The sequence below is a fragment of the Thermobia domestica genome, chromosome 8, assembly GCF_964235325.1.
Source record: "Thermobia domestica chromosome 8, izTheDome1.hap1.1, whole genome shotgun sequence".
Taxonomy (NCBI): Eukaryota; Metazoa; Arthropoda; class Insecta; order Zygentoma; family Lepismatidae; genus Thermobia; species Thermobia domestica.
Genome location: NC_137461.1, coordinates 290,137,545 through 290,257,562, shown reverse-complemented (window position 1 = coordinate 290,257,562; position 120,018 = coordinate 290,137,545). Strand labels below are relative to the sequence as shown.

General features: G+C 36.0%; 1 protein-coding gene across 7 annotated transcripts; it reads right to left on the bottom strand.

The window, feature by feature from the left end:
• Positions 1-14,059: 14,059 nt before the first annotated feature.
• On the bottom strand, positions 14,060-105,836 carry DZIP1 (DAZ interacting zinc finger protein 1). Of its 7 annotated transcripts, none has more exons than XM_081769980.1 (18): positions 105,697-105,836; positions 96,191-96,466; positions 94,524-94,759; positions 89,525-89,665; positions 87,359-87,628; positions 85,579-85,770; positions 84,315-84,431; positions 80,539-80,680; positions 75,807-75,928; positions 51,627-51,743; positions 44,100-44,494; positions 39,503-39,683; positions 36,224-36,431; positions 32,623-32,797; positions 29,708-30,124; positions 24,562-24,700; positions 21,073-21,179; positions 14,060-14,421 (listed from the first exon to the last, which is right to left on the bottom strand). In XM_081769980.1, the coding sequence occupies exons 2-18, from the start codon at positions 96,297-96,299 to the stop codon at positions 14,238-14,240; spliced, it is 3,252 nt and encodes a 1,083-aa protein (XP_081626106.1). In that variant the 5' UTR covers positions 96,300-96,466; positions 105,697-105,836; the 3' UTR covers positions 14,060-14,237. The 7 variants fall into 7 exon arrangements, with proteins under 7 accessions (XP_081626106.1, XP_081626109.1, XP_081626105.1 ...); XM_081769983.1 differs by having other exon boundaries at positions 105,791-105,808; XM_081769979.1 differs by lacking the exon at positions 105,697-105,836 and adding an exon at positions 105,547-105,689.
• Positions 105,837-120,018: the final 14,182 nt, after the last annotated feature.

The following is a 120,018-nucleotide window of genomic DNA, read 5'->3' as shown; positions in this document are numbered from 1 at the left end:
GGAGGTTGAGATTACTTTGAAAAGTGACAGAAAGGTCTCGCACAAATATTGAACATGACCGGAGTTATCTGTAAACGGTACGTACTTTCGATACGCACCTTGTATTATTGGTAATGTTTTTTCAAATTAATAATAGTATTTTGATTTTCTTTCCGAAAAATCCCACCACGTAATCAATTTTCTCCGTAACAAGTAGTAGACCTGTGGTAAAAACAAGACCTTTTCCCTCCGGTGCTTGGGGTCCCTGGTTCGATCCCAGCTCGCGCCGTGTGGACTTTGTGGTGGACAAACATCGTGCTCGTGGGTTTTCTCGGAGTTCTTCCGTTTCCTCCCACTTTCTTCATTCCACCATTTTCACTCATCACTCATCATCATCGTCTCCTTTAGCCTAACCGGCATAACCGTGGGACGTAAAACTTAAAGATTTCATTTCATTTTTTTCAAGACCTTTTCGTCGAAAATATTCTGTCAATCGATTTCTTGCAATGTGCTTGGCTAAAAAAAAAAAAGAAAAAAGAAAAAGAAAGAAAGAAAGAAAAAGAAAGAAAAAGAAATTTGGTAACTGCACACAATTTAATATTTTGAGCCACAAATTACTTGGTAACATTATAATGAATGAAATGTATGCACTTCGTATATCAAGAATTGTTAGATAATTAAAATGTACGCTGATTTTCTTTAGTAACGCTTAAAGCTATTACGAGAGACTGGTTGTTTGAATGTTTCCTTTATGAAGTTATCGTCGACTAATTAAAACATGAATCATTGGAAAGAGCCATTGATGTTCCAGAGGAAACTGATTATCACTTCTCGTATAATCAGTCCTCCATCCTTAGGGAATTGTGATGTCCCGTTATAATACAGGGTGGGCCAAAAGTCACGGAGGAATTATAACTATGAATAACGTTTTTATTATCATTATCATTAGTTTCCATCGATATTTCACAAAACTTAGACCAAGGATGGGAGAATATTTACACTTGTGTGTGGAATGTAATCTCAGGTAGATCTGCACCATTATGGGCTTCACAGATACGAGTCCTGTGTAGCACATGATTCGTTATAGGGGTCTACACTTCTAGTCCGAGATTTCTTTACGAATATTGTCCTCGAGCTGCTGTATTGTTAAAGGTTTGTTCACATACACTTTGTCCTTCAGATAGCCCCAAAGAAAATAAACAAGCGGAATGGGTTCAGGCGAACGGGAGGACCAGTTTTTTAGTATCTCTCGAGATTATGTGATGGCTGAAAATGGTCCTCAGAAGACCTTGCCGTGTGTGCTGTAGCCCCATCTTGTTGAAACCACATTTCAGGCATATTCTCGACTGCATGACGCACAATAATCTCAACCATGTTTCAATATCGATCACCAGTCACCGTCACTGCGTTGGCTTCATCATCTTGAAAGAAGTATGGCCCAATGATCGTTTCTGATGTCTCACCACACAGTGCACTTCACAGGATGCTGTTCGCACTCACGCTTGGCGTGTGGGTTTGCACTGCTCCTAAACTGACAATTTTGTCTTAGCCCTATCATGAATCATATGTTGCACGGGGCCCATTATGGCGGAAATTGATCTGAGATTGTATTCCACACACAAATGTAAATAATCTTCCTTCCTTGGTCTTTATAAGTCTGTGAAATATCAATGAAAGCTTGAAAACAAGACATTCACAGTTACCCTTTGTGACCTTTGGCCCACCTTTTATTAACACTAACGAGTCGTCCCGTACCCGCAGCCTTTGGTTTGTCTGCAAATTGGCTGCACACTAGGACATCTGTTGGCGTCATAGAAGGCAGCACAGCTAGCAACATTTCTTAGTCTATGAACTATTAGGAACGTGAGTGGCAGCCTGAAATCTCTTGGTTTTTATAAGAATTTATAAAAGAAACAAGTAGCACTGTCACACGTACATGACGGGAAGGAATTTGGTTAGATTGAAACTGAATGGTTAGGTAACCAACCTGACGTTTAGGTACAGTTGCGTAGTATACTTTTTCTGACCAGGATAGTGTTTGGTTGTTCTCCGGAAACCGGTTCCGTTTCCACAGAAATAGTTTTGTGTGTTTTCCGAAAGTTTTCACAAACCAATCTCGATGAAAACCGAAACCGATTTCGGTGAAAATCCGAACCGGTTTTAGAGAAAACCAAAATGTCGGATTTCGATTTTTCTAAAAACCGGTTTCCGGTTTTTATAAAAAAACTGGTTTTGCCTAACTCGAGATCAACTGAATAAACCGAATTCGATTTCTAGCTTTTGGCCCTCTACAGCCTGGTGGTGATCCATCAAGCACTTTTTGAGGGTTTTTTTCTTCCTTCCGGACGAGGAAACAGTAAACAAAGAGAGATGTTTTGGAGTAAACTAAATTCCTCAAAAACAGAGAGAATCGAATAACCCGAAAACCGTTGGTCACTATCCACAAGTCAATAGTGAAAAAGACATGTGGAAACAAATGAATTTAACACTGGGGTGGAGAAATGTGGGTAGTAATTGGAAATAATTCTATTATTATACATTTACTTCTATAAATATATCAGTACAGGGTGCCCCAAAAGTAGGTATAAAGTTCCGTACTGATCAGCTCACTGCAATTTATATAATTTCTTATTGTTATCCATCAGGAGACTTAGATTCTTTATTATTTGTTCTTAAAGTCTTTTTAGTTATATCTTGAGCTCGGAACAGCCTAAGTAAATAAACCTATAAGCTAGAATGTTATACATGATCAATGCAGAGGTGTATACCTACTTTTGGGCTACCCTGTAGACATTCACGTAAAGGTGACGATAACTATTAACGGACAACACTGTTCTATTTTTCTCAAGTTCTCTAAATTACCTAACATATAGTTCGTCAAACAGGATACACAAGGTAGTAATATTTTATCAATTATACTACTAGGTTATTCCTGAGCATGTTACACCGGACATTATTTTTCACCTCTTCCTTTCTCTTATGTTCCATTCCTGTTCGTGTTCAATATTGAATGCAAGTGAAACACAAAAAACATAATATAGTATCGCGTTCAATAGTTTCGGTGACCTGGAGAGAGGGAGGGGGAAATTTCCATTACTTTCAGAGTTTGCATTTGCGAAATCCCATCTAATGTGGATCCTAGGATGCAAGAACATTTTTACAAATTTTCAAGGTTCTACCCCTTCCAGCTTCGTAGGTGTGGCGAACGAAAAGAAAAAGAAATCACTCACATGCCCCTTAGAATATACAATTCCCGAAACCTGGTTTTATTTAGAGCCTAGTATGTTACAAAAGCATGTATATAAAATTTCAAGGTTCTATTCGTAAGAGTTTTGGACATTGGCAAATCAAAAGAAGAAAAATAAACCTCCCCTTCCCTCCTCAGTCTAGGATGTAAGGAGAGTATTTATACAAAATTTCAAGATTTTATGCTTTATAGTTGCGGAAAACTGGCGAACAGCAAAACAAAAAAGCAGCTCCATCCTCCTTAGGATATGCAATTTCCAAAACTTCGTTTTATTTGCAGCCTAAGATCCAAGGAGAACATTTCAAGGTGCTATATCGTATAGTTTCGGAGATGTGGCGAATGCCAAAAAAAAAAAAAAGCGTCTGTCTACGCCTTAGGATAAGCAATCCCCAAAATCTCACCTTTGCAGTCTAAGGTGCAAGCCCTAGTAGCAAGAAAGCTTTCGGCCAGTTGGCGCGTGCTTGGCTTTTGGCTTGCTACACTTGCACTTGAAACTCATGCTTTCATACAATCTGCCTTTTGTTGTACTTGCAAGCGATGCTTCAGACCCTTCGCAAAGCATCATAGCTTCACTGGTCGTTCATTGGCTATTGACTTGACTTGTAAAACGCTTGTGTCAAGCTTGAATGGAACACTGAATACAGGTTGCTTCCCATGTAACATGGTTACTGGAATCCAGTTTGCGGCATGCTTGCATGTTTTCCAATCAAGCTCAATCCAAGCTTGGCCGACTTGCAATTCAAGCCTAGAACAAGCGGTTTGCTAGTTGTCTCTGCTATTAGGAAAGAGTCCATTTGAGGGGGTGAGCGCAACAGTGGTCTAACCCACATTTTTTAAAAATTGAGAAAAATCAAGTTAAAGTTAAACATGTGCTTTTTGTACAATATACCAAAAGTAACCACAAGTAGTTGAATGTGTCATACATTGTACATATATACATATTGCACAAAAAAAACATGTATTTACGTTTAACTTGATTTTTCTCCATTTTTAAAAATGTGGGTTAGACCACTTGCGCTCACCTCCTCATTTATACTCAATTTCAAGATTTTATATATTATAGCTTCGGAGATTGCTGAACAAGCCTCCATTTCTCCTTAGGAAAAGTAATTCCCAAAACTTCACTCTATTTGCATCCTAGGGTACAAGGAGAATATTTACAGAGAAGTTCAAGATTCTATATCTAATAGTTTCGGAGATACGAGAACAGAAAAAAAAAATCCAAGCCTCCTTTTCACCCGTAGGATATGTATTTCACAAAACGCCCTCTTACCTACAGTCTACGATGAAAAAGGGAACAGTTCTACAACATTTCAAGGTTCTACGCATTATAGTTTTGGAGATCTGGGGAATGCCAAAAGAAAAGAAATAAACTAAACCTCATTCCCCCTGAGGATATGCAATCCTCTAAACCTCCTCTTATTTGCAGCCTAGGAAGTTCTTTGTCTAATAAGTTTCCGAGATATGGCGAACGACAAAATAATCAACCCTTAAAAATACATATTTCACAAAACCTCGTCTTACCGACAGCCTAGGGTTTCAAGGTGTACATTTCTACAAAATTTTCAGGTTCTACGCGTAATATCAGAGATTTGATGTTGAGTGAATCAGTGAGTCAGTCAATGGCTTTACTCTTTTTATACATATAGATTCCATAAGCAATTAGTTAGTAACACTGTCCAAATTAACTGAAGACTGAAACAAGCATATATCTTGAATTCCCCGTCGGAAGTAAATCTAGATGACACTGACGGCCCATTCAACGGGATCATGTATAGATCTGTATTCAACCTTGTGAACATTTTATTTCATATTACAATAACGACATCTTTCACATTAAAAGGTAACTTGTATATGAATACCTCTGTATGTGTTATAACATCCTGATGCGTTTGCTTGTTTGTAAGTCAAAATGTGTTTCATAAATTCGCAACTTAGTAAGGTTGTATAACAGCCATAGAGGTATTCAAACCAATTTCATTGCAAACACTAACTTCAATCAACTGACCTTTCGAAAGTTTCAATGTAGCAAGGTTTAAATATTAGTGGAGGATTCTACAAATATCAGAGGATCGAAAGAAACTCTAAAAAAGTGTATTTATACGTACTATTCGCAATTGTTACATAAGAATACATATGGTCATCATTCTTTTTATAATGGTCCGTTCGTAATGATCAAGCAGTACATTCACTGGTTTCTCTCTATATGAAGCACACCTTTTCAAACAAAACAAAACAAAAAAAAAAAAAAAAAAGTGCGGTTTAGCCATGTGAGTGATAATATATATATATATATATATATATATCTGCCAATATAGTAGCACTTGCTACATGCGTACTGCATGTACGAGTTACCCTATCATTGAATTTAAGTGAGGTTATTTGTAGCTATTACTTTCAGTTGTTTTATGCAAGTAAGGCTTACTTTTTAGGATAGTTTCAATTATCATATAGTAAGTGAATTATAACTTAATAGTGCATAAAGTTTTATTATTATTATTATTAACATGGAACAAAATGGACAATTAAAATAGTATTTTTCAGTGCGAATATTTGGTACGCGGAAGGTGAGAGAATAGTCAAAGCATCCAAAAATAAGAACAATCTGAGGTCAAGGTTGTGGGAACTGTAAAATAAACTTTCCCACAAGCTATAACATAACATCTAGCTGACCTCGATATGTGCTTCTGTGATCTGATTTATTGTTTGCAAGAAAAGTTAAAAACAAAATATCTGATGGACAAATACACGGATTTTCCGAAACTGAACAGAAAAATAAAAATAACCAACACTTTATATTTGTATATATAACAATAATATTTATTAGAAAACTATTTTTTGACTGGTCTGAGATTCAAAAATATAGTGCCAACTAGTTGTAACAAACAAGGACGATAGTGCGTATAAAAAATAGAACATCTAAAGCGAATCCATCATTCATTAGGCTTCCACCATTTCGGATTCATTTCGTTCCGTTCATGAAGTGTCTGACTAGCTGTCGTCAGAACATTAAGTATAAACTCAAGAAGAAAGTATAACTAATGTATGGTATAGTATGACAAGTCAAAATTATCTATTAGCAATTTACATGCTTTTCTAGTATTTATGCTTCTTTCTTTTAGTACCGTAATATATTTGTGCATTTGACTTATATGTAATTGTTTCTTTTATTCTGAATATTAATTAATTACATTATGCATTCTTATTATTGAACTCTTCTCTGTTCTTCATTTCTTTCATCCAAATACATCAGTTGTAAATTAAAATTACATTATTGCAGTTGAAACAATAATGAATAACAATGAAAAATAGTTAGTATACAACAATATGGACACATTACTCTTGTTTTTAAAGTAACAAAATCTCTTCAAGTGCTTTACCGGGAGATATGGTTCCCAGTATTGAGGCTACATTCCCTCTCTGCACCGCCATGCTTATTCTTTGGATTAGGCAGTTAGTTGCTCTTTCATCACCGGATAAGTGTGTGATGCGTTTTCCTACTTCCTTTATGAAGTTCAGGCCTTCCCTTCCCCACGAGCCACCGGATTCAACTGCAACTGGTACGAATTGATATTTTTCCATAAGGTTGTTGTATTTTCTTCTTTTCTCTATCTCTTTCCGACCTGCTGCATTGCCCGCCTGGATTGAAGAGAAACGAAGGTTGGAAGGTGCAAAAGTGTCAGTGCATGTGGTCCCAAATTAAGGCTTTACCTTTCTTCCAAGGAATTAAGGACATCCCGTCTGGTCTTTTTCCATCTGTTCTACTACAGCCATTTGGCTCCCTTATTGTTGGTACACCGGCGGAGATGAGTGCTCTCATAATGATGTCGTTGCAGCTCGAGTGTCGAGGATGTCTACCTGTGCTTTTTATGCAGGAGAGACCATGTAGTCCTTTTTTGTCAACAGAATTTTTGCACGCTTGGCATTTTTGGGGTTCTTATTATTTTTATTCACTCTCTTGGTACGTGAAAACGAAGAGGTTAGCAGAAGAGCGTGGAGCATGGAAGTTTCTCAGTTGCAGTAAGTGACCTACCAATAATGGAAGAACACCTATAATGATAATGATGATGACACACAACCATAGTGAAGAAACTGTAATAAATGAGGAGTTGTTTTTGGATCTGCACTAAGTACTGCAAAAATAGGCTCAATCTCCGACTTCAGTTTTCTATTCCAATCAAAAGCAGAAATCCACTACCATTTGCGTTTCCACTATTAATTTCCGTAGGACAAACTGTAATAGGTGACAAACGGATTTTTGATACGAAGTTAGGAACTTGAGAATACCTTTTACCTCAGTTCTTATTCTTCCAAAAACGCAAGTAGCAAAAACCACTAGAACTTTTCAGTTTCAATATTGGTTCCAATATAGTCGTAATTTTAAGGTCAATTTTTAGAGAAATCACTAATGCTCTTAAAATTATTGGAATAATTATTTTGATTTAACAAACGACAAAAATGTAAGAGCATTAAAATGGACCACAATTTTCTTTGTCTTAAATTAATTTGCTGAAAACATCTATTGATACGGACTCATGTGTTCAAAAACTATTTCAAGATTTCTTTCAGAGGGAATCCACTTTTAGGCGTGACTGTACCCAAAGACCAACAAGAACTTTGGTTTTGTTTAATTAAACCTTTCTGTAATTGTTTTTCACGACTGACAGGGGACGAAATAAAGGTTCCAAATACAAACAACAAAACTTTATTTATTATTTACAGTACAAATCTTTATTACCTGTACAGAAGACGAATATGCAGGGTGTTTCAAAACAACACTGATAACGTGTAGGAGGTGATTCCTTACACCAAGATAAGACAAAAAAGTTTGGACCAACCTGGGTGCACAAATGCTTCCTTTCGGAGTTACAGGCTGCCCAAAGCATTAAAAAAAATAATAAAAAAAAATAATAATAAATAAATAGAAAAAAATAAAAAAAAAATAAAGGTGCATAGCTCCAAAACTATGGGACCTATCGTAGTCGGGTCAAGACTTTATTTAGGAACTAGTATGTGCCCTATCCAAATATCCATATTTCAGAATTCTGCGGTACTTCCGCAACAATTTTTATAGAGGTAATTAATGAATACTTCAAATTATATGCTTGTAGCCAAAATTCCTCTATAAAAATTGTTGCGTGAGTACCTTTGGATTCTGAAACATGTATTTTTGGATAGCGCACGTATTAGTTCCTAAGCCTTGACCCGACTACGGTAGGTCCATAGTTTTGGAGCTATGGACCTTTAAATTTCATTGTTTCATGTTTTTGGCAGCCTATAACTCCGAAATAACGGATTTCTGCACTCAGGTTGGTCTATACTTTTTTGTCTTATCTTGGTGTCAGGAATCACCTCCCAAACGTTGTCGGTGGTGTTTTGAAACACCCTGATAGGACGGTATCAAAGCAAGGCATATACAGGACGGGTGTTGTTTTGTTTGTTTGTTTACAATTTCACAACATAAAGTGTTCTGTTGGTTTATTCTTATAAAAGCTGATTAAAATTAAATATTTATAAATAAAGTGTTGAGTTCAAAAACACTTGTTCAAATAATCCGCCGCCACTTTTTCACACATTTCAAAATATTGAGAAATAAGAAGTGAAAGCCAGCATTTCGACACAGTGATCTACCAACGTTGACCTCCAATTGATGCACGAAGGCACAGATGGCAAGCGCCGCTTTTAAGCAATAGATCACATTAAATATACGGTGCTGAGAAGAGACTCTTAAACTCGTATTAGTTAATCTATAAACCGCTACGATTACGCTTATGAAATCTCGTTTTCGTGAAAATTATCCACAGACACAACGTATGGGTTGGTTTATTTATTATCTATGTTTTTTAAGCTACGTTTCGGAACTGTAATATTAATTTTTAATCCTGAAGTATTTTGAGAGATGTGAAAAAGTGATGGTCTAAAGCAAGTGAAGACTCGTGAATACCATCAACAAAATATTGGTAATATTTATTGCGTAGAGATGAATAGAAAAATGGAAAGCCCAGGTTAAAAATGACAGTTGCTCACCTCTCGAATGCAGGCTTACCTGTTCGAACTCTGATTGTTTCATGTAGATATTGCGGTCAATAAATAAGAGTGCTAAATAGTTCTCGGAGTTTTCTTTTGCCCACTTTCCGTTCCCCATCAACTCTTTCACAATTCGTAGTTACATCATAAACCTGCACAGCAGAACTGTTGGATAGTACGTTAAAAAAAAAAAAAAATCATTTAATTTAACCGTAAATGGGAAACGCAGTTTAATTTTGATGACATACATAGGAAATTACTACCCATTATTTTTTGGAAATGAAATCTTCAAGTTTTACGTCCCATGATTATGCCAGCTAGGCTAAAGGAGACGGTGGTAATGAGAAATGAATGAAATGGTGGAATGAAGAAAGTGAGAGGAAACGGGAGAGCCCCGAGAAAACCTACACAAAGTGTTTGTCCACCACAAAGCTCACTTAGCGCGAGCTGGGATCAAACCAAGGACCCCGTGCACTAGACGTAAACACTGCCACTGAGCCACAGTGGCACCGCTGTTTCTGTGGAAAATCACATGTTCCAGTGTATCACTACTTATCTTATGAATAAAACCAAATGAAATAACCTGAAAGAAACGGATGGCAAATGCAAGGAGGTGAAAGGGAAGGAAATAACACGGTTAAAACTGTTACATAATGTTGACAAAAAAAAATTAAATCTTTGAGTTTTACGTCCCGCGGTTATGCCGGTTAGGCTAAAGGAGACGGTAATAATGAGTAATGAATGAAATGGTGGAATGAAGAAAGTGGAAGGAAACGGGAGAATCCCGAAGAAACCCACGCACACGGTGTTTGTCCACCACAAAGTTCACTTGACAGAGGCTGGGATCGAACTCGGGACCTCAAGCACAAGAGGTGAACGCTCTACCACTGAGCCACCGCGGCCCCTAATGTTGACCACAAATTCGCACAGCGAAGCATCGAACCAGCATCTGACATCCTAAATCAGAGAACTTTATAAAATGCTCGAAAACCATTTTTCTATTTATCTCCTGTGCTTTCTCTCTTCTTTTCTTTTCTTTTTTAATACCAAGGGTTTATGATTTTTTCCTTTCTTTTCATTTGCGAAAGAGTCCTGAAGTATATATATACAAAGTGCGTTTCAACCTCTATGGATGTGCATGTGACATCTTGAGACACAAACTTGTGCGTGGAACACTGATACATCTAAAACAGATGGAATTACGTAAGCGTGAATACTTGGAAATCAAGCTTTCCAAATCCACATTAACAAAACTTTTTTTCTTATTATTTAGATGCCAGAAATATATTTCTTAAGCTCTGTAGCTGAAATGAATACTCCATCTGATTTCTCTATATCTATAGCATGGACGGATACTATAACTAAGGCACTCACAAAGAACTTGTAACATCTCATGAATACTGTACAAGGTGCTGGTCTACATCATCCACAAAAATATTTTTTATGGCTACTCAGAGTGTTTCGTCTTATCTCTTTACTTATTATATGCATTTGTTACTTTCTTTAATGAACTGACAGTTATCAACTTTTGTGGATGATTGTACAAACGATTACTTCTTGAAATATATATATATATTAATACAATTACATACGAAAGAAAAAAGAACTACAAAATCATTTGTTCTAAAAATTGTACTTTTGCAAAGCCTCTTAAAATATTCACAATAACAATTCTTTTTTTTAAAAAAAAAATAATTAATGAAACTCAAATATTGTATTAACCTCTTTAGTGGGTAACCCGTCTTAAGATACTACAAGATATGTACAATTTGTACCTCAACTCGTATAAAGATCTAAGTTCTTTTTGTGCTACTTCTGCGAATGCAAATTCCCGTCTAAAGACTCGAATGCATTTTTTAAGCGTTGAAACTTTGGTTGAAGTCTTTAAATACTTTTTCCTGGCAACTTTTCCATATAATCTGACAATTTATATTTGGAATAAAATGGCGTTAAAAAAAAAAAAAAAACTCACACCACGTAATTACACATTTAAGGGCTTAATATCAAACTGAAAAATGTCATTATGAAAAATATAACAAGATCTCACCTAATCTGCTTACCGTACTTCATAACAATTTGGTTTTGTTACATTCTGAGGGCGAAATTAGTTACAACTAAGAAATAAAATAAGAAAACGAAGAAAGGCATAGAGCTGAGATCACGATAGTAGATAAAAAGCACATTCAGGAATTTTTAAAATAGAAGAAATATACGTACAATAAAAATTGAAAAAACGTCGCTGTAAATTTGTTTTGCTATCATCACGTACGTTGGTATGAATAATGACCTCCAGGTAACATGGTTGGGAGTTGAAAAACTTCACAAGGAGGTTTCTTCAATTTTATAATATATGATATTTTACCAAAGAAATTAAACTATGACAAATACGCCATTTAGGATAAACAAGAGATTATTATTGGAGATGAATGACTATAAGAAAAAACCGGGGAACGACAATGTGAGACGAAACAGAGGAACCTCGAGAAAACATACGAACAATGCTATCCACTATAAATTCACATGGCCAGGAATCGAACCACAAACCCTTCGCAAAAGGAGTGAGCGCTCTATCATTGAGAGTCACTGTGCTACCTTTGAATTTTACAAATTTCTAACATTCACCTATCTCTGCTTCGTTTTTTACCTCTATTATATCATGTCATTTATTTATTTATTATTTTCCTTTTGATGAGACATGATATATCCTGTAAATTTTAATCTTGAAACTGCTGTGAGGAACAGGAAATAAATGAGGCGAGATTTTATATTTCCTCAACTATCTGCCCATATTTTGTATCGATCTCACAAAGAAAATATTTGGCCATTACACAATAAAATACAGCATAAATTTCATGCTTCTGAATTTTTTAACAAATTGGCAACCCTGATCATATGAAACAACAACTCCTCACAGGTTGTGACATGCTATTCAAACCGATCATTCAAGGCGTAAATTATTAAAGTAAATCTTGCTATTTATACATTTTCTTGGTCTTACATTGTTATTTGTTCTGGGAATACATTTCTTAGAAGTTGAAATACTGAAAAATGTGTCTGGTATAGACTAATCACTGGTCTAAGTATTATTACTCTTAGAAATAATTTGAAAGTTGAATTAAATAATCGTAAACTGAATGAACGAATGCAAGACGCGACAGATTAGTTTTGCCAACACGAATCATGTCAAGGCTGATAATAAGTAACAGTCGAGCCTTACAAGTTTTGGAGATAATCATAACGTATTCTTTAGTTTTTTCTTTTTAGTTCCATCTGAAACTAAAAACAGAGTTGTATCAAACTTTTTTTTTTTTTTTTTTTTTTTTTTTTTTTTTACGCAAGCCAATTCTATTTTGTATAACTTCAAAATAAACAAACACATTAATCACCTAGTAGTATATTTTCCAATGTATCTTCTTTCCTACATTTCGAATGAATCGCTCGGTTCTCCTTCTTCGGTGGCATACAATAGCTTACGTCCTTTTTACAAGTTGTTCCTACATTGTGTTTCAACAGTGCGAATTCAACATTTATCGTAAATTTTATCGATATTTTAGTTGCCTACCTTTCCCAATGGTATACCTATTTCTTATTTCCAACATATAATGCTACGTATATAGCCTTAAAATTAGTGCGTTAGCAGACGTTACTAATACCTTCTTTTTTTTACATTTGTAAAAATGAAAAAATGAACTCTTTGAGTTTAACGTCCCACGTTTATGCCTGTTAGGTTAAGGAAAACGATGATTAAAGCAACTGAATGATGATGGAATAATTGGTGGAATGAGAAAGTGGGAGGAAAAGGCAATAGCCTGAGAAAACCCACGAGCACGATGTTCTTACTGCAAGTTGCACCACAAACTTACTTGGCCGGGAATCGAACGAGGGACCGCACGCACCGGAAGTAAACGCTCTACCACTGAGCCCCCTTTTTTATTTGTGTTTCACGTGTCCTTTCTAGTGGATTCTTCTTAAACAGTATACCGCTATAACCTCTACACAGACAATTATTTAAATCACTATGTACACATTGTAGCCAGGTTAAAATTATTTTCCCAATTAGTAGCCAGAAGTAAACGTAAAATTATTATTCATGCAGATGGAGGCGTTTTTTCACGTGCCTCTAATTAATAAAAATGTTAAAAAGATTTTTTACTATTTTCTTTTTCTTAAAAAAAAAAAAACTTATTGATGTAATTTGTAATACCATCCCGATCGCTATCAATATTTCCTTTGCCGGTGTTTAGCATAGAATTCTTTGTTGTTATGATATATGTTTCAAATACATTTCTTTTAGTTTTTGAGTTAATACAGTGTAAAACTTTCAAGTTGAATTTCCACTGTTGAGACACAAGACAATGTACAGTCTGCAGAAAAAAAAACTGCAACATGAGCAGGTAAATTTATTGTGAAACGACGAAGTCTTTTGCTCCAAAATAAGTGTACAGGGAGGGACGCTGAAGTTTCTCCTGGCGTGGTTCGTGCCACTTAGACGTTATGTTGATTTCCCGCGCAGTTAGGCATAGTTTCACAATAAACTTACATGCTCATGTTGCAGGTTTTTTCCTGCGGACTGTACAAACAAGTTGTAGAAAAACATAAGCTATTGTATGCCCTCGAAGAACAATGACCAATGATTCATTCGAAATATAGGAAAGAGGATAAATTCATAGATAAGAAGTAACACTACTATGTGAGAAATTAAAGCTATTAAGATGTGTTCCATACGCTCGATAAGCAATTAAAAATAATAATTGTACCTTACATAGTAAGTTTCACTTAACGTACATACACTTACAACTCAATGTATTGTTTAAATCAACAGTACAAAATATTTTATTTCTACATTAACAATAATATAATACACTACAAAATAAAAAAAATTACATTCGATTATTTTTCTGTTTGGCGTCTTGTGCTATCAACACAGGTACATTATAAATAACACTGGGAGTTGCAGCTATTATGCATCCTCTGGGGCCTGTTGTTAGTCGCTGAGATCTTCGATGTCCCAGGAGTCGGCGTGGACGATTGCGGTAGTCGTGGTCCTTGGCTGTGGCTGCGGAGGAGAAGCCGAGAATTTTAAACTTGTCCTTTGTTGTGGGGTCGGCGTTGCTTTCCCTACTTCCCTCCGAACGATCTCCCAGGGAGAAGACGACGACATGCTGCCTCTGTAAATAATAATAATAAACTAGTAGTAGTCGAAGACCGGAATAAAAACATTTTCAAAAAACTGAAACTTACATAGTTCTTTCTATGTGGAAAAAAAGAGTAAATTTTCGATATATTCGAAGATATACTGCACTTCTTCCATAAGCCATGTTGAATTACGAAATTAACTGCTATATACAATAATTGCAAATTTTGAGCAAAGCAATTGACTTTTACTCATTATTCGTCTTTCGGTGATTATTCCTCAATGGTATGTCCAATTGGGACATACGACCCCGTAAGACACGGAGCGTTTTCGAATTACTATGTGAAGTTTGGTTAAGAACGGTTCAGACATCTCGGAAGTGCCAGGACTCATGCTTCAAAATCTGCCAGTGACATTGCAGCCGAAACTACAGACCAGTACGAACCAGGGTTTGCCCAAGTGGGCCCAGCCCGAAAAAACCCACCTGGGTTTTTGAGCTTTTTGTTAATATATTATTGATACAACCAAGGTGATCACATTGAAAGTGATTTTTTATCAGATTTTGGACTTTCCTTGGGCGAATTGAATGCTTTCACGTTAAGGTATACAACATTCAACGTAAGACCTTTATAAAGTTCTGAATGCATTGAATGAATAAAAAAACCTTACCTTAGCTTGAGATAATTAAGTAACAAATTAATGTATGGATTATGCTTATAGCCTATTTGAAGGGGAAAAAATGCAATTTTATATTTTAGAAAATACTTTCCGTGAATAGTGTGCTCGCCAACTCGACGCCGCCGAGGGACGTTGTCCCTCATACGTTTGACGCGTTTAAAGCCATAGATGCCGGTACTACCAGTAAACATGTAGTGCATTAGTAAAACTAGTAGTATTATTTATTACCTTTGATGGTAACACAAGTATTCTTCAGTAAAATTTAGTTTTACAACAACAAGAGTTTAGTGCAGTTATTTGTAGGTACTCTTCAAATAAGCATTCTGTAGAATCGACACCAACAAAAGCGTAAAAATTCGTCAAATTTAAGAAACTCGATGCTCAGAGTTCCGAACTACGTACCGTTTACTATTTCAAGCACTGAATTCGAACTTTCGTACTAGTGGAAGTTTCGATGTACAGTAAAGGGAGCTGCATTTTCGAGGGAGGAGGAAAAAAAAACACGTCCCAAAAGAAGTTCTCAGGAAATTCCTCCACCTGAACGCACAAAGCATCGGAACTGAATACTTCAACAATAAAACTATTTATTTTATGCTGGAAGATATTTAATTTCATTTAAGACATTCTGAAACATCCTAATGAGCTGACATAAATTATTGAGCACTTCCTGTAGGGCTACAATGATTAAATCTGACATGATGGTAGCTTTCCGGGACTAACCGACAGAAAAATTGCAAAAACTGAATATTTTTAATTTTTAGGGGATCTAAAGAGGGGATGAAAAATTTCCCCATGTTATTTAAATGGGCCATTTTTGGACCTATAATCTCATGTTTTAGGTACTTAGAATTGGAATAAAAACTTGAAATTCGGTATGCTTGTACGTTTTCTTAGCAGTACCTAAGTAAATCAGTAAAAATTTAAAAATCCAATTTTAGAGTGGTTTTATAAGGAACTGAAAAATCTTTCCCATGTTATTTATATGGAACACCTTTTACACCCCCAGATTATTGAGCATTTCCTGTAGGGCTACAATGGTTAAATTTGACATCATTGTCGATTTTCAGGACAAACCCACAGGAAAATTGCCAAATTTTGAGGGGGTCTAAAGATTGGATGAAGAATTTCCCCATGTTATTTAAATGGGCCTTTTTCTAAACTTATAATCTCATGTTTTAGGTACTTAGAATTGGAATAAAATCTTGAAATTCGGTATGATTGTACGTTTTCGTATGCGTAACCTAAGTGAAACATCAGAAATAAAAATTTCCAACCCTAGAGTGGTTTTATGGGGAACTGAAAAATCTTTCCCATGTTATTTATATGGGACGTCTTCTACACCCCAAAATGTTTAAGCCCTTCCGGCATGATTAGAATGATGAAATTTGGCATGCTTATAGAATTCCAGGACTAACCAACAGAAAAATAGCCAAAAGTGAATATTTTAAACATTTTTAGGGGTCTAAAGGGTGATGAAGAAATTCCCTTGTTATTTAAATGGGCGTTTTCCTGGGATACAAAATCTTATCTTTTAAATAATTGAAATAGGAAAAGAAATGATAGAATTGTGGGTTCAGGAGATGCGAGGCCGTAGACCGAGCAAAGACAGTGTGTGGTGGGGCGATGCTCCCGGGTGGGCAGATTCAGGAAATATGAAGAGCAAGTTCACGAAATTCACTGTTGATGCAAAGGGCGATAGATAAGAAATGCGAGGCCGTAGGCCGAGCAAACTCGGCGTCTGGGGGCAGAGCCCCCAGCTAGCCAAAAGCTAGTTTATTTTAAAAAAAAATATGAATTATATCTTTCTTAATGGTCTTAAATTAATTTTCTGGAAAGATCCCTCTTGCAACAAGTGCTCAGGAAATTCCCGTAATTGAACGCACAAGGTATCGAAAGTGAACTTCAACAATAAAAACCATTTATTTTACGCTGTTAAAATATATTTGGTGTTCATATTTGGCAAACGTCACTGAGGCTTCTGGGACGATTCAATCTGCATTTGTTCGTTCGTCTGCTTGTACCACACATACTACAGGGAATCACTTCCGGTCTTTTAAGTGTAAATTTTCAGAGAACAAGCACGAGACACACTAAATTTCCTGTATAGATTTTGGCGACATACCAACGTAAAATTTCAAAATGGTGACAATTTATTTTTTTCAAAATAGCGGGTATGCACGCTACAAAGCGCAATTTTCGCTCTTTTAAGTCGAAATTTTTAGAGGAGAAGCACGAGATACTCTAAATCAGCTGTGTATATTTTGGCGATGATCCAACTTAAAATTTCAAAATGGCGGCCATTTTTTTCAAAACAGCAGTGAATAGAAAATTGTTGCAAGTTGTGACAATGATACTCTTGAAATATAAATCACATTTTAACACTTTTACCCCAAAGACATTGAAATATTTTGATAAAACCCAATTAAACCCGAAAAAACCCAATAAAACCGGAAAATACCCGAAAAAACTCATATGGGCCCAGGTGGGTTGGGCTTTTTCAGAAAAACCCGGGTTTTTTCAAACCCTGGTACGAACCGTCCAATAATATTTCCATAGTATGAGAATGTACACAATTCCAAGAAAGTAAATCCCCATCTTCAGCAGGTCTGCATATTCAGTCTCCTAACTATGAAACATTTAACGATTACGTTAACCCCGATCATTTCATGGACTCAACCTGTTCTACCGAAGTTGTTTAGACGTAAAATAAAATGTAACTTGTGCTAAAAATATGCTTATACATTGTAAGAGATAAAACTTCTAATTATTCGCTACAAACTCAGTCGTATCTGACTGTAAACTAAAGTTAGTATGAAGCAGAAAAATATTTTATATAAACATTAAAAGGAGGTTCCAGATAACATAAGAAATAGAATAGGTTGTCAATGCAATGTTCGTGTGTTCAAGTCCAGTAGAAGGTTATTTTATTATTCGAAGAGTGAGAACATACCTCTGAATACCCCTTTTGCAACTTTTCTACTTCCAAATTATATTAGGGACGAATACAGGGTGTCTATTTTTCAAAATGAAATTCGGTGACTTTTTCGTGACCTTTTCGTTACTAAACCATAAAATTTCGTAATCATTCTCAAGAGGGAATTTGGATGTGAATTAAGGCAAATTTTCATGCATGCGATAGAAGTATGTTTTGCTAGCGATTTGGAGCGTCTAAATCCGACCATACACATTTTTGGTAGTGAATTTTGATGTTTTATAAAACAAAATTTTCCAGTCTATACTTATATTTGTCCAGATAAAAAAATCGTGACCCAAAAACTAAATTTCGTGGCTTTTTCTTGACTTTCATGACCGTTTTCTGATTTCGTGACTTTTTCGTGATGTTCGTGACCGATAGACACCCTGGAATATTATTCGAATCACGTGTTACTGAATTTTAGACATTGACGGGTGCAAAAGCACCTTTGCAGTATAACGCACCAATTTCAATCTCTTACTCTTACAAATTACGAATATTGTTCAAAACAAAACAATAAGTACGCTCCCTATTCTATTATTGTCTGATTCGACAATATGATATTTATGTTATTCATATTATAGAAATGTTTAATTCATTTACACACAGGTTGTGATTTTGTTGTTTCAAAATAGGTGTATATTAAGAAACAAATAAAATATTGCATTTGTTAAGAGAAAGTTACTACTTTTTTATGTTACGAATCAGAGGATAATAGAAAAAATGAAATCTTTAAGTTTTACGTCCCACGGTTATGCCGGTTAGGCTAAAGGAGACGGTGATGATGAATAATGAATGAAATGGTGGAATGAAGAAAGTGGGAGGAAACGGGAGAACCCCGAGGAAACCCCACGCACAAGGTGTTTGTCCACCACAAAGTTCACTTGGCGGGGACTGGGATCGAACCCGGGACCCCAAGCACCAGAAGTGAACGCTCTACCACTGCAGAGGATAATAAAATGGGGAACATTACTTAGTATTTTGTTTTGAGCTACAACATTTCTTTAAATTTATAAGAGTAAGAGATTGAAGTGAGTGCGTTATACTGCAAATGTGTTTCTGTATCCGTCAATGTCAAAAATTTAGTAACACATAATGCGTATAATATTCTTTCCTAATATAATCTGGAAGTAAAGAAATTGCAAAATAGGCATTCAAAGATATGTTCTCATTCTCCCGATTAAGGTAGTAGCGAGAAAAAAACATTAAAAAGTAAAATTCTACTAGACTTGAACATACGAACATCGCATTGACAACCTATTCACTCAAATGAGTAACTATTTTTTATGTTTATATAAAGTACTTTTTCTGCTTCATACTAACTTTGTTTACAGTTAGATACGACTGAGTATGCACCAAACAATTGGAAGTTGTCCCTTACAATGTACAAACGTATTTTTCGCACAAGTCACACTTTATTTTACATCTAAATAACTTACGTAAAATAGATTTAATTCGTCAAATGATTGGGACTGAAGTGATTGTAAATATTTTATAGTTAGGAAACTGCATATGCAAACTTGCTGAAGGTGGGGATTTATTTTCTTTAAATCGTGTACTTATGCATCACTGAAAAGAAGCATCTGCTTGCAGTTACAAATGACACGGATATACAGGGTGGCCCAAAAGTAGGTACACAGTACCGTACTGATTAGCTCATTGCATTTTATATCATTTCTTACTGTTATCCATAAGATAAACTTAGTTTCTTTACTATTTGTTCTTAAAACCTTTTTACTTATACGTTAAGCAAGGAACAGCCGAAGTAAATAAATCCATAAACTAGAATGTTACACTTGATCAATGCAGGGGTGTATACCTACTTTTGGGCCACCCTGTATAATACAGCCACCGCCATGTGCAACAAACCACAATACTTTTGGAACTCCGAGGAAAGTCAATTTTGTTACTTCCCGGACAACACTTTATCAAAATTCCAGAATCCCACTGTGAAATACGGCAGCTAAGTGTCATGGTGTGAAATGAAATTTGGAAGGGTGGTAGTTTCGACCTCATTTTTTTTTCCGATGAGCACATCAACGCTACAAAAAACATCGATGTATTTCAAGATGAATTGCTACTGTTATGTCAAATAGGTGAACAGTTACGGGACCCTATGCAATCAATGGATGCGGGGACATCATGTCATAGAGCAAAGCTGACCGCCCACTGGAACACGAAACATGGGGTTGAAACTCTGCTTCGTTTGAACAATCTTGAAGAAAATATTTGGCAAGTCCTAGAATACAATTACGTAAAGAGCACACAGACATACAAACAAACAACACTTATTTGAGGCATTCTGTGTTGAACGATACCAAGTGTCATAGGATGCTGTCAACGATTTACAGCAAGGATGGTCAACCTTTTAGGTTTGAGGCCTACTTTTCATTTCAAAAATCATTAGTGGTCTACTATGTGTTCGCTAGCCCGCTAGAGGAAATCAAATCTATAAAAGTAATCGTTAGAGATGATATGATACAGACCATCGCGAGCTACCTGTTAACTAGTGGCCCGTGGTCGACGCATTGGCCATCATTGATTTACAGGATACTACGCCGCGTAGAATTTAAGACTTTTAGATGTAATAAGAGTATATTAAAATACTTGATTTAGCCAATCACGATAACACTTTAATCAGGCATCTTATTTAATTATTATTTATAATGGTATACGAGGATTTAAAAACATTAAGGTTATAATAAATTAATTAAGTTTAGGAATACTATATATTAATAATAATTAAAACTTGAAAATCTATGAAATCTTATTTATTAACCCGAGATATCGGCTAGAGGTATATTAATAGGCTTAACGTATCCATTAAGTGCTAGTTTTTACCGCATATGTGTAGAGAGAAAATAAATATACGGATTGGGCTCCGCCAAACACTTACTACAAAGTAAGAAATGGTTCCTTCTGTGCATTGATATGTAACATAGGCCATAGGATTATTTTCCGGTTGTCTTTTTAGTTACGTCAGAGTATGTAGCAGTATTCCACGAATATTCTAGTTCCACCGATTCTACTTACTTAACAGAAGAAACCCCATTGGACTTCAGAGAAATGTCTCCAGGCGCATTCTGCGTCGTCTGGACGGTGTCCACTCCTCCTGTGGGCTTAGTCCTCTTCCTATTCAACTGGAAAAAAATGAAATAGTTCTGTTTAATGTCCCACAATTATCCCCGTTAGGCTAAGGAAAAACTGATGGCTGAGGCAAGTGAATGATTATGAAATAATCAGGGTGTCTATCGAGTTTCATTTTCAATATTCCATTATATTTCCAGTATATTCTCTATAATTATCAGCAAAATTCCAGTACCTAATATAATGATTTTTTAAAAGTTCTTTAGGAATAATCACACTCTTGATGATTTCAGGTTTCTAATTGTTTTGCCATCAAAAGAATATTTTATTTTTAATATATTTAGTTAGCCTTGATTTTTTTTTTAAATACAATGATCGTTTAACATTTTTAAAAGAGCTTCCCAACTGCCCTCACAGCCCTCCACTCCACTTTAAAAGAGCTTCCCAACTGCCCTCACAGCTTTAAATGTTTAATTACAAAATGTATGCAACTCTTGCTTTGGAAAAATTTACAATCTCAGTGGATACAAAATTGTTTTATAAGACTATTAAAATCATTACAATATATATATATATATATATATATCGTTGACAAATTACCAGTTTCATGATTTTTCCAGTATGCTGATCAAAATTTCAGTACATTTCCAGTATTTCCAGTATCAAAATTAAATTCCAGTATAATTCAAGTATTTCCAGTATCAGTAGACACCCTGAATAATTGGTGGAATGAAAATGTGAGAAGAAATGGGAGTACCCCGAGAAAACTACCACTGAGCCACCGTGCATCTCTTTATCCAACTGGAAAGCAAAACATCTTAATAAGCTCAGAATGGATCATGTATGGTGACAGAAAGAAAATGGACGCTCGAGGGAACGTTATACGAGCGCTAGCAGTCGAAGGCAAGAGTTAAGCGCATCTAAAAGGAGTACAATCATCGGAGCCCACAGATTTAACCACTCAATGTGTAAGATTTCCGGAGAGTTCCATATCCCACGTGCTACAATGTGTGGCGTAGTGATGAGATGGGAACGAGAGGGAACTATAAAACCGCGGTCTAGGCCAGGGAAGCCACGAAAATTGTATCATACAGACCAGAGGTGCTTTAAAGGAATAGCAATGAAATTTGTTATAGTTCTCAACAGCTGGAACTGCTTAACTATGCAGTGTGGAAATTTCTCTACAAACTTTTGTTTTCTAGATTTGAGAAAAATGTTTCAGAACGATTTTCTTAAAAACCCAATCAAGATAAGTTTTTCTTTTACAATATTGTAATATCCTAATGTACACTCATGTCCGAAATGATTGTCGCATATCTATAACTGTCTTCTTGTAAGAATATAATTAGATAATGATTTTGCAGGGTACTTTTAATATTGATACCATGTGTATTATCGGGAAATGTATATTTGTAGTAAATTTCATAGGGAAAAAATTATAAATACGAAAATTAAAATTAGTAAAACAAAATGTTGCTAAATTGACAAGAAAGTTTTATTTTCGTTTTATTGTTGTTATTTACTGCTCTTTTAACATGAAATTTGCCACATACAAGGCTTTGCGGATTATACACATACTAACAATATAAAAAATACCGGGTGAATTCGTTATCCAAATATATTCGTACAAGAACATATTTATACACATGCGACAATAATTTTGGGCATAAGTGTACATGTAGTTTATATTTCAAAACACCAACACATCCTTCTTATTTACAAAGAAAACCATGCTCTTCTGCTACAATTACTACAAGAAACAGAGGACAGACATCGTCATCATCATTTGGTCTTGTGACAGAAGAACAACACCAACGCTATCGCTGTCCAGAAGGTATAAAATACTATGTAACGTCTCAGTCGACATCAGTTTTGGCAGGTCAAATGGTTACTCTAAATCTTAGCTTGCCTGGAGCTCTGAGGCCTCATGCGCACCTAGCTTCCTTGCCTGGAGCTTTGTGGGAACTCAACCTCTCTCTTAGCTTGCCTGGAGGTGTGAGGCCTCCTGCGCACCTAGCTTGCTTGCCTGGAGCTTTGTGGGAACTCAACCTCTCTCTTAGCTTGCCTGGAGCTCTGAGGCCTCCTGTGCACCTAGCTTGCTTGCCTGGAGCTTTGTGGGAACTCAACCTCTCTCTTGGCTTGCCTGGAGGTCTGAGGCCTCCTGTGCACCTAGCTTGCTTGCCTGGAGCTTTGTGGGAACTCAACCTCTCTCTTAGCTTGCCTGGAGCTCTGAGGCCTCCTGTGCACCTAGCTTGCTTGCCTGGAGCTTTGTGAGAACTCAACCTCTCTCTTAGCTTGCCTGGAGCTCTGAGGTCTCCTGCGCACCTAGCTTGCTTGCCTGGAGCTTTGTGGGAACTCAACCTCTCTCTTGGCTTGCCTGGAGGTCTGAGGCCTCCTGTGCACCTAGCTTGCTTGCCTGGAGCTTTGTGGGAACTCAACCTCTCTCTTAGCTTGCCTGGAGCTCTGAGGCCTCCTGTGCACCTAGCTTGCTTGCCTGGAGCTTTGTGAGAACTCAACCTCTCTCTTAGCTTGCCTGGAGCTCTGAGGTCTCCTGCGCACCTAGCTTGCTTGCCTGGAGCTTTGTGGGAACTCAACCTCTCTCTTAGCTTGCCTGGAGCTCTGAGGCCTCCTGCGCACCTAGCTTGCTTGCCTCGAGCTTTGTGGTAACTCAACCTCTCTCTTAGCTTGCCTGGAGGTGTGAGGCCTCCTGCGCACCTAGCTTGCTTGCCTGGAGCTTTGTGGTAACTCAACCTCTCTCTTAGCTTGCCTGGAGGTGTGAGGCCTCCTGCGCACCTAGCTTGCTTGCCTGGAGCTTTGTGGGAACTCAACCTCTCTCTTAGCTTGCCTGGAGGTCTGAGGCCTCCTGCGCACCTAGCTTGCTTGCCTAGAGCTTTGTGGGAACATAACCTCTCTCTTAGCTTGCCTGAAGCTCCGAGGCCTCCTGCGCACCTAGCTTGCTTGCCTGGAGCTTTGTGGGAACTCAACCTCTCTCTTAGCTTGCCTGGAGGTGTGAGGCCTCCTGCGCACCTAGCTTGCTTGCCTCGAGCTTTGTGGGAACATAACCTCTCTCTTAGCTTGCCTGGAGGTCTGAGGTCTTATGCCTAACTAGATTGGCTGGAGCTTTGTAGGAAGTCAATCTCTCTCTTAGCTTGCCTTTAGGAGCACTGAGAATTTCTAAACCACTTCCGCTTAGCTTGCCTCGAGCTCTATGGCAATCCCACCCTTGGCTTCCTGGACCTAGAGACACCTATTTTATTAAAACTAACTTAGTTAACTTTGCATTGGTCTTAGGAGTACAATTATAGTAACTTTGTTTTATATTGTATATAATAAGAATTTCATAACAAAAAGTTCTGGGAGAAAACCAAATCCCGTGTGCTAACGGCGAATACATTTACGGCCCTTATAAAATAAAGAAATATTCCTATGTAATACCTGGTCATCGATGGTTTCGGCGAGTTCTCTAATTTTAGGCGACATCTTTGTTCTAAATATATTGGCTACTTGAAAAGATTCATCTTTGGAGACACCGCCATTAACACTCTTTTCCACTTTTTGCTCCTCTTCATGTTCACTGTATAAGAAAACAAAAAATAAGTAAACAAATCAATTAACAAATAGTGAATGACAAAGGATAACACAATTCATTCTTCCTAAAAAAAATTACAAATTACTTTTCTGATTCCACATGTTATAGCTGGAAAATAACATTATTATTTATATACAGTCACTAGCAACGGCGCACACCTCTCCTGTACGTTTTCTTGAAAGTAACTTGAAGATTGATTGACGAATTTCAGTGGAGCTTGCTTTGGCTAGAAAGAACCAAATCTCTATAAATTTCAGAAACTGTATTCAAATCAATACATTACTTTCGAAGTTATTAACAAAACAATACAAAGGGGAGATGTATAGCTTTGTTTGCGACTAAGTATTTATATTGGATGCATGAACTAATATAATCTTAAATCATGTGCATTCATAATTAATTTTAAAAAGACTCCTGGCGTAACGATCCCTTAGGATGGAGGCTTTGTCTATGTGGATCGATATGTTTGCAGTCCCATCACCGTACAAGAGGGATATGAAATGAAATCTTTGAGTTTTACGTCCCACCGTTATACCGGCTAGGTTAAAGGAGACGGTGATGAGAAATGAATGAAATGGTGGAATGAAGAAGGTAAGAGGAAACGATAGAACCCCGGGAAACCCACGGACACGTTGTTTGTCCACCACAAAGTCCACTTGAACGCACTACTACTGAGCCACCGCGGCTGCAGATGGGAGATGTGTGTGCTATAAGATATACATGACGTTCTTCTGGAGGTAAGGTTTAGAAGGAACTTCGACACGCGGCAGCGTTACCACTCAAAAATCTCTTGGAAAACTTTTCCTTGCACTGCAGCACAAATTCAGGACGGCTCTTGTGGTCTGTTTGACGGTAGAAAATAGAACGAACTCTGTTGGTTTCATATAGGTAAGGCCATCCTGACACACGCATTTCCACTTGTTCCCTGTAAAGTATATTTCATACACTTTTTCTGATGTATGTTAATCTCTCTTGGATGTGCCACTCTGTGAGGAAGTGTCTGCACGCTTTGTGATGCGCCTCCAATGCAAGGTTGTTCAGGATGATGTTAGAAACTGTCCCTTTTGAGATGCCTTTTCGTATGGCCGAACTTCTCTGCGTTGGGGGATTGTCCTGCGTCATTAGTCTTCTAACGGCGCGCACTCCATTGGGGGTTCTTTTCGCAATTTCCGGCCGACCATATATCGCAGGGGTTTGATGGGCACATTGTCGGATGACATGAACCACACCAGATTTGCTGACGACTAAATTCTCTTCTTTGTACAGATTCAATATTGATGAGTGGCTATAATGAGCGGCGGGAACTCCACAAATGAATCCTTTCTAGAAATCTGTCACTTTTACCTTGATTGTTCCTCGTATTGTGCTCAACTCATACTGTTCTCAAGTACAGGCATCAGTGTGTCAAGACAAGAACAGCAGCTAAATGTGTGGTTCAGAAGAGCAAGTGTAGGTTGAATATTTTTAATCATGAGTAACTTTTCACATTATTAGGTAATTTTCTTGATAACCCCAACAAGTAAGGGCTGGAAAGCGTACCTTCTCTTACCAATTATGACAGTATAAGATTAGTCTTGTTCGGAAAATAATGGCCACCTACCTCTTGTTAATACTGTCACTCAAGTAAATGAAACACATCGGAGTCAATTTTAGCTGTCCAAGTTCTTGAGTTTAACTCAAAATACTGAACTGCTCTATGTGCAGTTGTGAAGCTACGTACTTTTAAGAGAGGTGTATAGTCAGAATATTTTGAACAAGACTGTACAAGCAAATCAAAATGTGTCTGATGAAAGTGTTGTCATAATGCCGAAACTGAATAGTCTTGTGATGTAACACAGAAAGAGTGAAAAAGTGTCTGAGATTTAAAGCATTTATCAAAATAATCGCTGGAGATTACTTGGTAATTCTGTGAAACTAAACTTGGTACGTTTTTTGGGACTTAGTACCTTTTTAGCACCGACATTAAATACATTTAAATCTCATATTTTAAGAAATCATTAACATATTACAAAAATTATTGTGTAGATGAAAAGCTGAATTTGAGTGTATATAAGGTTGTTTGTGTTTGTAATCAAACCTATATAGATACCTGAAAAATGAGCAAGGCTATGCGATATATATATATATATATATATATATATATATATATATATATATATATATATATAACACAATCACGTAATAATTTCAACACAATAACTGTATCTTCAGCAGACTTTCACTCCTTTCCTGATGAATGGACGTCTGATGAAGACACAGTTATTGTGTTGAAACTGTTATGTGATTGTGTTTTTTTATATACATTATCACAGCCTTGTGACAATATGAAAACACGGCCTGACAGAATAGTTATTGAAAAATGAATGTAAAAGCACCGATTAAGCAACACATCAAGGAGATCAACGATTTAATTCAAATATTTTCAAAATTATCAAAATATTAAAATGACTCTAGACATTCCATCAAAGAACTAAACATACGAGGGACGTCCAGAAAATACGTGTACTTTCAAACAATTTGTTTAAAACAAAACTTTTACATCCTTACATAAGTACATACGTAAACTATTTTTCCATGTAGTCGCCATCCCTCTCGACGCATTTAGTGAGACGAGGGACTAATTTTTTTTACGCCTTGGTCAAAGAAGTCTGCCGCCACCTCTTTTGCCCAATTCTTCATCTCCACCTTCACTTTCTCCTTAGTTGAAAATTTTTTTCCCACCCATGATCAGGGAGGTGAGCAGATGATAGTCTAAAAACGCCAGATCAGGGGAATGGGTGAATCAGTCAAAATCGATGGTCTTCCACTCCTTTGCTCGTTCTGCACATCAGTACGACCGTCTTTAAATTCACACCATTTAAACACACTCGTATGAGTCATAACTCGTTCGCCATAAACTGATTTGATCTCGTTAAAAACTTCAGACGAAGATTTTTCCTTCACAACGAGATAACGGATAACGCTGCGAATCTCGTACTTGGCGGCAGATGTAATCCGCATCTTTCATGGGAGACGTTACTCTGGCCATAGCTTTGGTCGTATTGACACGTGATTGGGCTCTCTGGAAAGGGCAGGAACTAAGCTACACGTCAGTGTGACCAACATAGCAATAAAAAGTTCCCTCTGCCCGCGAGGGCCCTAGTACACTTATTTTGTGGATGTAAATGAAATGAAATGAAATTTTTGAGTGTTACGTCCCACGGTTATGCCGGCTAGGCTAAAGGAGACAGTGATGATGAGAAATACATGAAATGGTGGAATGAATAAAGTGGGAGGAAACGGGAGAACGCCGAGAAACCCACACACACGGTGTTTGTCCACCACAAAGTTCACTTGGCGAGAGCAGGGTTTGAACCTGGGATCCCATGCACCAGAGGTGAACGCTCTACCACTGAGCCACCGCGGATGTGCCTCGTATTACGTATACGTAATACTTCATCGTCAGTTAAAACGCATATTATTTCATAAAAGAAACAGTGACTAGAATTTGTGAATTTAGACAAAGGCAACCTAGATACTGAGTGAGATTTTTATAATAACAAATACGATTCAAAATACTTGATAAAATTTCTCGAATTATCTGAAATAAAAACGTTTAGTAATATCCTTAAGTCGCTACCAAAATTTCAAATTGGGCGACATGCTACTTTTAAGAATGCGCTACTACTAACTCTTAAGAATGCTCTACTTTCTTATTTTCATCTACAAAATCACAAATTATTAGTTTTATATAATACAATAAAAGTTGTTTGCTGAATATTTTATTCACAATGATCAATAGTTTTACTAAAACTAACATGTTCGATCCTAGTTCAATTCTTGTTTTAGTACATTTAATCTTCCGATCTGTCAACTAGACTTTTGTTAAGTTTGCGCTGTTGTAGTATCATTGAGCGTGTTGCTGTCTCAATTAATGCCTAGGCTTTATAGCTATGCAGAGCTGTGTAAACATGAACATCACACATTTAATTGTGTTTCACTGTTATTCCTCTCTTCTTTAATTTATTGGCTAAATCCTTTATCTGGGAGCCATGAATTTTCGAAGATCTATTTTAACTTCACATACATTATGTTAATATGGACAACACAGACAATAAGTGGAGTTACAATAAATCTTCGAAAATTCATGGCTCACAGATAAGGGAATTAGCCAATAAATTAAAGAAGTAAAGAATATCAGTAAACAAACATACTGTAAATGTTGTAAAGTATATTTCAGATCACACGAAACTGATTTAAGCAATCGTGTCCCATAGCAAGTCAAAAAAGACGGCCATTTTATATTATCATCGCCTGCCTAGTTCATTGCAAACTGCAGTTCTACTGCAACTGACGTAGTATGGAGTTTGCGCTGTCACACCACCGCTAACAGTCAGAAATTGCAATCGCCGCCTGACTTGTGAACCCAGACGTCTAACATCTGATATTTTTATGTTTAGGCTACAAATAGTTCAAATTTGCTACTTTTGGAGCACAACCGCGACACTTTTTTTTTTTTTTTTTTTTTAATCTTCACATCTTGCAACACTGAACTCAACTCGAGGAATTCAGCTCTTCCTGAGAAATGATGAACACATAAATAAACTTAAAAGTATAGCAACGAAGACGGAACTCGTCACTTTTCTACAAGATGTATATTATATGATAAATGGTATGAAGTCAAAGAGAATTACAAACAATAGGGTAAGAATTTTCGTAGCAGTTGCTTTCTTATGGACATGTTTATTTTTTTATTCTACTTTATTTTAGCTTTCTAAAGTCAAAATCACTATGTAATATCAAAATGACATGAGAATGATATTCTCAGTGCTGTTTTTTAAAGCTAAACCACAGTAATTAAACTTTTAAATAGGTTTTCTATTTTCTAAAGCGTCATCTTCGTCTCTGAAAGCCTCTTTCCGAGTATAGACGCATTGCTGATTGGGAAAGTAGACAGTCTACGAAAAAGTACCGAAATAAAATTACAGATAATAAAGATACAACCTAACTTACCTTTGACTATCCCAATCATCACTCTGAACATCCTGCAAAGTATCAGCAAATGTTACAGATTTAAATTGTTTCGTCGGGGTTTTCGTCTCTGGAGGGGATTTCGTAGCACTAAAGGCGCTTCCGATATTTCCATACATTTTACTTTGTTTGCTGTCTGTCTCGAGTTGCCGACCAGCTCTTGTGTTAGTGTTGTCAGACAAAGGTTTCGGAGAATTCAACTCCGACTCATCCGAAGATTTTCTTTTCAAAATATCAACTCTCTTTGGTTCAATGTCTGAAGCAGAAAATTTTGAAACGCTTTTCTCCGGAGATAAAGGTGCTGGAGGAAAACTTCGGTTCAAATGCTCTTCTAATTCTTCATCCGAGATGGTCAAGTTCTCTTTACTGGAATCTTCTCCGAGGTCGGACTCAACGTCCCTGTAACAAACAAACAAACAAATAAATAAATAAATAAATAATGCTGTTTTTTTAGGTAGTATAAACAGTTGTGGCTTGCAAATCAAACAGTCCCATTTAACATAACACAGACGAACTGCGTAGTCTCACAACCATAAGGTGGGTGGTTAATTTGAGTACTTTTTAAGCTAGTCAACTTTTTCTCCATGCTGTTATGTATCATATTTTTGTGTAGCTATTAAGCTGATGCAATAAAAAAATAAATAGGAGATGACTCATGATGTACAAGTATGATCCTATATAAGACGTAGAAAAATTAAGCCCTGTCCCAGTTTTAGAAGATACTAAAAGGAAAGTACGTAAAATACGTCGTAACGTTTGTAGCGTATCCAGTAGCAAATGATGCGCTTTTCTGTCAAAAAAGTGGAGAGTTATTTAGCACATTTATGCACGTACATACGAGGCTTGTCAGAAAAACCATTTCAAACGAAAAATAAGATACAGTAGACTTCCGAGTATTCGGCCTAATGTAGATAGGTAGGCTGGATAACAGAAAAGCAGAATAGGCCAGAGTTCAATGAACTTATTTCTTTTTGAACATTAAGCATACCACAAGAACAATTGTACGAATACAGTACTGTACAGTTTGCCTGTTACATGCTGACGAAACAATGAATAAGAAGCAGAACGCTGCTCTTTTCTTGTCACAACTTGTATTTTGCACATGACACGTAGGTGGATCGTAGCAAACGCCCGCTTCCAATGCCTTGGCAATGTTGCCAATGCAACGCCTTGCCTTCCTCATTTAATTGCGATAAAAGAAAACTAGGCCGAATAGTACGGAGGCTGGATAGTCAAGAGCCGGATACTCGGGAGTCTACTGTATACAAGAAATCTATTAGACGCAACGAAAGCTACACTGAATACATCGGTACAGAGGCTGTTTCTGCACATAAGTACCACCACTGTTCAAACATTTGTTCAAACGCAGATTAAGTTTTTGTCTTTCAGAATCATAAAATTCCGGCGCCTTATCTGGAATTACGTTGTAACTTCTTCCCTCACCTCAGCGTCGTCGAGAACGTCTTTTCCACCAAGTTGTTTCCTTAAGTGTAGGAACAGATGGTAGTCTCTGGGTGCGAGGTCAGGGCTGTATGACAGGTCGGACGCTTTCCTTGTTCCTGCAAAAACCTGATCACGCTACACACTTCACACCTGGCAGGATTCGGTAATTGCTGCAGTCAGTTCCAACGCGTGTTCTTCACACAAGATTCAATGCAGCACTTACGAATCATTCCCAATCCTCGTCGTATGGATCAAGGTTACATACAGTGTTGTCAATTTTGGTACACATTTTTGCTCTAACGTGCAAATGTGTTAGTATGTTAATTTTCCTGAAGAGCTTCCTAGATCTGGAACACCACCTTTCATTGATGACGCCGCCTTGACGGAGAAAGTTGAGAAGTTCATAATGAAAGACAGGAGGATAACCATTGGAAGTGTTACATGTGCAATAGTTGTGAATTAGGAGTCTGCCTGGAATATCATTCACAACCAGCTCATCTTCAGAAAGTGTCAACACGGTGGGTGTCACGACTGTTCATACCTTTCCAGAGGAGAAATCGAGAGAAATGTTGTATCTCTGTGAAGTGGATGAAGAAGACTTTTTCAGCAGACTAGTGACAATGGATGAAAGTTGGGTTTATCTTTATGATCCAGAAACAAAGGAAATGAGCAAACAATGGAAACACTTCTCCTACCCCGCGACAAGAAAGGTACGAATGCTGAAGTCTACTGCCAAGGTAATGCTTTCCTGGGACTGTGAAGTGGCCATCATGACATATTACCTACCACAAGAGCAAACTATTACTACTGTAGTACCTATTATTCTCATCTCCTGACTAAGTTATGCGAGTAACTGAAGAAGAAACGTCGTGGATTAGTCACAAAAGAGGTGCTGCAGTTGGTAGACAACGCACCAGCTCATTCCACCCATGCATACACGATGAAGGCAATGGAATTACGATATGAAATATTGCCCCACTCCATGCTCACCGGACCTAGCACCACATGAGATCTTTTTCTTCCCAGACATAAAGCATCCATTCAGAGGACGCTATTTTGATAGTAGGGATGACGTTATTTCTGAGGTTTAACTGTGGTTTCAAAGCCAAACTGCACACTTTTGGACGGGCTTATGGAAAGTGAAGAACTGCTGTCATAAATGTGTGACTAAGCATGATAACTACGTAGACAAGAACTAATACCACTATGGTGTAGTTCTCCAGATTGGATTTCTTCTAGGTGATTGCACGAACTTTTAAATATACCCTACTATTGTTGAAATTCGAAATTCGAAAGTACGTAGCAGTGGTCTCACTAATACAAAACCAGATCCTTTTTTTAATTTATTAAAATATTATCATTATATTTATGTCCCTTACAAACTCAATCAAACCCTTTTGTTTCCCATAACAGATTAATCAGTTGAGTCAACACTGTAATATGCATACAATTACCTGTTCCACTTTGTGGATTGACGCCATTTTACAGGGCTTGACGAATTATCTGTAGTTGAAAGGGCATGCACTGGAGACCTCTTTGAACGGTGCTTTTGTTTCTTCACTTTCTTTCTATGCTTATGAGTCGGTGCATGATTCGTTAGTTCCTTCTGCTGACTCTTTGGTTTCTTTCCTACAATCAATAAAACACACAGAAGATTAACACAAATTCTGTTCTTTTATTGCTTGAACTTAATCCTACACAATGTTCATTTAATCAAACTCTTAAAGTTGTTTCTACACTGTTCATTATAGGCTGATACATTTCACACGTATTAATAAAACACCCTGACCAAAATACTATATATATGTATACATATATATATAGGGTAAATTGTTGAATTCCGCGTCGTGTACGAGTAACAGAGCTGCCAACTTGGAATCGAAAATGGAACCCTAACAATTGGAGCGGAACAGAAATGATGTTTTGCAGTTTGTCGAATTTCGCGTTGTGTACGAGTGATAGGGGTGCCAAGTTGGAATCGAAAATCAAGTCCTGACAATTGGAACGCTACAGAAAGATGTGCATATACTTCGGGAGGTGATTCGTGACATCAAAAGACGAGAAATCTTGCATGTTATCGAATCCGTGTCGTGTAAGGGTGACAAGGGTACCAACTTGGAATTGAAAATCGATTCGTGACAACTGGAACGGAACAGAAAGATGTGCACATACTTCGGGAGGTGTTTCCTGACGTTCAACAACATGTAAGAGGACTTTTTGTCTTCTTTTGATGTCACGAATCACCTTCCAGAGTTTGTGCACATCTTTCAGGTTCACTATATACTAAAAAAAAAAAAAGCATCTGTAATAGTTTCAGAAATACGTCATTGCTTTCATAAGTCCTTTGGTTTCGTCAGATAACATCCTTATTTGCTTTGGTCAATATGCTTCACTGATACATGTGAAAACAGTTACTTAATATCAATAATATGTAATAAAAAGAACCCAATCGTTTGAAGAAAGTAAACTGGTGACTATTCACTACAAAACACAGCCTACGACCCTCTTTTTGTGCAAAATTCGCGTGTTACTTGTTTGAATTTTCTTTCTAATTATGAAAATACAAGATCCATTCAATAAATAACAGGAAAAGTTGCCTAAAAGATACAAAACTTCAACAAAGTTTGTGCTTCTTTGTTATTTTCGGGTGATGTCCTAAAACTGTTATCAGATTGGCCTGGCGCGCTTGCCTCGCGAACGGAATGCTGGGAATCAGTGACACAAGATGGTGGCACCCTTACAGGTTTGCACTAGCATGGAGCAGTGGAGTCTGCGGTGACACAATGATGGAGCGCTCGTCTCTCGTGTGTGGAGTTCCTGGTTCGATCCCAGCTTGCGCCAAATGGATTTCGTGGTGGACAAACATCGTGAAGAACGTTATTTCCATCTTCTTTATTCTACCATTTTATTTATTATCATCATTACCGTCTATATATATAAACTTACTACGGTCTACATCCTTATGCTGTCCCGAAGTAAACTCATTCGTAAACGAGTAGGTATCAAAATGTTTCGATTAGTTCTGTAATTCGCCAACAGATGGCAACATCGGGCAACAATGACCACAAGTGCAGTCACAAGAAGCAGAGACTTCGTACATAAGTCTGCTAAGAGACATCGTCCTATAATCATCGGAAGCTCTATAATTGGTGCTACTACGATCGCGTACTTACCACGTATGCAATTTCATAATCGACATTAAGTTGAAACAAAGAGTGATCATAAAATTCTGTGTTAAATTGGGCAAACCCATCATAAACACGAAGCAGCAATCATCACAGAGGTAGAGCTCATCATCTTCACGACCGAAAAGTGGAAGCAGACCCGCACCTCAATCAAGCGCATACTCATAGTCTTTTTTGGGATTCGCGGTATCATCTATCAACAAATCATCACCGAGTGGTCTCACTGTCAATAGCGAGTTTTACTACCAGGTTTTAGGGCATCTGAGGGAGTACATTCAGCAACAACAACCGGATCTGTAGTGTGCTAAAAACTGGATGCTTCACGACGACAATGCAACCTATTTTATCACTTAGCTTTCAGGATGCGTAAGTTAGTCTCCAGAAACAACATGGTATCAGTTTTGCACTCACTCTATCTTCCTGAAGATGACGATCCAGCTCAAGGGTCGCAGTTTCGACAGCATCGCGGAGACCCAGCACGAATCGTAGGTGCTTGACATGCTTGTAAGACTTATACAATGTATTCCAGAAGTGGCAGGAACGCTGAAAGCGCTGTACTGTCGTGCCAGACTATTTTAAAGGTGACAATGCGTAGGTAAATAATGTGCTTTCGTGTAAACAGAAATAATCTCGAAATTTTACTCCTCGTATATTACAGCAATATATACGGGTAAAAAGAATCGAACACACAAAATGCACATTTAATCAGTGCTAAAGATACAGAAAATTATGATTGCAGAAACTAATTTTGATGCAATTCTGATCGAAAAATAAAATAATTTACCTTGCAAACTTTGCTTAGGTAAACAAAAACAACCTCGTCATGCAAATTCAAAATAGTGCAAACGAAACTGCAGGTGAAAGAAAAGGAGAATTTAATACCAATGAGTACAAAACCTTCATGCGTTAAATTTCTTTCTTCTCAGCGAAATCATTTTCGCTTACATTTGAAAAGTTCATATATTAATTACGGTTGTAATGAAGTTTACTGCCCCTAAAGTTGAAGAAACTCGTGCTTATCTATAAATGTCTATTTAGAGCTGTAGACTTTCTGAACATACGAGGCGAATCCGTAAAATAAGGTTTCCAAGACGCTGGAGCCGTGAGGAACGCTTTTGATGCGAGATCTGGTAATACTGGTCTGTAGCTTGGTTTTTTCTTTTAACATCACCACCAAACAGAGCCCGCTGCAACGCTCAGTTTGGAGTAGGCAGCCATTCGCGATGGAGCTCCCTCTCGCTTCTCACGCCAGGTACGAGTTGCGTGCAGTGATCAGGTTTTTGAGTGCAAAGTGCACGATTCCGATTGACATTCATCGTCAGTTATGCGCAGTGCATGGGTCAACAGTATATGGACGTCAAAAACGCGACAATCCTCGTCTCCATCCTGCCCGTGCAACAGACGATCTCCTGGTTCAATTCGGATGGGACATCCTCCCCCATCGCCCCTACGACCCAGACTTAGCACCTAGTGATTTTATCTGTTTCCTGAGTTGAAGGCACACCTGGGTGGAATGCATTTCCAGACCGCGGACGAGTTGGAAAACGAGGTCGAGTGCTACTTGCGCAACGTGGCGGGAGAATTCTATGACAAGGGTATACAAAAAATGCCACAGTGCATGCAAAAGTGCATCGATCGCAACAGTGATTACGTCGAAAAATAGCTGAAATTTCAGTCTTTCCATCGATGTAATATTTGTTGCCAATAACCGTGCTTTCTATGTGAAAAAGAAATGGAGACCTCATTTTATGGACACGCTTCGTACTTCGTGTATTTTATTTGTTACAAAGAATATTGAAATGACACGTATAATAACTACACTACTCTACACTTTAGATTTATTTCTTCCCAGAAGCTTTCTCCTACAAACCTTTAGGCCTGAAGGTAACATCTCTTGATCTTTTTAATACATTGAACGCCCGCATCTTGACATTACTCATAAATTTTCCAAACACTCTCTGGTTATCTTCAACAATTATATTTTCTTCTTGTTCTTTTGGTTTCTCCTCTTTTGACAATAATTTCCTTTCCAGTTCTTCTTCACATTTCTGCCGTATGTCGAAAAATCTCTTGTGCTTCTATAACAAACAAATAAACGAAGTTTTAGACACATTAAAAATAAATAAATAATTTCACTTTGGCGAATCTTAATTCCAGTTCGATCTTTCAGACATTATTTGCTGGCTAATAATGAAGATTGTTTTACTCACATAACTTTGAGTTTTTGAACTTTATGTAATACCAAGGTTATGAGGACAGAACAGTTATTAACCATGAGCTCCGAATCACGAGCGCGGCTTAAATCCGGTAAAGTTACCGGACGCACACACCATTATGGAATATCAGTCCTCACAGCATAGACAATTCGCAACCATAGTATTTCATCTTCACGTGAGATGGATTACAGAATCAAGCCATCGGTTCCTGCTATATACGATGCACAATACGAGGTTATGTTCAAAATCAGACCCAACTTTTGCTGTTCTAGCTTTGTTGTTCATTTACAAAATTTCAACCACTGCCTGCTTCCAGTGGAACTTGGGAAAGGGTTGTAAAGAATATGGGATGAAAATAAATGTTTGAAAGGCAAACCGCATGGTGACTGGAACAAAGCGGTCGGTGTCAAATACAGAAGCAGGAGGGGAGAAAATAGAAGAGGTGTCTAGTTTTTTTGATACCTGGACAAAATACCTGATACCTGGTCTAGTATTATTAGTGCCGATATGAGGTGTGAACGTGAAATAAAAGCAAGAATAGGAATGGTGAAAGAGGACTTTAGGAGGAAGAAAATACTATTTTGTAAGACCTTGAATAAAGAGTTAAGAAAATATATATAGAGAGAGGGTAACCTCCCTCTCTTTCCTGTCACCATACCCTCGAGGACGTCCCTCATGATACAGTTCCTTCTTAGCCAATGTCCCAACAAGCTTCTCTCCCTCTTCTTAATAATAGCACTTGACCAACTTCTTTTTAAGTCCAATATTGAGCCTGCTAGTTAAGAGTGATCTTTTCTTATTAAATGCCTCATTGGCAATGGCAATTCTTGACGTGATCTCTTTAGTGCAGTAAGCGTCTTTCGTCAAAATACATACCAGATAATTGATATTATCGACTTCTTCAAAATCTCTTTGTTCTACTCTGACCCAAAGGGCGCATTTCCAAGAGATATTCTCATAACTTTCGATTTTTCGATGTTGATTTCCATTACATATAGTTTCCCAGTGTCAATTATTTTGTCAATCATCTCTTGTAGTCTTGCCGGAATGCACAGTATAGTAACAATTATCTACGAAATGAAGACAGTCTATCTTTCATGTATCAATGCAGCAATACATACTTTTCTGTAGGATGGATTTTGGAAAAGTGAAAGAATTCGGTACGTTTAACTTTCTGCAAAATCGGAAAAGTAAGATATCGTGAGAAAATAGTAAAATGGAAGCACCAAAAGGAATTTAAAATATACCGTGTTTACCGCGTAATAGTCGCCCTCGCACAAAAGTCGCACCTTAAATTTGAAGTAAAAACATTCACCAAAGAATTTCCCGCATAAAAGTCGCAGTCTACAGAATTTTTGTCTTTATGAATGAGACTTTCTTCGAAATTGCTTATCTTGATTGTTTATTTTATTTGTAGTGCTTCTTATGTTATTAAATGTAATGTTCTTTTATAAAACTCTGTATTTTGATTATTGAAGCAGTTTCGTTACAGGTATAAAAAATACACAGGGTGTTTCAAAACAACACCGACAACATTTGAGAGGTGATTCCTGATACCAAGATAAGACAAAAAGTATAGACCAACCTGGGTGCACAAATGCTTTCTTTCGGAGTTACACACTGTCGAAAACATGAAAAAATTAAGTTTAAAGGTCAATAGCTCAAGATCTATGCGACCTACCGTAGTCAGGCTAACACTTTACTTAGGAACTAATATCTGTGCTATCCAAAAATACATCTTTCAGAATCCTAAGGTACTCACGCAACAATTTTTATAGAGGCAGTTTGGCTACGTACATATAATTGGAAGTACTCACCAAATGCCTGTACAAAAATTGTTGCGGAAGTCCAGCATGATTCTGAAACAGATATTTGGATACGGCACATACTAGTACCTAAATAAAGTCATGACGCGACTACAGTAGGTCCCATAGTATTGGAGCTATGATCTTTAAAGTTCATCTTTTCATGTTTTCGGCAACCTATAACTCAGTAAGGAAGCATTTGTGCACCCAGGTTGGTCTATACTTTTTGTTTTATCTTGGTGTTAGGAATCACCTCACAAACGTTGTCGATGTTGTTTTGAAACACCCTGTATATATTACATATGAGCCCAATTTTTTGCAATAGCTATTACTATTGCTGCTACTATTACATTTACTACAATAACAAATAATAATAATAATAATAATAATAATAATAATAATAATAATAATAATAATAATAATAATAATAATAATAATAATAATAATAATAGTGTAATGTTAGAAGTAAAATTTTATGCTTCGACTACAAACATAATATAAAATTAACTGTAAAAATTGAAAATTCTCGTATTGCGATAACTGAAATTTCTGTAAAATTAACCTTAAAAAAATGATATTCAGAAATAAAGTTGAACCTGTTCTTTCTACTTTGATAACTCATTCGTACATACAGAGTTAATACTTACCTCATTTTTGTATTTCGAAAATAATAATACTTTTGTATATTACTTTTATCTTATCTGTATGAACCAAAAAGTGAAAACATTCAAAATTACTACATATTTACATAATGATTTTTGGAAGCCAAATTATTACCCGTACATCTACAAATCCTTCCGAATGTTGCCGGAGAAAATCAAAAGCAGCACCAGTTTGCTGATAGTATGCTCCATTTGTCGCGCTTTGACAATTGACTCATCGTCACATTATCATCGCTAAGCAGCAACTGATGAGGATTATACTGATGTCGTAAGAAATAAGACATCTGTTTCACACAATTCATTCCGTGGATAGGATCAACCAATCTTTTCTTTTTCTGTGCTTATACAAAGAGAGACCAGAGAAATTGATTTTTATTGTTATTTAATGTTGGCATAAATAACACGCAAAACTAATATAGGTTTTCGTTTCTTAATGTTTGAAGTATTTGTAACAAGTAGAACTTACCTTAGAAAGCGCTCTTTGGTGATCGGCGAGTTGAGACATTTTTCTTGTATATAGCTTCTTCGGTATTCCTGAAGCATTTGGATCAATCCCAAGTTCTTGTAGCTTAGTGTTCAAAAGGTCCTTCAAATCTTCTCTTAGCTGGGAAATAATTTCGGGATTTTTCTTTAGTGTTTCCTGCAACCTACAACAAAATTATGATCAATGAAATAAGATATTTTCTAATCAAGAAAAATAGCCTAGAAAAAATAGAAAAAAAGGCCAAATTTCGAAATGTTTCGGAACAAGTTGTATTTTTTGTGGAGATCTTTATTTTGGTGTTTTCAGCATATACTAAAAGGTGATCTTTGGCGTGTAGGAGGGGGGGGGGTCAATTATCTTGATTTAAATTTTTCGAGGAAAATTGTAGTTTTAAAACTTCTACAAAAAAGTCGTTCGACTTTTTTTCATAAAAACTCCGTAGAATCAATTGTTTTAAACATATACGCTGAATCATGTCTGAACAAAAGTAGGGTGAGGTTTTCAACTTGAGACTGCAAAATATCTGGAAAAATAAGCATTGGACGGAAAAAATGTTCAATATAAAAAGTTAATATTTTGGAGAAGGAAATTCATCTGTGACAAAATTAGCTTGTTCTCTCTCCTGGGAGCAGAATAAGGATAATTTAAAAACCTCAAATAGAGATTCCCATTTTTTATTTCAGATTTGTATTCTACAAGGAAAAGTAAATACATTTTATTCAAAATATTTTTCTCGATTCATGATGGATGTAACCAGTGAAAACTAGTTTCATTAAAGTTTCCTCAGTTAGGAGCCTCCCAGTCCAGGAAAATGGGGGGGGGGGGGATGGCGACAAAACTGAAAATTCCGACCAAGCTAGATTTTCGTGGAGATCTTTACTTTGATGTTCTTAGTATATTCTGAAAAGTACAGTCAATTTGCATTGGATTTTATTGAAGCGGAAAGCGGATGATAGGGCGGTAATTCTTGTTTTTAGCAATTATCTCGAAAATTATCAATTTCAGGAGGAAAATTCTTTTGAGAAATATTGTAGTTCATAGAATTCTACATAAAAAAATATCTTTTTTCGTACAACCAATCGTTTCTGTGTAAAAGGTGCGGTAAAGTTGCAATATCTGTTTATCACTATCATTATTATTACGTACTCTTTGTGTCAAAATTCGCACCATGGAGGATTTGGTGTGTAAAATAAAAAATCGGTTGTTTCTTTTCATTAGTATATGAAATCGCAAGTCATAAGGTGCTCGGTATAAGGACACAGGATTGTCCAATCACAGCAAGGGTCTGTGATACAATCTACGTGGTCCAAGATAAGAGCACTGACCTAGAGAGTGAGTAGCTGTTCTGGGAAGCGGATTGGGTGGTTAATGCATTGGCACAGTATGCCGGAGGTCCCGGGTTCGAGTTCCGGTCCAGTCAGTCACTTTTTCAGTTTTTATGTTAGAATCCGCATCTATAAAGGATTTGGTATGTAAAATAAAAAAAAAAAAAAAGAAAGAATTGGTTCTTCCTTTCTTTCATTAGTATATAAATTTTTTTAGTTTAACGTTGAGTGGTTATGTCCTGTATCCTGCGGGAAACAAGTAACAACTGAAAATGAGACCGAACTGAGAACTGATGGAAGGACAGCTGCACGAAACGGGAGGGCTCCCAGAGAAAGCTGATAGATAAAATGCTATCATATGATCTAGGAACACCAAACATTGAAAGGCACGTAGCTCAACAAGCAATTACTTTTTTTTTTTTTTTTTTTTTTTTTAAATTCATAGCTTCCTGACTCAGAGAATTATGACAACACAGTGACACCTGTAAGTTGCCTTATGTGTACTTCACGGGTTATTAGTTTTCTTTCTTTCTTGCTTGTGTTTCTTTTCCTCATTTATATGTAGAACAAAGTTTTGGCTCTCTATGGCAAACATAATTTTTTAATTTACAGCTTATTCTCAAAATTTATACATACGAATAGCTCTTATTATACATAATATAGGCCAATGGTTTAAATTTTTATCTACATCACTTTCGGGCTAATCAAATTCATTTACGTAACATAGATATCTGATGTCCAAATCGAATGACCAGTTCTAATAGAACAGGGATAGAATGGCGATTTCTTTCTCTCCCTGGTTCAAAATGTACAATAAAACTGAAAAGGGAATTAGAAATAAAATGAAATGAAATCTTTAGTTTTATGTCGCACGATTATGCCGTCTAGGCTAAAGGAGATGGTGATGGTGAGGAATCAATGAAATAGTGGAATGAAGAAAGTGGGAGAACCCCGAGAAAACCCATGAACACGGTGTCTGTGCAGCACAAAGCCCATTTGACCGTGAGCTGAAATCGAACCAAAGACCCCTTGCACCACAGGTGAACTGACCCATCGTGGCCCCCAAAAGGGAATTAGAGTTCGGATTAGGGATATCATATATTTTAAGAGCTTACAAGGAACCCCTTGAGTGAGTGCGAGGTCGGAAGTGCAATCTCTGGTAAGGCATATTTGAAAGTGTAGTGTAAACAATGATGACAGGAAAAATATTAGCTGCTAATGACTCACCATGTGCATCAGGAGGGCGACAGAAAATACGTGTCCAAGAGGTGCAGAGATCAACCTTCTATGGGATATATGTATTACACTTCACAAAATGGACATCGTCGATATTGACGAAATGTTCAAAACAAACCATTAACTTGCACCATGAATACCAAATGAAAAATGACGCACCACAGTGATCACAAACGTTCGGACCATCAAGATCGAAGGCGAACTTCTTGGGAGTTACAAAGCATTCTGGACGTTCAGCTAGATATCCACTTTTAAAGAAGGCATATAGAATCATATTCGTGTTACGGGTGCCATCACATTCCATCAGTTCTCATCTCCCCATTATACCATTACTTAAGCAGGCGTATAAAGTTTTGCTAAATACTTGGCAATATCCACGTGGAGACGATTTGCAAGATCCAACAGGTGTACAGGCACGATACCACGAAGTCTCACGGATCAATGTGTGGTGGAAAAGAACAGAACTCTTGGCTAAACATAGTATTCAGACTCCTTACCTCCCCAGCATGGTGTCACGTATTTTTTGTCTCTTCCCAAAGGTAAAAATGCCGCTGAAAAGGACCCGATTTGCAGAGAAGACATTATGCACGGCCCGATTAGAAGAATACCACAGCCCAGCTCAATAGCATTCCGAAAGATGCGTTCTAGAAGTGTTTCGACGAGAGAGGTGTGTGCCTTCCCAAGAGGACTACTTTGAGGGAGATTAAAATCGCTGTATGTTTTTTGAATACATGTATTTTTCCTGACGAAAGGTTGAATATTTCTGAATGCACCTCGTATTATTACTAAACAGAAATTAACTTCAACTTGAAGTTTATATTGTCGGCGACTTTTATCTAAATAAGAATCTTCTTTGGCAAAGTGAAATATTCCTTCAAGCTAAACTATTGAAGTCTCATGTATTATTTATTGATACAATGAAATGCAAACATATATTAACAGTAAATAAAAATTCTCATACCCGAAAATCTCCACCCAAAACCATTGAATTGTTTCGAGGGACTCCTCATGTCTTCCTTGGTGCATCTAAAGAACAACTTACACTTCGTTTGGTTTCAGGAAGAGAATTGATTTCGACGTAGCCTACTGCAATCGGATTTTCGATTGTTCACCTACTAGATTCTGATACTGAGATTTTTTTAAAAGAAAAAAACTAGTTAACACTAACAGTTGGTTCATAGTTTCTAGTCATTAAGTTTATTACACACTACGTACTTCTTCAGTATGTGTAAATGCTTAAGTGCAAGATCTTTAATTGAACATTTGTAATTTGTACTTTTACGCAGAAATACACATAAGACTTTTACATTACCTATAAATCAAGAAGAAAAGTATATATATTTCTATCGAACTACGTACTCATCTAACAATTTTTATTCTAAAGGATAGACAAGCAGAGAACTTGTTACGTGATATCTTTATGTAGCAACAAATTCTTCTTTAAATGTACTCAAGAAGACGTGAGGAGTGCCTCGAAATTGTTCGCTGATTATGTGTTCTTTCGGATAATTTTAGGTATGATAATTTTTATTTATTGTTATTAGGTACGATTGCGATAATATGACATTTCTTTTCTTTTCAAATAAAGAAAAAAGAGAAGTGGATGGGCTGTTTTTTCTTTTTAATTTTTGAACAAGACTGAACAATGAAATGAAAATGACGACCGAATCCTTCCACCGGAAATCGAACCCGGGACCGCTCGCATCAAAGGCGAGAGCGTTAGCGACTACGATACGCGGGGCCACGGGAGAACCCCGAGAAAACCCACGCACACGTGTCTGTCCACCACAAAATTTACTTGCAGCGAGCAGGGATCGAACCAAGGACCTCCATGCACCATAAACAAACGCTCTACCACTGAGCCACCGTAGCCCCCAAGACTGAACGATGAGTTCCACTGATGTACAAGAAACGCTTTAAGTGCATTAAAAACAGATAGAAGACATAATTCGATCTTATTTGTTCGATGTTGGTATAATGATCGACCTCTCATGACCTTTCAATACTTATGTACTTACTTATCGACTGATCGATAATCTGGCTCATCCACTTTGGAATCTGATGACCTATCAGAAACTGATTCCTTATCTTTATCATCTTCTTCAGATTTATCATCATCATCATCGTCTTCTTTTACATCTTCTTTCATTTCTTTTTCGTCCTCCTCCTCTGTTGACTCGGAGGCTTCTTGCTGAATATCTTCTATTTTCTTCCCTCCACTGCTATGACTCTTTATTAAACGTTTGGGTGTTGCTACTTCAGAAGAACTACTTTCTATGGGGCTGGGCGCTCGAATTGGTGACATTCTGGTGGGCGGGGAGAGAGACCTCACAGAAGACGAGCTTCTAAGTGGAACTGTTTCATTAGCACTCTGATCTTCGTCACGGCTGCTCCAAGACATTATACGGCGAGGCTTACAAAAAAGAAAAAGAAAAATATTACTGGTTCCAGTCTAAACTGTTCAATTCACACAAATTAATGTATAATAACTACATTCCGAAACAAATTTCATCATTAATTATAATATGAGGGTTGATCAGAAATTAAGGTTACAATGGCGATATTTCTGGAGTTCTGTATGTTATAGAGGAAGGAGGAATGTGCGGCAATTTTAATGCATGGAGTTGGCAACTGTGCAGAGTTTCAGCTATCCGCCACCTACGGCGTTAGTTGTAAGTAAACACAAATGGCGACTCGTTTGGAAAACTGGTCCCGCGAAGAAGTCTGCTCAGTTATTTGATTTCTGTAGGCGAAACATGTAACCGTAGCTGAAATTCACCGGCAGCTGTTAGAGATTTATGGAGAGACTGCAATGTTTCGTCAGCATGTCGCAGAATGGTAGAGAAAACGTCACCTACGAGGGGCGCAGTGGCCGACCAGCACCGCATCAAGCGATATGAACACAGCTCGCGTCGAGAAGGTGATTCTGAACAATAGCTGGATCACGTTACGACATCTGCTGGCAGAATTGGAAATGTCGTTAGGTCGCTTCGCTTCAGACGAGGAGGTGAAACACTTCGTCACAACGTCATTGAATGCAGAATTTTTACCACCATGTTATCTTCAAACTCATCCCACGATGCAACAAGTGTCTCAACCGATATGGAGACGATGTCGAAAAATAACCTAATGTATGTACTATCTGTTGGCTGTATTGGTTGTAGGAAATAATATATACACGTTTCACTGCAGGCTTTGTAACCTTACTTTCTGATCAATCCTCCTATTTATTAAGTGATTTACTTTGGTCAACCGATATGGAGGCTATGTCTAAAAATAACGTAATGTATGTACTATCTGTTGGCTGTATTGGTTGTATGAAATAATATATACATGTTTCACTGCAGGATTTGTAACCTTACTTTCTGATCAATCCTCCTATTTATTAAGGGATTTACTTTGGTCAACCGATATGGAGACTATGTCGAAAAATAACCTAATGTATGTACTATCTGTTGGCTGTATTGGTTGTATGAAATAATATATACATGTTTCACTGCAGACTTTGTAACCTTACTTTCCGATCAATCCTCCTATTTATTAAGGGATTTACTTTGGTCAACCGATATGGAGATTAATGTCGAAAAATAACCTAATGTATGTACTATCTGTTGGCTGTATTGGTTGTAGGAAATAATATATACATGTTTCACTGCAGGCTTTGTAACCTTACTTTCTGATCAATCCTCCTATTTATTAAGTGATTTACTTTGGTCAACCGATATGGAGATTAATGTCGAAAAATAACCTAATGTATGTACTATCTGTTGGCTGTATTGGTTGTAGGAAATAATATATACATGTTTCACTGCAGGCTTTGTAACCTTACTTTCTGATCAATCCTCCTATTTATTAAGTGATTTACTTTGGTCAACCGATATGGAGACAATGTCGAAAAATAACCTAATGTATGTACTATCTGTTGGCTGTATTGGTTGTATGAAATAATATATACATGTTTCACTGCAGACTTTGTAACCTTACTTTCCGATCAATCCTCCTATTTATTAAGGGATTTACTTTGGTCAACAGATATGGAGATTAATGTCGAAAAATAACCTAATGTATGTACTATCTGTTGTCTGTATTGGTTGTAGGAAATAATATATACATGTTTCACTGCAGGCTTTGTAACCTTACTTTCTGATCAATCCTCCTATTTATTAAGTGATTTACTTTGGTCAACCGATATGGAGATTAATGTCGAAAAATAACCTAATGTATGTACTATCTGTTGTCTGTATTGGTTGTAGGAAATAATATATACATGTTTCACTGCAGACTTTGTAACCTTACTTTCTGATCAATCCTCCTATTTATTAAGTGATTTACTTTGGTCAACCGATATGGAGACGATGTCGAAAAATAACCTAATGTATGTACTATCTGTTGTCTGTATTGGTTGTATGATATAATATATACATGTTTCACTGTAGGCTTTGTAACCTTACTTTCCGATCAATCCTCCTATTTATTAAGTGATTTACTTTGGTCAACCGATATGGAGACTATGTCGAAAAATAACCTAATGTATGTACTATCTGTTGTCTGTATTGGTTGTATGATATAATATATACATGTTTCACTGCAGACTTTGTAACCTTACTTTCCGATCAATCCTCCTATTTATTAAGGGATTTACTTTGGTCAACCGATATGGAGATTAATGTCGAAAAATAACCTAATGTATGTACTATCTGTTGGCTGTATTGGTTGTAGGAAATAATATATACATGTTTCACTGCAGGCTTTGTAACCTTACTTTCCGATCAATCCTCCTATTTATTAAGTGATTTACTTTGGTCAACCGATATGGAGATTAATGTCGAAAAATAACCTAATGTATGTACTATCTGTTGTCTGTATTGGTTGTAGGAAATAATATATACATGTTTCACTGCAGACTTTGTAACCTTACTTTCTGATCAATCCTCCTATTTATTAAGTGATTTACTTTGGTCAACCGATATGGAGACGATGTCGAAAAATAACCTAATGTATGTACTATCTGTTGTCTGTATTGGTTGTATGATATAATATATACATGTTTCACTGTAGGCTTTGTAACCTTACTTTCTGCTCAATCCTCCTATTTAAGTGATTTACTTTGGTCAACCGATATGGAGACTATGTCGAAAAATAACCTAATGTATGTACTATCTGTTGTCTGTATTGGTTGTATGATATAATATATACATGTTTCACTGCAGGCTTTGTAACCTTACTTTCCGATCAATCCTCCTATTTATTAAGGGATTTACTTTGGTCAACCGATATGGAGATTAATGTCGAAAAATAACCTAATGTATGTACTATCTGTTGTCTGTATTGGTTGTAGGAAATAATATATACATGTTTCACTGCAGACTTTGTAACCTTACTTTCTGATCAATCCTCCTATTTATTAAGTGATTTACTTTGGTCAACCGATATGGAGACGATGTCGAAAAATAACCTAATGTATGTACTATCTGTTGTCTGTATTGGTTGTATGATATAATATATACATGTTTCACTGCAGACTTTGTAACCTTACTTTCCGATCAATCCTCCTATTTATTAAGGGATTTACTTTGGTCAACCGATATGGAGATTAATGTCGAAAAATAACCTAATGTATGTACTATCTGTTGGCTGTATTGGTTGTAGGAAATAATATATACATGTTTCACTGCAGGCTTTGTAACCTTACTTTCTGATCAATCCTCCTATTTATTAAGTGATTTACTTTGGTCAACCGATATGGAGACGATGTCGAAAAATAACCTAATGTATGTACTATCTGTTGTCTGTATTGGTTGTATGATATAATATATACATGTTTCACTGCAGACTTTGTAACCTTACTTTCCGATCAATCCTCCTATTTATTAAGTGATTTACTTTGGTCAACCGATATGGAGATTAATGTCGAAAAATAACCTAATGTATGTACTATCTGTTAACTGTATTGGTTGTATGAAATAATATATACACGTTTCACTCCAGGCTTTGTAACCTTACTTTCTGATCATCCCTCGTATATTTTACCAATAACACCTATGAAGTCTAATGATAGTATTGACAGAACAAGGAAAGAGCAGGTATATTCTTGTACTGACACCTCGATTCAGTACCACTACATAACTCTGAAGAAATCTTTTGACTAGTAGCAGCAATAATCGTGTAACTTGTGCTGTATTTACGTTTGTTCCGTTCTAACGGTGTACTACAGTAGTGTTTCCAAATCTTTTTTTGACTGACGACATACCTTATAGAACTTTCACGACACCTCGACATAGTTATTAGATATTAAAGTTTTTTTAAAATTAATGGTAATACGCATTTTAATAAGGCTTCATGGCAAAAAAAAAAAAAAAAAAAAAAAAAAAAAAACAGAATGCGTCGTGTAAAGTATAGAGACCTATTGGATAATATTAATTTTTAAATTCGAAAATTCTGTGAAACACCCCATGGAGCCGGGTGACACCATTTGGTCATCACTGTACTAGTGGGTAGTGTTGTGCGATATTTCAGTATATGGACCAATCAATATTTCCAATATCGGTATCAAAAAGTATTACTGATCAACATATACCGATAATTTTCAGTATGTACTATATTTTCAATAGTTATTCGATATTTTAATACATTTTGATATTTAATAGTTTCAAACTTTCTATAATCAAATATTTTTTCGGTATTTCGAAATTTTAATATTTAATATTTACAGATTTGTGATCATTATGATATTCTATATTTAGATACCTTGATATTCGTAATTTAGAGATTGATCGGTATTTCGATACTTTTCATATTTTTCGGTATTTTCGTAGTTTTCGATATTTTTATATTCTATAATTTCGGAATTTTAATATTTTTCGATATTTTGTTATTCGATATTTAGATATTTTTCAACACGTTTTAGTATTTTCGTAATTTTCCATTGGATCTTTTCAATTTTCCCATATTCTGATGATATACTTAGATATTGATATTTAGTGATTTGTCCGTATTTTGATATCTTTCGATTTTTTTGGCATTTATATATTTATTAGTTTTCGGTATTTTTATTTTTCGATATTAAAAAAAAAAAAAAAAAACTTCAATGTTTTGATTTTATCAAAGTATAAGACAGCTCTTCCAAGCGAAAGAAAAATTTTAAAATGTCCATGTTGCCCACCAACCTATGGTTGTGGTGAACAAGAAGAAGATATTTAAAAATTTTCGGTATTTGCTATTTTTCAGTATCTTGACACTTTCTGATATTTTGACATTCTATATATAAATATTTTTTTTTTTATATTTCGTTATTTAATATATATTTTTTTAACGATCGTTCAGTTGATAGCTTACATACTAGTTTCCTTTAAAATATTTTAATCCGAATAAATAATATGTAAAAAAAATATTGTTTCTAAATTATACTGGTTTAAAAAATGTCATGATAACTCATTTTTAGAACTTGAAATTCACATTCCTAGTTTAAAAATGTTAACCAAAAAAAAAAAATCTAATCATTAGTTCAAAAATGCAATGGCAGGATATCTGCAAAGAATTCCTAACTGATATATCTGCAAAAATGGTAAAATATATCACAGGGTGTCTACTAAAATTCCAAAATGAAATTTCGTGACCTTTTCTTCACCAAATCATAAAATATCCTAACATTCTCAAAAGCAAATTTGGGTGCGAGTTAGACCGAATTTTCATCCATGCGATAGAAACGTAATTTGCTTGCGATTTGGTAGCGTCTAAAGTCGACCACAGACATTTTTGGTGGTGAATTTTGACGTTTTATAGAACGAAATTTTCCAATCTGTACTTACATTTGTAGCTAAAAAAAGTCGTGACCCAAAAGCTAAATTTCGTGACTTTCATGACCGTTTTCTGATTTTGTGACATTCATGACCGATAGAAACCCTGTATCAAGATTTTTTTTTTCAATCGGTTTAGCGTCAAAAGAATAGTTAACTAAGGGTCAAGGATACATTTTTAACATGATTCGTTGAATTTGAGTTTAACGTCCCTTTTAGCAGCGAGGCTATATGAGACGGGATCTACTAATTAATGTGGAATCCGAACCACATGAGCTCCCGTCGGGAATCGAATTCCGGTCTTGGATACATTTTACACAAGCAAGATGTTAACTAACTTCTTTGTTGTAGCTTTGATTCAATATGTATATATGTATCTTTCGTCCCTATGTAGAAATGGGCTTAAGATCATATAAACCAAACAAAGACTTACAAAATCGGAACATCGGATAACAAAATCGGAAAATACGAGGCTTGTTAGGGAAGTAAAGATACAAACGAAAAATAAGGTATACATGAAATGTATTGGACGCAAGAAAGGTACACAGGATACACTGGCACAAAACCTATTTCTCCACATAACTGTCACCATTGTCCCAATTTCTGATCAATCGTGCAACAAGTTTCTGTATCCCAGAATCGTAAACGTCCAGTGAACACATACGTTGTGACTTCTTCCCTGACTATCATCGTCGTCCTTAAGTAAAGGAACAGATGGTAGTCACTGGGTGCAAGATTGTATGGTGGATGTTCAAGGATGTCCCATTGAAAATGTGCAAGCAACTTCTTGGTGACATTTGCTGAATGAATTCCCGGTGCTTCCTTTCATCATGTATATCACACAGACCTCCTGGGGAGTCACGGCACTACTTCGCCACATTTTGTCGATTCACTCCGTTTCCGTACACAGACATTATTTCTCGATGGATCTCCGATGGACGCTTTCCTTGAGTCTGCAAAACTCTGATCACGCTGTGTATTTTACGTCTAGCAGTATTCGGTATCGCCATTACCATTTCTAACGGATGCCCTTCTCACAAGACTCAACGTAACATATTGCCAAATCTGGTATACATTTTCCTTTAACGTCCAAATGTGGTTTTAAATGTGTTCTATAGAAAAAATAACGTGGTATAATCTTACTTCACTTTGTCATTCCCAGGGGCGCCTGAAGAAAATATTCTAGGGGGACATCTCCATGGTTGCTATATTACATCTAGTATTTCTGGTATATTTAATTAATTATATTTCTGGTATTCTGGTATTACAATATACGTGTGCCCATTCTCATTCCCCCTCCCTTGTATTGTTAAGTAGCCTTTCCATTATTTAAAGTGTGGGTTCAATTTCTATTATTATTTATTATTATACTCAAGTTTCTTCTTTTGATAAACACAAACAATTTACGGAAGTCAATCCTTTTGTAGAATGAAACAAAATATTTTAGTGAAGGAGCACTATATACGTTGATGGACACGAATAAAACTTGGAGAAAAGCTATAATCTAACACAGTATGGTGGAAAAAGTGTAAAAGTGGTATGTGAAAGTGGAGCGAATAAGGTGTATCTATGAGTAGTGTAAATATGTAGAAAAAGTCCCAATTTACTCCCTTTTCTCTCCTCAGCACCAAGCAGTCACGATCATCATCTTATGTCATAAATCACCATGGTCTTATGACGATCTGTTCAGTCCACACAAAGAAAAGAAACGGCAAAATGATAAAATAAGATCAGAGCATAAAATATTACCTTTGGCTTCAGTTGTTCCTTCGGCGTTTGTATTTCCGGTTTATCTTGTTGGATACGGCTTACAAGTTCTTTATTGTCAACATGCGTAGGACTTTCCGCTTCAGATTGCCTCAGTCTCTGAAAAAAAAAATAAATAAATAAATTTCCACATGAAATAAACTGTAACTTTAGTTGCATTATCCTAACTATATATAAAACTATATGAACTGACATATAATAACGGGTACTCCCGTTTGATGTGGAACTTTGAAATTTGGCATGATTGTAGCTTTCCTGGACTAATCTATAAGAAAACTGCCAAAAGTGAATATTTTTAATTTTTATGGGTGTCTAAAGGGGGGATGAAGAAATTCCCGTGTTATTTAAATGGAGCATTTGAAATTCAGTTTACTTGTACGTTTTCGTTGACGTTACTAAGTAAATTACTCAAAATATTAATTTCCAACTGTAGAGAGGTTTTATGGGGAACTGGAAAATCATTCCCATGTTATTTATATGGGACATCTTTTACACTCCAAAATGTTTAGGCATTTCCGGCAGGATTAGAATGATAAAATTTGGCATGATTATAGCCTTCCGGGACTAACCCATAGGAAAATTGTCAAAAGTGAATATTTTTATTTTTTAAGCGGGGGGTGGGTCTAAAGGAAAAATGAAAAATCCTCATGTTTTATTTTTTTATTTTTTTTTTAATGGGTGTTTTCTTGGAATACAAAATCTTATCTTTTAGGTAGCTGAAAGACGAAAAGAAACTCGAAATTCGGTACAACTGTGGGTTTAAGAGGTGCAAGACCGTATGCCGAGCAAACGCAGGGGTCTGGAGGCACAGCCCCCAGCTCACCCAATTCTGGAAATATTAAGAACAAGTGCACGAAATTCACTCTTGACAAAAAGGCTGATACCTAAGAGATGCGAGGCTGCAGTCTGAGCAAACACGGGGGACTGGGGGCAGAGCCCCAGCTAGCCAAAGCCTACTCTATTATGTAAGATTGAAGTAACAGTACAACTATTCCACTTTTCTTTGCCTATTATAACACGAAAAAGAATTCAATAATTAGTGCTTTATGAAGATTTACGTACAGAGTGTCTCAAAAGTTCCCTGACATAGGGTAACTCTGTTATTATCAGAGTTTTAATAAAATGTAAGAGAAGACACCGTCTCCAAATATGATGTAAATCGGACGAGCTTTTTGGGCTGTATACTCTTTATGCCCACAATGTTAAATGAAAATGCAACGTTGCCATTTACCTGGACCCACAACATAAGTACATGACTCTTTATGTGCCCAATGTTAAATGAAAATGCAACGTTGCCATTTACCTGCACCCACAACATAAGTACATGAACTTACTGTTTGAAATGGAGGCTCGCCATCGACACGTTAGCGTAAAAGACAGAACTTCATTCACTTATGTCGTGGGTGCAGGTAAATGGCAACGTTGCACTTTCATTTAACAAACAGCCCAAACGGCTCGTCCGATTTAAAAAGTTCTTTCACTTTAGATTGAAAACATCATATTTGGAGACGGTTTCCCCTCTTACATTTTGTTGCAACTCTGACAATAACAGTTACCCTAAGTCAGGAGACTTTTGAGACACCCTGTATACACACAGCATAAGAAGTTCAATAAATAAGGCTAATCGATCACCCGATAGGAAAGAAAAAATATGGACCAACTTAAAAAAATAACACTAAGAAGCAGGAAATTATAATAATAGGAAGTTCAAAAGCAGAAAAAGTATTACCATATGTATAAAACAATTTTTGAAGTCTTGCCGCGCCTAACTTATTTCGGTAGTAATTTTATGAGGCATTAATATATTTCGCTTGCAATGAGTTTAATTTTTTTATAGATAATAGTAATAAATTATTTTCTGTTTTTTAAGTGTTTTTTAAAGTCGATTCGTGTTTTTATAAAGTTTTTTATTTCCTGCTTTCTAGTGCGTTCTTGAAGTTGAAGTTGGTTCTTTCTCTTTTAAGTTTGCTTAAATTTTCCACTTTCGATGTTCAAGATGCTTCTCACAATGGCAGACCAATCACAGAAAACGTGAATGATATTCTGAAAAAAAAAAAAAAAAAGTCGAGCAAGCAAATCACGACATTGACAGTGACCTAAACATCGATCACCTAACAATGTTAAACCATTTGATGAAACTCATGATTATTTAACTCCTTGGTTATATGCAACCCACTTTACTTCGCTGCTTATATGGTTGCCGCGTATTTAGAATATCTTTTCCTCTTCAGGAGTTCGAGAAAATATTTGAATATTTTTAATTAATTAATTATTAAATTCTTACAAATATTTTATCTTTTTAGTAATAGTTTATTCGATTGGTGAAAACTGCATCGAAATATGACCAATGGTTCTCGATATTACTCCGAACATACATACGGGGGGTGATCAGAAAGTAAGGTTGCGAAGACTGTACTCTACATACTATTTCATACAACCAATACAGCCAACAGATAGTACCTATATTAGGTTATTTTTCGATCAGTTGAGGCACTTGCCGCATCGTGGGATGAGTTTAAAGATTCCCTCCTGGTAGAAATCCTGTCCATGCGTGTTCAGCCACGTTGTCACGAAGTGTTTCACCTTCTTTTCTGAAGCGAAGCGACGGCCTCCTAATTACTCCTTCAAGTGCGGGAAAAGGTAAACGTCACTTGGAGCGAGGTATGAGCTGTAGGGAGGATGGTGATGATGTCCCAGCGAAACTGCTTCAACAGCGTGATAGTCTTCTGGGCTGTATGCGAGCGCGCGTTGTCGTGAAGGAAGATGATGCCCTAGGTAAGAAGTCCTGGCCGTAAACTCCCAGCTGCCGGTAAATTTCAGCCACCGAAATCGAATAAATGAGCGGACTTTTTCGCGAGACCAGTTTTCCAAACGAGTCCTCATTTGTGTTTACCTACAATTAGTACCGTAGATGGTGAGTGGCTGAAACTCTGCACAGTTGCCAACTCCATGTATTACAATTACCGCACACTCCCCATTCCTCTGTAACACATGATACTTTAGAAGTATCGACTTTGTAATCGTACATTTTGATCCTCCCTCATACAGGTAAAATAAAGAATATTTTTTTTTCTTTCTTCATTCGGTTTAAAAGGCCAGTTCAGTGTACGTAACGGGGTTTCGTAGTTCGAACGAAATGTTTCTATAGCTATTAGAGTAATGTTCTAACATGACAAAAATGTTTAGAGAAAAGGGTCTTTCCTAGTAAGATAGTGAAATCGGCCCTTGATCCAAATTGGGTTGCTATTGATCCTTGCCCTAAAACTACCTCAAAAAAGACCCCCACCCCTCTCCCCTTACCGAATTATCGTATCATACATGTTCAAAACTGAATACTTTTAAATTTTGGTGGGGGTGGTCCAAAAATTTTGAAAGTTTCGCAGATTGTAGATACTATCTAGATGTAAATGTGCATTTTTTTTTCAAAACTATAGATGTGTATTTTCTTTCTTTCTTTCTTTATTTTTTGTGTTGAAAATTTCAAAAAGTTGTAGAAAAAAATTTGGGGGGGGGGACGTTCCTGATTTTTTGGTTAAAAAATTTGTTATACCTTTAGGCACAACATATATTTTTTCGGGGCCTGGAAGTGATGGCAACATTGTCAAAAAGAAATAAAACTTAAACGTGTTTTTCACAGTTTTTCCACCATGTTAGGGCTCTCAAGGTGAGGGCCTCTTCAAACAATTCTTTGCCAAAGTTCACAATTTTTATTTCTCTTGCGTCCCTTGCGCTTCTGTCGTTCTTTGGCTGCTTCGATTGTGTCCATTTCGGAATAGAAACACCAAATATATCTCCGCAACAGTGCTTCCACTTCAACTGACTCTTGCACAACAAAGTTATACATACCTCGCGTCGGCTCCTCGTATCTATCAGTGCTTGCTTCACTGGCCGCACACAGTGGGTCTCCCTACCGCGAGCTGTGTGTAGCTTTGTTGTGCAAGAGTCGGTTGAAGTGGAAGCACTGTTGCGGAGATATATTTGGTGTTTTTGTTTAGAAATGGACACAATCGAAGCAGCTGAAAAACAACAGAAGCGGAAGAGACGCAAGAAAAAGGAAAATTGTGAACTTTGGCAAAGGATTGTTTGTAGGGACCCTTGAGGGATCTAAAATGGTGGGAAAACTGTGTGACAAACACATTTGTTTTCAGTTTTATTTCTTTTTGACAATGTTGCCATCACTTTCAGGCCCCGAAAAAAAAAATATGTTGGACCTAAGGGCATAACAAATTTTTTAACCAAAAAATCAGGAACGTGTCCACCCAAAAAAAAAATTCTACAATTTTTTGAAATTTTCAACACGCAAAAAAAATAAAAAATACGCATCGATAGTTTTGAAAAAAATACGCATCGATAGTTTTGAAAAAAAAACTGCACATTTACATCTAGATAGTATCTACAATCTGTGAAACTTTCAAAACTTTTGGACCACCTCCACCAAAATTTTAAAAAATATTCAATTTTGTGCATGTATGATACGATAATTCGGTAAGGGGAGGGGGTCAAATTTTTTTAGGTAGTTTTAGGTCAAGGGTAACCTTTTTGGTCAATAGCGACCCAATTTGGATCAAGGGCCGATTTCACTATCTTACTAGGAAATACCCTTTAATAGTGTTCGTAACAACTGTTTTGAAAATTTAGTAGTTAGAGTTAGTGGAAGAAAAAATCATTTAGGAGTCATACACAAACTAAAACTTCCATTTTTTTAAGAGCTAGAGACACCTTTTATGTCGGAAGTACGCGGAAAAAGTGTATGTACACCTTGTCTCAAAAAGGTTGAGCGCATTCTTTATTGCTGTTTCGAGGCAAAAATTTTCTAAGTCCAACTTCGGGTATCTTCGGGAAAAAGTAAACCAGGTTCGAACCTCGAAGCCAACCTTTGCAATCGGGAAAAATCTTGCAGATGTGTTTTTCTTCTTTTAAATATAATAAGACTCGTTACCAATTATATATAAAAAAGCAACATTGATTGAAATACTTAATGATACAATATTTCGAAACTGTATTAATGCCAGCACATGCTTGTTTGTCATTTTGCTCTCCATACTTAATGGAATATTTAGATACGTAAACGAATCTTTCCATATGTAAAAGAATGGTGAAAGTTAAGACATAGAACATTATTCTCTCCTGAGTACTAAAATAAAAGTCAAAGTAGAACAAAAACAGCGTTTGCAGTGGATATGAATGTAGTTATTATCTTAAATACCGTTATATATCGCTAGAAGTATTATTCGAGGAACGCTTGTGGTAGCTCAGTGGCACGCCGTTGGATTTCAAATCGTAAGGTCGAGGGTTCGATTCCCATCTGAGTCAATGTTTTTTATGAAATTCTATTTTCCTCAATGCATGAAAAATTGTATAAAATAATTACATTAAAATACGTCAGTTGTATATATATAACATATAATCATTGCAGAACAAAGTGATTATTATGTTTAAAATATAACAGGTGTTCACAGTACGCTGGTATTCTATGATATATGTGAATGTTAAATACAAATTAAGAAAATAATATCATCGCAATAAATAAATTATGTAGTGTATTTATTTGCAGCTATTTGTCATATAGGGGTTACTTCTGAACATTCGTATTACAGCATGTCATTGATATTGTTGAAAAATTATCCGAGGCATAAAAAGAGGGTAAAAACAGATAATCCAAAGTCGGAGCGCTCGCAAGAAATTCATGAACCCCAAAGGTCACGTGAGCAGACTGGAATTGTCCTTATGAAGCATGCCACAGCAGAAGGTCTTTACATAGATTTTCAATTCAATACCTGATATATGTTTTTGCAATGTGGAAGTGGTGATGCCTTTGGTCGCTCTCTCTCACTTTCTCGCTCGCTCACTCTGTATTTATATATATTAAAGTGGATGTATGTGTGTGTTTCGACATAATTCTGATATGTCTAGAGCAATTTTAACCATATTTCTTACAATCTGGAAAAGAGTACTGTCGGGATATATATCAAAAATGCTAGAAAAGGATCGATATTAGTGTCGAATCCATAGTTTCGTGGTCGCTTAGGTAAACAGTTCTACTTTCAATTCAAGTCCAATTAAGCTCCCATTAGCACCCAGGAATGTTACGTAGCGACAAAAAAAAAAAAAAAAAAAAAAAAAAAAAATCGAAATCAACCAATATTAGAGTCGAAGCGTAAGTTTTCAGTGCCGCATTTCCCATTAGTCCAACTAGGCCCGTGCCTAGAGGCCAACATATTTGAAGAGCGCAAAGTTTAAAATTTTAATTTTTTTCGTATGAAAAAGTTAAAAAAATCGAGAGCAAATATACTATTTCATGAGCAGTCCTCTTTTACTATTCTAATATATTTAATGATAGCGTAAGAAATCTGAAAATAATTCAGAACATGTTTCCCATTTATTTTTTGTTATGTAATTGTAGCTGTAGCATCTAGTGAGTGGTATTTAACTGCAATAAATTCACTAATTAAGCATATTCGAATTAAGTTTTATTTGTAACTTAGGGATCAAGGGACGGAGAAATGTGTAGTTATTGGGGGCGCCGAGAGCAAAAGTGCGTAGGGACGCCGAGCTTCTAAATGCAGCACTGTTCGCTAAATTAATTGGTAGAAATTTTAATGCCATTTAAGACCAAATTTAGTCCTAGCAGTGGCAGTATCCGTTTCCTGTCCTAGGAGGAAGGAAAGGGACTGACATCAAATTATTAAAAAAAAAAGACCTACATTAGTGTCGAATCTATAATTTTGGGGGTCTCTTAGGTAAAGATTGGAACTTCAGATGCCATGTAAGTTAAGCCCTCATTAACACAATGAAGGAGTTTGTGAAATTTGTGACATGTAGAAATAATTGAAAATAACCCATGTTAGTATACAACCCATATCTTTCGTGGTCGCCAAGTTCATTGGGAGCAGTTCTGATAACCTTTAAGTTTAAGTTCAACTTCCAGTAAGAGTAAGATCCCCCAGCACATCTAATAAGGAGAGCGTAGTTCTGTAATGTCTGGACAACCTTTACCAAACTTGGGGGACATATTACTTTCAATCTAAGAAGAAAATATTGTAATAGTATGAAGTTATGGAAGTTGGGAGGTGTGACATGTAAAAATAATGTAAAACGACTGATCTTAGTGTTTTATCCATAATTTTCTCGGTCGTTGAGATGGATAGTGATGCTCCCAATGGAGGTTACATCCAAATTCATCCCCATCTTCACAGGATGATGGCCTGGGAGAGCTAAAAATAAAATCTCAAAAATTACTTAAATATTTGTTGAATTCATAGTTTTCGGGGTGAGAAAGCGTTTCTAATAACTTTGGAAGGTAATTTGTACCCACGTCAAGATGGGCTTTTTAATCGTATCAATTTCTCACCTTAAGAAGAAATTACCATTACAATTATGATATTAAGCCAACCTTCGCAATCGATGAAAAAATTGTGTGGATGTATGTTTCGTCTTTTAAATGAAACAAGACATGTTGAAATCAAAGATGGAGTGGGTCAGTGGGTCAGTTGGTAAGTGTGTGAAATGGGTCAAGATTTGTGAGTGTATCAGTGGATCGTGGGTCAAAAGGACGTGACCTACTGCGAAACACCACTCACCGTGACTCACACTGGCCCACCCGGTGGCCAGCCTTTTAGTCCAAAGATATTTCGTCTAAAGAACATTTCGTCCAGAGACATTTAATCCAAACACATTTGGTCCGAAGGACAATTCGTTCAAATGACATTTCGTCCAAAATACAATTGGTCCAAAGGACATTTCGTCCAGGGATGTTTAGTTCAAAGCACATTTCGTCCAAAGAACATTTGGTCCGGTAACGCTTGGGGGTCAAGGGTTTGTTTCTATTAGAAGAGTAAAAGTGATTCATATAACATTATGACTCAGTAGCTTCTTATTTCTAAAGGAAATTTGAAATAGAAATTTATTCCGCAATTTTCATTTTGATAGAACAAATAGTGCTGAAATATTCAGAAAAACGTAAGCGCCTGAAAACAACATGGCCGAACAACAGGAGTGAGGGAAAGGTTGTAGTGTGAAGTATGTTGCTGTAATAACTGCTAACATTACATCTAAAATTTTCATGTTGTGAATGAAATAGTTCTAAAATAAGTACCGGTAACTAAAATTAATGAAGTTTAAATTTGAGTAAGTTAAATATTAGGTATTCAAACCCTTGTGTTAAAAAAGTGAAAAATTATGTGTCAAGTATCTTTGAAGAAATACTGAGAATAGAGAAATACACATGTGTGAAATATATTCTTAGTGTCGAAAGATAATACTCTTAAACAGTCACATCCTTGGCTGCAACATTGTGAAAAGTGATTGACAAATATAAGATGAAATTTGGAACATTTCGTGTAGAATATACGTATCTTTTCAGGTTAACCACAAGTCTGGTTTCTATTTGTAGACTATTGATAGTGTGTAACTTCGGCAGACGTTTCTACATAATTAGTGAGTTGTATGACAAACCAGAATTGTTAACTTGTCTTGTATTTTTATTTCAGTGTTACTCCTTATGCAAATATAGTATATACTTTTGCTTTCATATTAATTTTCTCGGTACAGCACAGTACACTTAAGATATCAATTGCAAAGTCTCGCACCAAATACAAGATTCATATGACCATGCGGAGGCAATGTTGTCCGCAAATGAAGAGGGAGTATGCTCTTCAAAGGGTTGTTTATCATTTTGGGAGGTGAATTCCTTAACCAACGAAGCTACAACTGTTCTGCGAAGCTAAAACTGCGAAGCCAAAACTGTATTTTTGTAAAATTATTAATGAAAGCAAAGAAAGGTGGCCATTTAGTTTTCAGGTGTTTACGTTTTTTCTGAATATCTCAACATATATTTGTTTTATCGAAAAGAAAATTGCGGAATAAATCTCTATTTCAAAATTTCCTTTAGAAATAAGAAGCTATACAAGTAACACTTCCCAAGTGTAACACTCCAATTTTGATAAAAATTTGGCAGGCAGATACTACACATAAAATAAGTAAATACGCGTTTTTTATTTTCTGCGGAAAAACGGTTTTAGGGGGCAAAAGCCCCCACCCAAAATTTTGAAAGTTGTTACCCGAAAAGCAAGAAGAAGTGGACCGAAATGAATGAAATCGTGCACAAATATTGTAGACGAAAAATGAGGGAATACGGGTTTCGTGTTTTTCTAGAAAGAATGGTTGGGTGGGGCGCGGACCCCTCCAAACCTTTGCTCATTAAATATCAAAAGTGCTAGTAACAGTATGTCAGAAGTGCCTAAATTTACATGAAGAATTGCAACGAAACTTTGTGTATGGACAATATGCAAAAAATAAATGAACACGGGTTTTTTATTTTCTGCGAAAAAAGGGTTATAGGGTGCAAAAACTCCCACCCAAAGTTTTGAAAGTTGAAGCCCGAAAGCCAAGAAGAAGTGGACCGAAGTGAATGAAATTGTATGTAGATATTGGATACGTAAAATAAGGCCTTTCGTTTTCACAAGTGTCTCCATCTGATTTCTTCAAATTTGGCAGATCAACAACAAGCACAAACAGTATAGGGGAGACCGGGTATGGTTGTAACACTTTTTACATTTTTATCCATAACTAGACTCCAATTGAAGAAAAATACGAATTTTTGCACGTGATCGGAAGTTTGGACATCCTTCTCTCAAAATACCTAGCAAATATCAGATAATGTAAAGTATTTGCTGAGATATCGTGGAAAAACAAAGCCTATCCAAACGTTACAACCAACCCCGATGTTGAGGTTGGTTGTAACAGTGATTGGGACATATATTACAATATTAACACAAAAGTAGATTACAAGATCGATATTTAATACGTTCCTCTGTTACAGGTTCAGAGAGTGACATAGAATACGTTAGAGAACTGTATGTGCTTTTTTACATGTATACATACATACATACATACATATATATATATATATATATATATATATATATATATATATATATAACTCTCTCTCTCTTCACATTGGAAATATATCTTAGCAGGAAATGGATAGCTAGGTCTCTAGTTTACAACATACATACAATAATATAGCTAATACTTTGATGAATAAACAGAATTGTATGATATATTTAGGTTTACTTTGTCTTTTACATATCAGGTTTACCTAAAGAAATGTAACCAGAACTAACCTTGACATATTTCTTTTAACTTAAAAATGTCAACAGATCGTTTGTCATAATAACCATAATATGAAACATAGTACTAGACCCTAGGCACATCTACATTTCGACATCTACATCTGCTCTAGTACCCTATGCACTTCGACACTCAAATTTACACTTTCAGTTACCTAGTCTACTTTTGCTTATACCTACATTGAATCATTTGAATCACAGTTGTGACATTTGTATTTACACCGTCACCGTGGTGCAGACAACATGAGCCCATCTATGACAAAAATTACATTGAATCCATTTTTCTCTTGGCACACTTTTGGAAAGTAATTCACAACAAACTAGGCAAATAGCGTTATCACTGTCTTCGTCAGATGACAAGATGAACCATATATTTCACTATTACAGATTAAAATTACATCTGCTTCAATAGAAAGGTAAAACCAGTATCCTTTATAGCAGCGGATACCTAGCAAACATTAGGCTGTTGTGTGTCGTTAAGTACCTACCTAACTTTTATAAGAGAATTGAAATACTTTTCAAAGAACGAAAGAGAGAGAGAGAGAGGGGGGAAACAATGTTCATGTAACAGAATCACTACTTAGGTAAACAATTTTCAAGTAAATAATACAAATTTAATTACATATGCATTGTTTTACTCTGTGGGGGCTGGTTGTAACAGCGTTACAACCAGACCCATTTTTTTTTGTTACAACCAACCTCATACTGCGGTAGCCATCTTTGCCAAAGTACTTGCAAAATTGTGTTGATTCTGTGTTTGGTTTCAGTACGTAAAGAAATACTCATTAGTATCCTTTTTAATATTTTACTCAAATTATCTAAATGTTTCGCACATATATTGTAATATTACATATTTTCAGGGATATAGAAAATTTACTTAAGTGCCCAAAAAACACCAAAACCGCGATAACTTCAAGACGAACATGCGTTACCTCACACAGAAACAGTGACTGAACGTGCATGAAGGGCTTGTGTTTTGACCGGAACATGAACCACATCTAGTGATTAGCGTAGAAACTACTCGCTTTGTTACAACCAAAACGTGTTACAACCATACCCGGTCTCCCCTAGTGTATTTTATAGCATTTCGGAAGCACCTTTATCCCTTACAATGTTTTTCCGCATAAACAAAAACACGTGTCGATTAATTTCCTGTTTACTGTTGATGTGCCAAATTTGAAGCAAAACGGATAGGGATACTTCAGAAACACGAAAGACCTTATTTTACAAAGGGTCTCTAAAATATCTACCCACAATTTCATTTGCTTTGATCCACTACTTCCTGCGCTATTACGGTAATATTTACTTTTTTTCGGAGAAGGCCTAGGCCCCAACACTGTTTTCCACACAAATTAAAACACGTTTCGTTTATTGTTTTGCGAATTGTCCCTATACGAGGTTTCGTTGCAATTCTCCATACTCTTTAAGAACCTCTGACGTATAATTATTTGCACTTTTGACATTTCGTAATCAACAGTTTAAAAGGTCCGTGATATACGCAACCGTTTTTTAAAAAGGAAAATACGAAACCCAATTACCTCAATTTACGTCTACAATATCTGTGCACAGTTTCATTCAATTCTGTACACTTCTTCTTGCCTTTTAGGCCTCAAATTTCAAAATTTTTGGTGGGGGATTTTGTCCCTTAAAACCTTTTTTCCTCAGAAAATAAACTCGCATTCGTTAATTTTTTGCGTATTGTCCCTACACAATATGTCGTTCCAATTCTTCATGTCCTTTAAGCACTTCTGACATACTGTTATTCGCACTTTTGATGTTTCACGATCAAAGTTTTGTAGGGGTCTGTGTCCCACCCAAACCTTTTTCTTTTTTTCAGGAAAATACGAAACCAGTATTCCCTCATTTTATGTCTACAATATCTCTGCACAATTTCATTCACTTTGGTTCATTTCTTGTGACCTTTCGGGCCTCAAGTTTAAAACGTTTGGATGGGGGCTTTTGCCCCCTAAAACCGTTCTTTCGCAGAAAATAAAAAAACGTATTTATTTATTTTTTGCGTATTGTCCCTACTCAAAGTTTCGTTGCAATTCTTCATGTTCTTTACACACATCTGACATACTGTTATTAGTACCTTTGATATTTCGTGATCAAAGGTTTGGAGGGGTCTGTGCCCCACGTAACCTTTTTTTTTTTTTTCAGGAAAATACGAAACACGTATTCCCTCATTTTACGTCTGCAATATCTGTACACAATTTCGTTCACTTCGGTCCACCTCTTCTTGCCTTTCGGGCGTCAACTTTCAAAATTTTGAGTAGGTGCTTTTGCCCCCCTAAAACCACTTTTCCGCAGAAAAACACGTATTCGTTTATTTTGTGTGTAGTATCTACCTCCCTATTTTTTTCAAAATCGGAGTGTTACACTTGGGAGGTATTACTTGTGAGTCATAATGTTATATGCATCACTTTTACTCTTCTAATAGAAGCAAACCCGTGACCCCCAAGCCTTACCGGACCAAATGTTCTTTGGACGAAATGTGCTTTGAACTGAACATCCCTGGACGAAATGTCCCTTGGACCAATTGTCTTTTGGACGAAATGCCCTTTGGACCAAATATGTTTTGGACCAACTGTGTTTTGGACGAAATGTCCTTTGGACCAATTGTCTTTTGCACCAATTGTGTTTTGGAGGAAATGTCCTTTAATGTCCCTGGACCAAATCTGTTTGTACTAAATGTCTGTGGACGAAAATGCTTTGGACGAAATGTTCTTTGGCCCAATTGGCTTTTGGACGAAATGTCTTTAAACCAATTGTGTTTTGGACGAAATGTCCTTTGGACCAAATGTCTTTTGGACGAAATGTCCTTTGGACCAATTGTTTTTTGGACAGAATGTTCTTTGGAGAAATTGCCCTTTGGACCAAATGTCCCTAGACCAAATGTGTTTAAGCTAAATGTCTCTGGACGAAAATCCTTTGGACGAAATATCTTTGGACGAAACGACCCCCAACTACCCACCGTTCCATTCTGTTCTGCGCATTGTAGACAGCATCTTCTGAACACTGGTTAGCTTGTCTACGTTTTACTTTCAATATCTCCATTTTTTTCTTCTGAATCTCCATTTCTAATGAAAAAAGCTCAGGCATTTTTGGATTTTGATATTTGCAATTGTAAGAGTGGCAGTAGGAGTTCAATTTTGAGATACAGCTTGTGAGCTTTTAGAGGAGCTAACTGCTGGAAAAAAATTTTGAATCACCTGTAATATATGAATTATTATACCTAGTATAAAAAACTGAAAGTAACTATGTCTGCGTGATTATCACGGTCAAATTGCAAAGTCAAATAAAATGACATTTGGTATATAGTCAGGCCCCAATCCCAACTGGGAAGTTATCATACGCATATCACTTTCATTATAACACATATCCTTAGTGAGGAGTAGGTGTCCGAATTTTTGCAAAAAACTGAGTATCTTACAAGCCGTTCAACTTAGAGAGCTTAAATTCTGTATATAACTCTTTACTAAAAATAAACAGAACGTGTCCTGGCATTTTTAAAAATGAGTTTTGTGAGCGGGGGGGAATTCTATATATTGGAAATTGGTAGTGGGTTGATTTGTAAAACTTATCGAAAACGATTGATATTAGTTGAGAAACTAATTGAGGAATGAAAACTACAGTCCTTTGCATTTTATACCCACTGCTTTCTAATGTAATAATTGCTGAAGCTGGTGTTTAATATATGGATCGTTCAGAGCATAAGGCAATCAAACCATAAAGTTGTGAGAAAAATAGACATAACATTTGTATTCCAAGCTTAATTTCATGAGCATTTTAAATTAGTACGGCATGCTTAATTATATGGAAAACTAGTTTTTCTTTCTTTTCTTCTTACGTTGGTCTACTTTATCTTGATTTGATACTTTCAAATTTCATCCTGTTTTCTACTGAACTGTATATGTAAGCCAAGAAAGAAATAATTATATATGATAAATTTAAATTCATCTTAATTTGGAAGATGAGAAACACTTTACCATTGTATATCGTAAAGGTCAGATCCACAGGTATTGTAACAGAGCGGTGCTTGAGCGATTGACGGTAGGAATTCAAACTCCGATAAGTGAAAATTTTGCAGTCTTGTTTTATTTCAAGTGTAACCTCTTTAGTCAATGGAGAGAAGGACGTGGATCATGGGTCAGAGTTGATTACGTTGGTGGGTCCGAGTTGGTCACAATGGTTCAGAGTGGTTCATAATTGGTTGTGGGTCAATTCTGTATTCTACCATTAATTTCATAATTCGCAATCACCCTGTCCTTTAGCTTCAAGACACAATCGTGGAACGTAGAATTTAATATTAGTGATGTAATAAACCCATAATGGGTCGCTTCTTGTTTTACCTTGGTGCATTATACTTTTGCAATGGTAAGACAAGTGTTTACCTCTTCTGGGTAGTTTCACAGTTTCACATTTGTAGAGGTGGTCAAGGAGTTTTCAATGAAGGATTTATTACCATCTTGAACGCTCGCTATTTTGCACAAGTTAGCATAAAGACTCGGAACTCTTACCATTTTTTTTTAAATTTTAGTAATACTTTTAAACGACATACTACTTGATTCCCCTTACCATTTTCAAATTTTGAGTTGCACCCCTCCTGAGACCCACCGGGGAACCTTGGGGCAAATCTTTTTCCTCGACACGGGGTACCTTTGAAATTATAAAATACATGTTTTCCGGTGTTGACATGTTTCATCGTTTCAGACTTTTATTAGTGTCAACGGGCTTCATGGATACCATGTTTCTTTATTCTCTTAGTTTTCAGATACAAGCCCCCATGTCGTAAGCGTCAGTGGACCACCGATGCGCAACTGGCGACATTTCGCCAAAAGTTGGTGATCCCGCAGCTACGATCCGTGGTGGCCCCACTTCGGTTTTGAAAATTATACCACCAGCGGCAGAGACTCAACGAAACGCCAACGAATCACAAAATTTCTCCCCCAAAATATGTTAAATCGCCCATATGCTTGATTTGTTTATATTCAGGTGAGTGTAAAAAACACTAGGGGATAAAAGCAAGTATCCCAAGGTGGGCGCGAACCTTCAACCTTAAGTTTACTTGCCGCATATTCTTCTGACTTCGTCACGGAAACGATGAAGAAAATCTCGCTTGTAGAAGGATAAATTATTGAGGTCTTAATTTAGCCAATCAAACAAATCCCTCTATCTCGAGTTCTGTGAGATGGTACTGTGAACCGTTTCGAGATTTATTGCTTTCTGGTGGGGTACTATCTATGTGCAAAATTTGAGAAAATCGCCGACGCGCACCTTCGGAAACTCTCCTCTTTAGTGCAATGTTGACAAGAGATGGTGTGGGTCATTGAAACCTTGATCCACAAAATACTGACCCACTACACATCGTGACCCACAATGACTCAGCACCCAACGTGACCCATTCACCCACCATGACCCACTCTGACCCACCAACAGCTATAAACAACTCTGAACCATTGTGACCAACTCCGATCCACTAAAATACATCGTCATTAAGTTTGATCCATTATCCACGCCATCCTCTCTACTGACTTAAGAGGTTATATTTGTAATAAACCATTTTTTCCAGTAGTTAGCTCCTCTAAAAACTCATAGCCTGCATCTCAAAAGCCAAGCAGTAAGTCCTATTGCCATTGTTACAACTGGAAATATCAAAATCCAAAAGAGCCTGAACTTCTTTCTTCATTACAACCAAATGAAAAAAAGAAGAAAAATGGAGGTCTTGAAAGTAAAACATAGACAAAGTTGCCAGTGTTCAGAAAATGCTATCTAGAAGGCACTGAGCAGTATGGGTTGGTGGGTCAATGGGTCAGTGTGAGTCACAGTGATGGTGTTTCGCAGTGGGTCACGCCTTGCTGACCTACGACCCACTCATAAATCTTGACCAATTTGACCCACCGACCAACTCAATCTCTGATTTTACATTTAGTATATCATTTAAAAGACGAAACATACATCTACACAATTTTTTCTCGATTGCGAAGGCTAGCTTGATACATATAGTAGTTGAGATGGTAATTTCTTCTTAAGGTGAGAAATTGATATGATTAAAGAGCCCATCTTGAAGTGGTTACAAACTACATTCCAAAGTTATTAGAAACGCTTTCGCGACCCCAGAAAACTATTACTTCGACAAATATTTAAGTAAGTTTTTACATTTTATTAATCATATCTCCAAGCCCCTCATCCTGTAAAGATGGGGATGAATTTGGATATAACGCCATTGAGTGCCTCACTACTCATCTCAACGACCGAGAAAACAATGGATAACACTCTACAGTCATTTTACACTATTTTTACATGCCACTCTACCCAACTTCAATCCCTTGAGGTATCTGAATTCCACAGTATTTTTTCCTAGATTGAAAGTAATATGTCTCCCATGTTAGGTAAAAGTTGCTCCAGACATTCCGGAGTTTTGCTGGAATATACACGTATACATACATCAAAACATTTAGAGCTGCGTGAGCAAAGCTTTCGATGTTGCTCCTGTAAATTCAAAATCCAGGAGGCATAGTCGCTCATACCAAAACGTGGCATTAAATGACATTGTGTTTGTAACAGTGTCACGAACTCAAACTATGGATTTGACAGTAATCTCAGTCACTTGAGACATTTTATTTTTCATCCTTTATCGCCCGCCATAATAATGGGTATTGAATCAATTGAATTGATTTTGAGTTTAACGTTCCGTCAGCAGTGAGGCTATATGAGACGTAGACCTACTAATTAACGCGAACTACATGAGCTCTCGCTGGGGGCCGAATCTGGGTCTCCCACACCGAAAGCGTGTACGCTATACGCTTAACCACAAAGGAGCTTTACGATGAGAGTTAAATTTGGACTTTAACGCTTTCGGAGTTGTAATTATTAATTTCTGCAACAACGAGAACTATGTATTCGACACAAATATCGATCGCTTTTACTTTATATATATTGGCGGAGAGAAAGGGACCACATCCATATACAAAAGCCTTGCAGATTATTGAACTGAAATCCTTTGGAAAGAAATCCTATTCTGCCTTCTTTCTCGAGTATAAATAAGTCTCTTAGACATAACTTCGTGTTCGTAAATTTCCTGTTTACATAGTTTTGGGGATCGGGAGTTTTGTGTCTGTAACGAAGATTGGAGTTTGTATAATAATTTCTGTTTATACCCGAATAGTCTCTTTACCTTTCAGAAAGCGTGAATCACTTGCTGTAAAGAGAAAATTCAGAAGTAAATTCCGATGACAAATAGCTCCAAATACATACACTACATAATTTATTCATTGCAATGATATTATTTTCTTAATTTGTATTTAACATTCACATATATCATAGAATACCAACGTACTGTGAACACCTGTTATATTTTAAACATAATAATCACTTTGTTCTGCAATGATTGTATGTTATATATATACAACTGACGTATTTTAATGTAATTATTTTATATAATTTTTCATGTATTGATTAAAATAGAATTTCATAAAAAACATTGACTCAAATGGGAATCGAACCCTCGACCTTACGATTTGAAATCCAACGGCGTACCACTGAGCTACCACAAGCGTTCCTCGAATAATACTTCTAGCGATATATAACGATATTTAAGATAATAATTACATTCATATCCACTGCAAACGCTGTTTTTGTTCTACTTTGACTTTTATTTTAGTACTCAGAAGAGAATAATGTTCTATGTCTTAACTTTCACCATTCTTTTACATATGGAAAGATTCGTTTACGTATCTAAATATTCCATTAAGTATGGAGAGCAAAATGACAAACAAGCATGTGCTGGCATTAATACAGTTTCGAAATATTGTATCATTAAGTATTTCAATCAATGTTGCTTTTTTTATATATAATTGGTAACGAGTCTTATTATATTTAAAAGAAGAAAAACACATCTGCAAGATTTTTCCCGATTGCAAAGGTTGGCTTCGAGGTTCGAACCTGGTTTACTTTTTCCCGAAGATACCCGAAGTTGGACTTAGAAAACTTTTGCCTCGAAACAGCAATAAAGAATGCGCTCAACCTTTTTGAGACAAGGTGTACCTATATACACACCATTTATTAATATCGTTAAAGTTCGAACGGGAGAATGTTAGAAACCTTATACCCAAATTTCATGTTTGAAATATATTGGCACGATATAAAGAAAGAAAGAAATAAAATGAAATGAAATCTTTAAGTTTTACGTCCCACACTTATGTCAGCTGGGCTAAAGGAGACGGTGACGATGACAAATAAATGAAATGGTGGAATGAAGAAAGTGGGAGAAAACGGGGGAACGCCGAGAAAATCCACGCACACGGTGTTTGTCCACCACAAAGCTCACTTGGCACGAGTTGGGATTGAACCACGGATCCCATGCATCAGAGGTGAACGCTCTACCACTGAGCCGCCACAGAAAGAAATAAGATACATTCTGTAAATAACGAACTTTTACCACCGTTAAATTAACAACATGACTAAAATTACCAAATCATGACTAATTTTGTAAACTGAACTAACTTACATTAGTTTCTAACAGAATAAAAAATATCAAAAACTCACAATAAAGTGTTTCCTGAACGAAGAACAACATGTAAGCGAAATCCTAGGGAAACAAAAATGAGTTGATACGGGCTGTTTCAGTCTACTAGTCTCTTTTTCATTTTATTACTGTGACCAAATGAAATACGATGGAATGATGCTAGTGATATTATCATGTACACTGGATTTCAAAGTTTGCTTTCCCATCTGGTAACACTTGAAACCTATACGTACTTCAAAATGGCGCCGCCCTTAACGACGAAACAGAAATCGTGTATTGTACAGTCCACAGCAAAAAACCTGCAACATGAGCATGTAAGTTTATTGTGAAACTACGCCTAACAGTCCAGGGAATCACCATAATGTCTAAGTGGCACGAATCACGCCAGGAGAAACTTCGGCGTCCTACCCTGAACACTTATTTTGGAGCAAAACATCTCGTCGTTTCACAATAAACTTACATGCTCATGTTGCAGGTTTTTTGCTGCGGACTGTACAGTGGTATCTTGAAACGAAATAATTTACTACCGTGTAGAGAATGTTAAGAAAGGAGTGTAAGTGTGCATGTGCTCCGGACAAAACTGCAATCAAAAGGTTTGTGAAGCAATTCTACGTCATTGGAAACGTGATAGACTAACGAACGCCAAGCGTATTAAAAGAGAGACGTTCGCAGGTGAATTCGGTGATCACATGGAACAAAATCCTGATGTGTTGGATAAAATGTGAACGATAAATCGATACACTGTTGGACAACTCTGGAATTTTTCCTATGGGGATTCCTAAAGGGAAAAGCGTTCGATAGGGTTCCTCGTACACTACAAGATTTTTGGACGGCAATCATTGATTGCTGCACGCTTGTCAATAGAGATATTTACTATCCATTTCATAAAGATAGGCCCCTGACTTCGCGGTGCTGCCGTGACGTCCAGTCAAAACTTATATTGCATTGTCGTACCTCGTTGGAATTGCTGGAATGTTGTCTTTTTAATACTTAAGACATAAAAATTTTCTTTGTACTATGTAGTGAGAAAAAAATAAAAATTAATGAAAAAGTGCGTATTTTTTCGTACTTTTTTGGTAGATCAATGTTTATAGAGCTATATCTCAGAAAAGAGATCACGTGAAATAATTTCCTGTGTACAATATGTAGATGCATCCATTAACTGTAAGTTCTGAAAAGTTCAATTTTCATCACTTGATATTTTTTGTGTAATTAAAACAAATGTGCGAAGCTCTGATCTCCTTTACCATGGTAGGTAGAGAAACGTACAAAATACTGTTCGAAAATTTGGAAGTCTAGTGTTCCAAATATTTGGAACTATTAACAAAAAAGGGTTTAGTTGGTAGAGTATTTATTTTTTTAAAAAATGTTTTTACTTCAACATGTTCTCTGCGTTAAGCGGTGAGCCATGTTGCAACCCAATCTTTAAATTCCCCGCGCTTATATGAAGAAACAGCATACAGTAAATGGAAGTGCGGCAACGCTGTCGTAAGTGTTGTCGCGTTCAGGAAGTTTGTAGCGCGTAGCCTACTTCATAAGAATGTAATAGGAAAAAGTATTTATTATAACCTTTCACAAATCATAAAAACATTAATGCATGTACACTCATGTATAAAATTATTGTCGCATGTCTATAAATATGTTGTTGTAGGAATATAATTTGATAACGAATTCGCCTGGTATTTCTTATAATGTTAGTATGTGTATAATCGGCAAAGACATGTAGGCTATGTGGAAAATTTCATATCAAAAGAGCAGTAAATAAGAACAATAAAACGAAACTAAAATTTTCTTATCCATTTAGCAACATTTTGTTTTACTCATGCTAATTTTCGTATTCTTTTCCTATGAAATTTACCACAAATATACATTTCCCGACTCTACATATAGTATCAGTATTAAAAGTACCCTGCAAAATCATTATCAAATTATATTCTTACAAGAAGACAGTTATAGATATGCGACAATAATTTTGGACATGAGTGTACACATCTCAATGTAATCGAAATAAAATGTTGAAGTAACACATCCAAAAACTCATCTCTTAATCTATTTACTTCATTCACTTTCGTCATGACTTTGTTGACTCATCGCTGCTCCTGCTATCTTCCCTAATATTTATAAACAATTGCTCCATTTCTACCTCAAGATCTATCAGTATACACACTCTCCAGATTACGAACATGTTAAAGGTTAAAAAGAAATGTGCCTTGGCAATCACGTGTTCACCCAAGTTCTGCGATCAATTCCCTTGCCGAATGTACAGTAACACAGAATGGGTCCTTTGTTTTCTTTCAACGAAAGAAAACAATGCAATGAGTAGGTGACGAGGGCTGTATTTGCGTCTAATCACGTCGCACTGATTAAGGCTTCAATACTTCCCTTCGGTTCGTAGGCGTCAAAAACTTACACACGCATTCATATCATATGGGTTCATTGCAATGAGACGGACGAACGGGCATTTATATTTTCGTGAGTATATCTTGTGCTTTTTGATTTTAAAAAAAAGTGGATATTTCTTCACGAGCGGCGGTATTACAAAAAGAAGAGGCAAAATGTTTAGCGATAATGAAATTGCTGAGCTGATGAATGACTCTGACTCAGACGGTTACGAGTTAGTAATTAATAGTAAAAACATTGATTATTCTGTGCTCAGTGGCGTATCCGGGAGTGAACAAGATAGTAACTCTGTTTCAAGTAAACCTGAGGCTGCACCGAAAAAAAAAAAAAAAAAAAAACGCGTCATTCCTATTCAAAGGCAGATTCTAATGTAGCTTGGAGCTCTTAGATCTGAAAACAGATTTTCTGTGAAGTGTAAACTCAATATTACATATCAACTAAGGTTGTATCATATAATAAACTTTGTGCGTGTTTTTGTTTCTGTGCAAGTGTATTTTGTACTGCGTGCAATAAGTGAAGAACTGACAAAAAGCAACAAATTTTCGAAGACCATCACATGCAAATCCAAACAAGATAAGAGTTCGCTTTTCTAATTTTGAACACTTGGTACATTTACTGTATATCCTGTTAATTTCTAAAAAATTGGTTTAAAATCTGTGGAGACATTACATTTTTAAAATATCTCTAAAAAGTGACGGACAGTGCGTAACAAGTTTAAATACCCGTCCGGCTGAGAGTGTATACGCGTCAGAAAAATGTGGCAACGTAGCACTCCGTATAAACTGCGATAGCGAAGGGCGCAAAGCAGAGAAAATCATAATGTCATATTTGTGATTGTTTATCTTTTAAAACAAGTCAAAACAGTTTGGTTGAAAAAGCTACTTTAAGATCTTTCTAAAAGTTTTTTTCAGATTGTTAATACACCGCCGCAATTCAGAGATAATGATGTCTCACTTTTTGCTGAATAACAAGAAAATTACTACGTGTTGAGTAATGAAATTTTCAGAACTTGCAGGTAATATATGCATCTACATATCTTGCACAGGAAATTATTTTATGTTAACTCCTTTTCGAGATATAGTCCTACAAACATTGATTTACCAAAAAAATACGAAAAAATACGCACTTTTTCATTAATTTCTATTTTTTTCTCATTATACAGTACAAAGAAAATTTGTATGTCTTAAGTATTGAAAAGACAACATTCCAACAATTCCAACGAGGTACGACAATGCAGTATAAGTTTTGACTGGACGTCACAGAAGCACCTCGAAGTCAGGGGCCTATCTTTATGAAATGGATAGTAAGTTGCTTTCTGTTAAAAGGGTGTATATGCAATAAATATTTTTTTTTTTTCGGAAATGACAAAAAACTGTTTTCTTACGAGACGGTTTGGTTTATGAAAAAAAGAAAAATGCCTTATATTTTTAACACGTTTCAAGAAACACAGGTCCTTTTACCACAAGTTGTTACATCTATCTCTAAAATATTCATTTCTTTTAAAAAGTTAAAATTGTGGAAATGTTACATACGCCCTTTTAACAGAAAGCGATTCATTTGTAGACGGGTTTCCCAGAACTTTATGATTCGCATGCGGGAGATTCGCAACAGGCATGGGGGATACATTGAACATGTCATATATTTTGTTCCCCAGTAATGAAGCTTAGAATAGTACTCTTTATAGTGATGCTTTGGCTATTTGTATACGTTAATTCGTTTGGTCACAGTAATAAAAGGAAAAAGTGACCAATTGACTGAAACAACCTATATCTGTTTCTTGGTATATGATACTTTTTCCTTGTCTGCCAGTTCAGTTTGAATTTAGGCAACCCGTACAGCATATATGACAAAAATGCCTAAATTTCAGGAACTAGACAAAGTGAATAGGCAACTAACATGACCCTAGCTATATGTTGGGTTGCATAATTTACACTCGCTGGCAACCAATGAAATACCAATACCAGTTCGAAAATACCAATAAAGCTAGCCAGCCAACCTTGAATTTAATATAGGACTCATAAATAGAGAATGTTATAAAGGGATTTTTTTAATTGTCGAATCCACTACGAGAAAACGAAAGTAATATAAGGTGATTAAAAAACGGGAAATTTTGAAGATTAAATAATTTCATGGAAACAATTTTAAAAATATATATATATTTACCTCATTTAATAGTTAAAATAATGCTATTTTAAAATACATACAGTATAATTTATTTTTCGAAGATGACATCTTGCAGGTGAACTCCTCTACACAAACATTCCTACAGTCTCTTCGTTACATTGTTCATGGTTTGACCTAACATCTCAACTGGAATTTCGGCAATTGCTTCTCAGATTTTGGCTTTCAATTCTTCCATTGTAGCAGGTCGACTAAGGAATACTTTGCTTTTATGATGACCTCCGAAAAAGAAATCTCAGGATTTCTTATGACAGCATCTCGAATAGCTTGGATATTGTCTGATGTACGAATGGTTCGCACACGGCCTGGAAGTTTCTTTTTAATTGCCGAACCAGTTTGCTCGAAATTACGTAATTTGTTTTAATTCCGTGTGCTGATGTAAAACGATTGTCGCGTCCTACATTAAAATAACGGCGAAATTCTCTACGTGCCCCCTCCACACTGCCATTGTTCTTGTAAAACGCTTTGATCCGAAAGCACGTTGCGCACCACTAAAAGCATTCATGATAACTCAATGGCAGGGTGTCGTTGACAGGCTGGCGTACGTTATTCAGTGTTACCAAACGCCCACTGTTGCCAACACAACTTTCAAAATTTCCAGTTTCTTTCCTGTTCTTGAATGAGAAAATCATTAAAATGCAAAACAAAGAAAAAATTTTTTTAAAAAAAAAAAGAAAAACTCTATCCCCAAAAAGCCGCCTTCTTTGTACCTCTAGCTGGATCTTAAAAAAGCATAAAAGAAGTGGTGGTTAAGGTTTTGTTAGAACTACACCAATGAAAAGTGTGCAAACTAAAACAACCAACCATCTACTCTGAAATAGTCACTACTATATATATATATATATATATATATATATATATATATATATATATATATATATAAAGCCTCAAATATTTAAAAAATATATATGGATAACAACTTACGGCTTTCATCTCCTCAAATGGCTTGATTTTATCTTCTTGAAGTTTTAGTTTCTCTGCTTGTTCCTGCGAATACCTTCGAAGTTCTTTGATTTGAGATTCATACGATTTCTGAGACATATTCCCTGTTACGGAAATAAGCAGTAGATAGTAAAAATAAAGGCACTGCAAAAGTAACAATCTGATCTTACAAGCAAGTATTTTTTTGTAAACGAATTTTCAGTAATGATCAGCAAAAAATTTAAATTAGCCATTCTCGAAAATTGAAATAGGAGTTTTATATTTCGTAAGATGAATAGTGTTACGGAAAATATTTTTAGAAATATATTGGGAATGGTTTCTATCACAATGCATTGATTTCATCTTTCGTTTTCAACGTAGAGATATTGTAGTGCTATGAAGTAGAAAAATAGATTTTTTCTAAGCGACAGTTCAGCTCTATCATTTCACTTCATGATAGTCTCCCTACGTTTGGCTCCAGAGATGATATCCGATCAGGAATGTAATTCATCAACTTCCTGTATAGCTTAGTCCTTTCGAAACCCCGAGAAAACCCGGTCACACGGTATCTGTCCACCACAAAGTTTACTTGGCGCGAGCTGGGATCGAACCAAGGGCTCCATGCACCAGAGGTGAACGCCCTATTAAGGAGCCACCACAGCCTTGTGTTACAGTAGTATACTTGTGAAGAGCAGAGAAGTGTAGTTCACTTTTTGTAGACAAACGGATAACAACGGAGTGAAATTTACAAGGAATTGAGGTGCGTGTATGGTAAAGACTGTATGGACATCTCGAGATGGAGCAAATTCTTATCCAAGTACCGAGTATCCAGTAAAGTATCAAGCGAATAGATTACTAATATCATTAAAGGGATAATTCATGATGACTGCCACATCCATCATTGAACATGTTTAACATTTTGTATAGTACAGTGAATGATGTGGTGCATGACAAACTGAAAGATCGTGGAGTGAATGCTCAGTGGGTGCAAAAGAACCTCAAAGGCGTCCGTTAGGGACAGCGAATGATGATATGCTTGGACTAGTCGGCACGATACGCTGAAGGAAGACACGCATTTCTGGAATGTATCGTTATTGACGATGAGCCCTAGGCATACTATTACACACCTGAAAGAAAGTAGGCATGCAAGTGGTTGTACTGGTAAATCTTCCAACACGCAAGACCACTGTCAATGCTGAAAATGTCAAATCCTTTATGATAATATGCGACCCCGTAGTGTTCCCCCTGTTCGTGACAAATTCGAGAAGTTTGGGTGGGAAGTGCTCGAGCACGCGCCGGACAATCCTGGTCTGGCACCTTCAGACTATCATCTTGAAGAAATTCTTGAACGGTCACCGCTTCAATTTCAATGACAAAGTCAAATCATTTGTGCCCGCATTGCTATAATCCCAAAAGATGAACAGAATATTTTGAAACTTGTACCACGATGGAAAAAATGTGCTCAGAGACTTGGCCGCTATGGTGAAAAATAGTTTTAATAGAGACTTTACTTTGTATCTATTCTTGATATGACATTTCTTTTATAGGGATACACACATAGGACAGGAAACGGTAGCCCTGTCCTATGTGTATATCACCACCTCCAAACGATCTCCTCTAAATCGGTTTCGTCTGTTATATGTTCATTAAACTTATAATACTTGCAGCGCATGGAAAAAGTTTGTAATACCTAATGCGAAAGAAAAATGTTTTAAAAATACATTTTAAATGACATCCACACGTTAAAATAATTAAAACTGAAATCACTAATCCATTTCGTTCCTGTTGCTTAAAAAGGATGCATTTATTATATACTTTTGCGTTAGTCAGAATTTGATCTTATTTTTTTTTTTTTTTTTAGGGTTTTTTAACCTTTTACACCAATATAAAGGCAATAAATCCACTGGATTTCCGTAAACTATTTTTGTTTCCTTTTGAATAGCTTATTTTTAAATTTCCTAAACAGCTGTAGTTCAAACTTCACGTACTGCTAAAACCTATATTTCAATAGGATAATATATTGGAAATATAACAATGATAGGTGAGTTATTAATACATTCATATTCTGACAGACCGAAAGTATTTGAGAACAAGATCCTGAGACGAATATTCGGACCCAAGAGGAACTGGAATGGGGAATGGTGGAAACTTCATAACGAGGAACTACGTAATTTATACCATTTACCAAACATTGTTAGGGTCATAAAGTCTAGGAGGCTCAGGGGTGCAGGTCATGTAGCCAGAATGGAAGAAAGTAGGAACGCTTTCAAAGTCTTAACTGGAAGACCAATCGGAAAACGACGATTAGGAAGACTTAGGCACATTAAGATGGATCTCGCAGAAACAGGAACATAAAGTAGAAACTGGATCCAGCTGGCTAAGGACGGAAGTCAATGGAGAGCTTTTGTGACCGCGGCATTGAACTTACGGGTTCCATAGAGTAAGTTAGTTTTGTTCTGACAGAATACTTTTGGTTTGCTTTTAGTATGTAATGCTGCCTATCTTTGGTAAAGATACGGTGATGGTTTCCTGTTGCCCTTCACCAGTTAGGAGTGGACTTGTTTGCCAATACATCGACAGATTTCGCCTTTGCCCACTTCCTACCGCAGGAATACCTAGACCTTTCTTATAGATCGGGATCTTCACTATGAGGACAGCTCTACAGGTCAAAGTATCGTTGCCCAGGACTCGCCCCTAAGAGGCATGTGCGGTGTCCTAACATACCCGGGCCCCCTGTAAATACACGCTTAGATCTGCAGACAGTGAGAAAAAATTAAGGCAGATCTAAATGGCATGGAACAGGTACTTGGCAGCAAATTCAACATGAAGATTAACAAGAGTAAACATAAATTATGAGACCCATTCGAAAGGAAACGACAAGAACAAGTTGAAAATTCTAAAAGAGCATTGCCAGAACGAATTTAAAAGAACTGTTTGTTGTCTACGGCAAATTGCTTCTATACACACACATATATATATAAATGGTAGGCTATTTATCTCTTATAGAGGAATAATAATTGCATATGGAAAGCTGGAATGTCTAAAAAGCAAGTTACTTGAGCCATGAGCCTGGATATTAAAACAGTAAGGTATTGAATGGAAGGATTGGAAGCAGAAGGGGAACAGGGATTACAAACTAAAGTGAGACTGACAATCAGCAGACCGCAAGTGACAACGGAAGACGAAAATGTTTCGATTATTGAAGGTAACGCAGCAAGCCCGTTCGCTGCTGCAACAAACCTGAAAACAACTTTAGGTCTGGAATGCACTGCAGAGACATGTAGCTGTACTCATATTATTTGTTCTGTTTCGCAGATCAAACTAAGAGATGCACATATACATGCTCCCTTAGAGTTCGCAAGGACGCATATCAACAAGCCACAAGACTTTTGGAATCGTATAATCGGGAGTGACGAAAAAGTGTTTAGTTTATACGAAGGAGGAAACTTGTTAAAACGTTCTACGATATGTAGTTTTACGAAGATACATGCTTGAAATGGAGGGTTCAAAACTGAAAAATTCGCAAAATATCATTTGTTTATGACTTGCGATTCCCGACATATGGCTCCTTAAATCTCCCAAAATCCGAACTTTTTTGACCAATATCTGGGGGACGGTCGCCAGTTGGTCAGTGGCCACCGGTTACTATTTGGTACCAAAATGTTCATCATCCTTTTAGGTACTGATCAACATCAATATGATCTCTCTATGACTTATGGTTCCCGAGATATCGCTCCTTAAATCTCCTGAAATCGGAACTTTTTGGCTAAAATTTCAAGAACAGTAAAAATTCATCACTTGTTTCAGATAATTTTTGATGCTCCGTCGAACGAAGGGTATAAAATTCAAAAATTCGCAAATAACAGACAGGCACAAAAAACATAGAGAATTCAGTAACAAACTTTTTAAGTGTGTTGAAAATGAAGATCAAAATAGATAATCTGGTGGAAGAAGTGGGGGAATTCTGTTAGTTAGAGAGTAAAATAAAGAGCGATAACAGGCACAAACAAGATGTAAAATACAGAGTAGCTCAGGCGAAGACGCTATTTGAAGAAAAGAAGCTTCCAACCGTAAACATCGGCATAGAACTGAAGAAAAAGGCCAATGAAAGCATGTGTGGAGCGTGCCATTGTATAGGTGTGAAAAATAGACACTAGAAGAACGGAAGCCTTTGAAATGTTGCACTATGAAAGAATGATCAAAATTAGATGGACGGACAAGGTATCAATTGAGAAACTATTAAAAATGGAAGAATAGAAAAGGAACATACTGAAGAATATTTCGAAAAGACGAGATAGGATGATTGGACACATTATGAGAAAAAGAGAAATCACGTTAGTAGCTATGGAGGGAATTGAACACGCAGAGGAAGGGTGTGATTGAAATATACGGACCAAATAATACAAGATATCGGGAAGAAAACCTACAAATAATGGAAAGTTTGGCCCACAATAGGAAAGGGTGAAATGCTGCGTCAAACCAATCGAGAGTTGATCATTGGAGTGTAAATTGACCGACCCCGCTCAAAAGTTATGCCAACACTCAATAACAAGTTGCTGGCTACACCACCGTCTGGTCATACTTTCTTCTACCTGATTTGTTGTGTGTCACTTATTGAGTTGTTCTCGTGTTTCAATGAGCTTCATTAACATCGGACAACAACGACATAAGATATATATGCCAGTTATTTTAGATTTTTAATGAATAACGAAAATAAGAAAAACAGAAACTTTACCTTGCTCTTGTTGATATTTCACTTTCTCCCACAGCCTCTCCATCTCCTTTGCATGCCTTTCCTCCAATCGTCTTAGTTTCATCTCCCACTCTCTTTCTTGCGACGAAAATTTATCTTCTACTGTTTCCAAATCTATTCCGTTCTGAAATTTAAAAGTAGTAAGAGCATCACCATTAAGAGTGTCCGTGTATCACCGCTAGGAGACGATACAGAACAACAGACACAATCTGCCTATTCTACATATACAATACATAAACTCTGGTACACAGTAAAACGGGTCACGCACTACAAGTTTTAATTTCGTCCGGTAGATGTCAGACTCTAGAGAGATGTTTGCTGCTATCTAACGGTGAGATGCGTAACTTATATTACCTCAGTTTCAACAGAAAACGGATTTGGATAGGTACCGTTGAAGTCACCGTTACTAACGAAAATGTTAACGGACTCGGACCTGATAATTGCTGTAAGTATCTATTGTAAAAATCAGAATTCAGAAACACGCTTTAGTTCAAGACCTATCGTGTGGAGTAACGGACAGACGTAAGTCACCGTTATACGTTGAATTAAAATGAAAATGAATCAAGGGCTACGGTAGCCAAATGTAGTACATTCAATTAGGCGATGCATGGTCAGCACATCAGCTCTCAGATGTCATTACTTCTGACTTTCTCAATCTGAGTTCGCTACTTCTTAATTCATGTCTCACCATATTGGAAAAAATAAAATGAAATCTGCCAGTTTTACGTCTCACGATTATGCCTTGAAGACTAAGAGGGACGATAATGTTAATAAACGAAAGGTGGAATGAAGGCAGTGGTAGGAAACGGAAGAATTAGAGAAAACCAACCCAATTGTAGTTGTCCATCACAATGCAAATTCAGTGTGAATGATAGAAACAGGGACCCCACGCACCAGAGGTGAGCGCTCTACACTGAGTCACCGCTACCCTTCATGACGACGGGCCAACACCAGAAAATGTTAGCGATCTAATTGGTAGTATAACCATGGACCTCGCACTACAAGTACGAAGTCACGTGTGCTAACAATGCGGCTAAGCAACTCGATAACAAACAAACAACAACAAAAAAAAAAAAAGACTTTCCTGTTTCTTTATTTAACGCTCTGTACTCACAATCTGCAGAAGGTAAACTGTGATGCACATGCTGATGAGAAAGAGCCTTCTTTTGGGGCAGAGCTCGAAATAGTTTTTTGAAATCTTATGTAAGGTTAAAGGGAGTTTCTGGGAAGTAAGTTTTTAAATATAACTGTACAATATTTGTGATGATAATATATATATATATATATATATATATATATATATATATATATATATATATATATATATATATATATTATCGGGGATGACAAATGGAATATACTGCATATCACTAGAATGAATTTTTGATATCACTATACAGGGCAAGGTAAAATGATGGAACCATTTCAGAAATGTATTCCGTGAAATCTAATAAACACGTTATTGTAAGACATGAGCTAAGAAAGGTAAACTGTCCAAGTTTTCTTCAAATATATCAGAAGTGTTCCATGTCAGAACCTCGCGTAACACGGTACACATCAAGCTGATAGTCTATCACCTGCCAAACCTTCTGTAGTATGTTGCGGTCAATAGCAAGACAGTCGATTTTCGTTTACAGATGCAGCCCGAATCTTTGAAATGTTCATACCAATTACGAATGGCCTTCCCCGTGGGGGGAAGGTGGGTTCCCTGATATTTGGGCACGTGCCGTTGCACACACTAACTATAGACTTGTTTACATGATAATCAAGCACACAAAAGGATCTCTATTCTCCAATCAACGCCATTTTCCTTAAATGCTCGCTGCTAACTCTTAGCGATACAAAGTAGGAACTAAACTTTGAAAGTTAATCTTTTGAAGCGCATGTCTGATAATAACATATGCTTATTAGATTTCACATAATACATTTCTGAAATCGGGTCCATCATTTTGACTTGCCCTGTATTAAGAGAAGTGGCTTTGAGCACGTCAATTGCTTGCCTACTCCACTGATCTACAACGTGAATTTATGCATATACTTTGAATATTATGAGTGAATAAAATATACCAATTTATTAACAGTTCTCTAACTTCTGTCTACCGCACAAGCAGCTGTTTGTGTTGTTTTAGTAAACACAATATGACATCCACTTTTTCTTTTCTACAAAATTTTAACATTATATATATATTTCTTCTAATACCGGAATACATTACTTTGTGTGGTGATTTCATTTTTCATTTCCACCTTCCACTTCAAATCATAACAATTATTTTAACATTATTATAACTAGACATCGGATTTTTATGCAAATGTATATTTCGTTTTGTGATATGCACCTCTGTTAAACTTGGTAGGGATTTCTAACAGCAATAATACAGCTTAAATTTGAAGTTTTATAGTGCATATAAATGCATATTTTAAGCGTTGAGGCTGTATTAGTATTTAAGAGCATATTTTACAAGTTTTTTTTATTTCAGATCTATGCTTAAAGCACGCAATGTAAGCCAGTTTTAGTATGTATTTTCAATGCATTTTAATATCTATGCAACAGAATGGCTTTTTGCATGAGAGGATGGAAGAATGCCTCGTTTATGGAGGACCCATAATGTTAGCAACCAATCAGCAGAGCAAAGACGCTTACAATTGCATAAGACGTTAAGAGAAATCTGATAATGATAAAGACTCATTCTAATATAATGCCGACATCAATTCAGAAAAAAAGAAACACGAGGAATGCTGCTAGTGAATGCTTAGCCCTAGTTAATGAAGTCTAGCACGATCTCCAATCAGTTTCTGGTAAATTCGGACGCTCCGTGGAAAAGAAATTGACGGATATTCTTGCCAGAAACACTACCTACAAACAACTGACGCCATGGAAAAATATCTTTAAGGCTTAGATTTGAACTTACTAGAAAATATACACACTAAACTTGCTCCTCTCTTTAAATATTGTCCAGTAACATCTGTTGATGTTGACTAGGCCATTTTCTGGCTTCACAAACTGACACTAGAAAATATACAAAAACATCTCGTGATATACTAAGTCTAATTAGATGAAGGAGTGAATCCTTAAAAGTGAAAACTTGTCTTTTGTACAGTAGAAACATGTGGACAAGTCAGCTTCGTATCATTTCGTACGAAGTAAATGCACTGAATAAAAACTAGAGATAATGTTCTCAGATTTTTTTTTTTTTTTTTTTTTTTTTTTTTTTTTTTTTTAAATAGAGTATAATCTCTACATATTAAAACAATAAATTGTAAAGAGAAGTCCCTGAGAGGTAAATACACTTTCGATGTTATATTTCACCTACAAAACTTTGTCACAATTTTGCTATATGTTTGAAAATGCTCTCTTTTACTCCATTGTTAGTGCATATTAAGTGCATATTTTAACACATTTAACAGCTTAATTGCATGGATATTTCATGAATTTTAAGTACATAAAAATCCGATGTCTGATCAGAAAGCAACAAACCAAGAAATGCACTGTGTAGTGACTTTTAGTACTCTTATGTTCTGGCTATCCTGAAAAGTAATGCAGAAAACCACTCATACCTTCTTTCCCGACAACTTCTTCAACCAACAGCAGCATATAAACGTAACAACAGTGCCTCTATAAAACAAACGCACGAACTCATCAGATAGGTTATACCAACATTACAGTCTTACAAGGCCCACTCGCCATTCGAATAAGAGAAAAATACCGATATGATGAAAATATCAAACCTAGCTATTAAGATCAGAGTATAAAATGCTACCTTTCGTTTCAGTTCTTCCTTCAGCATTTGTATTTCAGCTTCCTGTTGTTTAATATGGTTTACAAGTTCTTCGTTGTCAGCATGAGAAGGAATTTCCAATTCAGACTTTCTCAAATTCTGCAAATAAAAGTAAATTTTCATATGAAATATTGTATAAATTAAGTGGCATTATTTGGTAGAAAACAGAAACTTTATTTTCTTATATGCTCCTCCAGAAACCTAAATTAAACTGAATTAACCTTGTCTATACTCTTAACACTTTTAGTCCCAAAGTATTTAATTGCATAATAACTAAAAAGCTCCGCAGTTTTCAATGTTCTTGAACGAAGTGAAAATATTTTGTTTAATTTCAATGTAAAAGTTCTAATACATCAAAATAAAGATAACTTCTTCAGCTTTACGAATATTATTTTACCAAGTTAGTGCTTCATTATGCTATCGGTTTGAAAATGAATAATGTTTTTACAGCAGAAACGTCCCTATTTCTAGTTTTACACAAAGCGGGCCTTTGTGTGCGATACAACTTGAACCATTCTGGCACGCGGAGACGATGTATTCAGAACATCACTATGCTGTGATTTTTCACTTTCTTTCACCGCTTGTCTTATTCCGTTAATTAGAACACAGTTTTACACATCATAACTGGCGGACATTCACATTTTTGTATTCGGGATACGGGGAACATTTGGTTAGGAAAGGGAAGGATGCCACAGACCGGTTTTACGGGACAGGTTGTGCCCACCAGAATATTTGAAACATATAATTTGTCACTGGAAATTACCAGGCGCGCAACCAGAAAGTTTTGTTGGGAGGGGTTCAAAGTTTTTTTTTTGGGGGGGGGAATGATCTAATACTACAAGACACTACATTTATGTAGCATTTAACAAGGTTACTTCTACATCCGAAAAGACGATAAATAAGTGTTAAGTACCGCCGCCAATATTCTCAGAAAGGTATGATAGAGTTAGATTGCTTTTAAAGAAAGAAAAAAAATAGTACAGATGAAATGTTAAGATCAAATTTTTAAGGTATATCTATCATTTATCTGCTAAACATGTACAGTTTTATTAAGAAAAATGTATAAATATGTTTCAAGTTTCGAAGTTTTGTTTCGAGGAAGATCCAAACTTTTAGTATCAACTACAACGTACAAGCGAAAGAATACTGAGATCATTCTATCTTTAATAATGTCACAGTATAACACATAAGCAGTAAACTACGTATGTAATGACAATTTCATTCTTCAAAATTAAAAGTGCCTTACCTCAATTTGTTGTTGAAACTTTCTGACTAGTTGATCAACTTCTTGTTTGTGCTTTGATTCCATTTCTTGCTGCAATAATCTCATTCTGTTGTCCAAATTATAATCTATCTTAAATTCATTTTGAATTGGCAAATCAATCTTGTTTTTAGGTTCAATAGGTTGTCCTGATTCACTAGTCTGAAGAAGTCTATTCTGGAAAGATCAAAATACCATTTTTTCACTTCCTCTGTAGTGTGTTTCTAGCAGGGTTGGCAAAAACTGTAGTTTTTATTGAAAAAACAAAAAAAGTTTTTTTTTTTTTTTTTGTTTAAACCAGGTTTTTTGGTTTAAATAATTTGCTCTATGTATTTATATCACCTATTGACAGAAATAAGTTTGTTTCGCCTTGGTGTCATTACACAACAACCAGGTTATGCTGGAAGGGGTTACATAAGCTTAAAGCGGAATCCAAACCGTTTCTCGGCTTATATCCGAGAGAAATTGTCCTTTATTTCAACTCGAAACCGGGACAAATTGGCCACAAATGCGATACGTCTGCCGACTCACGAAGGACTCCTGATAAAAAATACGTTGTACTGATCTTTACATACTTGTTAATATAACTGTCAACAGTCATTCCAGAAGGATGAAAAGATAAACAATTGCACAAGTGAAACCATTATACAGAATTACATATGGACAATTTCAAAATACTACAGAGTACAGAATAATTAATTTAGTCCAAGTTAGTTCACTATAACTTTTATTAGTCCAAGTTAGAGAAATAAAACGACTTACTTTGCAGATCAGTAAGAAAAGTGAATAAAGATATATGCATTTTTTGAGTCCACTGTGGCTCTGAACCATTTATACATAAATAGATACAAAAGATACCTCTGATTTCAATAAATGCCTCTCGTGGGGTTTGTATGATCCTCCTCCCAAAATAGTACGGCATTTCGATGTATTCTATTAATAATAAACATGATTAAAACGAAACAGTATTTAGAATTTCCCTTTGATTGCAATTGCATAACAATAATAACAAACTATTAAAAAAATCACAAAAGAAACATTCATAAACTTTTTTTTTTTTTAAAAAAAAAAGTTGCTTTTGTAGTATAATCTCTTTGAGTAATGATTGGGGAATTTAGGTCTGAATATAATACGAATAATATACGGGAGTGAAACATAATAACCCACAAATGTGTGTTCATCAAGATTTACGAACATTTTTCGTTTTTTGGTTTAAACCAGTTTTTTTTTTTTTTTTTTTTTTTTTTTTTTTTTTTTTTTTTTTTTTTAACAGCTGGTTTAAATTAAGGTTAAAACCATGGTTTAAACTATCTTGGTTTAAACCAGCCAACCCTGGTTTCTAGACAAGACAATCTTTCATCTGACCTAAATCCAGCGTCTCTTAAAACACTGCATACCTTCCATAATTATTTTTGAGAACAAACACTCCACTACTCAACATTTTGATTATCGTAACTTTTACTACTTTGAACGGAGCACATAGCTTCTTGCTTTAGAAAATAATCTTTCCTCTTTATCGAACAAAATTATTAAACTGCAATCGCAGTGTTACGTAAGAAAAATGATTGAGATTAACTTAAATAACATTGTGTGCGTATACGTTTATTGGATTTCACAGAATAAATTTCTGAAATCGAGTCCATCATTTTGACTTACCCTGTAAATTGTCCTTGTTACTACAGGCTTTAAGAAAAATCAAATAAAGACAAAAAAAAAAAAAAAAAAAAAAAAACTATGTGTAATTACAAGTAACTAGAATGCTTACCTTACACGCCTCACACTCTACTGGCGCTTCTAACTCTGCGTGAGGTCTTTTCTCCACATTTTCCAGTCTTTCTTTTAATTCTTCCAGTTGATGTTCCAAAGATTCCGCCTTTTTCTGGAATTCCGAGCTCTCAGTAGAGTTTTTTGCATTGAGAGACGCTTGAATGCTCGGGTCGTGGCCATGAGTTTGTAAAGGAAGATCAGGATGCCGTCTTAAATGATGAGCCTGGAGATACGCAGTTCCAATAAAGGCTTTTGTGCAATACAGACACTGAAAAGGTAGGAGGGAGATTACTTACTAACAGGCATAGAAAGGGACAATAAAAGTGAAATAATTAACTTTTGGAAAACTTATTCTGAGGAATGAATGCAGTGATTTAGTATTATATCTCAGAATTCTTTAGATTATTACCTAAATTTATAATTCTGAAAAATCAGTAATCGAAAACATCTGCTGATATTAAAGCAACTGTTTATTATTAACAACATTTTTATGAATTCCGTCTACGATTGTGCATGATTGGTTTCCTGTCCAATCAAGGATATTGTGCATGATTGGTTTCCGTCTACGATTGTGCATGGTTGGTTTCCTGCCTAATCAAGGATAATGTGCATGATTGGATTCCGTCTACGATTGTGCATGGTTGGTTTCCTGTCCAACCAAGGATATTAAAGTTTATTTTCTGAACATTATGGGAATACATCACTTGCTCAAGATTGTTTTTACCACAGTGTTTGTAACATTTTTTTTTAACATTACTTTACCTTTGGATTCTTGCAATAGATTATATTTATCGAGCATCCGTAAGTTAGAGGTTAGCGTTCTTGTTTCTCAATCTGGATGTTCGGAGTTCGAATCCGGTGACCAGCCATCTCAAAGTTTATACCACGGTTTTTCTTAGTTTCACCAGGCGAATACTGAAACGGTACCTTTACTATGGAACTTGACTAACTTCTTTTCCTATTGTTGATTCATAACAAATCCAGTAGTGTAAAATCGGTCTTGCGGACTGTACCTAGAACTTCGTTTCAAAAAAATAAATAATACGGGGTTCGTTTTATTCTCATGTAACGTAAGAACAAAATAGTGAACATAGCATCACCTATTGTCTTCTTGGTAATACATTTCCCCACTACAACATTCAAGGTACGGAACTTCGGTTTACTTGTTCTTTATAAATATCCTGCTCTTTGGTTGAACTTAAGCGTATCCTTTAGCAGTGAAGCTATACTAAGGTGTGGATCCACAGCTTAACATAGGTTCTGGACCACATGAACTCCTACTGAGAATCGAAATCAGCCATCTCAAAGACTAACTTATCATCGAAATTGGATCTCTCTTACCGAAAGCGAGTACGCTAACCAGATAGCCATGAGGGACCTCATATGAGTAGCCTGTATAATGACAAGAATTCCTGCTTGTGAAAAGCGCATAAAACAGACCAAAATGATTGAATTCTTAACGGCAGATAAAGTAAATCCTGGTGAAATTCATTAAAATGATTGAGTTTTTTAACGGTGAAGAAAGTAAATTTTAGTGAAATTAATCAAAATAATTGAATTTTTGACGGCGGAGACAGCAAATTCTAATGAAATTCACCAAAATGATTGAATTTTTAACGGTGGAGAAAGTAAATTCTAGAGAAATTCACCAAAATAATTGAGTTTTTAACAACGGAGAAAATAAATCCTAGTGAAATTCATCAAAACGATTGAAATTTTAATAGCGGAGACAGTAAATCATAGTGAAATTCATCAAAATGATTTAATTTTCAACAGCGGGTACAGTATTCTACTAAATTTCATTAAAGTAATTAAATTTTTAACACCGAAGAAAGTAAATCTTAGTGAAGTTACTCAAAATAATTCAGTTTTTAACGGCGGATAAAGTAATTTCTAGTAAAATTCATCACTGTTTTTAGAAACTGTTTTTTGTGAGACAACTGTGGACCGAAGAACAGTGAATAGATGAGCAGAAAAACTGCGTACAATGGAAAAGGACCTGATATTTTAGGATAAACCTAAAGTGATCTTTGAGGATAAACCTCGGAGTGATCGATCAGTGATCATAATAGCAGAAACACTAAAAGTGCAGCAATCAATTGTAAACAATACAGAAGTAATGAATCAATCCTTTTTTTACTTCCTCAATGGAGGAGCTGCTTACCTTATAGATACCCGAGTTCTGACCATAGCCGTTGAGATTCGTCACCAACTTATGGTGTTCTGTATTTCTCCTGATCTCCTTTCTGAGTTTCTTTAGAAGGTCGTTCTTCTTGGTAACTTCCTCTCTTAGTTTATCATTCTCCTAAAAAAAGTTTAAAAAAGATTTATTCAATTTACAACAGAAAAGTATTTATTTCTGTAGTGTAACATGAATTCCCATTAAAATTAGACACGTCCGTTGCCGAGTATGAATACTCACACAAATAATTGTGTATATATGGCGAAAGTGCAAACACTCGTATCTCTACTTTTTATGGAATTTCAGAATTTGGTTGCATTCAATTCTCCACATGTGAATCTACATGTGTGCAAAAGCTCGTAAACGAAAACCCAATAAAAAACGTGAAAAATTAACTTTTAAAATCTCGTATCCCAAATAAGATAATCTAAAAGCAGAAGGCTTTTGTTGTTCTAATGAAAAATTTGGTTTTGATGAGTTACGAGGTTTTGCACTTTCGCCGTTGAGTGATAATGAATTCTGTGGTTTAATTATTATTACGTTTGAATATTTTTATATAAAAAGACTAAATACTAATATTCACTGCGCAAACTCATCAAGTCCTTAAGTAGAACTGTCGCAAATTATTCTTCAAATTACAAAATCATTACCCATTAAACAGAAGCAGTAGAACACTAGGGGAAGGCGTTGTACCTGTGAACACTTTTAGAGTTTTCGAAATTTTGGTGCTAATACTCAGCACTTTTCCCCCAATTTTTTCGTATATTTGAAAAAATGAAATGAAATTTTTGAGTTTTACGTCCCACGGTTATGCCGGTTAGGCTAAAGGAGACGGTGATGATAAGACATGAATGAAATGGTGGAATGAAGAAAGTGGGAGGAAACGGGAGAACCCCGAGAAAACCCACGCACACGGTGTTTGTCCACCACAAAGTTCACTTGGCGGGAGCAGGGTTTGATTTCGTATATTTGAAATGCCATCTCTTTGCTATCAGATAAGATGATTTTTAAACGTGTTACATAATTACAGTAGCTTTTATAGGATATAATAAGAAAGCATCCGTTTTGTTCACAGGTAAATTATGGACATGTACCATTGAACAGACCCTCTTGTACCTTTGAACAAAGTGATAATTACAATGTTTCTGAGGCAATAATATGGAAGGAAGCCACAAATTTTACTAGTTATAAATTGCAATAAAAGGTTTAGCTATAAAAAGTTCCCCAGAATTGAAATTCTATTAATTAAATTAAAAATTGAAGAGAAGTTCTAACAAAAACTTGTGAACAATAATGTTGAGCATATACAACATAACCTTATATGTCATGCAATAAGCGAATATTTAGAAACTACTTAAAATCATGATTAATAACTTTATATCCTAACCTAACCTATATAAAATATATAAATTGTTTTAACTGCTTACATTGTGTAGCTTTCAACAGTATTAGTTATCGTTCAAAGGTACACGATGCATTAATGTTCATAGGTACAAGAGGGTCACCATTACGAAAAGAAGTTCTCCACTAGCTTAAATATTGAACAGAAGTTAAAACTAAAAATATTACTGTATTCACCAATGATTCTACCCCAAGTTTGGACAAATAAATATCACAAGTCGCGAAAACCGAAGAGCAAAAATTCAAAAGGTAACTACAAAAAATCTTCGTTTTGAGGGTGAAAAAATTAAAAGGATCATTCCTTGGCACAATACTCATTCAACAACAGCCAGACGCATTTGTAGTGCTTTTCTTCATTTACTCTTTCAAACGAATTTTAATCACTGCACCTAGATAGCTCTGAATTCGAGAAAAGCACAAGTGTTCAAAGGTACAACGCCTTCCCCTAATAGTCTTATTCATTGAATAACAAAAGTTTCTTGTTGTATTCTGTACCAGAATAAGTTGTATATAATTCAATTAAATATAAAATTGTCTGCTTACCCGGATATCCATAGTATTGGCTAGTTCACAGAATTTAACAGAAATTACAAATACTTCCCTGAATATCTTCCACATGAATTTAAAAAGCAAGGAGGTGTTGCCTTAACTTCAATATTAGAATTACTATTTTGTAAATGGTAACTTTACAATACAATTTTCTAAACACCACAAATATGAAGTTAACACAGACTGAACTGTTACTTAAGAGCCTGCCTTACTAAAAATAATACAAAATTTCCCATTTTTCTTTTGCTTATTTATTCATAAGTGAGAGGAGATAATAAAATGCAACTTACTACAATCATAGATAATGTTATTCTACAACAGAAAATATGAACCTCAAGAATTTTCAGTGTTGCCATCCACAGAAATTACAATGTTGCTAGAATTACAATTCCCCTAAAATCTAAGTTAAGGCTGCGACTAGGGGAACGAACTCCACTGCGTTTGATAATGTATAATGTTGTTTTGGTTTGCTGTGAACTACTTTTTAAATAAGAGCTGTATTTTGTTTGTAATAAAAAAAATAGTTTTAACATACAGTTACTAAAATTAAATAATAACGTTACTTAAAAAGTAGTTCCCAGCAAACCAAAACAACACGGTATGTAATCAAATGCAGTCGAGTTCGTTCCTCTAGTCGCTGTTTTAACTTAGATTTTAGGGGAATTGTTATTCTGGCAACACTGTAATTTCTATGGATGGCAACACTGAAAATTCTTCAGGGCCATATTTTCTGTTGTAGAATAACATTATCTATGATTGTAGTAAGTTGCATTTTATTATCTCCTCTCGCTTATGAATAAGCAAGCAAAAGACAAATGGTAAATTTTGTAAATTTTTAGTAAGGCAGGCTCTTAATATTAGTATTTCAGACGAAGAAATTTACTCAAAATTATTCGACTATTTTAACTGAACCAGCTTTCACGTCAGAAACCAGCCTCATAGAGAAGTACCATACCTTCACCTCCGTTATTCTATCGACATCTATCTTTCCAGTCTAATGTCTCAGAACACGTAAGTTTTAATAGTTACACAAAATCTCGCTATAAACTTTGGGCGCTAGTAGTAACTATTTTTTTTCTTCAATTTTTTAAAAGAAGAAAAAACTGTATTCTTTAACATGTTACAAGTTACTTTAAAATGTCACTAAACTACGAAGTACTCGTGAAATTCGTACTACTAAATAACCTTTAACACTCCTGGATATATTTAATTGAACTTATAACCATGGCTGTAATGGGAGTATACGGCGTATACCCACCTGATATTTTTATTCTCAAGTGTATATTCACCTTATATTTACGAAAGAACGAGTGTATATGGGAGTAAGTATAAGACTGAGCGTATACCAACCAAAAGTTCTAGCCTAACATCACTGCCTATAACTTACTATGTCCGTCTAGAATTTTCCTACACTGTTATGACAAAATCGCATGCTTCATCGGTAAATCAGGGTTCTTTACTAGAAAATCATTTCACATCACAAAATGACATGTCACCTTGTATTTTCTGTACTTACAGAATGAATCAAGGATAAGAACACAACTCTAATAAGCAGAAATATTTATCAAAAACTCGTGATGTAGAATACGTTTATTTTATTTATTTATTTATTTATTTTGAGTACTCCTCTTTGAGATTCACTACGTGGATTTGAAGTATTTGGCCCGTAAATAGATTTTGGTTTTCTCAGTACAGATATGCAATATTACACGCCTTTGTCCAGTTGCAATCAATAAAATGCTAGAAAACTTGAGGAAGAGTCGTGAAGAATATGGAATGAAAATAAATGTTAGAAAGACAAAAGCCATGGTGACTGGAACGAAGTGATCGGTGTCAAATGTAGAAGTAGGATCTGAGAAAGTAGAAGAGATGATTAGTTTTCGATATCTGGGTAGTATTATTAGTGATGATCTGAAGTGCGAATGTGAAATAAAATGCGCATGTACCAATATGGATGACCACGTCCTGTTTGGTAGGTGGTCATCCACATCCACCTACCCGCCATTGGGTACAGAAGCCATCGGCCCACGCGAGTACCCCTTCTAACCTTATAACACAGAAAACAACGTCTAGTATGGGCAAAGAAACACCGCCACTACACTGTGGAAATGTGGAAAAAGGCCGCCTGGACACATGAGTCACGTTTCACATTGGTACATGCCGATAGACGGGTATGGATGCGTCGCCAACCACACGAGGCAATGGATCCATCTTGCCAGCAGGGACCTGTGCAGACCGATGGTGGTGGTGTTCTCATCTGGGGCATGTTTACGTGAACTGAAATGGGTCCTCTAACACGTGTGACACGGTCCCTCACAGGTGAACGCTACCGCCATCTTCTGGATGACCATGTCTTGTCATTTGCTCGACTGCAACGTCCGGATGGTGACCTTATTTTTCAGCAGGACAATGCGCCAGTCCACCGCTCTAGGATGGCAGCAGACTGGTTTGATGAGCACTCCTCTGATTTGGCACCATTTCCTTGGCCATCACGGTCACTAGACCTCAATCTCATCGAACACATCTGGGACGCCATGGAATGATACCTTCGGGCTGTGAACTCTATTCCGACCAACTTGCGGGCTCTGTGGGAGACTTTGCAGCAGATATGGGTAGAGATCCAACAACAACACTTCAGGCGCCTCGTTGAATCATTGCCGCGGCGGGTAGCCGCCGTTATCAGAGCGTGAAAGATGCTGCTGCACGATATTAGGTAGATGTCTCTAATTCAACTGGTTATCAGTATATATATATATATATATATATATATATATATATATATATATATATATATATATATATATATATATAAAATCATCCCGTCTTTCTTACCCTCAGAGCATGAATGTGGGACGTTAAAGTAAACTTTAAAAAAAGTCACTGATGTATACACAATCCCGGTAGTTCTCGACTTTAAGAGATAGGGAGAAGTGGTGTCTAGAACCAACCCCTTATGTAAACTCCAAGTTAGTAACGTTACAATTTGATCAACAGAGAAAGTTTTCAAAGTAAATAACGTTTAAAGTATTACCTCCAAAGTCGCTTTGAGCTTTTCTTCCGCATCATACTTTTGATATGCGAGGCACTCTTGACAAAACACTAAATACTGAATAATCAGCTGTGCAAGCTTAAAAACTTTCACGAAGTTTTCGTCCAATATCTTCAGATCATATTCAAGATCTAAATTGCAAAACACTACGTTCTCAATATTATCCTGTAATGTAACAAAATCTGTCTCCTGGATCACTCGATCAATATCAATGGTAGCTGAAAAGCAAAATAAGAAAACAAGGTTAAGAGAAATCAAGCTATTTGTAACATTATGCATAAGACAAAGACTATAAATATCATCTGAGATATCTTTATATTTTCTCTCATTTCTTAATATTAATATAGTAAACCCACCATTTGACAGACTGATTGGGACAAAAGAATCCCCATAAAAAAGACGTCTCATATAGCCTCAGTTCTGAAAGGGACGCTAAACTGAAATCAACAACTCAACTTAACTCAACAAACTACTGCTGTTAAAGTTATTCGAATATTCGTACATTCGTTTTCAATATTTGAACAATTTTTCGAATAATTATTAAGGTATCCGAATAATGCTACAAAAATGAAATGAAATTTTTAAGTTTTACGTCCCACATTTATGCCGGTTCGGCTAAAGGAGACGGTGATGATGAGAGATGAGTCAAATGGTGGAATGAAGAAAGTGGGAGGAGGAAACTGGAGAACCCCGAGAAAACCCACGAGCACGGTGTTTGTCCACCACAAAGTCCACACGGCGCGAGCTGGGATCGAACCAGGGACCCCAAGCACCGGAGGTGAATGCTCTACCACTGAGCCACCGCGCCCCAGAATAATGCTACATTTCTCAAACTAGTACCAAGGGTTTGGTAGCAATGCTTGTATTTCTTATTCCCATATTGTTTCTTTGTTAATGCTTGTAAGTGTACGTTGTTCTTACAGTAAAGGAAAAGAAACACTGAAGTTGAAAGAAACAAAACTAAAGAAACCTCGTAGCATGTAAAGGAAAGTAAAAGAGAAACTATTAACATTTTTTTTAAGTTTCCTTGAAATCCTCGTCTCAGGTTACTTTCCTAGTTCAAAACTTGGAGGTATCATTTACATTTGAAATATTTCACTTCATTTCCCTTTTTTCATTTATTCTTATATATACAGGGTGCTTCAAAACATCGACAACGTTTGGGAGGTGATTCCTGACACCAAGATAAGACAAAAAGTATAAACCAATGTGGGTGAACAAATGCTTCCTTTCGAAGTTATAGGTTGCCGAAAACATGAAAAAATGAATTTTAAAGGTTCATAGCACATAGGTTCATATGGGACCTACTGTAGTTGGGTCAAAACTTCACTTACGAACTAATATGTGCGCTATCCAAAAATGTATGTTTCAGAATCCTAAGGTACTCACGCAACAGTTTTTATAGAAGCAGTTTAGGCATGAGCATAAAATTTGAAGTACTCACCAAGTCCTCACCAACTACCTACTCTAGTATTTGAGCTATGGATCTTTAAAGTTCATTTTTACAGGTTTTTGGCAGCCTATAACTCCGAAAGGAAGCACTTTTCGCCTTATCTTGATGTCAGGAATCACCTCCCAAACGTTGTCGGTGTTGTTCTGAAATACCCTGTATATCGTATGATGAAATCTGGAAATTAGCTTATGCTTACCTATTGCTTTCCAGTCAACATGTCCTGCTTTTTTCTGGAACCTGAAACCACTTTGTTTAAATCCACGAACAGCATTGCGAAAACCTTCAACTGAATCGTATATCGCCATTTTGCTCACCACAATGTCTTCTCATTACGAAGACCAAGATTAATAATACTGTTGTTTTAACCTCGTATAAAACTTCAAGGTATCAAAAATCATTGCTCTGGAGGTATAAAAATAAGCTGTACAACACTACCATCCGTTCAATTGTCAAACATTCATAAGGCACTGCACTAGAAAAGAAAGAAAAAAAATGATAAATTGGATATATTACATTACAAACATGTCCTACTTTTCTACAAGTATTACATGTGAATGAAACCCATTTAACAAAACTCACCCTACCATTAATGAGTTCATTTTTTTTCTTTTTCCAAACATGAAGCTCTCAATTGGAGAAGCGAGCCGTTCAATGTAAGTTATCAAAATAAATAAATAAATCTGTATAGGGGAGGCCAGGGTAATAAGAGACAAAAAAAAAAAAATCTAGCACTTGTATTGAATTCTTGAAGAACTAGAAAAAATGTATGTGATTGTACTAAATAAAATGAAACCTGCTGATGTATTAACACATTTTTCCAGTTGCTTTTTCATGAAAAAAAAAATGTTAAAGTCAGCTCTTATTAACCCTAAGGGGTAATAAGAGACAAGGCTCTCGCTGCTCATGCAAATAGAACAGAAAATTTTAAGAAACATCTTCAGACAATTTTGAACAATTTACTTTTTTCAGGTCTGAAATATGTACATATGTTCCCGAAATATCAAGATTTAACAAATGAAATTCAATAGTCCGTTTGGAAAATTTAGTTGCCTGAGTATTAAATATGAATACCATTAAAACAAAGTACAGTTCAGTTTTACGTAATCTAGATACATCATGGACAAAACTCGCACTACCAAATAAAAAAGAATGTTGACAAGAAATTTTCTGGAGAATGTCGAAGATGAACTTAAAAAGTGCCTAAATTCGTAATAAAGAAAAAACACATTTGAAAAGTAATTTTAGCTAACGTAAATGGATTGAAAAAGCTATTAAATTGTAATCATACAAGAAGAGAACATTAAAAAATGTTGTAAACCTATTGTTGATCAAATTTAATGTAAAATGTAGCCTATGTAAAACTACATTTTCGAAAAATATGTAAGATGAATATTAAATCTTTTACGATGTACAGTCGAACGATCATATGAAAAATGTACAAAATAGTTTGGAAATGTTGTGCTAGCCTGTGTAAACTCCAAGTTTACATTTAAAAACCTCATAAATGTAATTTAAACCTTAGAGTAACATAATTATAGCAGGTACGCCTTATTAATTATCTTAGGGTGGACTACTTAAATAAACATATGAAAAATGTATAGGCTAAAAAGAACTGTTCGCATATAGGCATGCGTTTAACAAATGTTAAGGATAGTCCTACAAAAACCTAGGCCTACCAAAAGAAGAGTCCTTTTTCACTTTGCTATAAACACAACGAATTTTTTGGAACTATCCTCTGCAAATCTAGAATGGCCAATTTCTATTTTCATCCAGTTTGATAGGTCCATAAAACACAAATTTGGATGTCACTGTTTGAATGTCATCATAGGCAGGCCAATTGAAACCACTTAGTTCTTCTTTCCTAAATTTAACCTTGCACAGTCCTTCATCTGGGAAAGCAATAACCCTCCCAATATACCAGTCAAGATCATAGTACACGGCGTAATACATTTCTAAGCAAGATTGTGCTCTGGTTGGATCAATTTCTCCTGGCAAACTTTCACCAGTTGATGATGAAATCAGTTGATCCAAAGCATATTCTCCACTGTCACTATCTATGCACAGACTCTTGACTGGACTGGCAGAGTAGGAATTTTCCTATTTACTTTCTATATACAAAAAACTAGCAGCTTATACTCGTCACATGTGCTAAATGAACATAAAGTTGAACTGGGGTAATAAGAGACAGCTGCCTCTTATTACCCCTTCAAAATTTCTACAAGGGGTAATAAGAGACATGCCCTCAATTGACCTGAAATGCAATGTTTCAGCATTTTCCAAAACTTCACATCAAAGTTCATAATCTTAATAATAAAGTTACATAGCAGTCATTTCTATATTTGTACCTCACTTTTCACAATTACATTTTATTTTAAAACAGTCGCTAACTTTCGTGTTAAGTTCAAAGTGAAAGTATTTTTGCATCGAGTGACAACAATATAAAAACTCATATTAGTTCATAAGTACAAGTGGGGTAGGAAAGTAAACGTATTGACGGCTTCATTACTTACCGGTACTTTTTTTTAAATATAATTTTGATTTGATACTTAGGGTATTTTTTGGCCATGTCTCTTATAACCCCTGTCTCTTATTACCCCGGTCTCCCCTATATAAAAATGAGTCACTATGTTTGTAACTTCGTGCCTCTTAAACAACCTAACCGACCTCGATCAAATTTTCAACGTACATGAAGTTCGGACCTGGGATAGTTTTTATCATTCCACTTTGACGCTGCAACTCACGGAAGCTATTTAAAAATGATGGAAAATTACCGATATTAGTGTCGAATCCATAGTTTTCGGAGTCACTGACACAAACAGTGACACTTCGAATGCATTTAAATCCAATTCATTCCTTTATGTCCGAAATGAAACGTATTTTCCCCGTGCGAAGAACGCGTATTCTGCTAGTAAATAATAAAATAAATAAATTCAATTTTAAAAAATCTCAACCAAAGATTTCCAATACCGGTAATGAAGAAATGGAAGGAATCCTCTTTAGTTTCTTCTTTGAGTTTACAGAAAAAAACATTTTTCGGCTACTACTTTGCTACTCATAAGCACACCAAGAAGTACGTGAACAACTAATAACATAATCCAATTAACGAATGCATTACCTATCACGGAAGTTATTTGCAAAAGTGTGATGACGAAAGTTTAACTTGCTGGCTGCTTGATTTTCACCTTGCCTAAATTTCCTTTTCGGTTTAGTTTTTCAATGCTTAATAGTTTGCATATATATTTTGTGGTGAGTATTGTAGTTGTCTAAAATTAACAAGAGTTCATGCATAACAATTGACTGATGCAGTGGCAAAGGCCAGAAAAATCACTGTTAACTTAAAAGTAATTTATCAATTATAGGTATCGGTTTAAATTTTGAAGATCTCCCACCGAGAATCGACCCCACGACCCCATGTACTAAAGCGCGCGTGAGCCACTAGACTAGCGGAGAGAGCTTTTATTTACCCATAAGAAATCGATTAAACATAAAATATGTTATAAACAAGGTTTCGTTAGTACGTCTAATATTTTACTCGTTGCTATGTTTATAGATAGCCGTGTTCAGGAATTAAGGCAGTTTAGAATGCATGAGGCTCTGACCAGTACTTGCTTTTTTTCCCTGTCTTTAACAGATTCTGGCTAAACGACTTATCTGCCTCAAAATGTCTGTTTGTAAAGAAAACAAACAATTATGCGGTGGTTTAGTTGTAAAACACTCTCCTCTGGTGCGTAAAGTCTGTGGTTCGATCCTAGCTCGCGCCAAGTGAAATTTGTAGTGGACAAACACTGTGCACATGACTTCTCCGATTATCTGCCATTTTCTTCATTCCCGCTATTTCCTTCATTTTCATAATCACCGTTTCCCTTAGACTCGATGCAAAGCTCTGGGACGTTAAAATAGAAATTTCATTTAATTTCCTGTATCTGCCTAGTGCTTGAGCAGTATGAAAAATTTCTTATGTGTCAAGTCTGAAAAACGTTTTGCTAGAAGAGTGCTTACAAATCCAAATTGATAAGTAAGATGTATTCATGTATTTCTGAGCTTAATATAATCCCAATGTTTGTTGTGTGAACTACTATCCTGTTTAAGTTAACGCTCTTCGTTCTTATTAACAAAATTCCGTACGTAGATCTTTTGATTTGCGCTGTAGTCTTATGAAGCATCTGCACCGTGATAATGTTGTGCTTTGATGTGGATAAAAGTTTCGACATAACTAATCTGATACCACAAGATCATCGTCTTGTAAGCCTTTTAAATGTTTCTTAATCTTAGGTGTTACATTTCTTTTTGTCTTACCTACGAAACTTTGCAGGCATTTGCATATTAGTAAATAAATTCCCGTAAAACTTTGATTGTCTACTTTTTTATTTATTTAAAAAATGAAATGAAATCTAAGTTTTACGTCCCACGTTTATGCCGGTTAGGTTAAAGGAGACGGTGATGATGAGAGATGAGTGAAATGGTGGAATGAAGAAAGTGGGAGAAAACGGGAGAACCCGAGAAAACCCGCGAGCACGGTGTTTGTCCACCACAAAGTCCACACGGCACGAGCTGGGATCGAATCAGGGACCCCAAGCACCGGAGGTGAACGCTCTACCACTGAGCCACCGCGCCCCCATTTTCTTATTTAGTTAGTTAGTTAGGAACTTCTTTAAATTCATAGAAGCTTTAAGAGCTACTTTAAAACACACTTTTTGGAAACCTTCTGAAGTCTATATGATAGACCATAATGAAAAAAATCACTTAATTGACTCATCGTTTTGATTTTTGTTCGTAAATTTTTAATTCCTGTAATTTCTATTTACCCAACGTAAATTTAGGATATCCGTTAAAGAACCCTAATAATCTAATTTACCCTAAGTACTGTAAAATAATCAAATTCGTTCTTCCATTTTATCTTGTGGAAATGATATAGGATTTTAGATTTCTGGGCTTTCGGCATCAATGGCCATGTTAGCCCGTCACGTATGAGGGATGATGTTCCTGGGCGAGCACACTATCCGGGGAAAGGGAAGGAAGGAAGGGGCCTGGGACTTATAAATTAGGTACCACCCCGGCATGTGCCTGGTATGATCAGGAAAACCCAGGGAAACCTGATTCAGGATAGCTTGCTTGAAAAATTTTTTAAACACTTTTTCGACCGAGTGACCCCACCGGAAATCGAATCCGGGACCGCTCACACCGAAGGCGAGAGCGTTAGCATCTACACTACGCGGAGCCACAATATCTTGTGGAGAGATTAACTTATAAACTCTGAGGAAGAAATTAATCAAAACGTTAATCTTAACTTTGAACGGAAGAGTTGGCTTTGAATGTAAAAACTGGCGCAGATAGTTTCCTGAAAATCTTTGTGTTAAATTTATTCACCAACTTGTAAATATTGGTATTTAAAAAATTTAATTCTTATTTTTCTCCAATTTAGTTGTAGGGTTAGTAAGGGTAATTATGAGACACTGTCTATGTAGGATAATTATGAGAAACCCCTCAGTGACCTTCAACCACTGTGGGATAAATACAAATTAAGAGCACAGGTATTTAGTAACATCCTTCACAATCCTCTGCCTACATTTTAAAGTTTCAGTTTACAAAAGTTTGGATGTACCATCTTTTTTAACAAACTCATTCAAAAAAAAAAAAAAAGTTTTGAAATTTGAAATCCTATCATTAACTTTTATATCTACTCGTGCAGTAATATCACTATTGTGAAACCAATGGGTGTGGTGAAATCCTGGTAGGTCAGCACTTATAGGTTAACTTGAATTTGTCCCTTGTGCATTTTTTTCAGAGTTATACATTTTTTGTTGTTGCATCTCATTTTGCTTATATGGAGGGTAATTATAAAACGCATGCTGGAATTTTCTCTGTATCCTAGTATGTTAAGTTTGAAAAAAGCTGTATTTTGTAGTTTAGGTAGTCCTATAACCTTGTTTCTTAGTAACCTTCAAAATTGTAGACCTACATTATTTGTTGAAGATAGCCTAGGCTGCATATCAATATACTAAAACATAAAGAAATAGAAGTAGTCTAAGTTGTTTTTAGTGAACAGCTTAGAACTTGGTCTAAATTTGGTTCATAAGCCTGCTTTGTAACCTTAAACTATCTAATATAGCCTATTAGCCTACAGGTCTATTACAATCAACTCACAAAAATGTTAAAATAACATCAGTAGCTATTTTTACTTTCTTTCTTAGTTATTTTCTTGTAACGCATCCAAATATTTGTATATTTTTATGTAATAAACACAAAATAACGAAGACTTCTTTGTCTCACATATAAAAAGCTGGGGACAAGAGGTGTCTCATAATTACCCACCCGATGTCTCATAATTACCCTTGCGGAGGGAAATTATGAGACAGCACAAATTTGACGTTTACTCATCAACTTATGAGATGACAGAAAATTTCTGGGCAGCAAATTGTTATTCTATTGGCACCATAAATTGCTGTCGAGATTAACTGCTTTCAGAACTAATATAAGTTGAGTAACGTGGAAAAGTTGTGAAATCTGTCTCATAATTACCCTTACTGGTCCTATATTTGAGTGTGATGAATCTTACTTAGTTTCTAAGTAAGATATTTAGGTCTTTTTCTTCTGTATAGGTAAAGAACGTCTGCATACCTATGACATATTTAAGTTCTTCCCTGTTTAAAAGTGTAGTTTTATCATGATTCTCAACAATATTTCCAACTATCAAAGTTTATAATTCTGAAAGAAAGAAAATATTAAAAATGTAACATTCAGCAACTCGGATAGATAATTCAAGGTACTGCTGCCAGGAAGAAGACGTCACAAGACAAGACATCGAAATCATTGCCCCTTAATAAGCACAATACGCATAAGGTAAAGTACTTTAAGTTAATTTAATATCATTTCCATTAATTAACGTATTTACTGTAAAAGCCAATACCGTGTAACCCTCCGTAAAGGAAGCACTTGCATATAGCACAAAGCTTTTAACAGTTTATAGTATTCTGAATTACATTGACATTAAATAGCGCCAGTCCTATAGTCTTAACACTCAGCGTTAATCGCCTACCATCGCCTTCTACCGCACCCTCAGCTACGCACGCTATCTGGCAGTTTGCAAAGCAATTGCCACCGTGCAAGCAACGCAAGTAAAATGAGAGTTTCCAAGCATTTCATTCACACCAGACAGTATAGTCCAGACTGCCAGTAACTTTAATGAGCCGCTATATTTCATTTCTTAACGTTTGCAGAGATTCGATAAACTTTACATGCGCCAATAGATTACCACCTTTCTATACGTTAGAACGGGTGCTGCCCTATTTTAGATCTGCACAATTTCCAAAATTTACAGAAGAAATGTTGCCTTTTATTTCACAAAAGAAATGTGTAAACAACAATACATGGGACATGGTGCTATCATCTTCAACGTAGTTATTAGTTTACGCGCGTACTCACCGTCGCTGACACGCCTACTTCCTACGGACGCTCTGCTACGCGAGCCCCACTGCTGCATTCCTACCCTCATTGGCTTAGACAGCATTCGTGCTTTTTAGTGGTTCGTGCATTTCGCACAATCGTTTTAATGGCATATCTCTGTACGCGTACTTATATCCATACACTAACTGGTGTATCACCGGACCAACTTTAGGAAATTTATCAGATGAATTGGAATATTTATTTTGGCTTGTGAGATGAAGTGAGTGAATGTTAAGTGAGGGCCATAGTTGAAGTTAAGAAGATGGTGGTGTTGGCTGTTTTCGATTATGTAAGTGGCACTTGTATGTGAAGGCGGAAAGGAATGTTTGGCAGAAAGATAAGGACTGTTTTGAAGTTGACTTCTAACTCAACCTAACCTAACCAACCTAATGTAATGTAGTACATTTTGGTACTTCATTCGATTTTCGAATGTGGTCTTGCGATAGAGCAGAAATGCCCAAGTAAGCCCTCCTAACGTGAATCTGTATCCAGTACTGTAACTCCTTCAAGAAACACTTTCTAAGGTACTAAGACTGAACTGCCAGATCAAAGAAGCGAGTATGCAACTAATTTGTGTAATTTAGTACCCCTTCGTACTCAAGTGGCAAACACGTATGTCCCAGATTACATTCCCAGTACAGTTACTTGCCGGATACAAACTCGAACAATAAATCGGATTCCACTTTCAACAACACTATAGTCTCAATGCTGAAGAAATGGGACGCTATAATTACACCAACAACTTTCCTCTGCAACGTGCCACATATCCCTGAGGCTCCAGCACTCGCTGATAACCACAAGAATCATTTCTTTGTACAAGTACACAGTTAAAAAATGAAAAATTGTTGGTGATGGTCTACTTTTGGCACACCACACGTTACAAAATTTACAGAAAAAATTCAATACTTTGCATGAAAAGTCATATTTATAAAGAACAAATTTTTGGAGGCGAAAGAGTTAAATACAAAGTAATACACCTGCATTTTACGTTTACAAGTGTAGCGTTACTAGTGTAAAATCATTAGAAGTGCTTTGTGATAAAATAAATGGGTGCATATTAAAGATGATTGTATTAGACACTATTTTCCACGGGCGGTGTATTTTTGCACTGCATTCCTCGAGCAAACGGTTCTACCCAATTTGGACACTTTCTTACGTTTTCAGGTTAGGTTAGAGTTTTGTACCTCTTTTAGCAGAGCATGGACTAAATGACGAGACACATTACTACTTGTAGAATGACTTCAGCAGGGCTCACTAAATACAGTGTGGACATATGGCATAAAAACAAACCAACTTGGCTACGTGGCCACTAAGCACGAATGCAATCTAACCGAGCCAGGGCAGCAGATGGTAAACCCAACTGTTTTTAGTACCCTTGATTATACGTATACTCAACGTCGTAGACACGCCCCCTCCCTTCGGACGCACCCCCTAGCTTCACCTTGCCCTGACTCGGTTCGATAGCATTCGTGCTTTTCTGTGGCCATTTAGCACAGGTTGGTTTGTTTTTGCACTAGTTTTGGGACATACATCCGGGCGACATATTTATACGCAAATCGTAAAAGTACTATAATTTTTCAACAATTACTTTTAATGACCACCTTGAATTTTATCAATGCCAAGTGAGATATTTTCATGCCGCCAAAGCAAATCATTTAGGAGACAATAAGAAGAAAATGTGTGAAAGAATTAAAATTTTTCAACAATTGTCTCGAGTAGTGCTAAAAGTAAACCTACACGAAATGGTTGATCGAATGCGTTTTCAACACATGATAAGACCATTTTAAAAAATTAAAAAGCTCAGCCGCAATATGTGAACTGAGGTACCTGCATGATTTTCACGACTTTCATTTATGCATTATACTGTACTGATCAAGCTTGGTACTAATAATGAAATATTTGTAACGAATGAAAACTTCTCGGGAGTACCTTGCACTACGTTTCCTTGTAAATGACCAATAACAGTACTGAAGTATGGCATTTCTCATTTTCATCTTGTTGCATGCTAAATAAACAAAATATATATATATATAAATGCATGTTACCTTTCACTGTTGTAATTTTTACATTTTATAAAAAATAATTACTAAAAATTCAAATCACACTCACTTTTTGTATTAAACATATGTTTGTAAACAAAGAAAAACACAAAGGAATTCCGCAAAAAGTAGTTTTTATGAAGATCCTGAAACGGCAACAGAAAACCAGAATTGCATGTTTTAGTAAATTTGAAAGTAAAACTCTTCTATAACAACATACCACGCCTAACAAAAATATAGAATGAAATATAGGTTTCAACTTCATTGAGGTTATATATAATAATATTAATATATTCAATTAGTACAAATTTTACCGAAACAAGCTAGACTAATGAAACAGTGATAAAAACTAGCCCCGAACGAAAGGAACGGTAAACAAAAGAAATCCTAAAAAGTGTAGGCAAGCCACTATGTGACTAGATTCATAGTCTTAACCTCGGGGTGGTTAGGGGTAAGTGGGGTGTTTGCCCCGGGCGTTGATAGCGAAAGGGCGCTGATCGAGCAAGAAGAAAGAAAAATCTTGGAAATGAGCAAACGATGCGTCGGTCCGAAAAAGTATTGGCACTCTTTCGCTATTGTTTATGCTCCAATAAGTCTGATAATCATACAATATCTTAAGTGAAGCTTTGTTGCTCCATTCAATTTTTTTCATACATGACAATTTCTAATATAGAAAGTTACGAAGCATTTTATGCCAGCATCTGTCTTGTTATAAACGTCCCCGTGTCCAGGTCAATTGTGAGAGAGCTTTGGGACATTTGTAACATGATGCTTTAAAGGAAAACTGCAATATATATGGCATGCCAAAACATAAAATGAAATGAAATGAAATCTTTGAGTTTTACGTTCCACGATTATGCCGGTTAGGCTAAAGGAGACGGTGATGATGAGTAATGAATGAAATGGTGGAATGAAGAAACTGGGAGGAAACGGGAGAACCCCGAGAAAACCCACGCACACGGTGTTTGTCCACCACAAAGAGCCAAAACAATATATATATATATATATATATATATATATATATATATATATATATATATATATATATGGTTAAATAATATTAATACTAATAACAATAACACTGACAGGTTTAACAACGGATGGGAACAACAACTAAGAGTATAGATTACATCCTCAAAAATAAAAGTAGACCTATTTAAAAATATACAATTTCCACGCGTCAACAAGATGCATGAATGATGAGGTAGTTGTTACCGGTATCGTGTCACATTAGCTCAAAATAACTTTTCTTTGGCCTAAATTAAACATGGACAAGCAAGTCAAGATTAAAATATGACGTAACATAAAAATTCAAGTCAGTGACGTAACAATGGTGTTTGGCGTCCCTAGGCAAAATCCGTAGTGGCACCCCCTAATATGCCCAAGCGCACTGCGCCCTTAGGCAATGGCTGCCCTACCTACCCCATTGTTATACCACTGTTTCAAGTCCTAATGATTTGTACTAATAGACACCGACACTGCATTTGTGACCCCTATCACATCCCTCACACAACGACGCGAACAGAGAATGCGCTACAGTGTGAGAGATATTAAATAAAACAAGTGAAAAGTTACATTGTTGATTATTTTTGATGAATCAGAAAGTGAGCCTATTTGACAATGAGTCTTTAAAAACTTATAGGCTATTTAAAGACACCACAAAGAAAGGAACATATTGAAACATTGGCCTATTCTGATACAACATCGAAAAGCAGTGATCCACAGCAAGCCTCAAACGTTTGTGAGGGTGTGTAAAGAAGTTAGGGGAAGTACCATATCAAAATATGGGGTGAAGTCTTTCCTTTCCCTATAGTAACCATAATGATATATTATACATTAAGGCTGCCAATGATTTTGGGGGGTCGGGTCCCCCCTATGTACTTGTGGCCCGGAAAAGCATACTTAATACGTACATTGTTTTATTGATTACATCAATTGTATTATCTTCGGTCATATCTAGTTTATTTTCATAATGGTTCAGTACAACTTTGTCTGGGACGATTGTAACGTGTTACAATCGTCCCCGATTGCCATGTTACATTTGTACCCGTTCAACGGTCAGTGATAAATACCATGATTTCTCATAATTACATTGAGTCAAAGCATCAAGCACAATATCCATGTTGTCAAGGAAGGAGCATATATTACTCACGCATAGTTTTTTTTTTTTTTTTTTTTTTTTTACAGTAAACACATATCTATCAAGAGAAAATAAAAACAACTCGGTTAAAAATTTACTTTCCTTTGTCAAAATCACGTTTCTCCTTGTGCAGTCTTCCGCACTTAACTAACGACGCTCTTTTTTTACTTCCCACATTCATCTTACATGAGTGGCTCCAATGACATGTACAAACGATATTTCGAAACTCACTCCTACAAGTAATGCCAATGTTACAATTGACCCGCGTTACAGTTGTTCGCGGTCTCCCCTACATATTATATAGGACTGATATCGTATTAATACAGGATTATTAATTTCTTAATCATACAGGGCTATAACCTCGACAAGTTTACAGTAATGTCAATAATTTGATACGCAAATGTAATAAACTGCGAGTGAAGTGAGCAGGAATTTTTATTCTTGCCATATTCAGAAAGGAAGACTGCGAAAACTTGGGGCTCTATTTGTATAATTTGCTTCTTTTTTATTAAAAACCTGGGGCGCCCCTTAATATTCCGAAACTCCCTGCGCCAGTAAGCAATGCTTACCCTGCCTACGCTGTGCAGTGGCGTAGCAATAGCCTTTGGCGCCCCTAGGCAGAATCTCTAGTGGCGCCCCCTCGCCCATCGAATAGGCCAATACATGACTATCTTATAAGTTATGCGTACGCGCCACATCCCACACATGACATCCCACATTTGACTACTTTTTTGCAGTGTTGCCAACATGAGATATTTCTTTCTGCTAAAACTACCAAAAATTCGCTAACTGAAAAAAAAAGGGGAAAAAAGTCATCACGTCTACAAAAATACTGTAAATAATATTGAAGTTAGGGATGAGCAAATGCAAGACCAAGAAAAAGACCCGGGTGATCTTGGTCTTGCACTGGAACCTTTGGTCTTGGTCTTGCTTACAAGAGTCTTGCAAGTCTTGCTTTTAAGATATCTTATGTTTTTCATAGGTAAATTTTACTCTGGATATAAGGGATAATAAATTCTACAATGCCCCAATAGTAACGGAAATACAATGTATGTTTCTAAATGTAATACAGTTTACCTTCGTGTTAGTATGATAGTTTACAACAAAGGCAATGACCTTTATTTTTTATCCAATGGGTGCCTACGCACATTATTTAAAGATAAATCACAATGTTTTGTAATGTTTTTATATTTTTTAAGAGATCCAATACTCCACTGGTTCCCAAACTGGGAAGGCTACTCCTGAGACGCATTAAAGAAAATCAAGACGGCACAGATTACTGACATATCATGAATTACAAAATTATTTTTACATTCTTTTCAGATTTTTTCTTTTCAACCACGATTACCTAATCTTTGTATTGAACAAACTTCCAATTAAATATTGAGATTTTGTTTCATTGATTCCAATACGTATTGCGCAGAAACATGGACCTCACGCAAAAACGATGAAAAAATTGAAGGCTTTCAAAACGTAGGCATGGAGAAAAAAGGAGAGAATTAGCTGGGTTGTACGGGAAATAGGGATGGGTACGAGTCGAGCTAAAACTCGACTCGACTTGAAACTCGAATCGAATTCGAATCGAGTTTCGAGTCGAGTCAAAGGTAATTTTCTCGAGTCGAGTCACTGTTTTGAGGTCGAGTTTGGAGTCGAGTCGAATTTGATAAATGGCTCCGCTCGTTTAGCTCGTTTTAACTCGTTCTGAAATCATGGCCTGATTAGACTGGAAAGTGAAAGCTATGAGAAATGTAAGCAGTAATGTGGAATATTTTTAGTGTTGCTTACTAGATAGGACACTGCTCGCATCTCGGGAAAATTAGTGGAATGAAGAAAGTGGTAGGATACTAGACAACTTCGAGAAAACACACACATTCGAAAAATGAAATGAAATGAAATCTTTGAGTTTTACGTCCCACGGTTATGCCTGTTAGGCTAAAGGAGACAGTGATGATGAGTAATGAATGAAATGGTGGAATGAAGGTGGGAGGAAACGGGAGAACCCCGAGAAAACCCACGCACACGGTGTTTGTCCACCAGAAAGTTCACTTGGCGGAGCTGGGATCGAACCAGAGACCCCAAGCACCAGAGGTGAACACTCTACCACTGAGCCACAGCGGTCCCCACACACATTCAATGTTTGTCCATCACAAAGCTCACATGGCATTAACCGAGATCGAACCGACTACCACATACACTAGAGGTGAAGGCTTCACGGTGTAGCTACCGTGACATTTCTTGTCTTGTGTGTTCTGGGTAATACTTGTAACTTAGTTGTATCTTGATTAGCATGGTGCAGCCTGCTACATTTTACTTTCATTCCCATGGTATGCTGCTATATTTTTTCCAAGACAAGACGAGACAAACGAGACGAGACGGGACATACCCTCTCGAGACGAGACACGAGTCGGGATGAGCACATTTTTTCGAGACGAGACATGCTTTGCACGAGACGAGATAAGACAGCCTGAAGTCTCGTCTCGTCTCGTCTCGTGGCAACACTAGTTCGGAAATTAGTCCAGTGCCTTTAGGTTTGAAACTGGACTAAAACAATAACAAATCAAAATCACTTGGATTAGGTTCAGTGTGCTTTTCAGAACATATCCTGAAGATTCCCACCTTCTCACACTTTCGGAAAATCCGCCATCTTGGATTCAATATGGCGACCAGACCGAGACATCGACTTACATTTAAATGACAATATCTACTCACAGAATTAAGCTTGAAACTTCAATCTTGTGTCAATTTCAAGACAATAGCATGGGTTAAAAAAAGAATGCAAGTTTGCATCATTCTATGTATTGCATTAATACTGAAAAATGACGGACATTATGTAAAAATTATAGTTATTCTCATTTTATAATATTGTTTTATTGGCATATTACTCAGAAACTAACCGAGATATTAAAAATGCCTCAAAAATAAACGTGATAGAGCATAATTGTAGCTTTCAAACGGTGTAACTTATGTCGGTCTATCTTAAAAAGTGAGATAGCTAGTCGACTTTTTGTAACACTGGGTGTAATTTTCCATAAGATGATATACCTATTTTCAGGTGCCTGCTATAATTGTTCGTGTGCTCTCACATGTCCTCTATTTGACTTGTAATGCTTGTTTAAGGTTCTTAGAGCATAAAAAAAAATAGTAAAATGATCTGAGAGTGGTAGATAAAGGCCGCCATTTTGGATTCAATATAGCATCCAGATGAAGAGGTCAATATAACACTTAGAGAACAATTTTTTATTAAAGAAATAAACTGGAAACTTCGTTCTTTTTGTGAATTTCTATATGATTGTTATTTCCTTTTTACCTATCGTTGCATTTTAAAATATGACCGTTATTGTCGTAAAAGAGTATTTTTTTGGGAGGGTCTAAATACCGTATCAATGGCAAATAATTTTGAAACTACAATGATTAAAAATATTTCTGGAACTAAACCAAAGTTTTTAATTGCACACTGGTAACTTAAAATTTAATGGAATATATATATATATATGCATAACAATAACAGAGCAACTACGTTAGGGTACACAAACATATATTTTGTGGAAATTAAGTTTGTTGAGTACAGCAGGAGTAAAAGTGAGGGGGAACGTGGGAAGACGCAGTCTCCCTACCTCGGAAAAATATGTACGGCGTCCCCCCAGTTCCTGAAAACATTACAATGGACAAACATATGCAGGGGAACGGCGTGACGTCATGCCGCTACCTACCGTTCCCCTACCTTTTCAGATCCACTTTTACCCCTGGATTACAGTAGCCTATACAACAGAATGCCAAATAAGAAAGACACGTGTGTATGATCTTGCGAATTATTAAAATCCATATACAATGGGAGGATCTTCTATATCATCTTTATTTACTGGAGTCAAACGGTTACTGTAACCATATCCTGTACAGAATCCACACATATTAGAGCGTTGAAGTTCACTTTTCTGCATTCACAATTATTATTATTATATACTTTTTTTTTCTTTTTTTTTTTTCCATTACAAGATAATAGGCGAATAAGATTTTGTGGAGCAGATTCTTTCACAATTTTTATTGGAATTAACTTTACATTGTAATATTTCCATCCCCATGGAGTGGAATGTAGATTTACTAACTTCCATTGTTAAACTTGGAATCAAATGCTTAATGAATGTTGTCTTGCTGCGTCTGAGATAGGTGAAAAACTAGCTAGATTGAAATTTCTAGTAACACTCTGTTTCACTCCAGTTTTCAAATAGAGCTTGCACCGCAACTGGTTCAGATTATCAGTAAGTTTTCTACTGTATACGACACAAAGAAACTGTTTCCCATTTTCTGCAATATCATGTGGTGACAATTGCTCGTCATTAGAAAGCGTAACTTTCGTTAATAGTTCTGAATCGTTCATAAGGTTATGAAAAACTTTAGCTTTCCCACTTCTATACAGAGCCGAAGTGGTATCACATTCCCTAGCAGCATGAAGTAGTTCATTTGACCCAGAGATTATTGAAGTGCTTTGCTACTGAATATTCTCTGAAGATATTTCTCTTTGCTTGGGCCGAGTATCAGCCTGAGAAGGGGTATGCGCAATTAGTAAAACTAAGAGGTCCAAAGAGCATACTCGGTATATGCGGTTTCAATTGCAGCAACAATTAATGTATCAGCATCGGCTTCTGCTTGCGGCATTATAGTTTCAAAGTGTTGATGTAAGTCGTGTCTCGTTCTTTGAATTTGTAAGGAACACATTACGAGAGGACACACCATATCATTTTCCTCTACAAATACTTCGGAGGATGTTCCACGAGTGAGTTCATTACCCTTAGTACATTTGTTGAAATCATCAAACACAACTGTCACATCCATATCGTAATAGTTTGCAATGTATGTAACATATTTCTCCACTATTTGTTTATATGATTTTGTTGCCAAACTACTGTATGCAACTAGTATCCTCCGTCAATGGTGTAAGAAACTCTCAAATTGAACATAGGAAAGTTATGCTCTGGCTTTGAATAACTCCAGGACTGGAATGAAAGCAGATTTTCCGATCCGTTTCTAAGAATACATTCTTCAAAAAGTGCCGGAGACCAAGCTCAAGCTCGAATGGAAGATACATTGCAAGTTGTTCATCAGAGTGCACAACGCAGAGTATGTGATGAAAACGCTCGGTAGAATTAACATCTACGACATCTTCTCTGATTTTGATGCCTTTTGTCATAATTCCAAAAGTTTTGACTACGTCTTTTCTCTTAATATGAATATTGTTAAATGATTTGCCAATCATAAATTTCATTGCATGGAGGACAACTTACTTAGCCGAATCACAGTTTATGCCAATTGTAGCAACTAATCCATTAGTAAGAGACAATAAATCAGGTGAATCTTTATAGGAGGGATTGTGTACGTGTAACCACTTGATCATTTCTTAGCAGCAGAGGCGTCCCTGCTTCTTCTTGAATCTCGGGGTTCTACGTGCTGATCTGAACTCGAATGTAACACTTCATAACATTTTTCTGTTATCAGCAACCTTAGTTTCCCATCTTCTTTTAAGCCTGGCCCAGACTTTTTTACGCCTGGCCCGTTTAGAGCCCGGCTCGTTTGTGCGCGGCCAGTTTAGGGTCCGGCCCGGTTAGAGCCTGGCTCGTTCTCCGCCCGCCTCGAGATTCGGGCCGGGCTGGGTCGGGTCGAGCCGGGCAGAGAATACAGATCCATCTGGGCCGCCTTCGGGCCTGGATTTGTAGGGCTCTGGTTCAGATAGCGAAAGAGGGCTGAAGGTAAAAATGAACAAGGCAAAAAGCTGGGCAAAGTGGGAAGTGTAGGATGAAAAATGAAAAGCATAGAAACTAAATTGGATGTATGTACACTTCTGTCTAGAATTTCTGTCCCATGTGGCAGAAATTATATAAATGAGAATAATTCTTTTTCTTATAATGAAAAATGTCACATGTTTTCTTGGAAATATGCAGAAGAAAACACATATTTCTAAGAAAACATTTCAATGAAAAATTAAGAAATAAAAAGTTATAATTTAAAAAAGATATCTCTGAAACTTTCATCGCCAGATTCTGTTACATTTTCGTAAACGTGACAAACGCGCAGCGAAATTTACGAAGAGAGGAAATTTTATGCTTTACTAGGAACACAACGTAAATCAATCATAATGTTAGTTACTATACATACAGCAAAACTCTATTAATCATAGGTATTAAATATTTTACACGGAACTAAACGACTAAATAGAAATAAGACACAAAATAAGCGAAGCGATCAGGCATTTTGTGTCAGTGATTTCCTTATATATCTAGAAAGTGAGTGGATATTAAATGGCTTTCGTAGAGTAGTGAGTTAAAGTGTGTTCATCGGGTGTCTAACTTATTTTTTTTTCACGATCGTCAGTTCAAATCACATACCCTACAGTTTTTTTTCTAATAATACTCCTTAGTATTATCCTCTTCATTTAATTTTTTAAATGTTTCCAAACAATTCAGAATTATATCTTTGAAAATGTTACAATGATCAAAAATTTTATAAAAAAGAGGAAACCTTATTTCTAAGTATTGTCTTGTCATAACCGTAAAGGGAAACTTATAAAAAATTGTAATGTTAGTTATCGTATGACTAAACTTTAATGAAACATTACTAAAATTAAACATTTGCTCCAAATGGTTTCCGCAAATATAATACATAGAAAATGGACAGTAAAAATAAACGTAAACTATTGAGTTGATTTTGATTTTAAAATACCTTTCGGCAGCGAAGCTATATAAGACGGGACCTACTGATTAACGTGTAATGCGAACCACATGAGCTTCCGCCGGGAATCGATCACGGAAACTATTAGTTGTCGATTAACAATATAGTAGGGATAATCCTCAACCCAAGTAGAAAATTCGTTCTTTACTTCATGAAAATAATAACTTAAAACATTTTACAAAAATAATTACAAAGAAGTAATTTTGAGAACATTTACCGAGGGAATGTAGGTTAGTGCTTAGCTTTGACACTTCGTAATTGAGAGTCCCCACATTCGAATTTTGATACTAAGCACCCTGACTAGAGATTTTGCAGTACCACCAGGCAAATGCGAGGATACCATTAATACATAAGCTTTGGAAATTTTTCTCTAAAAGTTTGTTCTTTTCTTGTCAAAGTTTCTGAGCAAAATAGCCTTTTGTTTCAGCGAAAATGTTTTTAGTAATAAATAAATAAATATACGGATTATGTATAATACAATCATTGTGTCTTGATAGCTTGTTGGGTACGAAACTGAAGTTACAGAATATTACAAGTTGTTATACAGATAAATGAAGATAATACCGTAGCTTGAAATTATTTATTCTAAATAAACTGTTGCAAATAAATGAGAATACAGTATTGAATCTCCAGATAAATTACTAATTTTTAATGATTTCATTCTCTCAATCATTAAGTTACTGAGTTCCTACTTTATCCCTAAAGCCAAGTGCAATCATCCATTCCAGTTCGTGTAGCTTTCATTATTTCAAGTCCAAGATACAGATGGGATTCAGAAGCATTAGAAAAGTTTAATGAACGTTCCATAGGTTTGACGAGTTTTGTTGGAGAAAACGCACACTCCAAGTCAGTGTCAAATCGAATAGTAGAAGTTATTTATTGTACGCTTCAGTAATAGTAATAACGATAATAACACCTAATATGTAGTATCAAAAACTGTACACAATAATGAGTCTTATTCGAAAATATCAGATACGGGAAAGATATATTCAATATTATATACTCGTCCAAATTGTGTAAAGTAGATTAATTGTGTAAATTGTGTAATTTGAAGTAAATTTTACGCTCAAATTAATCCCCTATGATAGATAATTTTGCTGATTCGCCTAGCGATAAATAATAGCTTGTAATTTTGTATTCCATATTGAAGGCATTTCTTCTCTCAGTTTATTAAGCAGTCAAATGCCATCGATGAAAAAAAAATTGGAATAAAATTTCAATTAAAAAAAAAAAACAAGAATAATTTATATCTTTACATTATAAATATGAAGTTAAAATTGTCTGTAACATGATATACCGAAGAAATGGCTCAATCATTTGAAATTAATATTTTGAATGGAGATAGCATTGTTCTCGTACAGGATTCTTATTGCGTTGCTTTTATTTAAATAAGTATCTTAAAGTAAGAGAAGAAGTTTTCTTATCCCAAAAATTTGTATCTCAATATTTTGTCATGTCAGGAGACGAAATTCAGTATATAAACTCCCTAAGCGTTATCACAAATAAAGCTCCAAATAGGGGCAATTTATATAATAGATTTGCAAAATAGATTTTGGTGTGGACAATCATTGTAAGCGTGGATGTTCATGGGAGTTAATCCCTTTCCTCCATTTTCTCATTCCATCATTATTATACATCTCATTCTCACCGTCTCTCTTAGCCTCAGAGTATAATCGTGGAACATTAAACCCTCCAAAAATTAAATACATAATTATATAACTATAATATTTTTCTCATTATATTAACATGAACTCTAAAGTTGTCTACCTCTCATCACAGGAAAATTGGTGAACCGTCTGAAATGAGCATACAGTAGTTATCACTTGGCTCCAGTAGGGATAATAGATTTGCAAACTATGTATGCTTAAATATCGAAAGACTCCGTCCGTTGATTTGATTAGAGTTTAACGTCCTGTTCAGCAGCAATGCTGTATGAGACGTGAACCTACTGATTAACGTGGAGTCTGAACAACATGAGCTCCCGGCGGGAATCGAACCCAGGTCTCATACGACAAAAACGCATACGCTAACCGTTTTACCACGAAGAAGCTAAGAGTCCGTCCGTCTAGCAACACCTATCAGAGCAAAAATGTTAAAATATCGAGTGTCGATATATTTTGGAACTGATTCAACGTTCTAAGCTTAGATTCCACCTCTTCCATCAACCTCTATTCAAACCGAAATTGATAGAAATAAAACGTTTTCAATTATATCGTTGGTCGTCATGGAACAAACATGGTAATAGAAGGACAAGTGGGTTTTTGGAATCGATTTAACGTCTCGTGTAAAAGGATCATCTTCTACTCTTTAAAACCGGAAGTAGTAAAATTTACTAGTACTTCCGATTTAGATATTGCTCTCTATAGAGCAAAAATGCTAAGGGACATAGAGAATCCATTTTTCAGAATCAATGAAACATCCCAGCGAAAAAAAAAAATCAACTTTTATACTTAACTGCCAATAGGAAATTTTGTAAATCTAGGATTTCCAGTCACAACACTGATCACAATATCAAAATATATCTTAGAACCCAGGCATTGATTCTTTACTATTAGAAGTTTGTGTGTTACATTTATGGATATTTTAGTTCCCTTCCTCGCCGTCCTTTTTAACGAATACAGCGGACATCTTGTTTTAGGACAGTCTCTCAGAATTGGCATTGCTGTTTTAGTCCCCAAATATTCATCAGCAGCTAGTGTTACCAGTTTTCGGCCTAAAAGTCTCTTGTGTATGGACTTAAAAACAAATATAAATGTAAAGAAGAAATATAAATGTATTTGGAAAAAGAACGGAAATAAATATAGAAAAGAAAGAAATAACAATTAAAACACGAAAGCATTATTTACCCGTTAGGAAATTTCATTGTGTATGAATATATTTCATCTAAGTACTGACAGCAACAAGAGCAAATAACTCGTACTATCAAATGATCCTCCATGACAAGGTAAAAGAACTGTCTAATATTTCACGGTTCACGTTAACTATTGGTAGGTGAACAAAATAGCGGAGTTGTTCAAGGCATAATGCTTGAAATCTCTCGAATGTAGGTTCGAGTCCCTATTAAGGTAGACATTTTCGTTTTCTTCATTTAATTGAGCAGTTTTCTACGCCTTACGAAATATTCATCGACAAACGCAAAACTAGCTACAATATCGGAGATGGCAGGATTCGTAGGTGAAACGCAACACATGATTATTTCATGATGCCAGTCTTTAACAAAACGAATCTTTGAAAGCTACGCTTTCCATTGCTTGAAAGTGAACGTCTGTAATGATTCGACTCAAGCAGAGTGTGGGCATTAATGTTATTAATTTGTTTATTGTTTTCTTTACTCTCTTAGGCAGCGGCGTAAGTAAGGGCTTGGAAACCAGTCCTCAGACTACGTTGAGTGGGGCCCCTTCTCTACGTCCTACTTCACGATTTGGTTCCCCATGGTGGCTTGTGGCCCCCCGCAATGCAAGTCTGCGGGTCCCTTATTTACGCCCCTGCTCCTAGGAACATCATTTCGTATATATATTTGAAGGGACGGGAATAACGATCTAAGTCCATTTTAAAACGTTTTGAGAAAAAGCTTTTTAAATGTTTAAGGACCATTTTCAGTTTGTTCTCGATAATTATTACGTCATGTTTTTATGTTTTTAAGTAATACACAGTTTTATTGACTTCTACAGTCATTTAGATTACAACGATTAACAGTTACAAACGAAAAAATGCAATTACAGAACAAAAATACAGAACCTTTCTTGAATAAAAAAGACACACTCATAGAAGTAATATTAATAGAACTTTCACCTAAACAAATGTTCACAGAGAAAATTAAACATTTAATAGGGAAGTATAAGAAGCAAGTAGATAGAGGTGAAAGTTCTATAGTTAATGCGTTTAATTAAGTGGTGATGCCATAAGACGAGATAATCATATAATTTTCGAGATGATACGAATGTGAAAAAATTGATTAGGAAATTCCCTACATTAGCGCTTTTAATAAATAGAATTTACCAGAAAGCTTTCTTTATGCACAATGAGAATACAGACAACATACAAGAGTAGTAATACAGTTGCAAGAAAGGCATTTTTCTTATTTTGATATCGTGATGAGTTTTAAGCATATGTAGTAGTTTAATTGTTTCTCATATACAAAGAACAAGGAAACAAACAATTATAATAGTGAACAAATTTCTTCGTACGGGGCTCGAACTGCTTTCAATCAAATTTATTGATTGACTTTACAATTTTGCTCTAACCAACTTTGCTCCCGATTTCTTACATGCCATCTGCCTGTTCTACAACAAGACATGATTTCCTTTATTATCGTGTTTCAGTTCGTCCCTTTTGATAGATAATTTCCACTCTTTGCTTTATTTTTATAAGCAAATATAAGAATGTTAGAAATATTTGATGAAATGTTTTGTTTGTGGATATGAATCCACATTGTTCTCAGTGTCAGTGAAGTAGAGGTTTCAGTTCTATGTTGAACTGCAGAATTCTTCCCCGGTGTAGAAAAATACAATTTTCAAACATTAGATAATTTTCGTAATTTCGGCCAAATTAAGGCTTTTTGTTCTAATTTCTTTATTTTAAAATAATATTGAACATAAACATTACAAACGTGTTTGCCATTAACCTTTCCTGCTGTGGAAACCTTCCAAAATTTCGAACATTCAGAGGATATGGAGTTATTTTTAAACAACGTCAAATTGAAGAGATGCATCAATAACTTTTTCATATATGTATATTTCATATATGTCTCCCCTTAGGATACGCCTATAAATCAAAGTTAAATGAGAAAAACCAAAGTCTATTCAAGTTAAAAATTAATTTCAAATTATTTAACTATGTATTTTCTCACTCTGGCCATTTTATAAATAGATAATAGGAAATTAAAATATTGTAGAGTTTGATAAATTTCTTCTCAAAATCAAAATTTTCAAAGCTGCTGGGACTACTATCAACTTACTCATATGCAGAGTTTGATCTATCTATCTTAAATGGGTTCTAAGATATATTTTGATATTGTGATTAGTGTTGTGACTGGAAATCTTAGATTTCCAAAACTTCCGATTGGCATATAAGTATAAAAGTTATTATTACTTTTTTTTTTTCGCTGGGATGTTTCATTGATTCCGAAAAACGGATTCTCTATGTCTCTTAGCAGTTTTGCTCTATAGGGAGAAATATCTAAATCAGGAAGTGTTAGTAAATTTTACCACTTTCGGTTTTAAAGAGTGGGAAATGATCCTTTTATTTGAGACGTTAAATCGATTCCAAAATCCTGCTTGTCGCTTCTATTACCGTGTTTGTTCCATGACGATCAACAATGTAATTGAAAGCGCTTTATTTCTAGCACTTTCGATTTGAATAGAGGTTAACAGAAGAGGTGGAACCTATCCTTAAAACGCTGAATCAGTTCCAAAAATATCTCTTATTGATATCTTAACATATTTGCTCTGATAGGTGTCCACAGACGGACGGAGACTTTCGATATTTAAGTATTGCATATTTTACAAGTCTAATATATCTGCTAGAGCCAAGTGACAAGCACTGTATGTTCATTTGAGACGGTTCAGCCATTTTCCTGTGATGAGAGGTACACAACTTTAGAGTTGATGTTAATATAATGAGAAAAATGTTCATGATCTTCATAATTGGTATTCTGTCCTTATTGGCAGGTCACTTGCCGCA

Coding starts and splice junctions, on each gene's coding strand:
- DZIP1 (XM_081769980.1), bottom strand. CDS start 96,299: ATGGCGATATACGATTCAGTTGAAGGTTTTCGCAATGCTGTTCGTGGA. Junction 87,629..89,524: donor AGAACTCGGGTATCTATAAG/GTAAGCAGCTCC, acceptor CTACCTTTTCAG/TGTCTGTATTGCACAAAAGC. Junction 24,701..29,707: donor GATGATTGGGATAGTCAAAG/GTAAGTTAGGTT, acceptor TTTCTTATACAG/TGAACATGAAGAGGAGCAAA.